Source organism: Microtus pennsylvanicus, chromosome 2, assembly GCF_037038515.1.
Source record: "Microtus pennsylvanicus isolate mMicPen1 chromosome 2, mMicPen1.hap1, whole genome shotgun sequence".
NCBI classification, from domain to species: domain Eukaryota; kingdom Metazoa; phylum Chordata; class Mammalia; order Rodentia; family Cricetidae; genus Microtus; species Microtus pennsylvanicus.
In genome coordinates, this window is record NC_134580.1 from 97,375,604 (window position 1) to 97,505,229 (window position 129,626).

Here is a 129,626-nt window from a genome sequence, read left to right on the forward strand (position 1 = left end):
TTGGGGTTGGGGGAGGAGATTTTACCCAATTTTGATAATTTGTTAGACCACCTTGCAGGAAAGAAAGACTGAAGTCTAGACAAAATGGGTCAGTGATAGGTGGGACCACACCTGATTGGGACTCCTTAACTATGCATACCTTTTGCCTTCTAATTAAAAAAACCCTCATGTCAGCACCACATAGATAGACTTGGGGACTCAGTAGATGTCTTTGTTTTTGTTTCCTATGTGATCATATTAAATGAAGCTCCCTTTTCTGTTTTTCACAACCACATCTTTTTTTTTTTTCTTGGTTTTTTGAGACAGGGTTTCTCTGTAGCTTTGGAGCCTGTCCTAGAACTAGGTCTAATAGACCAGGCTGGCCTCGAACTCACAGAGATCTGCCTGCCTCTGTCTCCCAAGTGCTGGGATTAAAGACATGTGCCATCACCGCCCAGTTCCACAATCACATCTTTAATTGGCCTACTGAGGCCATGGCTAAACTTGTAAGGACTTCCCAGGTCCAGGTTCTGACTCTCAAAACCCCTATAACAAAATGGCCAGCTATGCAAGCCAGCAAGCCAGCAAGCCAGCTCAGCAGGTAAAGGTACTTGCCTCCTGATGACCTGAGTTCAATCTTTGGGGCCCACAGGATAGAAGGAGGGAACCAACTCTGGTAAGTTTTACTCTAACCCACACAAATGCACCAAGATGTGTGCACTAAATGTAGTGTTGTGAGGTATCTGATGAACATTATTCAACATGGGTTCAAGCCATTAGAAAGTGTTAGTGACCACACTGGCTGTTCAGGACCCAAGTGCAGCCCTGAACCTTTCCCAGGGTGGGCTTTTAAGCACAAAAACTCCATCCTGGGTTGGCACACCTCAGTTAGCAAGAACAGTACATTTCTGTACCAAAAGGAAGATTAGTACCAAAAAGCAAAGATTTAGGGACTTTCCTGGAACAGTGGACTTTGATAGAGTAGGTCTTTGCTTTTGTTTGCAGGTGTTAGTAGGTGGACTTTTCTGTCCCACCAGTCAGTTCCCAAATACACAAAGACTTAATTATAAATTTGATATTTTGAGCTCTACATCTTTCTCTGACCCACTCCCTGCTTCTCCCCTCCCCCTTTTGACCCTCCCCCAAGGTACCCATGCTCCCAATGTACTCAGGAGATCTTGTCTTTTTCTACTTTTTACTTCCCATGATCTATGTGAGTCTCTCTTAGTGTCCTCATTGTTGTCTAAGTTCTCTGGGATTGTGGTTTGTAGACTGGCTTTCTTTGCTTTGCGTTTAAAAACTAGCTATGAGTGAGTACATGTGATAATTGTCTTTCTGTGTCTGGGTTACCTCACTCAAAATAATGTTTTCTAGTTCCATTTACCTGCAAAATTCAAGCTGTCATTTTTTTCTTCTGTGTAGTACTCCATTGTGTAAATGTATCACATTTTTCTTATCCATTCTTCAATGGAGGGGCATTTAGGTTGTTTCCAGGTTCTGGCTATGACAAACAAAGCTGCTATGAACATAGTTGAGCACATGTCCTTGTGGCACAATTGAGCATCCTTTGGATATATACCCAAAAGTGGTATTACTGGGTCTTGAGGAAGGTTGTTTCCTAATTTTCTGAGAAATCACCACGCTGACATCCAAAGGGGTTGTATCAGCTTGCATTCCCACCAGCAATGCAGAAGTATTCCCTTTTCCCCACAACCTCTCCAGCATAAGTTGTCATTAGTGTTTTGATTTTGATTTTGGCCATTCTTACAGGTGTGAGATGGAACCTGAGTTGTTTTGATTTGCATTTCTCTGATGACTAAGGATGTTGAACATTTCCTTAAGTGTCTTTCAGCCATTTTAGATTCCTCTGTTTAGAGTTCTCTGTTTAGATCTGTACTCCATTTTTTTTATTGGATTATGTGATCTTTTCATGTCCAATTTCTTGAGTTCTTTGTATATTTTGGAGATCAGACCTCTGTCTGATGTGGGGTTAGTGAAGATCTTTTCCCATTCTGTAGGCTATCCTTTTGTCTTGTTGACCATGTCCTTTGCTTTACAAAAGCTTTTCAGTTTCAGGAGGTCCCATTTATTAATTGTTTCTCTCACTGTCTATGCTGCTGGGTTCTATTTAGGAAGTGGTTCCCTGTGCCAATGCATTCAAGTATACTTCCCACTTTCTCTTCTATAAGGTTCAGTGTGGCTGGCTTTATGTTGAGGTCTTTGATTCATTTGGACTTGAGTTTTGTGCATGGTGATAGATATGGGTCTATTTTCATTCTTCTACATGTTGATATCCAGTTATGCCAGCACCAGTTGTTAAATATGCTTTCTTTTTTCCATTTGTTATTTTTTGCTTCTTTATCAAATATCAGGTGTTCAAAGATATGTGGATTGATATCTGGGTCTTCTATTCGGTTCCATTGGTCCTCCTGTCTGTTCTTATGCCAGTACCAGGCTGTTTTCAATACTGTAGCTCTGAAGTAGAGTTTGAAGTCAGGGATTGTGATGCCTCCAGAAGTTCTTTTATTGTACAGGATTGTTTTGGCTATCCTGGGTTTTTTGCTTTTCCAATTATAAATTCTTTTTTTTCCAATTATAAATTCTTGGCCAATAGTTTAGGCTTCTCTCCAGGCAGCTTTTACAACTTAAATCAAACTATTTCTATTAATCCACGTGCTGCCCGGAGGCTCGTTTTACCACATCTATCAACTTCCTATGTGCTTCTATAGTGCAAAAGGGACAACTGGAGCAGGAAACCAACCAATCCCTGAGCACCCTGACTCTGAACACAGAGCCAGTGAAAGAAACACACTCCAGCCGGGCGATGGTGGTGCACGCCTTTTATCCCAGCACTTGGGAGGCAGAGGTAGGTGGATCTCTGTGAGTTCGAGACCAGCCTGGTCTACAGAGCTAGATCCAGGACAGGCTCCAAAGCCACAGAGAAACCCTGTCTTAAAAAAAAAAAAAAAAAAAAAGGAACACACTCCAGATCTGAGACCTGGGCCAGGGAAAGAAACATCTTTATCCCTGACCCAGGACTAAAGGTAAGTCCCCTGGCTCTGTTAACTAGTATCAAAGAAAAACACTTTGTCTCTAGAATCAGAACCAGTGAAAGAGATATACCCTGGTCCTAAGATTAAAGTCAAAAAGCTTAAAAGGGCTAGTGAAAGAAACGCAATTTGGCCATGAAGTCAGAGCCATCTCTGCCACTGACCAGTCCCTGAGCAAGGAAAAACTAATCCCTCTTCTTCCTGGGAACCCCCCCCCCCCCCGCCGCCGCCAAGAAGCCCTATATAAGCCTCTCTGCCCATTCAGTTAAGGACTGCTATTTATCCCTCCCTGGCAGAGGTGGCTACTCTCCTGAACTCCTCCTCCCAAAAAAATCAAGTCTTAGGTAAAGATCTTCATTGGCCGGTGAAGAATAGAAGAACCTGCCTGGGATGTCCCTTATGGGACTGTGCTGAAAAACCTTGCTGAGAGGTTCCTTAGGGGGCCTGAGTAAGGCAGAGTAGAACAGAAGAACCTTGCTAGGACGCTCCTTAGAGGGGTCTGAGCAAGGCTAAGCAGAAAAAGTTAACAACTTTTCTACGGAGCTGGAGGAGACTGCTACATTTCTTCAGGGGCTTCCCCTTCAGCAGAGTGCTAGCAAAGAATAACTTCTTGGACCAGAGAAGAAGCAGATAGCTCTGCTAAGATGTTCCCTTAAGGGAATAGAGCAGAGCTTAGCCGTATTGGCTCTCCAGAAGAGCAGGATTGATATATCCTGCGGAGAGACCATCCCCCACTGCACCCCAGCTTCTGGTAACCTGACTTCCCAATAGTCAGGACACCTGTCCTCCAGGGCTGAGCTGTCCTATTGTGACTCTACCCCTCCAGAGCTGTCTTACTGTGGCTCTAAGGATAATCTGGCTTCCCGATAAGTCAGGATATCTCCGCACCTCTATAGCTATAACAAATTCCCCTACAGCTTCTTCTGCATCTGGCTCTTTTGACTCTGGTCTCTTTCCCAGAATTCTCTCTTCCAAAAATCCTGACTAGCTATCAGCCATCAGCTTTTTTTTTTTAAATGACGGTTAAGTTCTTTTTTTTTTTTTGAAATATTTATTTATTATGTATACAATATTCTGTGTGTATGCCTGCTAGCCAGAAGAGGGCACCAGACCCCATTGCAGATGGTTGTGAGCCACCATGTGGTTGCTGGGAATTGAACTCAGGACCTTTGGAAGAGCAGGCAATGCTCTTAACCACTGAGCCATCTCTCCAGCCCCAGCCATCAGCTTTTTACTAACAATAAGATCAACAGATTTTTCAGAGTGTACAGAAGGATTATTCTACAGCATTTCCCCCTTCCTTTCTAATCAAAAAGGAAGATTTTTAACTTACATAGTAAAACTATAACAAAACAGTTATCAAGTAAGATTTACAATATCCAATACATTTATATTTGGTAAAATTAGAGAAAATATTCTATTATCTATCTTTGTGAGTCTAAAGTTTTATATTTAATTTACCTTTTATCAAAACTAAGGAAAACTGTAATTTTAACTATTTAGTCTTTAATCCTATTAATGACCCCAGAAGCTTATCATGTTACCTTACAGGGACTTCTGGCTGTCTGGATAGTCACCCTCAAGTTCTGCAACATTGGGGCTTACAACTTCGGCTTACAGGCCTAGTATATCTGCCAGACATTTTTGAGAAGTAGAGAACTTTGAAGGATTGCCCTACCTTGTCTTGACTGGCAGTTGCTATTTTGTGTGTCCTGTCAGCAATTGAGGCAAGGACAGTTTTTGCTCAAATGGCTAGCCTTTTGCCACACAGAAAGCAAACTCCGCATGGAAGTTCTCCAGTGCCCATCATCTTTTTTGTTTTGGGTTTTTTGAGACAAAGCTTCTCTGCTTAGTCTTGGGTGTCCTGGAACTCCCTCTGTAGACCAGGCTGACCTCAAATTCACAGAGATCTGCCTGCCTCTGCCTTCTGAGAACTGGGATTAAAGGCATGCACCATCACTGTCCCTTCCCCATCATCTTTTGAAATAAATTGGTGCTTTATCAGAAGCAGATGTGTGTAATTGTCATGAAAATCTTAGGTTATTAAAATACTAAATGTCAAATTATGTAGGTCTCTGAAGTGTTTGAAGACCATCAGGCTAAGTAAATATATCTGTTTAACCTTGACCTAATATGACTACAAGTTTATAGATGACTAACTTCTGTATTTTTTTTTTCGAGACAGGGTTTTTCTGTGGCTTTGGAGCCTGTCCAGGAACTAGCTCTTGTAGTCCAGGCTGGCCTCAAACTCACAGAGATCCCCCTGCTTCTGCCTCCTGAGTGCTGGGATTAAAGGCATGTGTCACCACCGCCCGGCTATTGTATTTTTTTTTTTTTTTGGTTTTTCGAGACAGGGTTTCTCTGTGGCTTTGGAGCCTGTCCTGGAACTAGCTCTGTAGACCAGGCTGGTCTCGAACTCACAGAGATCCGCCTGCCTCTGCCTCCCGAGTGCTGGGATTAAAGGCGTGCGCCACCATTGCCCAGCTTATTGTATTTTTTAATTATGCATTACATTTTAAATGAGCTGTATAATACCCAAACAAGAATAAAAACATACATACAGCATAACACAATTGACCTTAAATTTGTAGCAATAAATCCAAATCCATATCAATCTAAAATATTTTGAGATTAATAGATTTTGTATTAAATAATCTACCCTTGTAACTCATCATTTCTATATCATATCCCCCTCTTCCTTTGGAAAGAGATCTTTGAATTGAGCTCTTTCGTCTAGCTTTTTTCCTGACTATGACCAATAACAACTTGTAACCAACCCCCTTGAAATGATGACAAACATGCATAACCCAACTTTTGGGAATGTAGCCGTTTTTTCTCTAGACTGCTTCCTATTGTCTGAGGGCAACGGCATATTTAGCATGCAGCTATGTTGAAGTGCATGTCTAGCATGCCTGCAGCTCTGGGTTCAATCCTAGTACAGAATATAGTGGTGGATCACTCCTGCAATCCCAGCACAGAAAACCAATACGGGGGAAGGATTAAGGTCATTCTCGGGTACAAAGAGTATGAGGTCAGGCTGGGGTATATCAAATCCTGTCTCAAAGCACACAGATAAAACACACAGACAAAAAACGCTGAAGTTACAGCTCCTGACAAACTGCACAAACGTTTACTTTCAATTCTTAGCCTTTTCTGGAGTTCTAGTAAACACAACTACAGAGTGAGTTTTTTTTTTCATTTTATTTTTGGTAGTTTTATAAATGTTTTTAACTTATTTAAATTATATCCAACCGCCAACCAAATACTTTTTTTTAAAGATTTATTTATTTATTATGTATACAGCGTTCTGCCTGCATGTATACTTGCATGCCAGAAGAGGGCACCAGATCTCATCATAGAAGGTTGTGAGCCACCATGTGGTTGCTGAGAATTCAGTTCAGGTCCTCTGTAAGAGCAACCAGTGCTCTTAAATTCGGAGCCACCTCTCCAGCCCCAAATACTTTCTTTTTTAACAACGCGCTGAGTGCCACACTGATTTGCTAGTCGCTGGTTTTGTTCGCTGCTTTCATTCTTTTATTCCGGCTTATTCATCTCTTCACCCACAGGGACTTGTAAAACATGTAGATCCCAAAGGCACTCCGATTAGTCGGCATTCTGACAACACTGTACACCACCAAGACCTGAGCAGGAATTTTTACTAAGCAGCGTCCGCAGCAGTGCATGCTGGGTGATGTAGTCCTAGGTCGATCACATCGCCCGTGGGGACGTGTAGTCCTCAGTCAGGTAACAAGAAAGGTTGAGAAAGAACCGTCCAGAGGAAAGCAAAAGTGACCTACGGCATCACTCAGCTTCAAAGTCGTCGGGCTGTCTGTCAGGCTCTCAGCGGAAGAGGCTATAGGCGGGTCTGAGAAAGGCGTGATGACGTAGCAGGATGCGGGCGTGACGGCCCGTGAGGCTTTGGCGGGATTTCTGAAAGTCGCGCGGCGCTAGGCGGAGTGCGCGCTGACGGGGTCCGAGGCAGAGCTGTGGTGTCCCCAGTAGCGCGGCGGGGAAGGCTGAAATTTGCTCCTGTTCTTCACAGAAGACCGACAGAGGAGCTGCGACGGGGTTCGAGCCGGGGTCGGGGGTTCTTGGGGCGTTTGCAGAGCCGGCCGCCGGAAGGAGCGCGCGGCCCAAGCCTGCGGGACGGGTGAGTGTGAGCGCGGGCCGACCCCTCCTCGGCCGCTCGGATTCGTCAGCCGGTGGCCAGTGCTCCCACAGTTAGCTTTGGGGTCCCCTCTGCCCTGAAAAAGGCGAGCTTGGCGGCGCTGGGCCCCTACTTGGGACCAACCGGCCGACACTAACCGACCCACTGAGTTCGTTGTCGGGAAAACCGAACCCTACTTGACGCTTTCGTTTTGAGACCTGGGCTCGCGCCCTCCTGTCGGGGTTCGAACTCCTGCCTCAATCTTCCAAATGCTGGAATTACAGACTTTCACGTTCATTTCTGTGGGCCCGCGGCAGGAAGCCGAGAGCCAGAGAGAAGTGCGCACAGCTGTTAAATAATAGGGCCAAGGCCAACAGATTATTGGTTGCTGGGTTTTGTTTTTGTTTTCTTTTAAAGTGGAGCATGGTGGTTGGTGCCGGTGATTCTTTTTGGAGACTGAGGTAGGAGTTCAGAGATTGTGTAAACAACAAAGTAAAAACCTGTAAAGTGCAACACAAATTTCTAAAGAGAATCCTGCCTTGCTGACTCATCTCTCCTAGAATCCTAGCATTTGAGGGGCTAGGCAGGAAGATGGCAGTTTCAAGGCCAACCTGAACTACTATGGAAGAGCTTATCTCAGGAAGAGAGTGAAGTAGGGGGACTGGAGAAATGACGCAGCCGATAAGAGCTCTTGTTGCAAAGGACCCGAGTTCAGTTCCTCACACCCACATGAACCACCTATGTGCAGTTTCCGGGGGTCCAGTGCTGTCTAATGACCTCCACAGACACCAGGCATGCTTGTGGTACCCATACATATATGCAGGCAAAATACTCATGCACAAAAAAATAAGTCTAAAAAGAACTTTCAAAAGTAGCAATAAAGTGAAGTATAAAATACAAAAACCACAAGTGAGTACATACATGAATTATTACGAAATGAATGCGTCTGTGTAATACCAATGTTGTCATCAGCCTAAAGACCTCTGTTATCCTTCCTTGTCTAATATTTTCCCCTCACCCTAATTGCTAAACAGTGATTTCTAATACTGCTCACTAACGGGGCCCCTTGGACAAGACATTGTTTTAGGCAGAGTCTGACTTTGTAAACTCAGGACCTCTCGCAGAGTTGCCAGTGCTCTTAACCACTGAGACAGCTCTCCAGCCCTTTTATTTTTGTTTTTGGATCTTAGCCCAGGCTAAGGTTGAACTCAGCTTCCTGATTTTTGTTTCCCTAGTGCTTCCCTAGTCTGTTTTTAAGCTTCGTGTAAATATACCAGTAGTAGTGAATGTTTGATTGTTCCCACAAGTGCTTGCCAACACTTGCTGTTTTATGATGGATATTTAGTAATATTTTACGAACTTTGGAGTGGGTGTGGAGGCTTCTGTTTGAGACAGCTTTATTATGCAGCCCAGCCTGTCCCTGAATTTGTTTTTGTTTTTTTTTTTTTTAAGATTTATTTATTTATTATGTATACAATATTCTGACTGCATGTGTCCCTGCAGGCCGGAAGTTGGCACCAGATCTTATTAGAGATGGTTGTAAGCCACCATGTGGTTGCTGGGAATTGAACTCAGGACCTCTGATAGAACAATCAGTGCTCTTAACCGCTGAGCCATCTCCCCCTGTCCCTGAATTTGGAGCAGTCTTCCTGCCTCAGCCTCCTAAGTGCTAGGGCAGGCATGAGCCACCATACCAGGCTTTTTCCCCCCTCCTCTTGTGGTTCTAATTTTCTTGGTTACTGATAAGATTTCATGTTTGCTCATGTTTTTTGTTCTATTTTTTTGTTGTTGTTTTTTTTTTTTTTTTTCAAGACAAGGTTTCTCTGTAGCTTTTTGGTGCCTGTCCTGGAACTAGCTCTTGTGGACCAGGCTGGCCTTGAACTCACAGAGATCCGCCTACCTCTGCCTCCCAAGTGCTGGGATTAAAGGTGTGCGCCACCACCACCCTGCTTACTCACGTTTTTTTGTTGTGGAGATACCTTCCTCTTTAATTATCTAATCTTTGTTGTCTTTCTGTTTCTTATTTGAAACAGAATAAACAGTTCTTTATGTTTGTATTTTGATTACCCACCTCTGATTGTTTGTGGCAAATATTTTTTCTAGTTTTATGATTCGATTCTTCATGTTCATTCTTTTCTTTTCTTTTCTTTTTTTTTTTTTCTTTTTTTTTTTTGAGACAGGGTTTCTCAGTAGCTTTGGAGCCTGTCCTGGAACTAGCTCTTGTAGACCAGGATGGCCTCGAACTCACAGAGATCCGCTTGGCTCTGCCTCCCAAGTGCTGGGATTAAAGGGGTGGGCCACCACTGCCCGGCCAATTCTTCATGTTCTTGATGTCTTTGGTGGCTTGAAGTTTTGTTGATTGATTGATTGATTGATTGATTGATTGATTGAGACAGGGTTTTAGTAGTCCAAGCTAACTTCAACCTTGAATGACCTTGAATTTCTAATCTTCCTGCCTATTTCCTAAATGCTGGGATTACAGACATGCCTACCTTGCCTGGTTTTATGCAGTGCCTGGCATGACAGGCAAAGACTACCAATTGATCTTCATCTCAAGGCTTATTAAAAGTTATAAATTTAAGTGTAGTCAGAGCTAAGGGCTTATTTCAGTAGTTATTTAACCTGTTTAAGGACCTGAATTCCATCTTCAGTGCTGAAAATAAAATAATATAGTCAGATTTTATTTGCTTTGTAGTGCTGAGAATTCAACTCAGTGTCTCTTTCTCCTAGACAAGGACTTGCCCTGTTTCCAGCCTGTGTTTTCCTATTAGATTATTGTTTCGTGTATTCTAAGAATATAAAAATATTCTTGACTGGGGAGATGACTCAGTTTTTAAAAGCACTGGCTGCTTTTCCAAAGGACCCAGGTTCGGTTCTCAGCTCACAGCTGTCTGTAATTCCAGATCTTGGATCTGACACCCTCACACAGACATGCAGATAGACAAAACTGCAGTGCACATGAAAATAAATAATAGTAAAAAAGAAAAAAAATTCTGTGTTTTGAAATTTTACTATGTAATATGGGAAGTCTTGAGACTTGCTGCCTTGTAAAAATACCTTTTTTTTTTTTAATGAAAGATCTGTTTGAATAAACTATCATTAGCTACACACAGCCCGCAGCTGTAGGTTAGACACACGTACTTTTTAAAGCTTGTTTTTCTGTGTATGAATGCTTTACCTCTATGTAAGCATAGCACTCCTATGCTGTGCATGCATAGTCACAAGAGAGAGGGTGTTGGGTCTCTTGGAGTGATAGACAGGAATTTTCATGTGGTGCTGAGACCTGAACCTGGATGCTGTTCAAAAGAAACAGTTGTGCTTAACCTGTGGCTAGAGAGGGCCAGCTGTAATTCTTCAAAGGTTTGTTGGAAAACTAAACTTGCAGTTCGTTATGGCTCTGTCTCTCTAGTGTTCGTTCATACTGGTGCCTGTCTGTATTTTTAGTAATGGCTATGCAGATGCAGCTTGACGCAAATGCAGATACTTCAGTGGAAGAAGAAAGCTTTGGTCCACAACCTATTTCACGACTAGAGGTATGTTCTTAGTTGCTAAGTATTTACTTACGATGCTGTCATACAGTCTTCTATGTAAGCCGGGTGGTGGTGGCGCACGCCTTTAATCCCAGCACTTGGGAGGCAGAGGCAGGCGGATCTCTGTGAGTTCGAGACCAGCCTGGTCTACAAGAGCTAGTTCCAGGACAGGCTCCAAAACCACAGAGAAACCCTGTCTCGAAGGAAAACAAAACAAAACAAAACAGTCTTCTATGTAATAGAACAAATTAAGCTTTACAGAAATTAGGTTGGGGTTTCAGGAGCTTGTCAGTTTCTACAGAAAAGCACAGAATTGTTATTAAGACTTGTAATAACAGGATTGTTATAGACATATTATGATTTGTCTGGTCAAGTCTTTTGACAATTTTCTTCCTGCACCGTTTTCTCCTTAAGAGCTTAACTTTAGAAACGAAGGTCTAGTATCCCATGGTGGAATCTCAGTGCTAATTATACTAAGTGTTAAAATGCTGATGAGAGAATTAGTGGTGTGACCCAGGAATGCACACACGTGAACGTGCACATGCACATACACACACAAACACACAAAGCAGGAAGAATATTAGGCACTAAATCTATACAGTATTTCTGTGAGTTTGCAAAGGCCCCAGTGGGAAGGTATGCCTTGATCTTCTGACTTTGTTTATATAAATTTTCCAATCTACCCACACTTCAAGACTTTGGAAACTGCACTTTGGAGCAGAGGCAGGCAGATCTCTGTAAGTTCAAGGCCAGCCTGATCTATAGAATGAGTTCCAGGACAGGCTTCAAAGCTACAGAGAGAAACCCTGTCTTGAAAACCAAAAAGGGGGGGGGGGGAATAAATATATAAATAAAGACTTTGGAAACTACTTAAATGAGCTGAGCTTGGTGGTACTTGCTTCTGTGATGTGGGATTCCCCTCTGTATGCTGTGATTACCATTGGTTGATGAAGAAACCGTCTTAAACCTGTGATAGGGTAGAGTAGAGCTGAGGGGTGGAGACAGACGAACTAAACTGAATGCTGGAAGAAAGGCAGAGTCAGGGAGAAGCCATGGAGCTGCAGCCAGAGATAGATAAGCTGGAACCTTCCCTGTATGCCACAAAGCTCATGGTAAAATATAAAATAATGGAAATGGGCTAAATTAAGATGTAAAAGCTAGCCACTAAGAAATTAGAGCTAATAGGCCAAGCAGTGATTTAATTAATACAGTTTCTGTGTGGTTATTTCGGGAGTCTGTGTGACTTGGAAACAGACAAGCAGCTTCCTACTAGTGGAGCAAAAAAGATTCAGGAGTTCAGAGTGCTTTGCTCCTTATCAGGCTTTGGCTTCATGAGACCCTCTCTCAAACTTTGTGGCACTGCTTCTCTGTAGATCAGGCTCCTCCATGACCTCTGGATCAGTTCCTTGCTCCAGGTTCCTGTTGCTATTTGAGTTCCTGTCCTGGCTTTCTTCCGCGATGAACAGTGATGTGGAGAGGTGTAAGCCAGATAAACCCTTTCCTCCCTGTGTTACTTTGGTATTGTGCTTATTACAGCATTAATAACTATAATACTATAATACCCTAAAATACTATATATAAATGTTTTCCTGCTTCTATGTATATCTGTCACGTGAATGCCCAGTATTTGTTTAGGTCAGAAGAGTTGCCAGGTAGTGTGAGCCATCATGTAGGTGCTGGGAACCCAGGCTGGTCCCAAAGTCATTGTGTAGCTGAGATATACGATATCATGCCTATTTCCCATAGGCCCCCATTGGGGGATGATTTTTTTTTTTTTAAATATTTATTTCTTATGTATACAGTGCTCTGCCTGCATGTATGCCCACCGGCCATAAGAGGGCGCCAAATCTCATTGCTGATAGTTGTGAACTATCATGTGGTTGCTGTGAATTACTATTATTATCATTATTATTATTATTATTTGGTTTTTCGAAACAGGGTTTCTCTGTAGCTTTGGTGCCTGTTCTGGAACTCGCTCTGTAGACTAGGCTAGTCTTGAAACACAGAGATCCGCCTGAACAGCCAGTGCTCTTACCTGCTGAGCCATCTCTCTAGTGTTCCATTTTCTCCATCCTAATGTCAAGCAGAGCTTTCCAGCCATTGTTCTTCCAAGATTGTTCTTCCCTTGCTATGCCAAGGTCGCTCTGACTCTGGGGCAGTCCTATCTGTTTGTTCTAGCACTGAGTGAAATAACAATTTCTGTATGCCTGATGTGGAAAGCATTAGAAAACGCTGCTTCAAAGTTGTTTGGAGGATCAGGATACCAAAGGTCATTTCAAGTCATAGTATGAAAGGTTGGGAATTATTAGGTATTTTTTGCTTTGGTTTGGTTTTGGTTTTAAGCATAGCCGTGGCTTATCTGGAACTCGCTGTGTAGACCAGGCTGGCCTGGAACTCAGATCTTCTTGCCTCTACCTCCCATGTGCTAGGATTAAAACTGTGCACCACCATGTTTTGCTACTAGTTTAATCTCAATTTCATCTTAACATGCATGAATATAGTGCTAGTTTAAGATTCTTATGTGTATAGTAGTATATGTGCATATGGGAGCCAGAGGTCACCTTTATTGCTCCTCAGGAGCCATCTTACCCCCCTTTTTTGGAGGGGGACACACACATACTTTTTAGTCTAGAGTTTACTGGTTAGGCTAGGCTGGCTGGCCAGTGAGTCAGGAATCCACCAGTCTCAACCTCCTTGGGGTAATAGCTACCACATATCCCTATTTCACTGTCTCCTCAGCCCAAAACTAATGAAAAGCGTGATAGCTTGTTATTTAATGATTCATATATAGACAAGATTTTTAGAGGTTTTACATAATTTAGTTATCTTCAAATACCTCTCTAGCGTGTACTATCTGTGTTAAGACAAGAGGCCTCAGTTCATCCATTGTTTTCTTACAGCAATGTGGCATAAATGCCAATGATGTGAAGAAATTGGAAGAGGCTGGTTTCCATACAGTGGAGGCTGTTGCTTATGCACCAAAGAAGGAACTTATAAATATTAAGGGAATTAGTGAAGCCAAAGCTGACAAAATTCTGGTAAGTCTAGCTTTGTGATGGTGGGGAAGGCAGACATGATAATGAAAATAATTAGTGCATTAACAGTATATAAATACCAGAGCCGGGATAGGGCCCCATTAAAATGTGTGTGTTTTCTATGTATGTACAGAATGTGCAGTAGGGATAGATGCACTAAAATATTAATGTCGTTATTCCCACATAGTAAGAATATGAACTGGTTATTGTTTTGGTTTGATTTTTGTCTCTGGGCTGGGAATTGAACCCAGGACTTCATGTATACTTTAAGTACATGCTCTGCTACTGATCTGTGCTCCAGCATTTATTTTCTTTCATTCTTATATTTTATTCATTTTTATGTGTATGTTTTTCCTACAAGTGTCTTGTTGTAGGATAATCTTTTTGTACACTGAAGATTATGTCATTAATACTGGCTTAATAAAAAGCTGAATGGCTGATAGCTAGGCAAGATTTCTAGGCACAGAGGATGCTGGGAAGAAGGGCGGAGACGCCAGGAGTCGCCAGCCGACTGAGAGGGAACAGAAATGAAGGAAAGGTAAATCCACAATTCATGTGGCAACACATAGATGAATAGAAATGTGTTAAATTAAGTTATAAGAGTTAGTTAGAAATAAGTCTCAGCTATTGGCTGAGCTTTCATAATTAATAAGTCTGCCATTTTTTGTGAGCTGGTGGCCCAAAGGAAAATCCATTTACATGTATATATGCACCACATGTATGTTTTGTATCTGCAGCAGCCAGAAGAGCATGTTTGATCCCTCTAGAACTGGAGTTAACAGACATTTGTGAGCCATCATGTGGGTTTTGGGAACCAAACCTAGTCCTCTGCAAGAAGAGAAAGTACTCTTAACTGCTGAGCCATCTCCAGCCCAAGGTTTTGTTTTTTTTTTTTTTTTTTTTTTTTTACAATTTTCTGACATTGCTACATTTTTCACAGTAAATAGGTTTTACTTTCAAGCTCCAAAGCTATTTTATTGCATGAATATCAAAGTCCTGTATTAAGCTCCAGTGTGTATACCCCATAACTAAATTTATTATAGACGATATTTTCCTATCATTTTCTTAGGGTATTTTTGTTTGTTTGGTTGGTTTTTGGTTTTTCGAAACATGGTTTCTCTCTGTAGCATTGGCTGACCTGGAACTTCTCTGGCCACCAGTGTGGCCTTGAACTCACAGAGATCCACCTGCCTCTGCTTCTAGGGTGTTGGCATTAAAGGCACGAGCTCCCACCTCTGTACACCCATTTGTTTTTGTTTTTCACTATAACAAATGACAAGTGATTTTATTGAACTGGGAATTGTGGAACACTTGAAAGGCTGAGGCAGGAGGATTCCCTGGAGTTCAGATTCATTATAGACCATGTAATTCCAGGCAAGCTTAGGCTACAGGAGACTTTATCTTAAAAAAACAATAGAAAATAACGACTTGGTATGGTGATACACACCTATAGCCTCAGCACTCAGGAGGGTGTGGCAGGAGAGTTGTGAGTTGGAGGGAGCTTGTAATATACAAGGTCCTGCTCCAAAAGTACATAAAAATAAAAAACGCTGATGTTATTACTATCTCAGCTGTATATAGGGTAGAAATTCAATAACCCTGTTTTAAAATAGTATTTAATGCTTTCAAACACTATCAAATGCTTTTTTAAAGGTTTTCATTGCCGCTGCTGTTAATTGTTTAGATATCTCAGGCTGGCCTCAAATTCAAGGTAACTAAAAACAACTTTGAGCTGGTCTTGTTTCTACCTCCCTGGTTCTGGGAGTACAGGGTACATCCTGTCTTTTTTATGCAGCGCTGGAATGAGCCTTATGCATGCTAAGTGAGCACTATACATACTACTGAGCCACAAACTCATCCCATCTCTCGTATCCTTATTTTGCCTTTATAATACACTACGAAATAATGCAGAGGTATTGGAAGAGAAAAGGAAAAAGGAAATTGAAGCTGGATATTGTGGTACTGAGCCTTTAATCCCAGTACTCAGGTGTCAGAGACAGGTAGAGTTCAAGGCCAGCCAGCCTGGTCTACTTAGTGAGCTCTAGGACAGCCAGCACTACATAGTGAGCTCTTGTCTCCCTTAAAAAAAGAGAGAGAGAGAAAAAGAAGAAAACAAAAGAAGAAAATAGAGGCAGTTGAAGACAAGCATGGTGATACACACATGTATGATTGCCCCCACTCAAGTTTATGTTTAACATTCAAATACCGTATACATGTATGTTTTTTTCTTAAATTTCTTAAAGGTACATTTTATGTATATTAGTGTTTTTCTTGCTTGCATGTATGTACAACATGCCCATACTTGGTTCCTGCAGAGGTCAGAAGAGGGCAGGCGGATAATCCCCTGACACTGGTTTTAGGTGGTTGTGAGTCACCAGGTGAGTGAGTGCTGGGAACTGAACCTGGTCTTCCAAATAAAATAAAAATGAATAATTAAAAGAAATAAAAAGTAAAAAATAATGGGACTGGAGAGATGGCTCAAAGGAGCACTGACTGCTCTTTCAGAGGTCCCAGGTTTCAGAGGTCCCAGGTTCACTTCCCAGGATCTACATGGCAACTCACAACTGTAATTCCCAAGATCTGACAACCTCAAATAGACATATAGGCAGGCAAAAGACCAACACACATAAAATAAAAATAAATAATTAAGAACAGACCAGATAATGGTGGCTAACACCTTTAATCCCAGCACTCAGTAGGCAGAAGCAGGTGAATCTCTGAGTTTGAGGCCAGCTTGGTCTATAGAGTAGGTTCCAAGACAGCCAAGACTACACAGAGAAACCCTGTCTCAAAAAACCAAAACAGAAAATGTATACCTGATAGGGATGAAGAATTAATATAAAGTGAAAAAAGTCTGGAATGGCATATGTCCTTGTTTTGCAAGGCAGAATGTTAAGGGATGACTGAACAGGAAATAAAATATAATGACATACTACACTGGGGCTGGAGAGACAGCTCAGAGGTTAAGAGCACTGACTGCTCTTCCCGAGGTCCTGAGTTCAATTCCCAGCAACCACTTGGTGTCTCACAACCATCTGTAATGAGGTCTGGTGCTCTCTTCTGGCCTGCAGCATACCTGCAGGCAAAACACTGTATATATAGTAAATAAAACTAAATCTTTTAAAAACAGACATATTACCTTGTCACAAAATAGATAAGTCACATATATAGAATTTTTTTAAGCTCCTGTGGCATTTCGTTCCTGTCATCCTAGCACACCAATGTTTTCCTGTTCTGTGCCTGGACTTGTCTTACTGTACATGTGGGTTGATCGTCCGTCCCCAGTGCAAAAAACAAGAGGTGAAATGTGCAGAAGTCTGAAATTTTTTATCAAAACCTCACACTCACACTCAAGAAGTTTCAGATTTTGGACTATTCAGTGGATTTTCAGCTGGTAAAGTCTATCCAAATACTCCAAGTCTTCTAAAGTCACAGTCCAAAGCATTTTTGGTCCCAAGTTTTCCAGATATTGGTTTCTTTACCTGTGTTAAACATTATTGGTTTAATTTTTCTTAATGTGTTCTAGACTGAGGCAGCTAAATTAGTTCCAATGGGATTCACTACTGCAACTGAATTTCACCAAAGGCGATCAGAAATCATACAGATTACTACTGGCTCCAAAGAGCTTGACAAACTGCTTCAAGGTATAGTAATCCCTTTCCTATTTTATAAACCCTGATAAACACAGCTGTGCAAACCTGAATGTTGGTGTGGAACCTGTTAGATGGAGTATGACATAGAGAAGGGTGAACAGGAGATTTCTTCACCGCTGTGACTGGCTGATTCTGCAGGTTTGCTTTTGTAAGATTTTCTTAGTTTAGGGTTTTGTTTGTTGGTTTGCTGGCTTGTGTTGACGTCTCATGTTCCGGGCTCATTTGAACATATTGTGGGTTATAGGAATGCCAGCTTTTTCACTGATGCTGTATTATATTATAGTTGAGAAAGATGGAGACACTGGAGGAGGTAGGTGAAGAGTACCTGTAGATTTCTTTGTCACCTTCCAAAAATCTAACATTATTTTAAAAATATATGGTGATTTAAATATTTTTTCTTATTTTGGTGACTTTAGGAGTTGAATCAGGAGCCAAGGATGTCCTTAAATTCTTGGTCTTCTTGCCCCTATTACCCAAGTACTAAAATTTGAGATTATAGGAATTAGTTAGTCATACTAGCTCTGTCTTTTTTTTTAATATTTATTTATTATGTATACAATATTCTGTGTGTGTCTGCAGGCCAGAAGAGGGCACTAAATCTCATTACAGATGGTTGTGAGCCACCGTGTGGTTGCTGGGAATTGAACTCATGACCTTTGGAAGAGCAGGTAATGCTCTTAACCACTGAGCCATCTCTCCAGCCCCCTAGCTCTGTCTTATAAAATACTAAAATTGCCTGTAAATTAAATAACATTTGGTTTGGTTTTGAAACACTGTCTCACTCTGTAGCTCTGGCTACAAACTAAGTAATTTAATCTTTGTTACTGTACTTAGAGAAGAATAAGTTCCCTCTGCTTAAGGAAATAGGTATGATTGTGCATATATTTATATATTTATTCTAATACAAGATTGAAATTTGATGACTTGATAATATAATGGAGGAAGACAGACCAATAGTTCTGCAAGTGGTGGTTGCCTCACAACTCCGATGACCCGAGTTAGGTCCCTTTAATCCACATAAGGAGAGAACCTTCCGTGATTCCCCAGAGTTACTCTCTGTCTTCCACATGTGAGCTGTGGCATATGCCTGCCCAGACTCACACACAGCATAACACACAGTACTGATAATAACAAAATTTTAAAAACAAAGGCAATGGTAGCGAGTATCTTTAATCCCAGCACTCAGGCGGCAGAGGGAGTCAGATCTCTGTGAGCTCAAGGCAAGTCTGGTCTATAGTGAGTTCCAGGACAGCTAGGCCTACAAAGAGAAACACTGTCTCGAAAAGCCAAAAGAAGGAAGGAAAGAAAAATTTAAAAACAAAAAAACCCATAGGAAAGATTGAGCCCAGAGACTCAAGTCCTCTTTCACTGAGCTGTACTTCTCGATACAAAACATTCTTTGTTTAGCTACTACTTGGAGTATAGTTTGTTAATATTTGTCCATTGCAGAGGCTGTCCTGGAACTCACAGAAATCCCTCTGCCTCTGTTTACTGAGCATTGGGATTAAAGGCAAGTACTCCCTTGTCTGTCTGGTTTTGAACTCTAAGATCCCCTTCCCTCCGGAGCAGCCAGGGCTGAAACCCATCTCAAAACAAAACAAAAAAAACCAAACCAGATGATAACCCCTTCCCTTCCCACTGGATCTCATGGCTCATGCCTGTAATCCTACCACTTAGGATATTAAGGGAAGGGATTAGATGTTTAAGGCATCCTCAGCCACAGAGGGAGTTATGGCAAGCCTGAACTACATAAAGCCCTGTCTCAGAAAAAATGAAAGATTCTTATTCCTAGTATTTATTGACTCTATTAATGGTGGAAATAATATTTCCTGGGACAATTATTTAATGTCCTTGTGCCTGTTTTCTTCAAGATGAGAATAAGACTTCATATCCCTTAGGCTTTTAGTTACATGAGTGATACATGTCAGTACATTGGACAAGGAGATTCACATGAAATGGTAAATATTGGATTGTTTTAAAACTGCAGAAGCTGCTTGTGGGCTTTTCATGATTGAGGTTTTTTTTTAAATATTTCTTATAGTTTTTTTAAGCTTATTTTATGTGCATCAGTATAAAGGTGTTCGATCCACTGAATTGGATCTTCAGACAGTTGGGAGCTGCCATGTGGGTGCTGGGAATTGAACCCGGGTCCTCTGGAAGAGAAGTCAGTGCTCTTAACCGCTGAGCCATCTCTCCAGCCCCCATGATTGAGTTTTATAACTTGATTATGGTAACAATTATATGAAGCTATAAATGGAATAAAATTGCCTAAAAACTATAGCAACACAAAAGAATACATGTATAAATGGAGACTTGAACATGCTGAGGATTTCATGAATGTCAGCTTTTGTTAGAAGTTGACCCTGAGAAGACAAGGTGATGAATGCCCAGAACCTCTTTTTTTTTTTTTAATAAAGATTGATTTATTTATTTATACAACTTTCTGCCTCCATGTATACCCACACGCCAGAGGAGGGCGCCAGATCTCATTACAGGTGATTTGGAGCCACCATGTGGTTGCTGGGAATTGAACTCAGGACCTCTGAAAGAGCAGACAGTGCTCTTAACCACTGAGCCATCTCTCCAGCGCCCCCCAGAACCTCTTATATATAAAATAAGCTGTAATTATTATTTTTATTTATTTATTTATTTATTTATTTTGTTTTTCGAGACGGTTTCTCTGTGGTTTTGGAGCCTGTCCTGAAGCTGTAATTATTTTAAAGCAACTGGGATTTTTGTTTATTTTTATTTTATTTTTTATGGTAATTAGGAATTGAACCCAGGGCCTTTTATGCTAAGCAAGCATTCTACCATCAAACTACAAGGTCTTAATGTATTGTGCAGGCTGGTATTGGATTTCCTATATTTCTCAGACAGGCTTTGAACTTTTTTATTCTCCTGCTTCATCTTCCCACATAGCTGGCCTGTAGGTATGTGCTAGTGAGCCTAGCCCGCTCCCCTCCAAAATGAACAATTTACCAATTATTGAAATTTGGGAGTTTTAGCCAGGCAGTGGTGGTGCATATCTTTATTCCCAGTACTTGGGAGGCAGAGACTGATAGATCTCTTGTGAGTTCCAGGACAGCCAGGGCCGCTACACAGAGAAACCCTGTCTTAAAAAAACAAAAGAAAAAGAAAATGGGAGTCTTTTCAGAACATCCATGTGCTCCAGGAACATAGCTTCTAAGCAGTTATTTTATGTGGGATACCTTTTACTCTCATAGGCGGAATTGAGACTGGATCTATCACAGAGATGTTTGGAGAATTCCGAACTGGGAAGACACAGATCTGTCATACATTGGCTGTAACATGCCAGGTGAGTTACTGTGGTTCAGGCTAATCAGATCAGCAGGCATTGCTTGACTTATGATATCTGCATGCATCTTTTTTTCGTAATTGTTATAATTTTTCATTTTTTGGGATAATATAGTGTGTATATGTTTTCAGGATTGAATTGTTGGTTTTCTTGGTTGTCTGGTTTGTGGTTGGTTAGTTAGTTAGTTTTTTTGAAACAGGGTCTCTCTTTAGCCCTGGCTGTCCTGGAACTGCACTGTAGACCAGGCTGCCCTTGAACTCACAGAGATCCTTCTTCCCTGGTGATGGGATTAAAGGCTTGTCCCATCCCGGCCCAATGTGTTAAAGTATTTAACCCTTATGTGGAGTGGATTAGATTTATCATGGGGAACTTGGCGCACTGTATCAGAAGAGTGATGGTTCCCACTGTTTGTGTTTTCCCTCTAGCTTCCCATTGATCGTGGTGGAGGTGAAGGGAAGGCCATGTACATTGACACCGAGGGTACATTTAGACCAGAACGGTTGCTAGCAGTGGCTGAAAGGTAGGTCACTAAGTTAGAAGGATGTGTTTAACCTGTTACTAGAGATGTTAATGTGTCTAGAAAGTGTCTCTTTGCTGTACATCCCATTTGTAATGCTCTGTAAAGTCTCTCAGGCTGAATCAAAAACAAGATCCAAATATATATTCTCTACCAGAGAAACGCTTTAAAGACAGGTTGGAAATAAAAAGCCTGAAAAAGATAAACATAATCAGAAACCAAAAGAGAAATTAAAAGACTTTAGCAGCTCCCTCCCACCCCACCCCCCCAAAAAAAAACTACTAAAGATGAGAAAAACTTTTTTTTAGCATGTGTATTTGTATAGACATGGACATGCCCATGCATGGTACACACGTGGAGGCCAGAGGACAACTTCCAGGAGGCAGTTCCTCCATTCACCATGTGGGTTCCAGGAATTGAGCTCAAGTTTGGTGCCAGTCTTCTGAGCCACCTCATTTGCCCAGGAAGAACATTTATAATTAAAAGATCAGCTCATCAGGAAGGCATGATAATTAATTTATGTTTATTTTTTCTTGTTTTTTAAAAATATTTATTTGTTTATTTATTACGTATACAATATTCTGTGTTATGCCCGCAGCAGGCCAGAAGGGGACACCAGACCCCATTACAGATGGTTGTGAGCCACCATGTGGTTGCTGGGAATTGAACTCAGGACCTTTGGAAGAGCAGGCAATGCTCTTAACCTCTGAGCCATCTCTCCAGCCCCTAATTTATGTTTATTATATAAGGTTTATTTTTATTTTAAATGTGAGTGTTGCCTACATGTATGTCTGTGTACCGTGTGCAGGGATTACATATGGAGGCCAGAAAAGTGTGTCAGATACCCTGGAACTGGAATTATAAATGGTTGTGAGCTGGGAGTGGGGAAAGTGGTGCAAGCCTTTAATCATAGCATTTGGAGGCAGAGGCAAGTGAACCTCTTTGAGTTAAAAAACAAAACAGTAAATGCTTGTGAGCGAGCCACCATGTGAGTGTTGGAAACTAAACTCAGACAGTAATCACTTTTTGTTTGGGGGTTTTTGTTTTTTTTTTTTCAAGACGCCTTGGCTGTCCTGAAACTTGCCCTATAGAACAGACTGGCATTGAACTCATGTGGTACCCCTGCCTCTGCCTCCTGAGTGCTAGGAGTAAAGGTGTGCTCCACCACCACCTGGCATATCTGTTAATATCCAAGACTACATCACCAAATTGAAAACTGTAAATCATGTCAAAATTCTAGCAAGCTTTTTTGCAAATTGACAAACTCATAAGATTTATGTAGAAAATAGTTTCATTTATTTATTGTGTCTGGGAAGAAGGTGTTTTGTCTGTGCACCATAGTGCCTGGTGACTTCAGAAGCCAGAAGAAGGCACTGGATATCCAAAATTGGAATTTTGGTGTACATTATGGTTGTGAGTCATTGTATGAGTGCTGGGAATTGAACCTAGAACCTCTGGAAGAGCAGCCATCATTCTTAACTACTGAGCCATCTCCAGCCTGAGTCTTCAACTTAAAACTCATTAAAAAAACTACAGTAGTCATTACAAATGATTATGACTTAAAAATAGATGTGCAGCTAGGGATATAGCTCAGAGGTAAAGTATTTGTCTAGCTTACATGAGACCCTAGGTTTGAGTCTCATCATTGAAAAGAAAAGGTATGTGGAGGGAGAGTTACTAAACAGGCATAGTGGCAGGCCAGCCTAGTCTGAAGGCTACATAAGACCCTGTTGATTAGATAGATAGATAGATAGATAGATAGATAGATAGATAGATAGATAGATAGATAGATAGATAGATAGATAGATAGATAGATAGATCCGATCGATCAATCAGATCAATGGAACTGAATATAGCCACTGGATTTTTCTTTTACTTATATATTCAGTTTTGTTTTTTGTTTGTTTGTTTTTTGTTGTTGTTTTTTGTCTTTGGGGTTTTTTGTTGTCATTCTTGTTGAGTTTTATTTTGAGACCAGGTAGGCCTGGCTGTCCTGGAAACTGATATGTAGACTCAAAGATCCTTTTGTTTTCCTGCCTCCTAAGCGCTGGGATTAAAGTTTTATACCACCACACCCAGCTTATGAGGATGATTTTAATTTTAAGAAGGAAGGAAGGAAGAGAGAGAGAGAAAAGCCCCCCAAGTCTCCCAGGTAATTCTGTAAAATACTATGCAAATGTTAGTTACACATCTTGCAGGAGCAAAGGGGTTTTATCCCTGAGAGCAAAGGGTCTCCAGAAGTTTCCTATACTTCTGGATTCTATACTTTTTTTACAAGTTCTCACTTGAAATGAAGACCCTGAGGCACAGAGGTCAAGGGATGGACATAAGAGCAGACCAAGCAATGTTCTATTTGTTCTCATTTTTTTGTCTTATAATTTAAAACACAATGTTAGGAGTGACAAAATGGTTTAGTAGGTAATGTATTTTGTGCTAAGCCTGACTACCTCAGCTCAGTCCCCAGGACCTCCATGATAGAATGAGAAAGCAGACTCCTGTGGCTGTTCTCTGACCTCCACACATGTCATGCAGTGTGTACTTGTAGAATTTTTTTTTTAATTTTTAAATTTAAATGGTATTTAAATGAAATCTAATGGGCTCTAATTCTTTGGGAGCTTGTGTTTATGGTTCTATCAAGGGTAAAAGTGGGAGAGTATTATCTTTGGGCTATAGGTCAAACAATATAATAATTAGGAGATATATATTTTCTGCATTTAGATCATGACAATAAAGGAGGAAATACATATGAATTCTGCTGAGTGTGATAATGTATACCTATAATCCAGTACTAGGGAGGCCTAGGCAGGGGAATCTTGAGTTCAAGATCAGGTGAAGTTATATAGTAAGATTGTCTCAAAAAAGGAAACCAAAGCTTGATCCTAGTGGCGCACACCTTTAACCCCAGCACTCAGGAGGCAAAAGCAGGCATCTCTGAGTTCGAGGCCAGCCTGGTCTACAGAGCAAGTTTCAAGACAGCCAGACTACACAGAGAAACCTTGTCTCAAAAAAAGAAAGAAAACCAAAAAAAAAAATGGGCCTAGCATGGTGGTAGAAACCTACATTGTCCATTAAGAGAAAATGGAGGCAGGAAGATGAGGAGTTCTAGCCCATCCTCAGCTAAGGCTTAGCTTGTGCTAAGAGAATGTCTCAAACAAGGTAATTATGATAATGCACTCATAATCTAAGCACACCAGAGGCAGAGAAAAAATTATTGAGTTTCAGGATACCCTGAGCTACATAAGACTTCTAAGCAAGCCAGAGCTATATAGTTAGACCCTGTCTCAATGACAACCAAGGGCTGGGCATGTTGGTACAAGTCTTTAATTCCAGCAATTGGGAAACAGAGGCAGGTGACTCTGAGTTCCATGCTAGCCTTAAACATAGTGAGACCCTGTCTCAAAAATGGGGAGGGGGGTGACAAAACAAGTTTTTATTTACACTTTTTCTTCTCCAGTGTTAAGAATCAAGCCAGATTTTAGAAGCGCAAAAGGAAGAGAATTACATCTATTTTAGAGGTGAGGGGAAGCTGGCAAAGAATGGTCTCTAGGCACTTGTTACTCAGCTGCTCTGGAGACTGGGCCTTGAGGATCCCCAGAGCCCAGGAATTTGGGGCTAGCCAAGGAAACATAGTCATATACCCTCAAAAATTCTCAGAAAAAAATTATAGCAGGCATTTGGCTGAGTCTCATAAATGAATAATCAAACTTACTACTTTCAAAGATGGAATCTCCCCTATTATTATATATTTAATAAGAGTGAAATTGTTGGGTTTGGCATTGTGAGGCATGCCTTCCTTTAATTCTCCCACTCCAGACATAGACCGGCTGGTGTCTGATTTCAAGGCCAGCCAGGGTGAGAACATAGTGAGGAGAGAGAAGGAAAGAGATTGATTCTTACTTGAGCCACCTTGAGCACTTCTATCTTAGGTGACAATCACAAAGTTGAGAAGATATAGATCATTCTATGAAAAGAGATACTTTGCTGTTTCTAGATGCGAAAGAAAACAATCTTTGAGGCATAAATATGAAAGTGTCATTCATTTAACATAACTAATCTTTGAATGGATTGTTATTTTTGTTTATCCTAATTCTCTGTAGTTCTTGGCTTTTCCAGGAGAATATTGTTACCTCATACTTAAATTTCTCATTGTAATTAGGAGGTCAAAAGAATAAATTTATTTTTAGGTCTTGCTTCTAGTCTAAAATAGTTGTTGCTGTCATCTCTATAACTGGTTTGCCTGTACCTCTATTAGGAAGGAAGTCATATTTGTGGGTCTTGAAACCACTGGGAACGCTACTTCTTATCTATTTGGGTAATAGAAGTATTGGGTATTAACTTCTCACGTGCCTGAGTTCTGTCTGAAGCCTAAAAATCTCTTTTCTAGATATGGTCTCTCTGGCAGTGATGTCCTAGATAATGTAGCATATGCTCGTGGGTTCAACACAGACCACCAAACCCAGCTCCTTTATCAAGCATCAGCCATGATGGTGGAATCCAGGTATGCTTTCAATAGACATTAAATGTGTCACGACAGCCTTTTCCCTGAATCTAGGCATTTGAATATAAATAGGGACAGAGATTTAAATTTTAGGGTTTGTTTTTATATTTCTTTCTCTCTCTCTCTCTGTGTGTGTTTGATTTGGTTTTGTTGATTTCGTTGTTGTTTTTGGGTTTTGTTTTTGTTTTTTTCAAGACAGTGTTTCTCTGTAGCTCTAGTTGTTTTGGAATTTGATCTGTAGACCAGGCTGGCCTTGAACTCAAAGATCTACTTGCCTCTGCCTCCCAGGTGCTGGGATTAAAGGTGTGTGCTGCCATGCCTGGGAGTGGGTGTTTTGTTTTTAGTATGTATGTATGTATGCGTGTATTTTTGGAGGGGAGAGTTTTTTTACATATTTTTTTTTGCTCCCCTGCCCCCAAGACAGGGTTTCTCTGTGAAGCCCAAGCTGTCCTGGACTCATTCTATAGACCAGGCTGGCCTTGAACTAAGAGATCCACCTTCCTTCTACTTCCCAAGTGCTGGAATTAAAGGTATACACCAGTACTGCCCAGCTTTGTTTTTTTGTTTGTTTTTAATATAGTGATATATTTTTTGGTTTTATTATTAAGATTTTTTTTTTTTTTACTTTTGTGTGTTCCTGTAAATGTTTGCCTCGTGGGGGCGGGTAGAGGTCAGAAGAGGACTAGAATCCCCTGGAACTGGAGTTATAGGCCATTATGAGCTACCTCGTATGGGTACTGGGAAATAAACTTGGGTCTTCTGAAAGCAGAACAGCTGAGCCATCTTTCCAGCTCCAAGCTCCTTTTCGTTCCAGAATATTTTTATGTGTATTTTGTGTGTGACTAACTGTTCATGTGTAAACACACATTTGCATGTGAGTGTGGGCACACATATGAAGTGGCTCACGTGCAGGTTAGAGGACAATTTTGGATGTCAGTTCTCACTCTCCACTCTTTGAGACAGCATCTCTATTTTTCTCTGCTATGTATCCAACCATGCTAATGAGGCCACAGGCTTCTAGAAACACTTCCCATCCTACAGTGGAAGCAGGTCTGAGGTTACAACCCCTGTACCCTCAGTGACTTCCATGGTCCTCCCACTTAGTGACAAGTACTTTACCCACTGTCATCTGTGCTTGTTCTAATTTTGGCACGGTTGCTTTACGGTTTCAGTCAGGTCACTACTAAAATGAAGCTATGGCATTTTTTCTAGAATGCATAAGGCCTAGTTTTTAGTCTCAAGTGTTGTGAGAAACAAAACCCCAGAGCTACTTTTGGTCAAGTCTGGTGTGGTAGTTTGAATGTAACTGATCCCCATGAGCTCACAGGGAGTGGCACTATTAGAAGGGGGGCTTTGTTGGAGTAGGTATGGCCTTGTTAGAGGTACACTTTCTGCTACCTGGGGATCAAGATGTAGACTCTCAGCTCCTCCAGCACCATGTCTGCCTGCATGCCACCATGTCACATCATGATGACAATGGACTAAACCTCTGAACTGTAAGCCAGCCCCAATTAAATGTTTTCCTTTGTAAGAGTTGTCACCATGGTGTCTCGTCACAGCTATAGAAACCCTGAGACACCTGCCAAAAACAAAACAGAAGATACCCACCAAAGGGTGTCTCAGATTGGACATTTTAGAAACATTTTAATAAAACGTGTTTGAACTAGGAAGTCGGTGTCAATAGCTTATATATTTTATATGTGAGCTTGCACTTGGGAGACTGAGACAAGTATCATAAATTCCAGAACAGCTGGGTTACATAAATAACAAAAAGTGGAAAATATGCGATACTAGTAAAATTTTAGGGTGGTGGGGAAGAGAAGATTTTTAACAGAACTATTTTTTCTTGTAGGTATGCACTGCTTATTATAGACAGTGCTACCGCCCTCTACAGAACAGACTACTCGGGCCGAGGAGAGCTTGCAGCCAGGCAAATGCATCTGGCCAGATTTCTGAGGATGCTACTACGACTTGCTGATGAGGTAAGCTGTAGTAAAGAAACCAAGATTTCAGTGGCTACAAATTGCAGGAGCCTTCTGAGGACATTAGTACCTTGTATTATCAAAGATGAGCATTAGTTAGCCATTGATTTGTTGTGAGCGTTAATGTTTTGGTATGTCTCTGGTAACAAAACTGACATCTTTCCCTCATCAGTTTGGTGTAGCAGTAGTAATCACCAACCAGGTAGTAGCCCAAGTGGATGGAGCAGCCATGTTTGCCGCAGATCCCAAAAAACCTATTGGAGGAAACATCATTGCCCATTCATCAACAACCAGGTAAGGTGATGACAGAGGTTTTCTGGAATGGATGTCAGAAACTGTGATACAGACTTCCTGACCAGGCAGTAGTGGTGCATACCTTTAATCCCAGGATTTGAGAGGCAGAGCCAGGAGGATCTCTTTTGAGTTTGAGGCCATCTTGGTCTACACAGTGAGTTCCAGGACAGCCAGGACTGTTACGTAGAGAAACCCTGTCTCAAAAAAAAGAAAAAGAAAGGAAAAATTTTCCACTTAAACCCTATTAAAATTGTTAAAAACATTTAGGAAGCCTCACTGAATTTGTTGTGTTTTGGTTGATACAACTGTTTGCGGATGGAGAGATGACTCAGTGATTATGAGCATATTCTGATCTTGTAGAGAACCTGAGTTCAGTTCCCAGCACCTCCATCAGGTGGCTCACAATCTCTTGTAACTCCAGCTCCAGGATATCCAACACCTACGTATAATTAAAGTCTCTCAATTGTGAAAAAAATGCATGAATATTTGATATGCCTCCCTAATTATAAAATAATTTGCTTCTTGAGCTTTTCAATAAGGGAGTCATGGCAGAAATGAATTCCTCCAAGTTAGAAGTAACCAAATACACTAAAAAAGATCCTAAAAATCCTCTTAGGAAGTTAACACTTGTCTGAAACAGTTCTGGCATAGGAACAGAATTGCTTATAACTTGGTGTTTTTCTCTGTCTTTGGGTCAGGCTGTACCTGAGGAAAGGAAGAGGGGAGACCAGAATCTGCAAAGTCTATGACTCTCCCTGTCTTCCGGAAGCCGAAGCCATGTTTGCCATTAATGCAGATGGAGTGGGAGACGCCAAGGACTGAATGATTGGGGCCTTTTTTTACCTGGTTAAACTTTTAAATGCTGTAAAGCTAATGAAGAGGACAGCTCCCTGGGCTTCTTCAGGCTCTTCCTGGTGTGACTGCCAAAGCATGGCTTCCGGAAAAACAATTATTGTATCAGCTTTCTCTTGGCAGAAACAGTTGGGTCAGTATTCAAACTGACCTGAACGCTCATAGAGTATAGAGTATATTAATGTCTGGTTTCTTTGGTGTTTGGAGGAGAGATAGGAAATAACAGTTTCAGTCTTAGGTTTCAAGAGAAGTAAAACTGGAAAGACCTGAGTCTCCTCTCACTTCTCAGTAATGGTAAAATAAAATGCCTGAGATGTGTAACAGTGGGAATGGGTGCTTTCTACATTCTTTTTCTGTATGTGTAAGATGCAAGCTTTAAAATTATATGCTTGAACTCTCACGTGATTTAAAACTTGTTTTGGTTAAGGAGTCTTTGCGTGAGACATGCTAGACTATCAGCCCAGTGGTGCATCTTGTTCTTGAAGCATTTATCTAAATTGTTCTATTAAAAACACAGGAGTCAGATATTGGGGTAAAACCTGATAGATCAAGAAAGAAGCAGAGGCCAGGCACGGTGTGGCTCATGCCTTTAAACCTAGCACTCGGGAGGCAAAGGCTGGGTGATCTCTGAGTTCGAGGCTAGCCTGGTCTACAGAGTGAGTTCTAGAACACAGAGAAACCCTGTCTCAAAAAAACCAAAAAAGAAAGTGGCAGAGTAACAACCAGTTGACCACATTTCCCAGATCAAAATCCATGAATCTTTCTAAGCCCCTCCCTACTACTTTCTGTGTCTGTCAATCCTGGGTCCTCCAAACTCTCTATGGCTAATTTGGTCAGCTAGTCACTGACTTCACCCTCTGGTTCAGGATTAATTTAGTGCAATCAAATATTCCATAATATGTTAAGATTTCTCTTAAGCATATTTGTTCTGTAGCTGCTAATAAAGTAGTTATGTATGGTAAGTATGCTATTTACAGGAGATGTTTTCATGCAAGCTGAGTATTGCAGAATGATCTCCATAATATCATTGGGTACCGAGTAGTGACGATCAGTTGCTATAGTTGTAAAATTTGAAAACTAAAGAAAGCCTACATTTAGATTAATCCTTTGGCATAGGAATGAGATTGCCAGGCTGATTTACTTCTGCGTCTTCTTTCCTGTGGTCTTCGTTTTTATTCTCTAAGCCTTGTGTTGCAGAGGGCTGACATTGGCCAAATGATTCTATTTTAGGAATATTTTCAGAAACTAGTTTCTGATCAGCCTCTGATCTGAGTTAGAGGGCACCCAGGACACCAGTGACACAAGGCTAGACTTAAACAGCTTACCAAGAAAGGAAAAGCATGGTGAACTCCAGGGACCTGGCCCAGCACTTTTTGGTTTTTCGAGACAGGGTTTCTCTGTGGCTTTGGAGCCTGTCCTGGAACTAGCTCTTGTAGACCAGGCTGGCCTCAAACTCACACGCCTGTCTCTGCCTCCCAAGTGGTGGGATTAAAGGCGTGCGCCACCACTGCCCGGCTGGCCCAGCACTTTTAACTAAAAGTTCTTGCTTGCTCTGTCAAGGACTGAAGTTCGGTTCTCAGCAGCCATATCAGGTAGCTCACAAACAACTTTTAACTTCTGCTCCAGAGGAATCCCACACTACCTAGCCTCTGGAAGCATGCACATCACACATCAATTTTATGTGTGTTTTCCTGCATGTGCGGATGTACATTACATATATGCCCAACTGGTGTCCACAGAAATCGGAAGTCATCAAATGTCCTGGAACTGGAGTTACAGGTGGCTTTGAGTCACCCTATGGGTGCTGGGAACTGGGCCTGGGTCCTGTAAGCAACAACTGCCTATAACCATTGAGCCATCTCTCCAGGTGCTAGTTCATGTTTTTTTCTGGGGGGGTTCAACACTCCTAGAGTTCCAGGGCAGCTTAGTCCAGAAAGAGGAAAGGGATTTCTGCAATGCAGTGGGGGACCTCTGTGTAAACAAAGGTTTTCCCAGGTGTGTGTGGGGGGATTAAAACATTCATAAGATAAATATTAGAATTTCTTGTTCTAAACACAAGTTTTAATAGTATTTGATAGAAAAGACTCCTGTCTCTTATTGCTGAAGAGATAGCTCTGTGGTTAAGAACACTTGCTGCTCTCCCATGTCAGGTGACTCAGCTTCCCTCAGGCAAACACATGACATACACATAACTAAGTCTAACATTTTTTGCTAAAAGATAAAGAACTCAAAGTGTTTGCACTATTTTTGTCTTCAGTTTCCTCTGTGGAAGGAAAAAAACTGAAGTTGTCAAATAATGGAAACATACAACATATCCTTCTAATCAAATTTAGTTTATTTCAAATTTGTACCAAAAAAAAATATTCCAGGCTTTTCTCTTCAAATCATTTTCAAAATATATTTTTAAGCCCCTTGTCAGTGCTATCATCCCAAAAACTGCCAGAACTCACGTGGTTCAGCCCCTCACCCCAAGAATACAGGTAGCGTCTACATGATGGGTGGTCGCCGGGCAGGATGAGGCTGTGCTGGCGCTCCTGTCTCATAGGGAGGGTGTTACTTTAGGACAATAAATATGTGCTGAATATTAGCAAAGATAGTGAGTCCTATGCTTTGTTGCCATGGCTCTTTGATTTGTGGTTCTGCTACTTCACCCCCAGCTCTTGGCCCCTTGGGCTGTCTTCACACTTACCCCAATAGCTATACTGTCTTGATTTTCCAGAATTCACTTAAGAGGAAGAAAGCAGGAACCTAAGCTGCAAGTCCATCCCCAGTTTTAGATTAAAAGATTATAATAAATTAACTGATAACGTAGAAAGTTGAGGGACATACCCTAAACCAGTCTTGCCTCGTTTCCTGAACTCAGTGGTGTCACAGGGGAAAACGCAACTTGATTTTTTTCTCCATTTAAGTAGTACCCCCAAGTCATTGAAATGTGATTATTTTCCTAAAATTACTTCCAATTCTTCCAAGTCTTTTTGGAAAGCTGAATCCTAGGAGACAAAACAAATCCAGTACAGAATCAGAATCAAGCTTTTCCCTAATTGCTAGCACCTGACAGGGGCTCTTTGCTTCTATACTGAGCTGTTACCAGTCTTCCTAACTTTCCCCACGACAGTTTGAGTCTATGCACCTCACATACTGCATAGCAGGTAGGCGACTCCACATAAAATAGTAAAAGGTAACTCTGTGGCGGATATCAGTATTTAAAGGCTCTTTTGAAAAATTTTACTTGGGCCTGAGAGGAAGATGGGCAATAAGTAAAGCATTTGCCATTTTAGTATTAGTGTGTGAATGCAGACTTCAGAACCCACATCAAAGCCAAGTGCAGTAACACAGCTGGTGTAGCCAGTGTTCTTGAGGTGAGAGAAGATGGAGAATCAAGACCCTGAATCTCTCTGGCCAGCTAGCTCAGCATGCACAGTGGCAAATAACAAAGAGACCCTGACCCAACTTGAGGTGGAAGGCAAGGACTGCCACCTGAGTGTGTATGACCATGTATGAGAGTCACGGCATACACAGAGCATTGCCAAGCTAAGTTGTGGTGTATTGCTGCGATCCTAGGTACTTGGGAAGCTCAGACAAAACAGTCAGATGGAGGCCAGCCAAAAGTTACATTTTGACATGCTGTCTTTACAAAAATTACTAGTTTACCTCATTAGTGACATCTGGCAGCTCCTGAGCCAACTCCATCCACCTTCTAGCTTCAGAGTTTTTCCCTAATTCTCTATAGCACTGAGAAAAAAGAACAACGAAAACTTAAAAACATAAAGAGATGAGAAAGACTCATGTGCACGCAGAAGCTGAGAGTGACAGCGCACGCCTGTAATCCCAGCACTCAGGAGGCAGAGGTAGGCGGATCTCTGTGAGCTTGAGGCCAGCCTGGGCTGTTACACAAACCCTGTCTTGAAAAACCAAGGGGTAGGGGGAGAGATACAGTAGCTCACATTACCTTCTAATAATCTTGTTACGAATACACCCTCCAGTATAGCTCTCAAAAAATAGGGGCCTAACAGTATAGATGGTTCAGTGGCAGAGCAGACATGTTTAATCCCAGCACTAAAAGATCCCAGAAATACAATTTAAGTATTTCCACCGATGTTGAAGGTAAATTTACCTTAGAAATGTACACCCGTCCAGCTTTTGAAAATCCTGGCTGTAGTTCTTCAGCCTGGAGAAAAAAAAAAATCACTTTATTAAAAGGTTCATAAATTCAATTCAAGCTGTACTAGAAAGTTCTAAGTAATAATCACAAAATTTATTCATTAGGTCTGGTGATTACCATTTTTATAAACTCCAAGTAGTTCTTATTTTCCCTTAAATTAAGGTAGGGAATACAAAATGATCCCCAACTAGGAAACACCTTCGGCAGCAAAGGTCCCAAGAACAGCATTGTGGCTTCCGCCCACCGTTCCCTTGATACCTTTAGGAAGCTCTGAAGCGCGTCCTGCACAGTGGCAGTAAGAGGGCTTTCGAACAAGGCTGTAGCTGTTTTTTTTTCCAACCAGCTCAAGTGAGAGACCTGCCACCAAAAAAATTAAGGCATGAAATAGGTTTTAAGTCATTTTTTAAGCCAGGTGTAGTGGCGCATGCCTTTAATCCCCAGCACTTGGGAGGCAGAGGCAGGCGGATTTCTGAGTTCCAGGACAGCCAGGGCTACACAAAGAAACCCTGTCTTGGAAAACAAACAAACAAAAAAAACAAAGCTTTTTTGGGCCAAACATGGTGTCATGTGCGTGTAATCTCAAAACTATAGATACAAGAGAATCGGTTCAAAGGCAGTCTGCTAGCATGTAGGAGGCTGAGGCAGAAAGATTAGTCTGAGGCCAGCCTGGGCTACATACGACAGGGTCGTCTACCAATAAGAGTAGGACGAACACTGAGGACCTTGTTCAGACTGGTGTGACAGGAACTCACCTGGTAACACCACCTGCCAAGAAGAAAGTGACTCCTGGGGTCTTCTGGCTGAAGTGCAATGGCTTTGTCCACATGTTCCTGAGGAGAAAATACAAACTAACATCAAGCCCAGAGTTGATCTGAAAAGAGCCGCAAAGCACCAGGTCTGCATGGGAGCCGGTCTAAAGGAGCAAGGAACCTGGACTGGGGGCAGCACAAGGCAAAGAGAAGCCTGTCCTCACCTTGAAGCTAAAGCCACTCTGGATACGCTTCGAGATGCCCTCATGCTCAGCCAGCTGACCACAAAGCACTGCATACCTAAGGGGGGAAGCAGCAAGCTCAGGGACGAGGACCGGACTGTGAGTGCAGGGAATGTGAGCATCACCCTCATGTGAACATTCCCCTCTCCTGTAGAACTGAAAAGGTGCTTTTCATCTCTACATAGTACTCTCCTCTTAGACTCATCATGGTCCCGGTTAATACTTAGTAGTAGGCCTACAGTAATTCTCCAGAGTAAGGCTAGGTTTGGTTCATGTTTAAGCCCTTTCTCTCCCTGCTGGGCATGCCCCACACACGGACACAAAGAGTAAATCTCTCCTTTATACTTTAGATCATTTAGTCAGGTGTGATGGCACATTTCAGTAATTGCATCACTCACAAAGCTGAGGTAGGCGGCTTGTCTCAAGTTTGAAGCCAGCTTGAGCTATATAGCAAGTACCAGACTGCCATAGCAAAACCCTGTGTGAAACAAAAATAGGCGAGATCTCATCCCAGATTCTGGTTTCTTTGTTTTCTGAGACAGGGTTTCTCTGTAGCTTTAGAGCCTGTCCTGGACTCAAACTCAGAGATCTGCCTGCCTCTACCTCCCAAGTGCTGGGATTAAAGGCGAGCGCCACCACTGCCTGGCTTAGCCCAGATCTGCAGATGTCCCTTTGATCCTAGAGTACAGTCACAATATCATGGACATTTAGTTAGATTGCAGTTTAGTGATCTTATCATGTGACTGGGTTTGACTTCAATACTGCAAACCATCTGAAAAATCAGCATCAAACTACAAGAGATGTCTAAGGATGTTCTTATTACTACCTTCTGACTGTATATTAGGTCTCTCTAGATGAATATACAGGTAATATATCATTAGGAGGAATCGTTTTGTTTTTTTTGATTTTTCGAGACAGGGTTTCTCTGTGGTTTTTGAGCCTGTCCTGGAACTAGCTCTTGTAGACCAGGCTGGTCTCGAACTCACAGAGATCCGCCTGCCTCTGCCTCCCAAGTGCTGGGATTAAAGACGTGCGCCACCACCGCCCGGCTAGGAGGAATCGTTTTTGACATGGTCAAATGATTTTGTTAACTTGGGAACTAATGGATCAAAGGAAAAAAGATCTATTTTAGCCCTCCCCTCACATCCTCACTGCCAGTGGAACAAATTAACCTTTGTCTTCTAGGGTCTGGGAAATGTAGCCAGGGGCACAGTACTACAGGGGTAAAGTACTTGCCTAGCATATGTAAGGTCTTTGTTTAGTGCCATTTGGGAAGCCAGAAGAATGTCTGTGTCTAACATAAGAGCTGAGGTCAGAAGAAGGCATCAGAGTGCCTGCGCTGCAGTCAGTGGCAATCGTGAGCCACTTGACTTGGGAGCTGGAAACTGAACCTGAGTCTTCTGGAAGAGCAGTGTATGCCCCTAACTACTGAACTATAAAAAATGTAAACTTAATGTGTATGTTTACAAAGACATTCCATGCCACACAATGTGAAGGTCTGAGGACAACTATGGAGTCGGATCTCTCCTTACACCTTCACGTGTATTCTGGAGCTCAAACTCAGGTCTCCAGACTTGCCCTGCCTACTTGAGCCATCTATCACTCCACCCACCCTCAACCCAAACTTAGGGCCGTGTGGGCAATTTAGTTCAGTGGTAGAGTGACTTCAATTCCCAGCACCACACACAGAAACCAGAAGACGGAACCACCTGTCCTCTGCCCCGAACACCCATACTCGAAGCAAAGTTGACAACAATGTCTTCCCATGCCCAAGTTTTCACAGATTTGTTAAACAGTTTGCAAGGGTGTGGGGGGTAGGCTTGGACACTTGGCTCATTTCCATGTACAATCCAAACAGCTGTTCCTTAGGAGTAATTTAAAAACAAAACAAAAAAAATGCTGTTTTCATCCTTGAGAGCCCAGGGAGAGCAATGACACCTAGAAAGTTACCTGGCTTCTGGGTAGAACCTTTGCACGGAAACTTTCAGCCATAGATGGAAAAACACAGCCTCTCAGCTTACAATCTGAGGGTAGAGATTTGAAAAGCAAAGGACAGTAGAAGAAGAAGTTTTTTTTTTTTTTTTAAACTAAACAGATGGTGGAATCAGGGCCCAGGACATGAACTGACCTAGGCACAAGCCAGTTGGCAAAACTTGTCTCCAAAAGAGCACAAAGGCCTGACTTGTGCGGTGCTGAGTGCGGCACCGAGGCTCTAGCTGTGGGTACCAGGTAAGCACTCTACCACTGTACTGTACCCTCAGCCCAGGAAGCTAAGTTCTACTAAGATGATCATTGAGTTTCCTGGATGTAAGCTCACATCTCATGCAAACCAACCAAAGAAGCCAAGGTCTACTACCAGCCAGGGATCACAGCTGGGGAAAAGAGCTTTTGCAGGACAGAACTGCAGGTTCTCCCAGCTTCCCTGAAGAACTCCAAGTGTGTGGCCGGAGTGACTCTGGGAAAGATGCTCAGTCCTCTTAGCCCCAGCTGAGCTAAGCTTGTCTTCCCTGGCCTTACCCTCCAAAGCACACTTTCCTGCCCGACGGGTGTGGTACATGTAGGGATCTCAGACTTGTGCCCCCCTAGTTCCTCAAGCAAATGCCTCTGGCCAGGGTAAAGGAAAGGGTCTCCTCTGGTCTTAAAGGCCAGCAGGGTATTATTACCACTGGTGACTTTCAGCACTCTCGTCTCCCTTCTCCAGAGCAGCCTCTGCTTCTTCCTTTCCTGGAAGACAGGCGTAGACCCAGTGTTAGCACAGGTTCCTGCGCACACTCCAGCGAGAAGCAGTGCGGGAAGAATGACCCCTCGCTCTGCACAGGCTTGATTGTTTGGAGATACGGGCTCCCCATGTAGCTCAGACTAGCCCTGAGCTTGAGATCCTGCCTGCACCTCTCAAGTACAAGCAGTGCTGTGCCTGGCTCCGTCCTACCATCTCTTTATGCCTGCCTGATGTTCCTGAAGTAAATTTTAGCAATTCAATATGAGAATGGAACCATCAGAAACTGTTTGCAACAGACCTTACTCTGAAAGGTCTGTACGCTTAAGGATGCTCATATATCACTAAGATTGTATATTAATTTAGTTATGTTTGTATTTTATTTGGAAAGTGTTCATGATTTTTAAAAATCGTTGTTTGTTTTTCAAGGCAGGGTTTCTCTGCAAAGTCTTGGCTATCCTGGAACTCACTCTGTTGACCAGGGTGGCCTTGAACTCCCAAAGATCTGGCTGGCCCAGGGATCCACCCAGGACATGGATGCTGGGGACATAAGCTATGGTCCTCACACTTGCACAGCAAGCACTTTCTCCACTGAGCCACCGATCCTGCCCCCTGCAGATCTTCCAGACTTTTTTTTTAAAAGACAGTCTCATTGTGTAACCCAGGGTAACCTCAAACTCAACACTCTTTCCTGCCTCAGCCTCTGAATGTTGGACTATATGGTTCAATGCTTTTGCTGCCACAACTGACTTCCAAGAATTTTATGCCTTTAATCCCAACACTAGGGAGAGGCAGGCAGATTTCTGTGAGTTCAAGGCCAGCCAGGTCTATAAGAGCTAGTTCCAGGACAGACTCCAAAGCTACAGAGAAACCCTGTTTGGAAAAAGAGGATTGCTGCAAGTTGGAGACAGCCTAGGCCCAGTCTATGTAGCCAGTTCCAATATAGCATAACGCTATGTAGTAAAACCCTGTCTCCAAGAATTTGCTTATTTTTTTTACTTATTTATTTTGTTTTTTGTTTTTTCAGACAGTTTCTCCATGTAACCCTGGATGTTCTAGAACTTGTTCTGTAGACCAGGCTGGCCTCAAACTTAGAGGATCTGCCTGCCTTGCCTCCTGAGTGCTGGGGTTAAAGGTATGCACCACCCCCGCCCGGCAGTTCTATTTATTTTTAAGATAGGGTCTCATTAGATACTTCAGAGGTCTCACTGTGACCTCAAATTCAATCTTCCTAAATGCTCAGTATATGTCACGAACGTCTACCTGGAATCAGAAACCTTTAAAGAGAAAAACAAAATAATAATTGAACCTGAACCTCACAATGTAACCTGGTCTGGCCTGAGAATCACTGCAGTCTTCCTGCCTCAGCCCCCAAGTACTGAGATTACAGGTGCGATCCATCACCCCAGTTCATTCTCATTTTGAAAGTTCCCATATTCTCTTACTTCAGGACTGCCAAGTCCTAAGAGCAGCATGGTGCAGGTTGCATTCTGCCTTCCAAAGTGGAAACTTAGCAGCCAGACAAACAAGCCAGCAACAACCTCTCAACTTTCTCCTAGGTACACACACATACTACACCTAGTCTCAGAACCTCTGGGCTGCTGGCTCCAGATTCTTACGTAGGAAGTAAAACCTTCTCTGCTTGAGATAGGCCGCCCCTTCTTTCTGGTTGGAAAGTCAAAGCAAAGAACAGTATGACCACAACACAGACATTAAAAACAACCAACACCCATGCTACTGGGTCATAAGGGTGCAAGAGGCCTTGGGAGCCAGTTTGTCTCCACTGAGTAGCTATGCTGTTCCTGCCCTGAAAGCATCTGGGCCAGCTGTACCTGCACAGTTGGTTACATTGCCATCAGGGACCTATCAGCATTTACCATTTAGGGCATAGGACTTCTTCTCGCTCTCCTCCACAGTAAGTTCAGACATGTCACTGTAGGCCCGGGCCAGACGCCACAGAAAGTCTTGTCGGCTTCCATACTATAGACCAAAAAGGAATAAATGAGTCTCCTCATCCGTGAGGAATGGAGGCCCTGGTCTTTCCCCACACTGTATGTTTGTTCCACGGCAGCGGTACGATCACTGACATCTGGCAGTCCCTGTGCACAGCCTTCCCACTCCACAGCTGGCCATGCTCAGTTAACTGGAGACATTATCTCCAGTTGATAGCTTGCACTATGTCTGGATAAGAACATGTTGGCCTCTTAATATTGTCCGGGTGGAAGGTCAACTCAAACAAGACATGAAGAAGTCTTTGGCTGACATAGGAAACTGCTCGTGAGAAGGGGGACTTCTGCACCATCAATGCCAGCACTCAGGAGGCCGAGGAAGGTGGGTCTGTATTAGTTTGAGGTAGCCAGGGCTACTCAGTGAGACCTGCCTCAAGGGGTGAAGGGTGGTTTCTAATTTCAGGGAGGAATTTACAAAGTAAATTTGGTTTGTGAACCTGAGGGAAATGTTGAATGACCTACACAATGTCAATTATAATAGGAATTTCAAGTAGGGCAGGCAGATTTAGGCTCTGCCTCTAGGAAGACGAGAAACAGGGTCGGGGGAGGTACAAGCATCGGGTCCTTTGCAGAGAGGTAGGGCTCCTCAGAGTTCTATGTAAGGAAGACAGCCATGGCCCTTTCTCAGGGGCAGGGAGCTGTTGGGTAGGCTCAGGACCCTATCTCCTTTCCCATGTGGCTTTGCTGGGTTTCTTTGGATTTGGGTTGGTTGGTTGGTTTGTCTCATTCCCTGAGAGAGGGGCAAAGGAGGCAGGAAGCAAGCATTTGGAGCCTCACCGCCAGCTTATTGTTGAGCAGCAGCTGGAAGCCCTCGCGCTTGTTCAGCTCACTGCCCCGGTGCAGCTCGTCTGCCTGCTGCAGGAGCAGCAGCATATCCTCAGGGACCGAAGAGCCAGCGGCCTCCACGGCAGCAGATGCTGGGCCTGAAGCCACCTCCACATCAAGGTCCAGAGAATCCTTCCTCCCCATCTTCACAGTCTCGCAGCTCACTTCATCCTCGCCGTCCTCGCTCTCCCTGTCGGAGTCCCGCTCGTAGTCAGATTCGGCATTGGCTGTTGTGTAGCTGGCAGAGGAATGAGAGACAAGTAAGCAAGGGGATTGTTTAGTCAGAACTAGGGTTTGTTCTCCAGCCACAGACGAGGGACCATACAGCACTGCTGTCCACTGAGCCTAAAGGCAGAAACCAGTCTTAAAGAGAAAGCTTGAACTATTAGCTAGGGAATGATCAAAGAAAAAGAAGTATCCAGTCAAGTTAGGGGATGTGTGCTGGTCAGAGTCAAATATAAGATCCCTCTATTTAGCTACCACTTGAACTGCAAAAGGCAAAAAGGGGGGAAATGTTTAAGAATTAGACGTCATGGGATTGGAGAGATGGCCCAGGTTAAGAGCACTGGCTGCTCTTCCAGAGGTCCTGAGTTCAGTTCCCAGGTTCCACAAGTCTAACTGTAATCCCATGGAATCTGATGCCGTCTTCTGGTGTATGGATACATGCCAATGAAACACCCATATACATAAAGTACATAAATAAATTTTTAGAAAGTAGGCTGCAGTCTGAGTATGGCGACACACGTCTATAATCCCAGCACTTGGGAAGTAAAGGCAAGAGGATCAGGAATTCAAGGTAATCTTTGGCACATTTGAAGCCAGCCTATATAAGACCAAACAAAAAGAGTATCTCCAAAACAGGACTGTTGAGATCGCTGGGTGGGTAAAAGTGCTTGCTGTACCGTCTGGTGACCCGAGAGGACCAACTTCTCCAGTTGTCCTCTGACCTCACATGTGGCATGTACCTGCCCACATTCATATGCACACACAATAAAACGTTTTTAACAAACAAGTAGGGGTCTAATCTAAGAGGTAGGGGTTTATCCTTGAAGAGAGTAATGTCCCTGGATCATTCGCAGCTTTAGCGAGAAGCCAAGGTGTATGGCTGGCCCATCAGCTGAGCATGAGAATGGGATTGTGGGAAGAGAAGAGAAGTTCCTCAGGGCTGCCCACTGCTAAAGCTTCTTTTTGAGATGTTATCTGTGCTCCCTGGGTTATTCCAGCAGTGCAGGTAGTATTCTTGGATGACCTTGCTGCTCTCAATTCTGTGTGTTTGTGGGTTTTCACCTGTTACCCCATCTGCTTAGGAGTGTGCTCGCTCTGTGACCCCATCTACTTAGGAGTGTGCTCGCTCTGTAACAGAAGCTGCTGTAAACGTCATTGCAGCAAGGGTGTAGAGAGAAAGAGGACTTGTTCCACAGGGGCTTTCATCTCACACCTTAAGAAATGAGGATAGACCTGGAAAAATTGGGCCAGATTTTTGTGATTTTGTTTTTATTAATGAGGCAAACTGGTTAGTGTTCCTACCCTGACCTGTGTTATGTTTCCTTATCATGTGCTCCTTCCTAAGGAGTGACCTCAGCCGGGGCCTCTTTTCCTTGTTTCTGGTCCTCTCAGCGTCCGACTTTGGGTCTGGGTGAACAGACCTTGCCTCTCACAGAGGACTCCTCAGACCTGTTTTTGCTAGACTGAGAGGAATCCATGAGGAGCTATCTGGCAGGACATAAATGGATTCTATTGCTTTGGTTCTCCTTTCCCTGAGGGCCTACTATTTTTGATGTCCTCTCCTCGATTTCCTTTGGTTTGGGTGTGTTGAGGTTTGTTGAGAAGGAGGTTGAAGCAAAGTTCCAGGAGTGAGATTATAGCATGTTAAGTGTGGGGAAAATGAGTCTTATTTTCTCTACATGGGATCCAGCACTGTGAAATTCAGTCTTCAGCAGAAAGATAGACCCTGGAGTTCTCCTAAAAGATAGTTCCTTATTTTTTTCTTTGACAAAGTGTAAGCTAGTGTTAATAAATTAAAAGAGAAATTCTTGTCTCTCCACCTCAGTGTTGCTTTATGCCCATTTCATATCATTGTCTGTGCTTTAATTCATACTTTTGATACAACTTCTGATGTGTAAAGTTGGCTGTCTTGTAAATATAAAGAGTTCGATTGTAAATAAACTATTGTGGCCATTAAAAAAATGCTTTAATATAACAAAAAAAACTGGGGGGCGGGGGGGTGTGTTCTTGCTAGATTACCTGCCTGCCGTGCACAATCCCCAGAACTCAAACAACAGCAAGACTGGACGAGGTGGGAAGGAATAGCCTTACAAACAGAGGCGGAACTGATCAGAGCTATGCTGATGAGCTAACTTTGGTAGGTCATCCTTATCAGCAAAGACATCTGCCAGAACCTACCTGAGTGGGTGCCAGCCTCTGCGGCAGAAGCAACAACCACACATTTCCCAATCTCTTTCTCAAACTTGTACCTGTGACCAAGTTCAACCAAACCTCACTGACAGGAGAAGCAGCCTTGGGAATGTGGAAGAGTGGCAGAGGTCTGTCTCCAGCTACTAACGACCCTACAGGATAACATCTCGGAGACTGCTACAAGCCAGGGAGTTTCCAGCTGCTGACAACTCCTACAGGATAACAAGCTAGGTAGTTTCTAGGCACCAACACTACAGAGAAAGCCAAGTATCTTAGTTTTCTGTCCTCCAGCAGCTGATGAGGGTTCTTCTCTAACTGCTAGTTAAATCAGATAAGAAATGGGCCTGGGACAAAGTAGGATTTCCAGGGGCAGAACAAGACTCCAGAGAACCCTTGAGAAGCACAGAGAAGATTTTACATTTCATTTGGGAGCAAACCTTCCTCCCTGGAGTGAAGAATATAAAGGCAAGCTCCCGTGGCCAACACAAAACAACCAAATAAGACAGTCTCTGCCCTAGAAGACACCCAACATCTGGCTGAATGCTGTGGAGAAAAGTGTTGTCATCTAGAAAGCCACATGGGTGAGGTCCAGAAGGCACCAAGTGAGTAAGCAGAACTGGTGCCTCTGTCTAAACAGTTGGTTGCTGCTACTCAGAGCAACTTCTGTTCTATTTGAAAAGGCGACCAGAGCATCAGCTACAAGAACCTGCAGGAGCCAGGCATGGTGGCAACTCCTTTAGTCCCAGCACTTGGGAGGCAGAGGCAGGTGGATCTCTGTGAGTTTTGAGGCCAGCCTGCCCTATATAGCAAGTTCCAGGGCAGCCTGAACTACACAGAGAAACCCTGTAAGGTGGGGATGGGGCAGACAGCATGATAGCAATGATATTTAGAGATCACCCTAGTATCTTTCCCTTCCAGCTGTTTACAATAAGAACCTAGGGATTAGGGCTGGGGAGGTGGCTCAACAGTTAAGAGCATTGGCAGCTCTTCCAGAGTTCCCAGTTCAATTTCCAACAACCACATGGTGACACACAGCCATCTACAATGGGATCTGATGCCCTCTTCTGGCATTCAGGTGTACATGCAGATAGAGCAGCATACACATAAAATGAATAAATCTTAGAAAGAAAGAAAGAGAGAGAGAAAGAAAGAAAGAACTTAGAGATTAAAGGAATAAAGAAAAGCACCAGACTTCATAACCAATGAGCACTGACGAATGAGACCACACAAGGGCAAGCTAGAGAAACTCCTGCAGAGGTTGGACAGTAACCTGCCTGAATGAAAAGATTCAGCTAGGGCCAAAGTAAAGGAATGTAACTGTGTGGAGAGGCTGAAATCCTAGTGGTACTCCTTGCTAGAGAAGGGAGACCACACGCTGGGGAAGTTCACATAGGAGATTGTGCCTCCCGCACTCCCAGGTGCACTGCTCTGGCTTAAAGGCCAGAACTCACAAAGCCAGGGAATTGCAGAAGTGAGAGGGGGCCTTGTGAACCAGGAGGGCTAGCGAACAGCTTTGCCTCATCAGCTCTACCACAAGTCCTGTCACGGCAAGCTGAAGCCTCACATCATGGCCACCATCCTGCGCTTAAGGGCCACGGCTACTCCATTTGCAACACTCCCTTACCTCCTACCTCCAACCACTGGAAATCTACCAGAGAAGGTTTCATTCGGTTGCTATGCCCCCAGGCTTTTGAGATCAGTACTCAAGAGAAACACAGTTCCCACAGTGGACAGGAGACAGGATGGCATACCATCCTGCTCTGTTCCTAACAGAGAGCTGATGAATTGGAAATTAAAGATTCAGTTTCCCACACATCTATTCCTGCTGCTGACTGTTTTCTTTGACCTCCTAGTTCCCATTAGAGCACTGAGCCTGGAACATTCAGACGTGGCCAAGCCTGTGTGCTACGCCTAGGAGGCTCTTGTAGTAGAGATAAGCCACAGGAAACCTGAGGTAATGGAGACCAGTGCCCAGAGAAAGGATGAAATGCTTTGGCTGGGACGCCTGGGAAGCTGGCATTTAAAGGCATGTTGCGTTCTTCAGGGAAAATATCGAGCTGTGTTTGGTACAACGCCCAGGGAATAACTCACAAACCTGTATAATGATTCTGCTCCTGCCACTGCCAATCAACAACTGGAAGCTCGGATTTGTTATTTGGAAGAAAAAAGGAATATAGGGTAGGTGAGCCAGTCTGGCAAGGAAAGACACAGCTTACCACACATACTGACCTGAGTCTGAGCCCAGGCCCCTCATGATGAAACGAGAGAACCAATTACCGAAAACTGCCCTCTGACCGCTACCTGTGCATGCACACACACAGACATTAAAGAAATGTAAAAAGACTTGTAATACAATTAAATTTTAGAAAGACTGCAGCTGAGCTGTGGTGGCACACTCCTTTAATCCCAGCAACCGAGAGGCATAAGCAGCCACAAAGCTAGAAAGTTCCAGGACAGCCAGGGATACACAGAGAAACCTTGTCTCGAAAAAGCACGGGGCTGGAGAGATGGCTCAGCGGTTGGGAGCACTGGCTGCTCTTCCAGAGGTCCTGAGTTCAATTCCCAGCAACCACATGGTGGCTCACAACCATCTGTAATGGGATCTAATGGCCTCTTCTGGCCTGCAGAGCACTCATACAGAAAATATAAATAAATTTAAAAAAAAAACTTAAGAAAAGCAAAACAATAAGCAAAGGCATGGAGCAAGAAGCAGAAGGTGGCCCATCTTAGGCCAGTGAGCAGCCAGCACATGTGACAGGCTCAGTCTGAAGCAGGCATGGAGAGATTCTAGTGACCTCATCAAAGGCCAAGGGCTGGAGGACCTGCAGCTTTTCATGGAAGAGCCTGCAGAATCATCACGCAAGGCTCTTTCCTCCCTAAGGTATACATGCTTAAAACCATTTCAGAATGTATGACCTCCTCCCAGAATTTCCCCTTGACCTATATGGCACCTCCCATGATGAAAACATTATTCACCATGGCCACTGCCCCAGATAGCAGACAGCTAAGCCACAGAGTCTTCTTGCACCACCAGCAGCTTTCACGTGCCACAGGGTCAGTCATAGGGCTGAGCCTGGTGAAGCTATAATTAAGAAAGCCATCCATCCCTCTGCTGCCCTGCCCTGCTCCACTGAGCACCCGTGCAGTAAGGCACCTACTCTGGCTGCTGACACCAGGAGATGAACTTGCTAATGTCACCTGCTAAGACACGGGATCTTATGAAGAGGCGTGAGTTAGCCTCAAACTCCTGAGTGCTGAATTACCTGCGTGTACCACCTTATTGGATGATCTTTAAATCACCAATTAAATAGTGCTGCTGGTGTACAATCATGAGGACCTGAGTTCAAATCCCCAGAAGTGAGATGATGTTTGTGTACCTGTAACCCAAGTGCTATGGGAGGCAGAGACGGAAAGGTTGCTGGGCCTTACTAGCCTAGCCCCAGGTTCAGTGAGAGACCCTGTGTGGAGGAAGTCAAATGAAGACTCATATAACAGAATATCTTTAGTCCTCCTCTAGCCTCCAGGCACACACTCAGACATACACATAAGAACGACTCAACCCTCAGTCTCCCATTCAAGTGACCCAGTTCGTCAGGTTTCACAGCTCCTTAGTCCCAGTGCCCTCTATCAGTTCTTTCTTTGCAACCCCGATGTACGTCATTTCCGTCTCTACCATCAGGAAGCCCCTCTTGACAACACTGTTGGGCAAACTGAAAACTAGTTCCAGGACAGGCATGGTGGCGCACGCCTTTAATCCCAGCACTCAGGAGGCAGAGGCAGGAGAATCTCTGCGAGTTCGAAGCCAGCCTGTCTACATAGTGAGTTTAAGGACAGCCAGGGCTACCCTGTCTCAAAAAACAAACAAACAAAAAAGACTAGTTCCACTAGCCCTCAAATACACAAATAGAATTCAGACATCTAGACAACAATAAGAATGAACAAGGCTTGGCTTCTACAGCAAGAGTTCCCTTGTCTGGGCTGGGTGCTCATCAGTGGGCGGTGCAAAGCACAGGTGAAGCCTGAGTTCAATCCCTGGCACCAAGAAATAAATACTTCACTTGTTTCAAGAGACACCTGAGCAGAAGTCAAACCTGCCATTAAGCCAGCAGTGATGGCGCACACCTTTAATCCCAGCACTAGGGAGGCAAACAGGTGAATCTCTGAGTTTGAGGCCAGCCTGGTCTACAGAGTGAGTTCCAGAATAGCCTGGGCTGTTACACAGAGAAACCCTGTCTTGAAAAAAACAAATCTGCCATTAAAGGCCAATGGCAGGAACATGAAAAAGGACAGTAATTTTAGTCTTAATTTTTGTAGGAAAACCAAACAAGAGACCACGATGTAACCCATGGCAGAGCATTTGCCGGCACACGGGAGGTCCTGGGTTGATCCCCAGCAGGAAGAAGCAGGAGGAAATAACAACCCCCTAAACAAACAAGACCAGAGTAAGAGAGAACTACTACTGCACCATGGGCCCTTCCTGGGCAGTGAGCTGTGGCATCTCAGACAATGTGGAATACAAATGTGCCAGTGATAGCCCTACGTGCCCTGAAGACCAAGCTCCTCCTCAGATCATAGACTCAAACACGGCTGCAGCTGAACCAGACTGCCAGGACAATGGGATGGCAGCTGACACTCTGTCTGCCCTTGGAAGTTTTAGAACCCTGGTCTGAGTGACAAACCTCAATAAGCTCATGTTCTCCATCTGAGATAGAGAACCCCGGTCACATGATTATCCTGAGGATTAGGTAAGCAAACACCGCTAAGGTGCTTAGCACAGTATCAGGGGAAGGAAGTGAACGGTACCTAGTGTTACAAGGTGTGCCTGAGAAAGAGACCAATCTGCTCGGGAGGACCCTGAATGGCTCATGTTCTAGTCAGGAGAAACATCAGCCTCTGAGTCTCACGGGCCAGCGGCATCACTGGCACCAGCAGTGCATAAAGGAAAAGGCTGCCACCAACAGATCACTCTGTCCTTGGGGCCAGAGTTTCCCAAGGAGTTGTGACTAGCTTGAGAGACTGTCCTGCCTGCTGCTGTCACCTCATGGTAAGTCCTATCAGATCTGCTGGGCACCTGTCACCTCCCCGCTGCACGGAAGGCTGCAAGGGAGCGTGGGCCAGACCGCCCTGTGAGGAAAGTGGCGCCTCGGGCGAGGATGGCATGACAGCCTACAGACTGGCCACACCCTGCTCAGCCACTGCAGGAAAGACGTGAAGTTGTAAAATAATGCTTAGCCCTAGTGACGACACACAAAAATGCCCATAAAAATGATGTAAAAAGAAAAAAGCCCTGGGCTGGAGAGATGACTTAGCAAGGAAGAGCACTTGCTGCTCTTGGGGAGGACCCAAGCTCGGTTCCCAGAACACACATGGCTGCTTAACAACCCTTTGTAACTCTGGTTCTAGGGAGATCTGGTGCCCAGTCCTGACCTCTGCAGGCCCCAGTCTCGTAAGTAGTGCAAGTATACGCATAAAGGAAAATATAAGATAGTCAACTCAGAAAAATAACAGACATACACCAGAACAACTGTTGGCATTCCTATTCGTCTGAGTGGCATAAACGGGGAAGCTGTTTCCATTCAGTCATACCCATACTTTTATTTAAAAATTATTTATGGCACCTTGGTTTGGATTGTGATAAACAATCTTTTGACAAGTACAATGCAGCTGCAGCTATCGCTGCCTCCAGGAGAGACACTCACCCTCCTTCACTCTCGGCGTCTGTGAGTGCAGCCCCTGAGGAGGCGGTGAAGTAGATGGAGCTGGAGCCGGTGGAGTCGCTCCTCTCCCTGGCAAAAGGGAACCGGCGCCGCCGAGCCACTCTCTGGTTCTCTTCTATATGCGATCTGGAAAGCAGGCCATGTCCCAGAAGGCATATCAGGACCCATACAGCCTGTCTTTCCCTCACTCCTCCCTCACTGAAGGACCAAGGAAGGAGAAAATTCTGGGTCTTTACTCTCAGGAGAACAAAGGGGCCACCTGTTTGGCAGACTAAATTGGGAAGAACAAAGAGGTTGCACTGCTACCGTAGACCAAAGGGCGCACAGGCAGCAGGGCACTTGGGAAAGGGAGGGAACCAGACATGCTGCTTCTTCCACATTGGTTAACAGCTATAAAATGGGCTTGTTCCTTAGAGAGACCAGAAAAGGCAGAACACACGCCAGCTGAAAAAGTTGTAGGTGCCAGGAAAAGACGAGGGCTTGGGGAAGGCAAGAGAAGACAGGTCACTCACCGGACCGCCCCGACAATCTCCCCAGCCAGCCCTTGCAGGCTGCTCCGAAGATCCTCCACCTCCCGCCGCAGTGCCATAAGACTGGTCAACACAAAGTCCAGGCGGTCCAGCACCTTCTCCTGCCCCTCCTGTGGGATGCTCGGCAGCACGGCAGCATCTCCAGCTTCACCTGGGATGGCCCGCAACTGCATTACTGGAGCAAGTGGAACAGGAGACAGAAACACGGGGGGGGGGGGGGGGGGGGGGCAAAAAACAAAAACAAACAAATAAAAACCCTCAGACCGAGAATTGTAGAGCGTTTGCTTCTCTTGCCCTGCTTTGTTTTCAGATAGGGTCTATGCAGTCCCAGCTGTCCTGGAACTCACTATGTAGACCAGGCAGAGATCTACCTGCCTCTGCCTCCTGAGCTCTGAGTCTGAAAGCATGCAACACTATGCTGGGCCATTTGCTTCTCCTGGCAATTTACAGAGGAGAATCTGGGCCTCTGAGAGTATACATTTCACAGCTAAGTCATAGTACAAGTTTCAAGTCACTATCCAGAAGAAAGAAAGAAAGAAAGAAAGAAAGAAAGAAAGAAAGAAAGAAAGAAAGAAAGAAAGAAAATTCCAGTCTAGACCAACAAGATGACTGACAGGTAAAAGTAATTGCTGCAAAGGCTGACGACCTAAGTTCAGTGCCCAAGTCCCACATGGCGAGGGACTTAGAACTTTTAAAACGCAGCAAATAATGTCAAATGCCTGCAAGGGTGTGGTACTTAGAAGGCAGGACAGCTGCTCTGCTAGAATAAAAAAAAACCTTCAGCAAGGAGTGGTTGCAGAAGAGAAGGATCAGGGGTTCAAAACCAACCTCAGCCACAAAGTGTTAGAGGCTAGGCTGAGCTATGTGAAGCCCTATCTAAAAAATACAAAAAGAAAAACATTGTTTCTGGCCTTATAGTTCCAAATACCAAACAGTGAATACCAATTACACAGGAAAACAAAAATTGGGTTTGTTCAGATTCTGATCACACAATGAATAGTAAACTGCCTCTCTTGAGGCCATAATTAATGTTATCAGAGAAGAGCAAAAAGAAAATGGGCAGTCACTAAGAAAAGGTCTATAGGGGGGAAAAAACTGGCCAAACTCCATGAGAAAAACACTGTTAACAAGCTCGATCTGCTCACACTAAAGTTCGGTGAAATTTAGGAACTCGGGAGCCATTTAAAGCAGCTGAACTGGAATATGCATTAGGGAAGAACTCAAGAAGCAGGGCTCACAGAGCAGACATGCATATATCCCTTGGTAAAGGGAATCTAGTAGCAACCTAGGCCAGCAGTGCTCAAGGCACAGCAAGGAAGACATATAGAATGTGTCTGCTTCCTCCCAAGCTCAGGGGAGAACAGACCACTACTAAGGAATCACAAATGAGCCAAGCGCAAGCGCAAAAGACAGGGCACTGGCCACGCCACGTTACCACCACGCTATCAAACGCTGACAGCTGCAATCTAGGGTGATAAGTCGGGGAACACTCTCGAAGCACTGACATTTCCAGCTAGCAGGGAAGAAGAGGATCTGTGACTACACCGGTGGTCAGAGGAAAGCATTTTCAATCAACACGAAATGAGATCTAAGCTTCTGTTACCCAAATAAGGGGCAGAGATCGGAAGGCCTAAATGCTTCGCTCAAATGAGTTAACCTGAAGGTTTTTTACAAAATGGAACTCGTTTCATCTGTTACTGCTGGCTCTCAGCCACTCGGCTTCGGTTGCACGAGTGTGCTCTCAGACCACGTTGTGGAAAGTACACTAGACCGGATGACCAGGTCCAGCTTTTCCACTTACTCTGTAACAACCTTGGGAAAGTTACACAATCCCTCTGAATTTTCCTTCATAAAAATAATTTTAAAAACTTGGATTATTCTCCTCATGTCCTTCACATTTGAATCCATAATTTGATAGGCAAGCTTTCAGAGCTTTCTCTCCTACGAAAGGATTCCCTCTTCCTTCTTTCAGACTCTTCCTCCGTCTATCCCACCCCTTACCCAACACTACGCAAATGACCAGAACTAAAAGTGAAAGCTACACAGTCTTCTTTCCCGGCAGAGGAAAGAGTAAGGCTTTCCTAAAAGAGTGGAACTCAGCCCTTCTACTGGCCGGTCCACCTACTCTGCCAACGACAGCCCAGGCCCCAGGGTCATCAGTAAGTAATGACCTGTGCTCTTACCCTGGCGTCCGCGCTCTGAAGCCTGCGCATGGTCCAGGGAATTGGGCAGACTGTGGCTCCGGCCACGGCTCTGGGCCCTTTTCCATCGCTGGCTGTAAAGGATGCACAGGAATCCAAGGCCGGCGGCAGTACCAAATAACAGTCCCAATCCGGCGCGGCTGCCACCCAGGGCCCCCAGTCTAGACATAGTGCCCCTGCAGCCGGCGTAAAAATCAAGGAGGGAAAAAGGGTGGATGGGGGAGCGAACCGAGAGGGAGAGAGTCATTAGCCTGGTCCTCCACCCCGTTGGCAGAACCCGTTGCCCACAGCCTCACCCAAGTCTGGCCCCTCCGGTGCCGCAGCTCCCTGGCGCAGACAGGCGCTCTGCCAGGGGGCAGCAGCTCCGGTCTGACGCGCCCCTGGCACAGCTCCGCCCTGCACTGCACGTGGCAGTCTCCCGGCGCCCCCCGAAATCACTCTGGAGAACAACTCAGACCCTTACCCGGCCGCCAGCCACCATAGCAGCAGCAGCCACACCGGCCTCACGCTGTCAATGATCGTGACGTCCTTAACCAGCGCCACCTGCTCGGCGCGCTGGGCGAATGCGCGTGGAGATGACGCAGGCTCCGCCTCCCACCCGGGCTCGAGGGGCGGGGCCACAGCTGCGGTCGGGCTGTGCACCTGTGCGGGAGCCAGAGGCTGGTGAGGCTAAGGAGTGGCGGAGTGTCCTGGGTGGTCCCTCGGTGGTCCCCAGAATGTCTCCGCAAATCTCACGCAGCCCATACCTGGGAGATGCCGCTCTCCACGCCCCCTAACACTGTCTTTATTTCGGGCTGATTTAGTTGTTTACGGATTTTCTATTCAAACCATTTGCTAAAACCTAAAAAACAGCGCCATTACCAGATGAAATTTGAGCAGGTCAGTTGCTGGTTATTCGTAAACCGTCCCTAAATCGCCGGGACATGACTTCTGCCAGCTGACAAAAACCCGTCTCAGGCTACGGAGGCTGCAGCAGGAGGATAACTGGGAGTTCAGAGCTAGCCAGGATTACATAGTGAATCCCTGTCTTAAAAATATTTTGGAAAGGGGGTTCCTTGGACTTCCCACAGGACAGGGAACCCTGATTGCTTTTCGGGCTGGGGGAGGGGGAGGGAAATGGGAGGCGGTGGCGGGGAAGAGACAGAAATCTTTAATAAATAAATAAATTAAAAAAAAAGAAAAAAATATTTTGGAAAATCCGGGCGTGGTGGTGCACTCCTATAATCCCAGCACTCAGGAGACAGAGGAAAGCGGATTTTTCTGATTTCGAAGTCAGTCTGGTCTTTGCGTCAGTTCCTGCCTCCAGGTTCCTGCCCTGCTTGAGTTCCTGCCCTCACTGCTTTCGATGATGAAGTGTTATATGGAAGTGTGGATGAAATAAACCCTATCCTCCTCAAATTGTATTGATCATGGCATTTCGTCATAGCCATGGTAACTAACAAAGACAGCCTGTCTCAAAATATAAAAACAACAAAACACAACAACAACAACAAAACCAAACAAATGGACAAAAAAACCTGAGTCCGATAAATGAATTTATTTGTTTTTCTATTCTGGATTGAAAAATATTACAGCTCAAGTTGAGTGCAGGGTCTGCTTGCTTGATAGGTAAACGCTTCTCCATTGACTTACACGAGCATCCCAATGATACGAGGGATTCTTTCTAAATTTGTTTTGTATGTATGTATGTATGTATGTTTTTGTTTTTGTTTTCTTCAAGACAGGGTTTCTCTGCATAGCCCTGACTGTCTTGGAACTTGCTCTGGAGACCAGGCAGGAGCTGATGCAGAGGCCATAGAGGGGTGCTGCTTGCTGGCTTGCTTCTCTTGGCTTGCTTAGTCCGCCTTCTTATAGAACCCAGGACCACCCATGTCCCCATCCACAATGGGCTGGACCCTCCCCTTTCAGTCACTAATTAAGATATTATTGGGATTGGAGAGATGGCTCAGTGGTTAAGAGAACTGGCTGCTCTTCCATAAGGTCCCGAGTTCAACTCCCAGCAACCACATGGTGGCTCACAACCATCTGTAATGAGATTTGGTGCCCTTTTCTAGCCTGCAGGCATACAGGCAGGCAGAACACTGTAAACATAACAAATAAATAAATCTTTTTTAAAAAGAAAGAAAGAAAAGAAATTGTGTTAGTGTTACAGAGCCAGGCATGGCGGTGCAGACTTTTAATTCCAGCACTGGGGAGGCAGAGACAAGCAGATTTCTGTGAGTTAGAGGCCAAATGGGTCTACAAAGTGAGTACCAGGACAGCCAGGGATGTTACACAGAGAAACCCTGACTTTAAAAACAAAACAAAAGCAAAAACGGGGGAAAAAGACATTTCCTTACAGCCAGATTTTATGGAAGCACTTTCTCATCAGAGAGGGGCCCTCATCTCTGATGATTCTAGGTTGTGTCTGTTGACAAAACCAGCCTGTGCATAGTGTCTCACTATGTAGCCTCGGATGACTTGGAACGCACTGTGTTGGCCAGGATGTCCTCAAATTCAGAGAGATCCACCTGCCTCTGTCTCTTCTGTGCGGGTACCACATCTGGCTATCTGACCGTATATTTAAACTTGCATTTGATTCCGATTATTTAAACTGGTTCTGATACTGAACCATTTCTGCTATCTGTGTTTTGTTTGTTGCTGCTTTATTAAGTCAGGGTATCACTATGTGGCCAGACTGGCCTCCAAAACTCCTTCTCCCCACCTCTGGTTTTAGAGACAATCTCAGGTCTGACAAATGCTAGGCAAATGCTGTGCCACTGAACCACACTACCAATCTCTTTTTTTTCTTTCTTTTTCCTCCTCCTCCTCCTCCTTCTTTTTTAAATTTGAGACCAGATTTCAAGTTGCCCAAGCTAGCTTCACTCTGTAGCACAGGCAGCCCTTGAACTTGTGATACTTCTGAATCCCACTCTGTCAACAGCTGGGATTGCATGTTTTTGCCTTAAAGCCAAACTCTGGTCTCTCTGACCTTCTGCTTTGGCCTCCCAAATGCTGGGATTACAGATATGCCTGACTCCAAATGTATTCACATACATATACAGTATCTCACAATTTAAAGATAAACACAGGGTTAAAGATCAATAGATAACTCGAGTTAAGGACTTTTGGAGGACTGACCTGCATATTTCCACTATCATCAAACATTTTGGAGCCAGGCAGTAATGATACATGCCTTTAATCCTAGCACTTGGAAGACAAAGGTAGGTGGATCTCTGTGAATTTGAGACCAACCTGGTCCACAGAGCAAGTTCCAGGATAGTCAGGACTACATAGCGAAACCTGGTCTCAAACAACTCCAAAAGCAAAACAAACAAACAAATCATTGTGACTGCATGGACCCTGAACATAACAAAGTCAGTAACGTGCTTGCCATTCAATAACAATGTATGTTAGACACCAGAACGCATGTAAAACTGTACACAGTAGCATGTGTCTGCAATCTCAACCCTCCTGCCAGCAGAAGGGCTGTGGAGACAGGAGAGACCCTGCCTCAAACAAGGAAGACAGCAAGGACATACACACTTGGTTGTCCTTAGACCTTCACATTCACAAGTTTTGGCCACAGGAACTAAGAACTAATATTTTAGTTAGCATACAAAACGATGGGTTTTATTAAGACACTTTTGTACTTGTATACAATTGTACTTTATTCACATTCTAGCTTCCATTGTCCTTTCTTGTACTCACTTTCCCCTAAATTGGGGATTTTTTTTAATAATCATCATCATCTATAGAAAAGTTGGTACAAAGTTCTGAATAAACTTTTTTTTTCAAGACAGGGTTTTGTAGACGGAAGTTTCTGTCCTGCCCATTCTGCAGCCGTTCAATCCCAAAGAAACACACAGAGGCTTATATTAATTATAAAGGGTTTGGCCTATTAGCTCAGGCTTATTATTAACTAGCTTTTACAACTTAAATTAACCCACAATTCTTGTCTATGCTTAGCATGTGGCTTGGAACCTTTTCTCAGTGAGGCATTCTCATCTTGCTTCCTCTGCATCTGGCTTGTGACTGACTCTCTGCCTTTCCTCTTCCCAGAATTCTCTTAGACTGGTTGGACTGCCTTTACTTCCTGCCTGGCTACTGACCAATTAGCATTTTATTAAATTAACACACGTGACAAATCTTTACAGTGTACAAGAGCAGTACCGCACAGCTGAAGTCTGGATGCTGCAGAGCCAGGTACATGGGGGCTTTCAGATAAAGATCAGGTGGAAGAGCATCCAGAAACCAAGGCACGCACACAAAGCTGCAAAAGCTGTGAATATACTGTGAGTGTTCAGGCGTCTGTACTGGCCTGCTCTTGGGGTCCTCACAGGATCCGTCCTCAGCTGTAGCCACTAAGAGCACCTCCTGTGCACATTCGCTAAATTCACTTTTAAAAAGTGGGCCTTAGCCGGGCGGTGGTGGCACACGCCTTTAATCCCAGCACTCGGGAGGCAGAGGCAGGTGGATCTCTGTGAGTTCGAGACCAGCCTGGTCTACAAGAGCTAGTTCCAGGACAGGCTCCAAAACCACAGAGAAACCCTGTCTCGAAAAACCAAAATAAATAAATAAATAAAAATAAAATAAAAAGTGGGCCTTGCCCACCTCCAGTTTCTCTCTCTCTCTCTCTCTCTCTCTCTCTCTCTCTCTCTCTCTCTCTCTCTTCCACCACTCTTGTCCCCAGGCACCAGTCTCTACCACTCTCTCTGCCCTCCTCGCTTCTCTTCCAATAAACCTCCCACACGAGCCCTGTTGCATGGCGTGACTTCTCTTCTCTTCATGGAGATTTTTAAATTACAACACGTGCAGTGTTTGATAAACAGTATTTTAGTACAAACCACGTGCTCAAGACAAGATCTTCATATGTGTGGCAACATGCGAGTGATCTGAAGTGCAAAACAGATTTCACAAGTAACCTTTTATGTGTGTGTGTGTGTGTGCGTGCGCGCGCGCGCGCGCGCGCGTTGGTATTTTCTGTGCATGTGTGTCTGTGTGAAGGTATCAGATTCTTTGGAACTGGAGTTATAGATAATTGTGAGATGCCATGTGGGTGCTGGGAATCAAACCTGGGTCCTCTAGAAGAGCAGCCAGTGCTCTTAATGCCTGAGGCATCTCATTTCTCCAGCCCCCTCACAAATAGTCTGGACGGAAGAAATCCTAGTGGTTTTCACGTACAAGGGTCATTATCATTCCTGCATTCTAAATGGGAGGAGGAAACTCTTATTAGCATAAAATACTGTGAGCCAGGCGGTGGTGGTGCACGCCTTAATCCCAGCTCTTGGGAGGCAGAGGCAGGTGGATCTCTGTGAGTTCGGGGCCAGCCTGGTCTACAAGAGCTAGTTCCAGGACAGGCTCGAAAGCTACAGAGAAACCCTGTCTCAAAAAACTAAACTAAAATAAAATAAAAGAAAAAAGAATAAAATACTGTAAAAGGAATGAATCTGGAAGAAAAATTGACACACATAAAAAATAAATAAATAAAGCCTGGGCATCACGGTACACACCTTTAATTCCAGGATTCAGGAAGCTGAGGCAGGAGGATATATGTGAGTTTGAGGCCAGCCTGTTCTACAGAGAAAGTTCCAGGACAGCCAGGGTTACACAGAGAAAACCTGTCTGGAAAACAACAACAAACAAACAAATAAAAAGTAAGATAAAAAATAAAAATGAGGGCTGGAGAGATGGCTCAGAGGTTAAGAGCATTGCCTGTCCTTCCAAAGGTCCTGAGTTCAATTCCCAGCAACCACATGGTGGCTCACAACCATCTGTAATGAGATCTGGTGCCCTCTTCTGGCCAGAATATTGTATACATAATAAATAAATAAATATATTAAAAAATAAAAATAAATAAAAATGAACAAGAATTGTCGCATAGTGATTGTGCATATTTATGGGATGCAGTGTAACACAAGACCCTATTTCAAAAATTGAATGAGGACCAGTGAGATGGTGGTTCAGCGGTCAGGATGCTGGCACTGAGGGTGACCACCTGAGTTCCCCTGAGTCTGATTCCTGGAAAGCACACAGTGGCGAGAACTGACAGAACCGACTCCTGAAAGGTGTGTCAGATGTATAAGCTTTGTCTGTGCCCTCCTAGGGCTAGGCATGGTGGCTCATACCTGGGCAAAAGCAGGGGAACTCAACCCACGTTCAAGGCCAGCCTGGCTTACGTCTTGAGACTCAAGAAGACAAAGGAAGGGAGCAACACAGAGGTGGGAGAGGAGAGTGGGACTCAGGCAGCTTCAGCACCCTGTGCTCCGCCGCTGCAGAAGCAATCCGTAAACACTGACGGGGAGGGGGGCGGGGGTGGTCGGGGAAAGAGGACAGGGAGCGCAGGCCGGGAATTCATTTCCTCCTGGATATTAAAGATGTTATCAGGCAGGAGGAAGCCTGCCTGGGCAGCCGGCGCTGGGATGAGCTGCTGCAGACTGGGCTCTATCTCCAGGCGCATCTACACACCAGTTCTGCGAACGTAATAAAGCGAGTCCGGGCACCATTCTAGGTCTCCTTCCACCCCTCCACAGCCCAGCCAAGAAAGGCAAACAGCAGATCCCACGCTCCTGCCCAGCCCAGAACATCCGCTTCATCTGACTCTGCCCAAAAAGTGACACTGTAGCCTTACCTAGGTTCTAACTTCTAAGGTTCTCACACACACACACACACACATACACACACGCACACGCACACGCACACGCACATAAAAAGGTTATGGTGGGGCTGGAGAGCTGACTCAGTTAAGTGTCTTTTGTGCAAGCACGAGGACCTGAATCTGGATCCCCTGCACCCAAGCAAAAGCCAGGCAAGGTGACCTAGAACTGATGTTGGGGAGGATGGGGTGGAAAGGCAGATCCCTGGAGTCACTGGCTAGTCGGATAGGGTGGACAGACTGGGACGGTAGCCCATGGGTAAAGAGTGCCTGCGGTACAGTCATGAGGAGGGGTGTTTGGATGCCAGAACATCTCCCCTGACAAGCCAGCATCCCAAGCACACCTATAGCCCCAGATACCCAGCATCGGCCTCTAGCCTCTAAACACGTGTGTAAACACACACACACACACACACCATATTCTTATTTTTAGGCCTCACCTGAGCTCCTTAGGTAGCCCTGAGTTTCATCCCCAGCATAACTGAGCCATCTGTAGTGGCTCACTCAGGATTTGGGAGCCTGAGGCAGAGGATTGCTGAGACTTCAAAGCCAGCCTGACTACATAATGAGCTTCAGGCCTTCCTAAGTTACAAAGTGAGACCTTGCCAAAAAGAAAAGAAAAAAGAAAAAGGAAGCATCTATAAGTCCCCGTACCCACCCCACCTCACCCAGTTCCCTTCTCTCTCTCAGCTCAGAGGCAATGGCCCCCTGGAAGAAGTATACTTAACTCTCTTGTCTGTTCTCTCTCTCTCTCTCTCTCTCTCTCTCTCTCTCTCTCTCTCTCTCTCAATTTGAGCACATATTTGGGGAAAATAAAAGGAATTCCACTATGGAAGCAGCACTGAAGGACCCTTTCAAGCCAGACTCTTCGGACTCATAACTATATAATCTTAGCACCAGAGGCTGAGACAGGAAGATTACAAGGTCTGGAACATTTTAGGGCTACCTAGGGGGATGGCCTGTATGGAGAAAGAGAGGGGAGAGAGGAGGAGAAAAAGGGATAAAGGGATGGAGGATTGGGAGGGGGTAGATGGTGGGAGTGGGGACCAGGGAAGGAGGAGGCTTTCTAAATAAACTCAGGATACCATTAAGGGCTCAGGATTTAGGCACATCTCAGGCGTCTGCTTAAGAACGTGAACCCCGCCCTCCGACTGCGGGCCTCTGAGACATCCAGATAATTATAGAGTGCCCAGAGATTCCAGATATTTATCAGGAGGCAGCTGGACTCCTGCTTCAGGGATAGTGCCACTGGTTCTGTGGGTCAGGAGGTCGGCGGCAAACAACTTTTGTATTCTTTCTCCGCTGCAGGAGTAGTTTCTCTTAAATACTTGCTAATTTACCTATCTATTTATCTTCTGTCCTGCTATTTTTAAGATAGAATCTCACTTTGTAGCCTAGGCTGACCTTGAACTCAAAGTGACCCTCTTGCTAAGTGCTGAGAAGATAAACAATTTCAGTTATGGCTACAATTTGGCTGAGTGTACCTCAAATGTTTATGTGTCACTGACTTGATCTAGAGGGTGGCATTGCTGGGAAGTGGCGACACTTTAGAAGGTGAGGCCTAGGGAAGGTCTCTAGTCACTGGGGACAAGCCCTTGCGGAAACCAGGCGGCCCCAGTCTCAGTCTGTCTCCTGCTGCCTGGATTCGGAGCACTTCATCCTGCCCATAGGCTCCTGCCGAGCTTCCTCAGTCCTCACCTGATGCTGGGGCAGGACTCCATTACACCTGTCAAAGTGACCTCCCTAGTTAGTTAGGCTCTGTGTGTGTGTGTGTGTGTGTGTGTGTGCATTCGTGGGGCCAAAGGAGGGCGCTGAGTGTCCTCTATTGTGGGTCACCTGTTTCTTTGAACCAGTCTCTCCCTGAACTTGGAGCTCACATTTTCTCATCTAAACTGGAAGCCAGCAAAGACCAGTGTCCTCCTGCCTCTGCCTTCCATGAAACTGGATTGCAGGCAGTGGTAGAAACATCTAGCTCCTTCCTTACAAAGGCTCTGGGATCCAAACTAAGGGTCTCATGATTACACCGCAGCCTCATGCCCTTCATTGCTAGGCTGGGTTTTTTGTTTTGTTTTGGTGTGTGTGTGTGTGTGTGTGTGTGTGTGTGTGTGTTTGGAGACATTCTTTCTATGTAGTCCAGGCTAGCCTCCATTCCCAATGTCGCAGGTGCTGCACTATGCTAACAGGAAGCTGACTAATACGATGATCTTGTAATGGGTGAAGGCATTTTTCTCACCATGAGCCTCACTTTCCCTACTTGCTTTGGAGCACTAACTCAGAGCCTACCTAAACCTATGTCTCCCAAATTGCAGTTCCCAAGACTCCCAAATAACGCTCCTTTATGTTTGCACTTTCTAAGCTTAAAGTGACATTTTGTCTGTCTCAAATCACAAAACAAAATACTGTTTAGCTTTACACATCTCTGAGCTTTCCATAAATGTTCAGTTTTTAGACAGGTTCTCACTGTGAAGCCCAGGCTGTACTCCAACGCTCCCATGCAAGCATTGATTGGACTGATTAGCTTCTGAGATGAGATCTAGATTGCCCTCAGATGCCATCTCGGACTCAGCCTGCCGAGTTGGGGATCATAGGGGATCATCACCCCAGCTCTAAGGTTTATCTAGGGAGGTTTGGCTTTGTCACAAGGGGTGGAATTTGATTGTATCAGTCACAGTCTGTGATCTCAACGGAAGTGTTTTCTGCTGTCAGGCTGTCCCAACCCTCAACACTTTAGCCAACTCTGGTTTTTACAGCCTTTTCTTCCCATTCAGTTTTTTTTGGGGGGGGGGGGAATGGGAGGAGAGAAAAGGCTTTCTTTTAAGGTTTATTTTTATGTATATGTGAGTGTACAGGTGCCTGTGGAGGCCAGAAGAGGACATTGGCTCTCCTGGATCTGGACTTACAGGCAGTTGTGAGGCACTTGATAGGGGTCCTGGGACCTGAACTAGAGTCCCCTGGCAAAGCAGCAAGTGTTCGTGACTTCTGAGCCCTCTCTCTAGTCCCGTGAGGCAGAGGGCCTTTTTTGAGACAATATTTCACATTGCACCACAGGCTGGTCTTGAACTTGAAGCAATCCTGTGTCCTGAGTACACTAGGCTTAGGGATGGGAGCCACTATGCCTCCCCCCGCCTCCCGCCCCCCGTGGAATCTCACTATGTCGCCCGGTTAGTATTTCACTTCCAATTGTCTTTGCTTCTCCTGCTTCGGTCTCTGAAGTAGCTGGAACCACAGCTGTGGGCCACACGCCTGCCAATCTTAATTTTTTTTTTCTTTTCTTTCTTAGCTTTACGGTAGTATCTGGTGGCTTAAAATGGACGTTTAGGGGCCATCAAGATGGCTGAGTGGGTAAGGCACTCGCTGGCAAGCCTGACAACCTGAGTTGGATCCCTGGGACCCACAGCGTGGGAGGGAAGGGAGAACCAGTTCCTGAAAATTGTCTTCTGACCTTGCTGAGTGGGCCGTGACGGTACGTGAACACACAGACACACACCTACATCGCGCTTCTCGGACTCCTAAAGGTTTGGGGGTGTGGCGCTAAGCTTATTGGTCGGTTCCATTTCTTCTTTCGCGGAGTGCCTAGTCACGGCAGTGCCCGCCTTGTTAATGTAGGTTTGTTTGCTCTTGTTTATTTTTGCTTATTTGGTTTTGGTTTGTGGTTTTTGAGACAAATTACACACACACACACACCCCAGTTTCCTTCCTGTTGCTGATAAAATACTCTGACAAACACAACTTAGGGTACAAAGATTCTAGCTCAACAGTTCACCAAGGCGGGGTGTCAAGTCTGCCTGCCTTGTGTGGGGTCAAACTCATTGAACCACTGGGCCGACTTAGCTCCCTGTAGGAGTTCTTTATAGGTTTTCCCCTCCCAGTACTGGGGGTTAGCTCTAAACACGGATGTACTTTATTTCTCTGGCTAAATCGTTGGGGTGAGAGAGCTGGTCCCAAGCAGGAAGGGACGATATAAATAAATCAGACCAGTTAGGTAAGAAGTGCAGGTTTCCAGGCCGTGGGCAAGGGTGTTCCAGGGTGGCTTGCTCTGCTCTGCTTTTTAGGGAATCAATCACAACGTGTCAATTGAAGAATGTTGAACTGTCAGCTTCTGGTGCATCTAGATGAGGGCGTGGAACAGCTGGCTGTGAACTCGCCGCCCTCCATAGGGTATCAGGTTCAGGGATCGATGTTTCCCTGCCCCAGGTGCTACCCTGTGATTTGCGCGTGTTCCCGAGGCTCCCCGCAGGAGGACCGGATTCCGCGCCTAAGGGACTGGCGGGCTGGCAACGAGTCAAGCGCGCAGGTGCTTCGCAGATTTAATGTGCAAGGCTGAAGGCGTGCAAGGACCCTCAGTCACACTGAAAATGCCAGTGCCCAGCACGCTGGACGGCGCAGGGACCTGACACTGACACTCTCGTCTAGCCTAGCCTCGTGCACTTAAAGTTCTCCGGGGACGCGTCCTGGTGAAGGCACGCAGTCCCCACGTCCCTTTGGCTGCAGCCAGGTCCACAGTGCAGTTTTCGCCCTGCAACGCTGTAGGGTCAGGCGGGAAGCAGCAGGCGGGAAGCAATAGGACTTTGGAGCCTGGGCGTGGAGGTGTTGCAGGAAGAGGGCAAAGGGGCGAAAGGAGCCCCGGGGGCCACGGCCACAGCTGCTAGTGGAGTCCGCAGGGACACGCCCGCCTCCTGGTCTCCAGGGCGGCGGGACCGCGGCGCGCGCTCCTGATTGGCCCGCGCGGTGGCCGCACCGCCGCCAAGCGCAGTCCGCAGAGAAGAGAGTAACGGGACTGTGGTCGCGGGCCGCCCCAGCCACGCACCATGCCCTACCTGCTTATCAGCACCCAGATCCGCATGGTGAGTACTCTGCGTGGGTGACTACGACAACCACTCCGCGCGATTTTCCTGACGGTCCCCTGCAACCCGCCCGCCACACCCCCTTGGCGCGGACACCGAGAAGGGTCAGGCGGCCGGGTGGGCGGGGAGCTCCGCGGGGACACACACGACCCGTTTCGCAAGTGCTGCAGCCAGGGCCGGCACGAAGGCGAAGACCAAGCTGAGCCGCACGCACAGTGGCCGCACCTGTAGCTCCTTCAAGGAGGGGTTAATCCTGATGCACTGAGAACTGGGGCTTGAGAGGAAGGAGGGGGCTGCAAGCGGCCTGGGAAGAACACCTGACGGGAATCTGAGGTCTCCCTTCTCTAGGTGCAGTCATATCAGCTGGGAGTGGGGGGCAGGGGGCGTAGTGTACTGGATGCTTCGGAAGCCCCTTTGTAACTTTAGATACACGATGCCCCACCCCCACCCCAGCTGAACAGCAGGGCGCGCTCTCATCCTCTTCCAGAATTCCAGCAGTGGGTGCAGACCCAACTCCCGCAGGATGAAGCAGGAAGCGTGGGCTTCATGACGGGGCAGGAGAGGTCTGGACAGTGCTCAGGGCAGAGGTCTGAGAACCTGTACAGTTGTTAAAATACGGATTGCTGGGCGCTTTCCTCAGACCTTCAGAAACTCTGGAGAATGTGGGAATCCAAGCTTGGAAATGTCTCCCTCAAATAATAATTATTCTTTTAATTCTTTTCTTTTTTTTTTCACGTAGCCCAGGCTGGCCTCAAATTCGCTATGTGTTAGGGGCTGACCTTGTTTTCCGAGTACTGGGATTACAGGCATGTCCACTAGGTTTGGCTGTCTTATAGTTTTACTGCAATCAAAACATTCACTGGTAGAAAACATACGGTTTAATGTCTGTGAGGGGTTTTGGTTTTAGTATATTCAGAGCTGGGTACCATCACTAGAATCAATTTTAATATGTGTCTATGAGCTCTAGCTGCTAACTTTACGCTTGCCTGTGTGTTCTTTTGGGCCTGGCTGCTTTCCTGTCCATGTTTTCAAAGTCCGTTCATATTGTTGCATTCCTGCTGAAGAAGATTCTGTAGGAAGGCTACACCACTGTTTCTCACTTTGCAGCTATAGCCCAGGCTGGCCTCGAAGCTAGCCCACTGCCTTTTTTCCTACTAGAACTACAGGCTTGCTTTTTTTTTTTTTTGAGACAGGGTTTCTCTGTGATGGCTCTGGCTGGCCTCGAGCTCGCAGAGATCCACCTGCCTCTGCCTTCAGAGTGCTGGGATTAAAGGTGTGCGCTACCACCACCTGGCTAAGCCTTGCCACATTTTACTTCTGTGCTCCTCCACTGACCAGCATTGCAAGGCTGTTTCCAGCTTTTGGCTGTTACGGGTAGTTCTGCCAGCAGCATATATAGGATTTTGTCATTTTTGTTCTGTTTTTCATTTTGGTGGCAGTTGTAAATTGCGAAGTTTACATGCCTGTGTATAAATTTTCATGTGGACGTGTGTTTTCATTTCTTTGATTCTCCAGGTGATGTCAATACACAGGAAACATGGTTGGTGGCGTCTGGCCTGAAAGTGCTGGCAGGCAGAGTTTAGGAAGCCAGGGAGGACCCACCCTGCTCCCCTCTTAGCTTGTGCTCCTTCTCCATACCTTCAGCGCTGTTCCCAAGACCTGCCCCCTTCTGCCCAGCAGCCAGCTAAGCAGCTCCTGTGGCTTCCCTTGCAGGAGGTGGGCCCCACCATGGTGGGCGATGAGCATTCGGATCCGGAGCTGATGCAGCACCTGGGGGCCACGAAGAGACGTGTCCTGGGAAACAACTTGTGAGTAGTGGCGTCCTTCAGCGCCTTCTTTCTCCCTGGCAGTGCCTCCTCCTGCCTCCCCCTTTACACAACCAACACACCATTGCACGACAACATGCATTCATCTGTAATCCCCCACAGGGAGAGTTTCCCACAAGCCCCCAGTCTTCCTTCACAAGGCAGCTCATCTTTAGTGGAAGTCTGTGGAAGCACAGCCTGCCCTGAGTCTGGGGCTCTGGAAATGAACTCTCCCTTTCCGTGTCCTCTCTGCTCTAAACTGGATCCCATCAGCAAAGACAATAGGGCTGGCTGAGTAACAGGGTCCAGTCCCAGAAACAGAGCAGGACACCTGGGGCCTCTTTCCAGCTCTTGGCTGCCTGGCATTTGGTTATTTCCTGCAGCGTATTTTACAGCATCCCTGCCTGAATGCCACTGCTTCCCTTTCTGATTCCTTGCCCTGTGTTAGTGTCTATTTTCACAGACACCATGACCAAGGAAGCATTTAATAGGGGACTTGCTTACAGTTTTAGAGTCCATGATCATGGTGGGGAGCGTGGCAGCATGAGGCAGGTGCTGGAGCAGTAGCTGAGAGCTTTGCATCCTGATTTGCAAGCCCAGAGAAAGAGAGACAGAGACTGGGCCTGGCATGGGCTTTGGAAATGTCAAAGCCCACACCCAGGGACACACTTCCTCCAAGGCCACATCTTCCAATCCTTCTAATCCTTCTCAAGCAGTTCCACTTCCTGGTAACCAAGCATTCAAATAGATGAGCCTTTGAGGGCTCCTTTCATTCAAGCCACCACAGCAACTTATGAGAGGAAGCATTTACTTGGGGACTTGCATTGAGTGAGTGAACCCATATCCAAAATGGCAAGGAGCATGGCAGCAGGCAGACAGGAACAGTAGCTGACCCATCTGACCCACGAGCAGAAGGCAGAGAGACACTAGTCCTGAAAGGCCTCCTCCAGTGGCCCACCTCCTCCAAGACCAGTTTCCAATGCTTCCCAAAACAGGCCCACCAGCTGGAGACCAAACATTCGATGATACAAGTCTGTGGGGGCCATTCTCATTCAAACCAGCACAGCCTCCCTATTATAAAGCGGGTTCAGGGATCCTCAGAAGAATTGCCATCCCAAGTGCAAGGAGGGGAGAAAGACAGATCCCAGCCCTTGACCAAGGCAGGGAGGAGCCAATCCCATCCCTCGCCATGAGGCATTTGCTTCAAGATGCCAAGCTTGGGGGTTCGGGGCCCGTATCTGCTTCATGCTCTCTACAACTCAAGGGAAATCAAACTTTCTGTGCCAGCAAAGGGCACATGGATCCAGGTGCTAACCTTATTTGTTCTTCAGGGTTGCAAGACAGCTAGAGAGGGGCCTGAGCCCTGAAGAGGGGAGACTGCCTAGTGGGGTGCTCAGACTAACACACACAGCAGCCATAAGGCTACCATGGGGTCTGCTATTCACGGCAGCCAGAGCTAACCAGCCTGTTTTCTCACGTATCAGCACAACAGTGATAGCACCTTCATCAGACGGGGAGAATAAAGCAAAGTATGTAGCACGGGACAGAACACAGGGTGTGCACTTAGTCTCTCACCAGGCAAGTGCCCGGCAAACAGGCCTGGCTCTGGCCGGGTGCCTGCTCCGCTTCTCACCTCACTCTCCTGGTTTCTTCACAGCTATGAATACTATGTCAACGACCCTCCTCGCATAGTCCTGGACAAGCTGGAACTCAGGGGCTTCCGTGTGTTGAGCATGACAGGGGTGGGCCAGACGCTGGTGTGGTGCCTGTACAAGGAATGACCTGTGGACAGAGCACCTTCGGAGGGCCTGGCTTGTGCCCTGAGCCCCAATCCTTGCAACATTGTCTGCCTTGCCTGCCTCTTTCTAAACTGTCAGGTTCCTTGCCCAACCCTGATGGCTGCGCAGCCCAAGGAGCCTTGCTCCAGCTCCTTGGGCACAGCAGGCCTTGCCCTGGTCTTGTCAGCTCCCCCAGCTAGGGGCCTCTTGCTCTAGGCTATGTGCTGAAGGAGGCTACCCAGAGGACACTCCCTGGATCCTGCAAAGCTAGTCCAAGCCAATAAAAGGCTCTCATGAGTGGATGTTCCTTAGCTTTGTTGTGCAGTGACTCTTGAAATACAACATTCTTTACTGTCCCTTGACCTGAGTGGAGCCCTCTCAGATAAAGTCCAGCTCACGACAAAGAAAAGTAGACTGTTTTATATATATAAAAAAAAGTTTATTAGTGATGATGCACAAAAGTGTATGGGGTGGGAGAGCTGGAGCCGGGTCTACGTGGGCTTCCCCTCATCTTCCTGCTGCATCTGCGCGATCAGCTGCTGGCGCTCAGCTGCCTGGCGCATGCGCATCATGACAAGACTCTCATAGTCCCTTTCTGACCGCACTGAGCCCTGGGAACAGAAGGGACAAAAAAGTCAGGCTAGCAGGCACGGCCCCACAGATTCCAGATTCAGTATCAGGCCTGGGCCTAGACAGAACCAAGTTAAAAGCTGAAGAGGAAGAAGGGGCGGAGGAAGGACCCAGACATCTTGGATTCCGACTCCTCCAGGAGCCTAGAGAGCAGGCCTGTGCTTCCCAGGCTGCTTCTCCATTAGCTCCTCACCCGCTCATCTCTAAGCTCCCCTGGCCTCCCTGTCCCCAGGATGTCACATCTCTCTCCATCCTGCTCTAGTCCAGGCCTCAGCCCTTTATCTGCCTCTCCTTCCCTCCGCCCATGGCTTCTGCCTGGCAGGTTTCCAACAGAAGAGGAGGTCTGAGGTCTACTGGACACAGCAGCACTCTTCCCCTATGGTCTGGCCTGCTGAGGACACAAAAGGGGGCCTTGCCCTCTCCACAAGCATGAGCCCAGCTTGCCTCGTAAAGACAAGACCAGGCTACTATAGGTAGGGTCCTTGGCTTTCTTTTAAGATCTTGCTAGCCATGCAGGGGACTGAGGAGGGGTTCACTTCGATAACCCAAGAACAACAGCCAGCCAGCCACAGGCCAAAGCTGTGGAAGGGAAACAGCCTGATAGCAGAGCACTGTGTGACCAAGCCTGTCAGGCCAACGGTATGAATCAGACCGTTTCCTCCCTTGGCACCGCTGGAGCTGTGACACCCCTTATATGATTCTACAGCAGATAGAAGGGTGGGTAACCCACCAGCGATGGTACAGAGCCAAGCCAGGACAGCAGTACCAAGTGTGGTGGCCCAACTGTAACCAAAGAGTTGTGGGGCCCTATGGGGGGGGGGAGGACGACCCCACGCTGGTGCGCTCCCACAGTAGAAGGCTTGGAAGTCAGTGACCCGGGGAATAACATGGGAGTGGCTGAAGTTGGGCCGCCAGGCTCTGGCTAACTTGTTTGGAGTCAGGGGTGCAGATAAACAGGAAGTGACACTCAATCTGGTCCCCCTGTCTTTATACCTCCCCCATCCCTAGAAATAACCTCTTCTCAGCCACCCTCCCCCCAACCACTGGCAATTCAGGGCAGCTTCACACATACTGGCCCCCTCTACAAGAGGGTCCCCAAATGAGGTCCCCGAGCCAGAGGGAGAGCACTGGAGCAGCCGGGCACCGGCCTTCTGGGTGCCGAGAGTAAAAGCTGAGATGCTATACTGATGTCCCCGCTGTGGGGAGGGCGCTGCTCCTTCCCCAAGTTCATACTGCTCTACCAAGAAAACTTCAAGTCACCCCTGGCATGCCCCCAGAACCCTGGGAGGAGTAAGCCCTTTACAGGCATGGGGCTGGTACCGGTTAACACACCCTCCACATCCTTCCCCACCATTCCTGTGGCCTGCCTAATGAGGGCCTGTCAACCAGCCCAAGGGCTGAGTCACCCACACCGGCAGGTCTCCTCTCTTCCTTCTCCAACAACTGTTCCAAAAATTGCCTTTCAATTAGCACTACCTCCCTGGGCTCTTCCCAGAGCCGGCTGGGGCTAGGGAGCCAGGCAGGCCTGCTGGGGTCACGGTGGCAGCGGAGCTTTGACTGGACAGGAAGTCACCTGGTGACACACCGGGCAGGGCTGTCCCCAGACCACTCCCCAGAGGAATCTGAAGCGTCCTACTGCCCTGGGGTGTTGGTCACAGCTGCCCCAGTCCCAGCCTGCGGATGCTGCAATTACCTCAGAGCATGAAACCAGCTTCCCACCTGACTGAGTCAGCTGAAAACAAAACACATCTCTACCACACGCTGGCACAAACAGTCACGCCACTAATCAGAGTCCCCAGATGCTGGCAGAGAGAGCACAGCCCCACACTGGCCAGGAGATCGGCACATGCCACCAACTACCAGAGAGAGGGTGCCGCAGCCTGAAGAAGTGCACGCTCCCCTCCGGAGGTCCCGCCCTGCCCACCAGGCCCTCGGCCTTGTTTGACTCCGGCCCTGCTCTGTAAGTACCGCTGCTTCCTTTGGTTTTTTTCTACATGCCCGTCAAGTAACCAGGCCATTCTTATCTAGGCGGAAACTCCCAGCACTCTGATATCCCGGACAAACTCTCCCTCCTGCTAGTCTTGTCTCACCATCCAAGATGCAACAAGACAAAGGGCCACACCGAGCAGAAGCGTGCCGCCTCTGCTCCTAGCCCTTGAGGGGTGTCGTCCCAGTTTCTGGCCTCCAGTCTGCTGGCAAATGGTCACAAGCTGCTGCTGAGCCCCTTTGTGGGGTTTCTCAGATGCCAGACCTGTTGGCTGACTTAGGAGCTCCATGGAGACTTGGCGGAAAGGCTCCTTCCGCAATGCCTCCTTCTTCAAGAGAATGACCCTGGGGCGGCCGCGGCGACTGCGGAGACAGGGCAGCACACTCAGCCAGGCCAGCACTGCTGGTGGTGACCACGAGGAGTACAGCAACAGAGAAGTCATCCGGGAACTTCGAGGGAGGTCAGATGGCCGGCGTCTGCCCTTGTGGGGAGATGAGCAGCCCCGAGCTACTCTGCTGGCCCCACCCAAGCCCCCACGTCTCTACCGAGAGAGCTCCAGTTGCCCCAATATTCTGGAGCCCCCAGCAACCTACACTGCCACCTACTCGGCCACCCTGCCTTCAGCCATCTCCCTGACAGGCCCTCTCCACCAGTGCTCACAAGAGGACCTTTTGGATACTCCCCATTTCCCGAGGACACCTACTCCGGACCTCAATGACCCTTTCTTTTCCTTCAAAGTGGACCTGGGGATTTCACTTCTGGAGGAAGTTCTTCAGATGCTGAAGGAGCAGTTTCCTAGTGAGCCCCACTTCTGACCCCAGTGAGGACAGAGAGAACTGGGGTGACTGGAGCCTGGGAGACCTAGGCAGGTAAAGTGTGGATTATGGAGCAGGTGGAGACATAAGCCACAGTGCAGCCGGCCCCGACTGCTGAGCAATCCTCAAGTCACCCGGTGTGAAGGACAGAAGCCAGCTGGGAAAGTATGGGGGTCCCTCTCTGGCAGGAGCCCTGAAGGAAGCTGGAAAGAAAGGTCAGGAAAAGGAAGCCACACCTGCAGCCACAGGAACTGGTCATAGGTCAGGGGAGAGATAGGGTGGCACAGGGCGAGTCAGGAAATCGGACTCAGACCAGCCTCTAGAATCACTGTCAACAGAGAAATCATAGGCTACATCTAGGAAGAAGCCGTCTAACTGAGATTAAGAGGAAGGCCGGAGAGAGCAGAGGTAGAAAAGCCACCTCTCACTTCCTATGCTTGTTTAATTGAAGTAAAAGCAAACCGAAAGTTCGGTTCCAGAGGCTGGAGAAATGGCTCAGTGGATAAAGAGTTTGTATGCAGGCAGGAAGGCCTGAGTTCAGACCTCCAGTACCTACATGAAAAAAGCCAGACAGGTTTGACAGCCTGCCTGGAATTCCCGTGTTCAGGATGCAGGCACCAGGAGTCCCAGGGGGCAGGCTGGCTGGCTAGACTAGTCAGATTGGCAGACTCCAGGCCCACGCACACCCACGCGCACACACACACACCCACGCACACACACACACACACACACACACACACACTCACTCAAACATACACTATACAGACACAAACACAAATCAGTTCCTTTTCACCTTAGCCAATGTTTGCTTATTTTTGAGACAAAGTCTCTTACATAGTACGGGTGGCCTTAAGCTTGATGCTCCTGGGACTGCAGGCATGTGCCACCACACCCAGTTGTTTGGGCCGCACTGGGACCCAAACCCAGAGCTTCACGCATGCCAAGCAAGTACTCTACCAAAACGGCCACATGCCAGCCCTCTAGCCACATTTTAAAGATGTTTTTAAAAATTATTTTTAATTGTGTGTGTGTGTGTGCATGCACACACGTTTACACAGGTGCCTGCAGAGGCCAAAGGTGTGAGATGCCCCTAGAGCCAGAGTTACAGGCAGTTGTGAGCCACTTGATATGGTTGCTAGGAATTGAACTCAGGTCCTCCGGAAGAATAGTGTCTGTTCTTAATTGATAAGCCATCTTTCCAGCCTACCTAGCCATATTTTAAATCAACAGCCGGACCTGATTCATGGCTACCAGACAGTATGACATAGTTAGACCGAAATCCACCTGATGGTGCTGGCTAGGCACTAGTGCAGAAACAGCAGAAGCTTGGCTAAGGAAAGGAAGATGCCACCCGGGGTGCAGATGCAGGAGGGGCTGACAGAGCAGGAGAGGCAGGTGGAGGAAAAGGCAGGGGAATGCCCGACAATCATTACCAAACAGCTCACAGGTCCTAAGCAATCCTGTGAGGAGTGTTCTGGGAACTCCCACAGTGTTATGTATGGGGGCCTCTTGGGGGCCTCTGGGAAAGGCTGTACAGACAGCAGCCTTCCTTCCCAGCAGAGGGATGACTTGATCAGGGAAAGAACAATGCACCAAGCAGCTCCAGAATCCTCCACCAGGCGGGGAGTTCTGCCTTGCCCCAAACAGGCTGCACCTGTTACTATCCTAGTCTGGCTCGGCCACATCTGAATCCAGAACTCAGAAGTGCTGGACACATGGGTCTGGCCCCCCCCAGGCTACTCCGAATGTGAAAGAAGGGTGGAGGGAAAGCTGACACACCCTGTGTCTCTCCTGTGCCCTGCGCCTGTGCGGAGGTGCCCAGCTGAGGGCTCTGGATACAGAGGCAGTGAATAAAGGTTTTCTAATGCAGCCTACAGAGAGTGACCTGGATGTGGAAGGCTGAAACTGAGTGGTGGAGGAACAGGCTTCTAAGTCAAGATCCTGAGCCGGCCTAGACCACTTCATGTCCCTCCTCTACCAGGGTCTGCGACACTGTGGTGGTGCGGATGAGAATGGCCCCAAAGACTCATGTGTTTGAACGCTTGCTGCCCAGTTGGTGGAACTGTTTGGGGAGAATTAGCAGGTGTGGTCTTCTTGGAGGAGGTGTCCCTAGAGGGTGGGCTTTGAGGTTTCAAAAGCCCGTGCCATTCCCAGTTAGCTCTCTCTCTCTCTGCTTGTGGTCGTTACCTCAGCATATAAGCTTGCAGCTACTGCTCCAGCATCCTGCCTACTACCGTACCTACACTAATGGCCATGGGCTCTATAACCTCTGGAGCCATGAGACCCCCCACTTAAATGCTTTCCTTTATAAATTGCCTTGGTTATGGTGACAAAACTGTCATGGCAGTAGAAAAGTAACTAAGACAGGCACACTCCCCAGAACTCCCAACCTCTCAGGCAGGGACAGGCACAGGTAGTCAGACAGAGACCCTAATAACTCTGGGAGGCTGTGGACATGCCAATAGGTACCCAGGCTGTTTCAGAGAAGAGAAGGCCAGGAGCTCCTGCCCCCAAAGCACTTATCTCTCCAGCAAAAGTGACCAGGAGTCTATGCCCCAACTCTGCAGTCAGGCTGAAAAACTGGGCCATCAAAGATAGAGTGAACACTAGCCTCTGTGGAGTCGGGAGGACCGAGACAGTGAACACTAGCCTCTGTGGAGTCGGGAGGACCGAGACAGTGAACACTAGCCTCTGTGGAGTTGGGAGGACCGAGACAGTGAGCACTAGCCTCTGTGGAGTCGGGAGGACCGAGACAGTGAGCACTAGCCTCTGTGGAGTCGGGAGGACAGAGACAGTGAACACTAGCCTCTGTGGAGTCGGGAGGACAGAGACAGTGAGCACTAGCCTCTGTGGAGTCGGGAGGACAGAGACAGTAAACACTAGCCTCTGTGGAGTTGGGAGGACCGAGACAGTGAGCACTAGCCTCTGTGGAGTCGGGAGGACCGAGACAGTGAACACTAGCCTCTGTGGAGTCGGGAGGACCGAGACAGTGAAAACTAGCCTCTGTGGAGTCGGGAGGACCCAGACAGTGAGCACTAGCCTCTGTGGAGTTGTGAGGACCGAGACAGTGAGCACTAGCCTCTGTGGAGTCAGGAGGACAGAGACAGTGAGCACTAGCCTCTGTGGAGTCGGGAGGACTGAGACAGGGAGCACTAGCCTCTGTGGAGTCGGGAGGACTCAGAGGCAGCTAGAAGGAGCACAAGTGGCCACAAGCGGAGCAGCAGATACAGCACTCCAGGTTCAACACAGAGTGGGATGCTCTCTCTAGAGGAGACGAGCTCATAGCGTCTGCTCTAGTCACCCGCCTGCTGGCCTCTTCATCCAGCACAGGGATGTCTGACCTCCAAATCCAACGAGAGCTCCAACAGGAGACATGCATGGGCCAATTTTTTTCTTTTCTTTTTTTCTTTTCTTTTTGCTTTTTCAAGACAGGGACTCTCTGTGTAGCCCTGGCTATTCTAGAGCTCACTCTGTAGACTACGTTGGCTTTGAACTCAGAGATCCACCTGCCTCTGCCTCCCAAGTGCTGGGACTAAAGGTGTGCGCCACCATGTCTGGCATGGGCCGACTTTTGTGTCTCTCTGAACATGTACTTCAGTGGTAGCATGTGGGTTAATTATGAGCAGGACTCTGGGTTTGATACATTGCCAGAAAAAAAAATAGAAAAGAAAAAAACACCAGGTTGTGGTGCATGCCTTTAATCTCAGCACTTGGGAGGCAGAGGCAGGTAGATCTCTGAGTTTGATGCCAGCCTGATCTACAGAATGAGTTCCAGGACAGCCAGAGCTACACAGAGAAACCCTGTCTCCAAAAACCAAAAAAAAAAAAAAAAAAAAAAAAAAAAGGAAGGAAGGAAGGAAAGTAGGTAGAAGAAATAGGGTCCTTTGGTACTGTTAAGTTGGGCCTGGGAGTTGCATTGGTCAGGACTCCAAATCCCAACATGCCAGGCTCTGACCCCTCCCTGGGGGAGGGTCAGGACCATTCCCACAGGGTATTTAAGTTGGCTCCCAGAGGAGAAACACGTGGTTTAGGGTTTGCAGTGCTCCCCACTTTCCTGTCTCCCCACCATGCGCTCAGCCACCCGAGAGCACCGTATTTAATAAAGCGATGGGCATTTTAATTTGGTTTGATCTGACCTAGTTGGATTTCTCTGCGCCGGCGGAGCTGCCCTCTTAGGGTTTATTCCTAACAGGTACCTCCTAGAGAACAGGGGTGAGCAGAGAGCCCTCTCGGACTGACTGAACCCACCCACTGCATTTTACTCTGATCTGGACTTGGGAACAAAGGGCCTGAGAAAGTAGAAGCTGAAAGGATCCCAGACCCCAAGCAGACCCAGCGGTGATTCCTGACTTTTTACCTTTGATAATCCTGCGTCACTGTGACCCACTGTGTCCTGGGGCTGTCCCTCCAACCAGGAAATCTTCAGAGGGTTGTCCACCAGGCCCACTTCATTTTTGACAGCCAGCTCCTGCCAAACAGAGTCTCTAGTCCCTGCCCATCTGATCCAGTTATAAGGGGCTCTTTCTACCCCACAGAAAGATTAAGACAAACATAGTGTTCCAAGCAGATCTAGGTAACCTCAGCAACCTGCAAACAACGCTATGCTGAAGCTGACCCTTTTGGGAGAATGGAGTAGATGCACCTTCTAATTCAGAGAAAGAAAAAAGAATATTCAGGGTTGGGAGGCCATGCTGGGGCAGGGTATATGGTGTGGTATGGAGTCGGGAGAGTGAACTAAGCCAGAGCATTCCCCCATGCAATCTTGAAGCCAGGAGACCTTTGGGAAGATTCAACTCTTGGACTGTCCTGAAGACCCATAGGCAGTGTGGGGACCTGTGAAAGTGGGCTCCTGCCCAGAATGACAGGTCTTGCCAGTGCACTCACCGCGGCCCTGACAGTTGCAAACTCCACTATGGCGTTGCCTGCCTTCTTTCTGGAAAGCACCAGGTTGAGAACCTCTCCATACTGTGGGGACAAGAGCGCACAGTAAGTACAGCTGGACACACAACACGGCCCGCTATGCTACAGTCCAACCTGGAATACGTTAGGACTAGGGACCCAGAGAGGCTAAGCTGGAGAGAGCTGTTTTCATTTCCTAAGGTATACAGTCAGCAACGGGGAGACAGGCGGAGCTCCAAGACCTAGGCTAGCACACAGCAGCGCTGTCTCAACTTCTGGAAGAGGAAAAAGGAGGGGGTGTTCATTCCAGACAGCCACCTCCGCTCCCCAGCACATGCAGCTAAAGCCTGAGCTTTACGGAAAGGGTTAGGCGTAGGCACCAGAGGGGCACAAGATCACTCAGTTCTAGGGGAGTCTCTAGACAGAAAGAAAAGAGTAGGTAGCAACATGACTGAAGTTCAGGGCACTTGAGCTCTGGCCTGAGATGACAGGGAGTGGCAGATGCCAGCAGAACCCACCTTTTGCAAAAGTCTCAGGAGGACATCTCTGGAGTAGCCACCTTGGGACTCATCCTCCTTCTCGCACCTCCACTTCAGCTGAAAGACAACATGACTATCAGCCACACCAGGCTCTATGAGTGAGCTCGCCACCCAACCAGACCCCGCTGCTCTCCAAACTCTGGTGATTTAGACCACCCAAGCTATGCCTCCTGCAGAAACTGAGAGGGAGGCAGCCTGATTAATCTTAGGAACACTTTATATACTCTAAGAACCCATCTCAAGCAGGCGGTGACGGCATATGCCTTTAATTTCAACACTCAGAGACAGCAACAGGCAGATCTATGAGTATGAGGCTAGCCTGGTCTACAGAGTGAGTTTCAGGACAGCCAGGGCTGTTACACAGAGAAACCCTGTCTCAGGAAAAGAGAAAGGGAGGGAGGGAGGGAGGGAGGGAGGGAGGGAGGGAAGGAGGGAGAAAAAGAGCTCATCTCAACTGGAAGAGATGGTTCATCAGTTAAGAGCGATTCCTGAACTTCCAAAGGTCCAGAGTTCAATTCTCAACAACTACATGTGGTTCACAACCATCTGTAATGAGATACAGCGCCCTCTTCGGGCCTGCAGGTATACATGCAGGCAGAGCACTGTATATATGATAAATCTTAAAAACAAACAAACAAAAACCAAAAAGGACCCATCTCAGAGGGCTCCTGAGGATGTCTTGCCCACACCAGCCAACGTTCCAGCCACCTGGTGTGACAAGCTCTGAGGCTCAGTCAGGGTCCAGGCCCAGGATGGCGGAAGGATGGAGAAGTGGCGCCAGTTTCCCACGGGAAAGCACCTGTTCTTGCCGAGGACCACAGTGCTGTGACCACAGACCCTACAGACTCACCTTTAGCTTGGGGGTTCCTTTGCCTTCAGTATTTTCTGTTCTTCCTAAAAATATTGGGAAAAGAAGAAAACTAAAATTTCAGAGTCCTAGGTCCCCCAAAGGAGAGGCAGAGGCTGACCTCCTGAAGGTCACCTGTCAGCTCTCTCAGATGGAAAGCTGGGTACGCATCATAAGAGCCAGAGGCAGACACAGGCCATTCAGCTTCACTGAGGCCAAGTACCCCAAGGCCTCTCCCCTCAAGATCTGCTCCAAAACAGAGCTGTCAATTCTTGGGACTGAGACTTGATTTTTTGTTTGTTTGTTTTTTTGGGTCTTTTTTTCTAGACAAGGTTTTTCTGTGTAACAGTCCTGCCTGCCCTGGAACTCGGTTTGTAGACCAGGCTAGCCTTGAACTCACTGAGATTCACCTGCCTCTGCCTCCCAAGTACTGGGATTACAGGCGGGAGCCACCACCCGCCTGGGACAGGGACTTGTAAAAAGCACAGAGGCTCCCACAGGTGTCCCAGTAGGATGCTGTGGAGCACCACGGAGTTGTCAGGGTTCCGGCAGGCGGAAGCTCTACAGCCACTCCATGAACGATGCGCACCGGCCCTGGAGGAGACACAGGCGAGTGTCTACTCTCACCTCGCAGCCTCTGCTCCCGGTCCTGGCGAATCTGCTCCTGGACCAGCCTTTGCTGTTCCTCCAACTGACGGGAACCCTCTTCTCGAAGGCGTGCAATCTGCAGAGCAGGGGGCGGAGGGGGGATAATTCTGCGCCGATCCAGTGCCAGGCTGGCTCACCTTGTGAAGGTCCCTGGGAGGGTCCGCCTGCAAGCTAGGGCTCAGCAACCTGTGGGCGGGACAGAGCACCAAGCTCCCACAGGAGACAACCTGTGGGCGGGACAGAGCACCAAGCTCCCACAGGAGACAAGAGTGAGCTCGCCCACACAACAGCCACTCAGGCCCCTCCCACTCCAGCCTCAGTGACCCCAAGCCAATGGGTCTGGCGCTCACCTCCTGTTCTAGCGCTGTGGTACTCCGGCTCTCCTCCTCTTCCTCACTCCCCTGGGCCTGGGCCTGCCGCTCCCGGGCCTCCAAGTCTAGGCACAAGGGTTGAACGGTTCAATTTCTAGTCTGCATGTCTACTATGGCCTGCGCCCACCCCAACTCTGGCTGCTTCCCCCACACCTCAAACAGGATGCACATCAGGGCAACCCCGCCCATCTCTTGTGCCCACACACCCCAGTTACTTTACACTGCAAAGGGGCATACACAGAAGAGATACGGCTCTGGAAGGGGAAAACAGCTCACACCGACCAAGCAGGTTCTCTCCACAAAGCAGGCAGCGCACAGGTGTTGCTGTGTCAGCAGCCCGGGGCCTGATGTCAAAGGTGCCGTGGGTGGAGCTGCCGCCTGTGTCACTGTGGTTTGGCACCACAGCCGGCTGGGGCTGTGCCTCAGCTGTGATTTATTTCCCATCGCTGATCTCCAGTTCTCACTGTCTCCCTTCCTCACTCACCGTGGCCCCAGCTCCAGCGCCTCCCCTCAGGCAGTCTGGTGCTGGTATACTCCCACACCCCAAGCCCTGTGCCAGCCAGCTGTGTGACAAACTCTCCTCTCAGGCCCAGGACTCACCGCTTTCCTCTCTGCCTACACTTTATTACCTGGAACGTGCAGCCCTCTGCCTCCCATCCCAGGTCTGCCCTTGTCCATGCTAAAGAAGTGTTATACCACTAAGCTAGGCCCTAGCCCATTTATTTGTTTGGTAAATTCATTAAAAGTGATTGAACTGGGGCTGGAGAGATGACGAGTGTGAAGATTTCAACTCCTGAGCCCCACGGAAGGGGAGAACTGGCTCCTGCAAGTTGTCTTCTGACCCATAAGTGCTCCGCGGTGGGTGTGTGCAGACCCACACTAAATGAATAGATATAAAACAAACCCTAGAAACTGAGCTGTGATTGGCTCTCTTGAGCTCTGGGGACGCTTCCCAGAGTGGAGGCTTAGCAGGTAGTGGCTGGAATGAGCGGGAAAGAGCCAGCTTGGACTGGAGGTGAGAACACTGACTCACCCACCAAACTCAGAGTGAGTTCCCACTCAGGCAAGCTTCTGAATTCTAAAAAATATTTATTTCTAGCATCACCTCTGAGCTAAAAAAAAAAAGAATTTATTGTTACTTTTCTGTGTCTGTTTTGTCCGCCTGCACTGGTACCTGCAGAAGTCAGAGGAGTATTAGATCCCTGGAACTGGAGTTACAGATGGTTGTGAGCTAAGAAGTGAACCCAGGTCCTCTGCCTGAGCAATAAGTGCCTAACCACTGAGCTACGTCTCCAGCCCTAACTCTAACTCGTAACTGGTGTCATTCCTGAGAGTGCCTTTAGCAAACCTGGGCAAAGGCTCCAAGAAGAAAGGTGGGGGACACTAATGACAAGGGCCAAGGGAAGCCGGAGGCCAGCCAGCCTGACAAGGTCACCCACCTAGCTTCACTTTCTTCCTCTTCTCATCAAGTCGCTGGGTCCTCTCTGCTGCCTGCTTCTTGGCTCTCCTCACTTTGTCATACGCGGCCTGGAAAATGGAATAGCACAGCAGAGTCAGTCAGCAAGAAAGGAAAGCTCCGGGCATCTTCCCGGCCCAGGACTCAACCCATAGTTAGCAGCAAGTACTGTACCACAGCAGAGGGCAAGGGCTCTCACAACCTGGTGCTACTTAAGCCAGCCCCTGCTGAGCTTCTGAGCTGCACGGGACTGGGGACACCTAGGCTGCAGCAGTCTCTAATCACTGGGCACAGTTCAGTGAAGGAGGTACCACTTACCCTGGCTGCAGCATCGGTCAGTACCTCCAAGGCCTGGGAAAGCTGGTGGAAGAGTTCAGCTACACACGACAAAAAAGCAAGAGGAGAGAACAAAATGGAGCTGGGTAGTGACAATGGAATCCTTAAAAAGCCCAGGTCAGCAAGACTGGCCAACAGTGAGCAGGAAGTGTATCCACAATCGGCTGGACACCCCATCACATGGAGTGAACTGGGACCACTGCTCAAGGCAGGCCGTGACACCCAGAGGAGCCCCCCACCCCCCACACACACCCAGGGTGCTCTAGGGCCTCACCTGCTCTGGGGTTGTCTGGATTTTTGTCTGGGTGGCAGGAGAGCGCTTTTTGCCTATATGCCTTCTTCACCTAGAGGAGTCAGAAAACAGTCACACAGCGGATGCCTTCCCAAGGCATGTGGATCAGTCAATCCCACGCACCACAGAGCCTACAGCTCCCTTTGCACAGCCATCAGGACACCCGGAACAAAGAAGGGGAAGGCCGTGAGGGGAGCTGCACTGACACCCAACAGAAGGGTAGGGCCTGATTCCGCAGAGCGCCCAATCTCATTAGTCGGTCCTGGTCTCGGGACAGCTGCCTGCTAACAGCTACTGGTATTTAAAACTGCTCCCCAAAGAAGGAACACGTGATCTTCTCGGTTCGCCTTTCCCCCATCTCTGTGTTTTCCCAGAAGGCCACCCAGGAGCACTGGTATCATTAAACCTGGGCTTCTTTTAATTTGGTCTGATTTGGATTATTGCATCGGCAGAGGTTTGTTGGGCCAGAAAAACTTAGTGGTTAAGAGCATTTGCTGCTCTTGGAGGAACTGGGTTCACTTCCCAGCACCCACGTGGTTGCTCACAAGCATCCATAACTTTAATTTCAGGGGATTTAGTGCCCTCTTCTGGCCTCCACAGGCACTGCAGGCACATTGTGCACAGACATGTATGAAGGTAAAACACACATAAAACAAAAATAAGTAAACCAACAGTTACCAAGAGGTTCTTTTACATACGGCCTGCTTAGATGTTTCCATTAAAGTGGTAAAGAATCACAGAATCTGCCTCTCACTTGTGTTTTTCTGCACCGGTTAGTGACCTGCTGCATAAACTCCTGGAGGAGCAGCTCAACACTCTGGCTTCCTGGTTTCTCAGAGGGAACTAATATCACTTCAACATTCAAGTTAGCTAAATAAGGACTTGAGAGGCAGGCAGGCAGGCAGGCAGGAGAGAGTCCTCTGCTAGGCTGGTACCTGACTCAAACTACCTCCAGAGCCACAGAGTCCAGGATCTCTGGGGTTGTGCTGCCACCTGCTGGCCTCAGCCAGCCCCACACCCACACCTGCCGGGTTAGTCTGGAAAGCCAGACGCAGCTTGAAGAGACCCCAAAGGCCTCCGGCAGTAAGGGAGAAGATGTTCCTCCCTGTCCTCCCCACCTCTCCGATCGCCTACTTATTATGCATGCCCCAGACCACATGCTCACTGCCCCAGCTCGCCTCTTAAAAAATTACAATGAACTGGGCACATTGTAACCCCAGCCATCAGGACACACAGGCAAGAAAATTGGAAGCTCTGGACGTAGACTAGGGTACAGATCTAGCTTGCTCACTTATCCCCCTTAGATCTGTCTAATGGCATTAGATGATTTAAGATACTGTAGCTCATTACCTCATTTGTTAAGTTTACTGCCAAAATACAGACAGATGCCGGGCGGTGGTGGCGCACGCCTTTAATCCCAGCACTCGGGAGGCAGAGGCAGGCGGATCTCTGTGAGTTCGAGACCAGCCTGGTCTACAAGAGCTAGTTCCAGGACAGGCTCCAAAACCACAGAGAAACCCTGTCTCGAAAAAACAAAACCAAAAAAAAAAAATACAGACAGGTGTGCCTCTTTCACAGGCTTCACGGTCCAGGACTAACAGGTTTCAGGTGTGTCTTCAGAGGTTCAGAGCTTCAATTTCCTTTGTCTTCTAAAATACGCATACCTTTTAACCTAAAGCCAAGCCTTTTGCTATGACACCAAGATGTAAATCTGTTCCAGTTCTCTTATAGATGCCTAGAGGTTCCTGGAAAAAGTTCTGCTGCGTTATCAAAAAATCTGGTCTGATAAAGACTAACAGTACCCAGAGCATGTTTTAACCCCACCCATTTTTAAGCATATTTTACAGGTCACTCCTGCTGCCTGGGCCAAGACCAACTTACAAAGCGCTCTCCAGACAACGTCAACACCTGCACCAGCTCCTGGGACTTCACCGTGGTACCAACTCTCCTGGCTCAAGGACACCTACCTACTAAAAGCTGGTTTATCTGCTCTTGTGTCCAGTTATACACCCGAGCCTCACCTGTACAACCAGGGCACTGCTCTGTCCCATTCTTTCTGACTAGCCCCATCCACAGGGCCAATAATAACAATATTTTTTCTCCTAGCCACCTGCCTTCTCATCTCCCTCAAGAAACAGCTGCCTGAGGTCTCCAGGATGACAGTAAACCAGAATCCGCTCCAGCCACACCTCTCGCTGAGTGTGAGCCCATCAACTCCCAGCTCTCCCCTCTCCCACATTGCCCCAGGCCCACAGGAAGCAGCCAGACTTGAGCCAAAGCCCCTTTATCCAAGGAGTCTAAAATGTTTGGTTGAGGGGCCTCACCTCAGCTCACTGGCACCCCCTTATCCAAAAAGCCTGGAATGTTTGGTCAAAATCATCACTCCAGCTCCCTAACAGCCTTTATACAAAGAGTCTGGAATATTATATTCGGGGGCCTTATCCCAGCCCCTGGTACCCATCTTTGGATCACTGGGCAGGAAGCTCCATTTCAAGCCCCTTCCCCTGGGAGTTGCCTTGGTCCGAACTCCAAAGGGTGACCCCTCCCCAGGTTACTTAGGCTGTCCCCCAGAGAGTGTACACATAGTCTCTGGGTCTTGCATGGTCTCCCCTTCTCTCTCTTCCCTCCCTATGCTTTCCCAGTGACACCCAGGAGCACTGCATTAAACATGGGCATCTTTTATTGGTCTGATTGGAATTATTTGTGTTGGAGGAGAGGCTCGACTTAAGAAATGTTCCTCAATAAGTGTGTGACACCAGGCCTGGCAAGCAAGGCCTCTTCTAAGAATGTAAGATTTTTTAAATTATTTGTGTTTGTGTGTATGTCAGACTCTCCCCACCCCCACACACATACAGTTGAAGGAGTTACAGGCAGCTATGAGCCACCTAACTCAAGCCCTCTAGAAGACTGGTACATGCTCTTACCAGCTGAGACATCTCTTCAGCCCCCATAAGATTCTAGAATCTAGAAAGTCATATAAGATCTCTAAATACTGCTGTTAATTTATAGTTATTCATAACAGGAAATAAAAATCGTTTAAATTCCCAAAGAATAAAAACAACAAATAGCCGGGCAGTGGTGGCACACCTCTAACCCAGCACTTGGGAGGCAGAGCAGGCCGATGTCTGTGATGTGGAGGCCAGCCTAGTCTACAGTGTGAGTTCTAGGACAGCCAAGGCCTCACAGAGAAACTCTGACTCAGAAAAAAAACAAAAAACAAAACCAAAGCAGCAGCTAGTGCTTACCTAATACTTCCACAGACAGGCCCTCCTTGTGCTTACATTGTCTCCATTCCTTTAGCCCCAAAGGACCCCTCGAAGGGCACCTGTGTGCTGCTGAAATCAATGTGTCCACTCTCCCCTAGCTGGGAAGGATGCTGGTGTAGAGTGTGGTAATGGCAAACCAAGAAAGGAAGCGGACCCGGATTTCTATGGAAACTAAGTCCATGAAAAGTTGCTGAGGTGATGAGGGCGAAAGCCAGTGCCTTTCAGAGTACAGTGATTCTGGACTGTAAAGAACGTTTATAACCTGTGTTTCTAAACTAGAAAACATGAATAAGTGGGTCAAGGAATCATTTCTCCCAAGAAATCAACAATTGGGGCTGGAGAGATGGCTCAGCAGCTGAGCGCTCTTGCTACTCCTCCAGAGAACTGGTTTGATTCCCAACACACGTCAGGCAGCTTACTGCCATCTGTAATTCTAGTTTCAGGTGCTTTTCTGGCCTCAGAGACCACCTAGCACAGATGTGGTACACAGACACACATGCAGGCAAACCAAAGCACCCATACATTTAAAATAATTTTAGTATTTTTTGGTTTTTCAAGACAGAGTTTCTCTATGTAGCCCTGACTGTCCTGGAACTCACTCTGTAGACCAGGCTGTCCTTGAACTCAGAGATCCACCTGCTTCTGCATCTCAAGTAATGGAATTAAAGACATGTGCCATCACCACCAGGCTAAAATAAATTTAAACAATTTTAAACATTAAAAAAATTTCAACAGCATTGCAGAGATGGCTCAGTGGTTAAGAGCACTGGCTGCTCTTCCAGAGGTCGTGAGTTCAATTCCCAGCAACCATATGGTGGCTCACAACCATCTGTAATGAGATCTGGCGCCCTCTTCTGGTATGTGGGCATACATGGAGGCAGAATGTTGTATACATAATAAATAAATAAATCTTTTAAAAAAAATAAATAAAAATTTAAAAATTTCAACAAATTAAGAATCACCATGAACAACAACAATCCCTGTGGTAGATATTATTACCCTCGTTTAACAAATGAAGAAACTGGTATAATAAAGACTTATTTTCAGTATATAACTGTACGCTGAAAATTCATCAGCAAAAACCATGCAATTACTATATTTGACAAAACCTGTTCTAGCTGGAGATATAACTCAGTGGCAGAATGGGCAAGGCCTGTGTTCAGTCCCCAGGCTCACACCTACACAAAATCTACTCCGGTGAAACAGTACTGACTCCCAGCCATTCACTCCTTTACCCCTAATAGACAAAAATGTAAAAATATTCATGAAAGAGGGTTATAGTTGGTATTTACTTTCTACAATGAGTTTAAGCAATAAAAGTTAAAAACTTAAATAAATAAGGCCTTCTTGCCACACTAAGTTAAAAGACACGTTTCAGCAAGAGAAGGTTCTAGAACTGTGAGAGGTGCATTTTCAAATTCAGAATCTTCCTTACACTAATGGCAAGACTTTAGGCAAATCACTGAATCTTGCATGGATTCGGGCTCTAAAGCCCACATCTTAGGCTACTGGAGGGGTTAGCGGAAACAGCGTGGCAACCCACACAGTTCCTAAACCTAAAGACTGTGTACTGACGCGTCCCTGTGATCTGCGTCCCTGTGATCCTGGCATCGGAGAGGCTGAAGCAGAAAGACCCAGAGCTCTGGATCACCCTACAGCAAGTTCAAGGCCAGCTTGAGTCAAAGGAGACTCATAAACCACACCTCTGATCTGGTACTCAGGAGACAGGCCAGCCAGGGCTACACAGTGAGACAGTGTTGGAAACCAAAACAAAGGAACAAACAAAATACAAGTTCCCAAACCTCTCCCTCACCCATTCCTTGACAGACAGCAAGTAAGCCACTACAGCACCTGCAGGAACTCGAGGAGTTGACCAGGGACACAGGTGACCCCAATCTGAACGGTCTGTGTGGACAGGAATGGTGTCAAGTCTGCTGGAGACAGTCCTAAAGTTCAGTCTGTGGCTGGCCCCCAGGAGCTCTGAAATACTCTAACCAAAAAAAAGTAGAGAGCTTAGGTTTCCAGCCGGAGATCTCCCACTGGTCTAGGAAAGCTGGCCAAGTACGTCTGTCTGAATTAATAGTTATTACTATATTTAGCTGCTAAGCTACCCTGGGCAGAGCCCTGTTCTGGGTTTGAAGCTGGAAGGCTGGTTTTGACTTTGAACCAGTTGGCCTGGACCTTGGTGCTTTCTCACAAACTGGATCCTAGCTCTGTCCAGCCCTCCCGGCATGACGGCATGACTGGTAGCTAAAGAATTTGTCACTGGGTAAAGACAACTCTCCCAAAGCCGTCTGGTCTCAATTCTCAAGGCTGCTTCTTCAAGGTGGGCCTGACGGCCTTCAGCGGCTTAGGCAGGATTAAAAATTCAAGGCATAGTTGGGCATCATGATTCATCTCAGCACTCAGAAAGCAGATCTCTGTGGGTTCCAGGACTCAGAGCTACACAGTGAAACCCTGTCTTAAAAAGATAAAAGAAGCCGGACGGTGGTGGCACACAGCACTTGGGAGGCAGAAACAGGCGAATCTCTGTGAGTTCAAAGCCAGCCTGGAACACAAGGGTGAGTTTCAGGACAGACCCCAAAGCTACAGAGAAATCCTATCTTAAAAAAACAAATTAAGTTAGCCAAGAAGAGGCTAGGTAGGAATTGGCCAAAGCAGTGTTTAAAAGAAAAAAAAAAAAAACAAATTAAGCCGGGCGGTGGTGGCGCACGCCTTTAATCCCAGCACTCGGGAGGCAGAGGCAGGCGGATCTCTGTGAGTTCGAGACCAGCCTGGTCTACAAGAGCTAGTTCCAGGACAGGCTCCAAAACCACAGAGAAACCCTGTCTCACAAAACCAAAAAAATAAAATAAAATAAAAATAAAAAAACAAAACAATAATATTACAGAAATAACACTATGGAAATATATATATATGTACACCTATATATGTGTATATATAAATATATTTCTTTAATATTATATACATATATATGTATGTATATAAGCCTTCTTTATATAGCAGCTATTCTAGAACTTGCTCTGTAGACCAGGCTAGCTTTGTACTCAGAGATCCATCTGCTGTCTCCCAAGGGCTTCATGAATAAAATTTTTTTTCAGAATGCAACAAAGGACAAAGGACGTAGCTCATTGGCTGAGTGCTTGCCTAGCATGTATAACACCTTGGGTTCAACCCCCCAACACCCTCTCTAAAAAAGAAAAGAGTTCAAGAAAACAGTATTATATCTCGAGCTTGGCCGGGTTGGGAAGGAGAAGGACTTTTAGGAAGGAAGCAGGTATCACTGTGTGAGGATGCAGGATAAAGGCAGCACTGAGGACAGAGACTCAGCTAGAAAGTGGTTTCGTGGGTGCCAGGAAGGCTCAGGCAGGGTTACAGTAGTTGCAGCGAGCTGGCGACCCCCATCTTTACCTACAGGTTTCCTCTAGTTCTCCTGGCCTCACCAGCTCTTGGAACACCTGCATTCCCGAAATGTCACAGAAGGGAGAAGCTGGGTGACAGTCCAGGTGCCCTGTGCAGATCACAGAGCGTTCCAGAGGATCAAGCTGTCTCCAAGGCACGGCTCCAGAATGACAAGGATCTCAGGTGACCAAAGGCCCCAAAGGACTTTAAACTTTTCTTTTTGAGGCAAGAGTCTTACTATTTAGCCCTGGCTGGCCAGGATCTTGCTCTGTAGACCACGCTAGCCTAGAACTCACAGAGATCCACTGGCCTGTATCTCCAAGTGCTAGGATTAAAGGAGTGTACCACCACATCACTAAACTTTAAACTTTAATGCAGAAAAGATTTTAGGTGTTTTGACATAGGGTCTCATGAATCTCAGATTGGCAACAAATTCAAGCACACATCTCAAAAATGACCTTGAACTTCTGATAATCCTGCTTAAAAAAAATCATGTATTAATCTGTGTGTGCAAGCGAGCATGTATCTGTACCAAGTGTAAACACCTGTAGAGGCCAGAGGCATCAGATCCTTTGAAGCAAGAGTTACAGGCAGCTGTGGGTGCCAGGAACCAAGCTTGTCAAGCCCTCTGCTAGAGAACTGGGGTTCTCTTGAAGAACAGAAAGTGCTCTGAGCCATTAGCCCTTTACTAACTTTTTTATTGTTATCAGTGGTAGTGTAAGAACCAAAGTTAGCCTGTAAGTGCCACTTGCCCAAGGACTGATAACTTTCTGGAACGCAGGGGGTGTGGTTCTTGGGAAATAACAAGCCACGTGCCTTCACTCCCCTGGATAAGTTTGTTAGCACTGGATGCGCTTGGTTAACTATGGGCAGGTTAGCTATGGGCAGCTTGGTTAGCTATGGGCAGGTTAGCTATGGGCAGCTTGGTTAGCTATGGGCAGGTTACCTGGGGAGGAAACACATCAGGATGTATGCTTGCCCCTGAGTGGACCTGATGGGAAATATGTAGGTCTGTGGTTTTGCCTTTCTAAGCCTCTGCAAAACATGACTCATAGCCATTTCCTGGGAACCCCGGAATGGATCTGGTCAGAGTCCATCATCTGGCCAGTATTAATTAAAGCTTGCTTCAAATTTGGCTCAAAATTGTAAAACTGGTTTTTCTCTCACGATTCTCAGGTTTATACATGGTAGTTGATTTTGCTTTTGAAACAGGGCCCAGAACAATGAAACAAACAGCATCTATAGGCATACAACAAGTCTCTGTTGCATGGAGGGGGCAAACATTCGCTTACTTTCAACCAAAACAATTAGAAAGCCTCCATTAGTTCGGGCTCAAAGATGAGTAGAAAGATGGGTGCTCTCCTGTCCCCGTTCCCCCCCCCCCCAGGCCTCACCACTATCTCAAAACCTCCCATCCTGCCTGCTAACCCTCTCAAGAAAACCAAGTCTGAGCCAGATATGGTGTCCCCCACCTTTAATCTCAGCACTTGGGAGGCAGAGGCAGGCAGATCTCTGTGAGTTCATGGCTAGCTTGGTCTACAAGGTGAGTTCCAGGACAGCGAAGGCTACACAGTGAGACCCTGTCTCAAAAACCAAAACAAAATAAGCAAAAAAAGTCTAGGAAAGATAACTTAGTGAGGGAGACTACCAGGATAACCACAGTGGGGACCAAACATTAGTGCCCCTCAGCCCATATCACAGGGTGGGGGTGGGGTAGAAGGAATAAAGCATCAACAACACTTAGCCCCTTCCGAAGCTCCATGACGGGTCTCACAGATCACAGCAGCCCAGCAGAGGTGGCACAAGCTGGAGCTCGACCACCTTCAGGGTGCTTTGCCCCAGGCACCCAACAGGGCCTCTGACAATCTTCCTGTCTCCAGTTTCACCTCTTGAGGGGAAGGAACTCCTGACTCAGCCAGAAAAGCAAGGGGTAAGGGATCCAATAAATAGAAACAGCCATCATTAACTTAAAAGAAAGGTGCCCTACAAAGAACAGATCATTATTTTTTTAAAGGCGGCTGTCCTTTCTTGTAGTAAAACGTGGAGTCGGGTAAGTAAGAGGTACAAGTAATTAGACCCAGTTCTCAAAAGCCAGGCCAACAGGTAGCACCCAGACAAGGAAACACAGGGAGGCAGTGACAACAGACACAGAATGAACAAACCATCCGGTGAAGCAGCCAGAAATCCATTACCGGCTCCTGTTCCCGCAGGGGAACAGTCTGATCACAGCCTAGGCACGCATTTCTCCCCAAGCCCCTGTTCCCGCAGGGGAACAGTCTGACCACAGCCTAGGCACGCATTTCTCCCCAAGCCCCTGTTCCCGCAGGGGGACAGTCTGTGATCACAGCTAGGCACGCATTTCTCCCCAAGCTCCTGTTCCCACAGGGGAACAGTCTGTGATCACAGCCTAGGCACGCATTTCTCCCCAAGCTAGGAGAGACAGACATCTTGTTCCCTGGCCTCTATGGCAGTCGGATGAGCTGCCCTCAGTCCATCTTCTTTGGTGGCCCCACCCTTTTCTCTCTCACTTCTAAACATCCCTTCCTTTGGCCCTCTCAACACCCCAAATTCCAGGTGACCATCTGGAACCCAAATGAGCCCCCCCTTTTCTCCCTCAGATGCCACCCTCTCTACAGCCTCATCTCTTTCTTCCTCCCTTTTCTAAGCACCTCACACTCAAGCTTGGATCCCAAAACCTTTCCCACCGTCTTGCCTCAGGCTGTTGATTTCCAGCCACTAGGTCCACGAGGTATCCTGGTCTGGCTGCTCCCACTCCCCATTGCCCGCTGTCATCCTAAACCCCTACAGATCTGGGCTCCCGACCAAGAGTCATTCTGCCTCTCTCTCTGAGCTTGGGCCTTCCCACAGCAAATTCACCATACCCTTCCTTCATAAACATAAACACATACACACACACATACACACACACACACTCTACTACTCGAGAACAGCAAGAGTAAAGGAAAGGACTGTACAAATGGAAATGATTTGAAAGCTGCCTCCGCTGAAATGGAAACTGGTGTCTAACATTTCCTGGGCCCCCCAGCTCGGTTCACACCTGCTGGGCTCACCAGTGTCAGGTGGCTTTACCACGTGGAGTCGTCTCTGTGGCTCAGACAGCGCTGGGGACCTCTGGGACCCACGGACGGGCCTGGTTACCCTGATTGCTCCTGGAGTACAGAGAGCAGAACATTCAGGTCTGGGCAGGGGTTCTGCATTTATTAGTTGCCTTATGCCAGGTAAATCAATTAACCCCTTTGAGACTTGGTTTTCTCATCTATAAACTGGAGTTACTAGTCCTTGCCTGCCTCCCGGCCTGGTTTTTGAAGACATCAAATGAACTAGGCATGGGAAAGCTCTCTGCTACCGTAGAAACGTGAGGACCACTGTGGACGCTAATGAGCAGGTTCAAAAACAGAGTCATTGCTTTTTAGCAGGCAGCTGAGCAATTTCAAAGCTCCAGAACTGAGTCAAACATAGAGGCCCATGGGACCTGGAAGCTGGGTACTAGTACCTCCCACCACGCCTGGACCTTGATGAGAAGAACCAGTGTTTTCCGGTAAACAGTTCTCAGGACCTAGTCTAGAAGGGCTCTCTGCAGACACACCCCAAATCCACAAATGACCCCCAGATACCCAAAAAATCCAATTTAGGTAAAGGGCCACCACATTTTCAGGTTCATCTCCTGCTGCGTCCTCAACAAACACTAGGCAAAGACCCCATCCCTTGTCCTACACAGAACCTCACAAATCTCCATAACTCCAGTTTCAGGGACTCCAAAGCTCTCTTCTGGTCTCTACAGACAAGAGGCATGCATGTAAACATGCAGGCAAGAAACTCATACACATACCATAAAAATATATCTAAAAAAAAAACAAAAAACTACTAACAAAATTGGTTGGTGGCACATGCTAGCACACACCAGACACCCCAGCACTTGAGAGTCTTCCACAGAAGGATGCTAGCACACGCCAGATACCCCAGCACTTGAGACTGCAACAGGAGGGTCAGGAGTTCAAAGCCAGTCTCAGACATAAGGGCAGCCTAGGCTACATGAGACTCTGTCACCATAAAATAACTAAAAATCAAAATGTGGTTTGAAGAACTTTGCTTTATCTAGTGATACCCGTGAAGATCAAGTAAGCTACATAGCCTTCAAAGGGTTTCAAATGAAGGGCCAAGTTGCTGAAACAGAAGGAAAAACTCACAGGGACTGGAAAGACTACGGCACTGAATCCTAGCCTGGGCTGACACCTTGCACAGGGTAGTCTTGGACACCGAGTCCTGGCTGAGGCTGACACCCTGCACTGCGTAGTCTTGGACACTAAGTTCTGGCCTGGGCTGACACCCTGCACTGGGTAGTCTTGGACACCAATTCCTGGCCTGGACTAACACCCTGCACTGGGTAGTCTTGGACACCGAGTCCCGGCCTGGGCTGACACCCTGCACTGGATAGTCTTGGACACCAAGTCCTGGCCTGAACTAACACCCTGCACTGGGTAGTCTTGGACACCGAGTCCCGGCCTGAGCTGACACCCTGCACTGGGTAGTCTTGGACGTGTTTCAGAGCCTCTGTAGATCAATGACATCAATAACCGGGAGAACCCTTCTGGTTCTGTTGGTTGGTTGGACTGTTTATCCCACTTTAGGTGTTCTACCTGCATTTATGTCTGAGTACCAGGTGTGCCTGGTGCCCGTGGAGGGGAGAGGAGGGCACCAGGTCCCCTGGAACTGAAGTTATGAATGACTGTGAGCCAGCACCATGAGTGTGGGAAACCAAACCCAGGTTCTATACAAAAACAGGAAGCGGCCTTAACCACTGAGCCATCTCTCGAGTCCCCAACTATGTTGATAATCTTTTCCCCTAAGGTTTTAGACAAAAACACCTTCTCAAGGAAGCCTTCCTTATCCTGTCACCCATGTTTGTCTGTTCATTCCTACAGTATTTCCCTTGCTTAGCTCTACTGAGCCTCCTCCACCTCAAAGTTCATGAGTACACAGTCTGAGCTGGCAGAAACCAGAAATGACAATTTATTCAGCTTTCACCTCCCACATGCCCACCTGGGACCTTGCCTGTGGTGATAAACACCATCAATTTGATTTGCATGATGCTCAATTTTGTTTCACTGACCCTACCTCCCTTCTATCCTGATCTCTGCCTCCATTGAGATCCTCTGGAGGGCAGCTCAGAGAAGCTGGCGCTCTCCTTCTACTACATGAATTCTAGGATCAAACTGGGCTACCAGACTTGGCAGCAGGCGCCGTTACCTGCTGAACTGTCTTGCAGGCTTATTTAGGCTTTCTGAGACACGATCTTGATATGTGGCCCTGGTTGGCCTGGAACTGTGTATACCAGGACAGCCCCAAACTTGCGGGCAATTTTCCTGTCTGTGCCTTCCAGGTGCTGAGATTACAGATGTGCACCTCACAGATAAGTATTTAACTTTAAAACATACAATGAATGAGGCGTGGTGGTGCCAGCCACAGCCCCAGTATTTGGGAAGGAGAAACAGGAGGATCAGGCATTAGAGACAAGCCTGGCTTACAAGAAACCCTGTTTCGCCGGGTGGTGGTGGCGCACACCTTTAATCCCAGCACTCAGGAGGCAAAGGCAGGCGGATCTCTGTGAGTTCGAGGCCAGCGTGGTCTACAAGAGCTAGTTCCACAACAGGCTCCAAAAGCCACAGAGAAACCCTGTCTCGAAAAACCAAAAAAAAAAAAAAAAAAAAAAAAAGAAAAGAAAAAGAAAAAAGAAACCCTGTTTCCAGAAACAAACTGCAGCACTTGCAATGAGAATGCAAACAGCAATAACCACCTGGTAGCATGCCAGTGCTGAACTGCGTGCTGGATACAGATCCTGACTCACAGCGATGCAGTGCAGAGCGGCTGTCGTCACTTCCACTGGGCAGACGGGGAAGTCACGGCACAGAGAAGTTAAATATTTGTTCACAGTTACCAATGAGGCAAGTCATGAACCAGTCTGACTCCAAAGTCCTTTCCTTTCCACTGCAAGTGACACATTTACAGTTCATAGCAATGCAGGGTGTTCCACATTGCTGTCCACCCACCTTTAAACCAGCTATGACAGGCAGGAATTCTTGACCTCACTGAAGATAAATTAGAAGAACTCTTACTTTATACATGGCATGTGTCTATAGGCGATCATCTGATTAGAAAATGTAAGCTTGGGGCCAGAGATGGCTCGGCAGTTAAGAGCACTTATTGATGTTACAGAAGACTTGAGGTCAGTTTCTAGAACCCTCATCAGGTGGCTCACAACCACCTGTAATCTAGCTCCAGGGGATCTCTGGCCTTGGAGGGCACCTGAACCCCTGTGTGCTTGCCCAACAAATGGATACATACACATGATTAAAAAAAAAAAAACTTGAAAAAGAAAAGGTGAGCTTCTAGGAAAATCGCATTCGCCTCTGAATTTCAAAATGATGATCCAGAAGCAAGAAAGAGAGGCTAGAAGCAAAACAGAAGTGGTCACTCACCAGGGACGTCAATTCACACTTCTATCAGCACCAGGCACAGCCTGACACCCAGCAAGCACTTAATAAAAATGTCTCCAGGCCATGAGACAACTCAGAGAAGAGTCGTGCTTACCGTGCACAGGCCCTGGGTTTGATCCCAGCACCAGAAGTAATGTTTACAGGAAATGTGTCTATCTTCCTCACACAATGTGTTTCTACAAACACACAGGAAGGGAGGAAAAGAAAGTTTGACTTGGTGAAGGTTCAGGTGGGCACCTGGTATGCTGCGGTCAAATGTCAGGGATGCAAGCAGAGAGATGGGCGACCTTATACCTACGTGGTGGGAATGTAAGTCACTACAATCTTCCTGCAAGGCAGTCTGCACTATGAATCATAATATTGTAAATACATTAACTTTTGGTCTACTAGCTTCACTGTGCCTGAAAACAACACTGTATGCTCATTCACCAAGTGTTTACTGAACATCTGTCAAAAGCTAGGCATTGTTTGAGGAGCTAGAAACTGCAGCAAACAAAACAGGAAGTCTCTGCCAGGATTTTCACACCCTGATGGGAGGGGCCAAAAGTGAGCAAATGACATTAACGTGGTGTGCAGCTGTGAGGTCTCCCACCTAGAGAGGCAAGGGTCCTTGAAGGTGAGGGACAACTGAAAGAGCTCATGGGAAAGCCTCTCTCCCACCTGCCAATTAGATGGCCACCAAGACCAGAGAATGTTCTAGCAGAAGTATTGGGTGTGAAAGTCCCCAAAACAGGTCTGTTAAAGGTGAGTTTAAAACCAAACTAAGTCGGGCGGTAGTGACGCACGCCTTTAATCCCAGCACTCCGGAGGCAGAGGCAGGAGGATCCTTGTGAGTTCGAGGCCAGCCTGGTCTACAAGAGCTAGTTCCAGGACAGGCTCTAAAACTACAGGGAAACCCTGTCTCGGAAAACAAAACAAAACAAAAATAATAAAACCAAACCAAAGCAAACAAATAAATAAAAACAGGCTGCTCTTGCAGAGAACCTACTTTTGATTCCCAGCACCCGAAGGTGCTCATGCCCATCTATAACTCCAGTTCTAGGTGATTGGACACACTCTTCTGACTTCCTCATGTGCATGCATGTGGTGTACAGACACACATACAAGCAAAATACCCATACAGATGAAATTTTAAAAAAAGTCAGGTGGTGGTAGGATTAAAGTGAGTTTGAGGCCAGCCTGGTCCACAGAGGGAGTTTCAGGACAGCTAAGGCTACACAGAGAAAATCTGTCTCCTCAGCCCCGGCCCCCCAAAAAAAGTCCAACAATCCTCATCGGTGGCCCATTCACTGTTACCCAAAACACAGAAAATAGAAGTAACATGTTTTGGCAATGAGGAGGAGGTTACAACACGGCTGCTGTGGACGGTCAAACCGCAGGTCCTAGGAGACTCCACATACAATCAACATATGGCCCAGTGCCTCTGGACTGGGTCTATAGCCAAAAGACTTTTTTTTTTCTTCTGGTTTTTGGTAGTGCTGGAGATCAAACTCCAGGGTTTGCAACACAGGAAGTTCTCTAGTACTGAGCTACATCGCACAGAATGCAGAGCTCAGGCAGATGTATCTGTGCAGCCGCGTAGACAGCAGCCCACAGAATGCAGAGCTCAGACAAATCTATCTGTGCAACTGCGTCCACGGCAGCCCACAGAATGCAGAGTTCAGACAGATCTATCTGTGCAACTGCGTCCACGGCAGCCCACAGAATGCAGAGCTCAGGCAGATCTATCTGTGCAACTGCGTCCACGGCAGCCCACAGAATGCAGAGTTCAGACAGATGTATCTGTGCAGCCGCATCCACGGCAGCCCACAGAATGCAGAGCTCAGACAGATCTATCTGTGCAGCCGCGTCCACGGCAGCCCACAGAATGCAGAGTTCAGACAGATGTATCTGTGCAGCCGCATCCACGGCAGCCCACAGAATGCAGAGCTCAGACAGATCTATCTGTGCAGCCGCGTCCACGGCAGCCCACAGAATGCAGAGTTCAGACAGATCTATCTGTGCAACTGCGTCCACGGCAGCCCACAGAATGCAGAGTTCAGACAGATGTATCTGTGCAGCCGCATCCACGGCAGCCCACAGAATGCAGAGCTCAGACAGATCTATCTGTGCAGCCGCATCAACAGATTAACAAACACAAACGCATGCGATGGAATTCCGCCTTAGAAAGGAAGGAAATGCTGACACAAGCCACAACACGGTCAACTCCTGTGAACACTGTACTGAATGAAATAAGCCACGTACAAGAGGACAAGTATTACCAGCCGCACAGAATCACAGCCACAGAGGAAAGGAGAACTGCGGCTAGGAATTCACGGCTTAGGGGAAGAGGAAATGGGAATTTATATATTTGCTACAAGGTTTTATTTGGGATGCTGGAGAGGTTCTGCAGACGGAATGGTAGCAACAGTGGTATAGCAACGTGAATGTTCTTCATACTACTGAAAATCCTATTTAAAAAGGAACAAAACGCCCAATTTTATGTTACGTTACATATGTTTACCACAATTTAAAACATAAAAAGAAGTGAGGCACACACCTGGAATCCCAGCACCTGGGTGGTGAAAGGAAGACCAGGAGTTCAAGAACTGCCTTGTTCAGTGAGAGCCTAATAAAACACCAGACTAAGGCAAGTTACAGAAGCAAGAGTTTATTGGGTTTACTGGGCTCCAGAGGGATAAGCTTGTAGACAGAAGCTTCTATCCTGCCTGGTCCTGCAGTCATTCAGCCATTCAATCTCAAGTAAATATACAGAGGCTTAGATTAATTATAAACTGTATGGCCTATTAGCTCAGGCTTATTATTAACTAGCTTTTTGTTTGTTTGTTTCTCAAGACAGGGTTTCTCTGTAGCTTTGAAGTCTGTCCTGGAACTAGCTCTTGTAGACCAGGCTGGCCTCACAAAGATCTGCCTGTCTCTGCCCCCCACCCCCACCCGTGCTGGGATTAAAGGCGTGCGCCACCACCTGGCATAACTAGCTCTTATGACTTAAATTCACCTATAATCCTTGTCTGTGGTTAGTCACATGGCTTGGTACCTTTTCCCAGTAAAACATTCTCTTGCTTTCTCTGCATCTGGCTGATGACTGACTCTCTCTGGGGACCCACAGATGTGAGTCCAGTTCCACCTTGACTAAAGGTCAGAGAGTTTGAGCTTGTTTTTCACTCTTTCAAAGTTGTTGACAACAAGTGTGGCCACAAACAAGATATCCTGACCTAGGGTGTGGTTACTGCTCATAGAGGTGGATCTGCTCCACCCTGACCAAAGGTCAGAGAATTCAAGCCTGTTCCTGCTCCTTCGTTTTAAAAGGGGAGGTTTGACATAGGGAGTGCCTGCCTACAGGATACTTGGTCTAGGGTGCATACCCTGCATATCCTGCCCCAAACATCAAATGCTTTATTCAGGGAATAATAGTTAAATGTCTCAAGTATTGAAGCAAGTAACTGTTCTGGTTGTCAAGTCATGTTAAAGCCTTCTTCCCCTTCTGGATTGGGGTATATAAACATATAGAAAATAAATGCTGGCTGATTCAGGGTTCAGTATTCACTGAATTTCCCTCCCAATGATGTTCTGTGTTTCTGTCTCTCATTTCTCTCAAATCTCTGTTCTTTTTGCTTACTAATTCTAATCCTGATGCAACATGCAAATTTTGTCAAGGCTAGACCCCGACACTCTCTGCCTTTCCTCTTCCCAGAATTCTCTTAGTCTGGTCACCGCACCTATACTTCCTAACTACTGGCCAATCAGTTTCATTAAACTAATAAGAATGACAAATCTAAGCCAGGCGGTGGTGGCGCACGCCTTTAATCCCAGCACTCGGGAGGCAGAGGCAGGCGGATCTCTGTGAGTTCGTGACCAGCCTGGTCTACAAGAGCTAGTTCCAGGACAGGCTCCAAACCACAGAGAAACCCTGTCTCGAAAAACCAAAAAAAAAAAAAAAAGAATGACAAATCTAGCGGTGATGGCACACACCTTTACTTCTAGCACTTGGGAGGCAGAGGCAGGCGGATCTCTGTGAGTTCAAGGCCGGCCTTCTTGAGTGTTAGGACTTAAGGGGTGTGCCACCACAGCCCAGCTGATGACCAGAGTATTTTAACTCCCAAAGCCTGCCTCCACTGACATACTTCCTCCAACAGGGCCACATCAAACAGCGCCATAAACTGAGGAACAAGTGTTCAAATGCTCAAGACTATAAGGGACATCTCATTCAAGACATCACAATTACCATATGGCAATCCTATATTTAATATTTAGCATCTTGAGAAATCTCCATACCATTTAACAATACCCATACCACAAGCAACACTCAACAGTTCCAATTTCTCTGCATCCTTAAATTCATCTGTGTAGTTACTTTGGCCTTGGAGTTTTATTTCTCTATAACAACTATCCTCGCTGATAGGAAGTAGTGGCTCACCCTAATTTGTTATTTGTGTTTTTGAGACATGTAAACCAGACTGTAAATTCAGAGAGAGATATTGTGGAACAATCTTTGTACATTGTAAATATGTATTACTTTCATTGGTTTAAAAAGAGCTGATTGAGCCGGGCGATAGTGGCGCACGCCTTTAATCCCAGCACTCGGGAGGCAGAGGCAGGCGGATCTCTGTGAGTTCGAGACCAGCCTGGTCTACAGAGCTAGTTCCAGGACAGGCTCCAAAGCCACAGAGAAACCCTGTCTTGAAAAAAACAAAAAAGAAACAAACAAACAAAAAAAAAAGAGCTGATTGGTCTATAGCTGGGCAGGAAGAGACTGACGGAAAAGCCAGACTAGAAGGACACTGAGAAGAAGGGCGGAGTCTCAGAAGTTGCCAATCAGACACAGAGGAAGTGGTAGTATTATGAAATGAGGTAACAAGTCATGAGTCACGTGGTAGAGCTTAATAAGAAATATGGGCTAAGTTGTAAGAGCTAATTAGTAATAAGCCCAAGCTATTGACTGAGCATTTATAATTACTGTTGAGTCTCTGTGTTGGTTATTTGGGAACTGATGGGCAGGAAAGAAAAGTCTACCTACAGAAATCCACCTGTCTCAGTCTCTCAAGTGCTAGGATTAAAGACCTACCCCACCATACCCAATCGGTCTCACTTAACCTGGAGCTGATTTGGTTAGACTGGCTCCTAGGATCCTATCTCTGCCCCTCCCAGCACTTGGATTACAGGTATGCACTTGCACACTTGGGTTTTATATATGTGCTAGGAACTGAGCTCAGGTTCTCGCTTTACTAATGGAGCCTGTGTGTATCTGAGTGTGGATATGCACACAGAGCTGTGGATACCCAAGGAGGCCAAGGGCATCTGGTCCCCCTGGAGCTGAAGTCACGATGGCACTAAATTCAGGTCCTGTGCATTCTTAACTACTGAACCACCTCTCTGCCTCACTTTGACCTAAAATAAAATTTGAGTTGACTGGGATGTTTTGTTGTTTTATTTCCTCGCTTGTTACAATACAATACTTTCAACATGTAAAAACCATCCTGAGTACATACTCACTAACAAAAACAGTCATTGGGGGCCGAAGAATGGCAGAGCAGGTAAAAGAATATATTGCTCTTCCAGGGGACCCACGTTCAGTTCCCAGCATCCACATCAGGCAACTCAGAACTAATTCTAGATCTCATTCACATGTTCACACACATATACAAATTAAAAGTAATAAAATAGGGGCTGGAGAGATGGCTTAGCAGTTAAGAGCCCTTGTTGCTCTTGCTGAGCTTGGAGTTAGCCTTGAACTCCTGATTCTCCTCTCTTCAGCTCCCAGGCATTACAGGCTCGCACCACCATGCCCAGCCCAGTGGGCATTACTTTTTATCCGATGAACTCCCCTGCCTATACTATTAGGATTACCATTCAATCCAGGAGTAAGCAACAGAAACCTTAAGTACATCTTGATCTGTCTCACTCCGGGCACCTTGATCATCACTTAAAATAAGTGAAGCGCCGGGCAGACGTGGCGCACACCTTTAATCCCAGCACTCGGGAGGCAGAGGCAGGCAGATCTCTGTGAGTTCGAGGCTAGCCTGGTCTACAAGAACTAATTCCAGGACAGGTTCTAAAACTACAGCGAAACCCTGTCTCTAAAAACAAAACAAAACAAATAAATAAAAAGCGGAAAAGAAAACAGAGCTCTCTGGATCCTAGATCTCAACGCCAAATCCAGGGCAGGAGGAACTGAGGAGGGAGCGAAGAGTCTAGAGAACTGTCTTTTTTTCCCTCCCAGGCTCCACCTGAAGTTAAAGCAGCTCGTTTAGAAACTGAAACACCTCCATACACACTGTGCAACTGCTGTTGCGCAGGCGCAAAAAAAACAGTCCTGTCTCTCATATTCGAACCGGCCTCCACACACATTGGCGGCTTCAGGACAGCGCAGTCACACAGTTCTCAGTCCTCAGTACCTCCCTTCCTCCCTTCCGAACGAGGTCCTCACGCCTTTCAGGAAATGCCCCGGCCCTCCCCTCCCCACTTTGTAGGCATTAGGCCGGTACTCGCTCCCAGGCCGGGATAGGGCGGAGCCTAGAGAGCCGGGACCTGGCTCGGGCCGGGTGAAAGGACCGAAGAGCCGCCATGCCGCTCATGTTCTCACCTCTTTGTCTGCCGCCTTCTCCTCAATGCCAAGCAGCGCGTACAGATCCATCTGTAAGAGCTCTTTAGTCACCGCCATGGTTCTAGCCCTGTCCGAATTGATACTACAATTCCCAGGAGTCTGAGCGCGCGCAGGGAGGGGTACAGCTTGGAGCCGGCCAACGGCGCTAAGCCCCCTGGGAATCGGCGCGATCCAGTTTAGGTTTGACTGATTGAGGAGGAGCGCACCGCGGAGAATGAACTACGACTCCCAGCATCCCACACTCCGCGACCGCCCGCGCCGGAGTGAGCCGAAAGTCAGAATTCCCCGCCCTGGGCGGCCGCTGCCTGGCGCAGGTGGGCGTGTAGGGCAGGGCTGCAGAGGCTGAGGGTCTGAGCGGCCTGCCCTGCGGTGGTGATCTGCCCTCCGGATCTGCGGCGCCGTGAGACGCCATGGAGAGCAGGTGCTACGGCTGTGCTGTCAAGTTCACCCTCTTCAAGAAGGAGGCGAGTGTTCTCCTGGAGAGCTGGAGGGCCAAGGGAGGACGCGGGCGAATCGGGCAAGACTTGCAGGCCCAAGACCCAGTTTGACGGTTTCTTTCTAGTGCCGTGGTTTTGACGAAGTAACTCAGTTAACATTTCTGTAAGGTGGGGCGAACGCCCACTCGTTTTCGGGGTTAAGATGATGGTCTGGCTCTGCGGGTAAATGCACTTGCCGCTAAGCCTGATGACCTCGGTTCTAACCCCAAGGAGGAGAGAACTCCCGCAAGTTATTCTCTGATCTCCACACACGTGCCGTGGCACGCACATGTTAACACACACACAAGAAAGATTGTAATTAAGATAAAATTCCTAAGGGGCTTTGGTGAGGCGCTGGAGCTGAAAGTGCCCTATAAATTATAACGTGTCAGTTTTCAAAAGCTACACTTTTTTCCCTTTACCGCTGAGTGGAGTATCTGCCTCCTGCTTCTTCCTGCCCTCCTTTTCTCCATCTCTGTCTTTAATATCCTATGACCGCTGTGGGTCACACCATGCCCGTTACTCTCTGTTCTGAAACCTGCGCTTTGGCAGCCTGCCCTTCTCCAGGTTAGATTCCAATGCATCCTCTTCCCCCCAGGGTACAATGGAAAGGCCTTGTTCTCAGCACAGACTTACCAGGTTCTCCGTGTAAGCTGCCGGGGAGAGAGTGGGAAATAAATGGGGTGAATTCATGGCATGCAGGACTGGGGCACTTCAGGAGTGTGAATTTTGGAGTCAGGGTTCAAATTTCAGCTGCCCTGTCTTATGCACGGAAAGACCTCCACTGAACAAGACATGTGATTTCTCTGGCCTCTGTTAAAATAGAGATGCTAATGGTGGGCGTCAGGATCAAATATGATAATGTGTATGAATTATGACGGTTAGATCCACGCTGTGTGCCTGGCACACACTAAGTACTTAGTAAATGAAGCTATTGTTCCCACCCTTTCCTGAGCCAACCCGCCCACCATCTTGCCAGAGCAGAGAAAGCATGGCATCTGCCCTCTGGTTCTCTTTTGTTGACTAGCCAGTGCCCTGACTCACAGGGCTTTGTGTGTCCTTGTTCTTCACCCCGTGGTAAGAACCGAAAGTGGTAGAAAGCGTGTGAGCCTTGGCTGAAATTTTATCCGATTTGAACAAGAGTCTGGGATCCAAGGGGTTGCCCTACCCTATCCCTCCCTGGACGCAGGGATCCCATTTCTCTCCCTCCCTCCAACATCTGGTTACAACTTCAGTTTCTTTCTGTGAGTGCTTAGAGAGTCCCAGAGAAGAGCTGCAGGGGCGGGTGAGAGATGGATCCCCCTGCTTCTTGTTTCTTCCAGTACGGCTGTAAGAACTGTGGCCGGGCCTTCTGTAATGGTTGTCTCAGCTTCAGTGCTCTGGTACCTCGGGCTGGCAACACTCAACAGAAAGTCTGCAAGCAATGCCACACGGTTCTGACCAGGTGAGAGATGGGCAAGGGTTCAGACAGACACGACAGTAAGCATCTGAGCAGGCCTTGTGGCCACATGTCTGTCTAGGAAGCATTTGGGGTAGAAATCACTGATGTGAGGTGATGGGCTTTTCTCACACCAAATTCCTTCTCTAGAGGACCTTCTGACAATACCTCCAAGTGGTCGCCGCCTCAGAACTACAAGAAGTAAGTACTGAAAAGAGGACCAGTGGGGACGGCAAAGGTCAAGGACACCAGTAGCAAGGCTCTTTTTCTGGTGTCCAGATCAGATGGGTGCAGGATAAAGAGAATGCCCAACTCCGGCTCCTGTTTCCCTCTTAGGTTCTGAAAGCCGCTCATTGATCTCTTCTCAGAAAAGGCATTTGGGAGCTCTTTCCCTGTCGGGAGTACCCTACACTTGATCAGCTAGGGTGGGCGGCAGTACCACATGAATAGAGTCACAGAAGACTGCCTCTGGAGGCCCCGATTGATTTGGACGGGTGACTTCAGTCTTCTTTGCCTTAAGAGTGTCTACTCATATCCTGCCAGGCGTGTGGCAGCCCTGGAAGCCAAGAAAAAACCCAGCACTTTCCAGAGCCAGGGCCTGACTCAGCAAGACCAAGCCATCGCTGATCGCCTAGCACGGCTCCGACAGGAAAATAAGCCCAGTGAGTTTAAGGGAACAGGGGACCTAAAAGGCGTGGTGCAAGGGCTTGGGACTGCACTGCCTCCGGCCCTTACAGACCCTCTGCTTGCCAATTGCAGAGTCAGTACCCTCGCAAGCAGAGATAGAGGCACGGCTGGCTGCGCTGAAGGATGAAGTCCAGGGTTCCATCCCTTCCACACAGGAGATGGAGAATCGGCTTGCAGCCTTACAGGGCAGAGCGCCACCTTCTCACGTGAGACCGGTGAGTGTTATGGCTTGGGAGAGAAGGGTTTCCTAGGGCAAGCACCCTACAGAAGCCCAGATACATGTATGGTCATGTGCTTTGCAGGAGTTAGCAAAGCCTCCCACCCCTACCTCCTGAGCCTTAGGCCTGCTCTCAAGCCAAAGAACAAGTGCCAAGCAGCAGGACTGAGTGCGGCAGCAAAGAGGATGCTCAGTCCTGTGGGGAGCTGCCAGACCTACTCACCTGTGTGGACCTTGAATCCATGCCTTCCCATGGGCTTTGAAAACTCTTCAGCATCCACCCCTGACTCAGGCTTCTTCTGGACTTCTGGTGTGGCCTTCCCCGTACCCCTATTCCCCACTGAGGTTCCCTCCTCTGCACAGGCACACCAGGCACCAGATACCAGGACCCAGGCTCAGCAGACGCAGGATCTGCTCACACAGCTGACAGCTGAGGTGGCTATTGATGACAACTGGGAACGAAGAGGCCCAGGTAACCTTCCACTTGGCTTCTCCAAAGTTATGCCCTGCCTCTTCTGCCTACCCTCTTGGGAGACAAATATGAGTCAGAAAATGGTCAACACTAAAGAACTTCTGTGTACTGAGTGCTTGCTCTAGGAGCCAGTGTAGGCCTCTAGAATCCAGCCTCGAGATGGGGAATTCCAATCCCACCACCCTAAATGAGTTCCTTCACCTATCTAAATCTCTCTACTCTGTAAACTCAAGCTATATGTGATAAAGACCTGTCTCGTACTAGAAGCCATGAGAAATAAATGGAGTAATACAGTAAGTGCTTGGGTCGCCTGGCTCATGGTGGGCGCTTAGTAACTGTTGTCTGCAGTAAAGGCACTGGGGATGGGAGGATGGGGAAGAGGCTTAAACTAAAGGAGTTAGGCTTCAGTTGCCTCCTTCTGCCAGCCACATTTCAACCGTTGGTACCCACGTGAGCTTGCACAGACACCATGGACAGCGTGAACGTAGGTCATGCTGTGGAGCGCTCCCGCACCACAGGAGTGGTGGACAGTGGCATCTGGAGACTCTAGAGCAGCGTTCCCACTAGGGATGAGTTTTACCTTAGGGCACTTTTGGAATGTTTAAAGACATTTCCGTTGTCACAGTCACAGGCACTCCTGCCATCTGGTAGGTGGGAGACAGGGATGCTGCTGGGCACCCGATTGTGCAGTTGTCAGCTTCCCGCCCCCAAGAGGAAGTTGTCCCCTTAAAAGTATCAAAAGAACTAAGATTGATAAACTGTTTTATAGACATAGTCTCAGTGGGTGCCCTCTGACAGAGGACTGTTATCCTTACGTGTAAGTAAAGAAGCAGACTTGGTAAGCTTAGGGACTTGGCATACAGCCTTTAACTGGCAGGGACAAGCCTTCTACAGAAAGCTATTTTTGTTTTTGTTTGTTTCTTTTATGAGATAGGGCCTCATGTAGCCCTTGTGTGGTTGGCCTTAAACTTGCCGTGATCTTCCTGCTTCCACCTCCCAACCGCTGTCATTACAGGAGTGCACTGTCGTGGCCAACTTGGTTTTAAAGCTCTTGCTCTTGACTAAATGTGACCACGTCAGGGCCACATCCACTCTGATCAAATTTCTTCTTGCCCATTGTCTAAGACTGCTGCTTCTGTCAGGACCTCTTGCTGTTGCTCCCAGAGAATGCTAATTCCAGCCCTGAAAGACATAGACTAGCTAAACCTTAGCCTCCCGTATCCTGATCCTTCAGGGTAGTGAGTCTCAAGCCATAGGATAGCCACCTTCTGTTAACTAGGGGGGTGGAGGCTGATGCATTTGAAAAATACATGATTAAAATTACTAGTTTTGCCAGGCGTGATTAAAATTACTAGTTTTACAGGCACACACCTGTAATCCTAGGAATTGTGAGGCAGAGGCAAGAAGATCAAGAATTCTAGGCCAAACCGGGTGATGGTGGCACACGCCTTTAATCCCAGCACTCGGGAGGCAGAGGCAGGTGGATGGATCTCTGTGAGTTCGAGGCCAGCCTGGTCTATAAGAGATAGTTCCAGGACAGGCTCCAAAGCCAAAGAGAAACTCTATCTCGAAAAACAAAACAAAAAAATTATATTTGGAAGAAATAGCAATTTTGTCTATACTATAAGCCTAGTACTGAGCAAAAAAAATGATAACAGATGGTTAAAAATTAGTTAAGAAATGGGTTCAGTGGCTTCTGGAGTGAGATCTTGGAATTTTTCTGCCTTCCTAACTGTATTACATCTTCCAGTGACCCCCCTCCAGAATGACCTCAACAAGGGAGGTACAAGGAAGGAGCACACAAATTCCCCGGGTCAGGCCAACTCATCCCTGGAGGAGGAGAAGAGCAGGCTGCTGGCCCAGGCAGCAGTTGAGCTACGGGAGGAGAACACCAGGCAGGAACGGATCCTGGCTTTGGCCAAAAGATTGGCTGTACTTCAGGGACAGGACCCCAGCAAAGGTAAAGGCTTGAGCCAGCCTCCTTATTCAGGCCCCCTGGCCAAGACCTGCTGCTACCTCAGATTACACTTTCCCTGCCAGTACTAAAGCCGGTACTCAGGGTCCCTGTGCCAGAGGATCTGTGTCCTGTCCAGAACCATGAGATAAAATGGGGCAGAGCAAGGAATGAGGGCTCTGAGGCAGCCATAACGAGGCCGTGGGACCTTCAATGCCTCCCTACTGCCCTCCACTCTCACGGCTGACGCCCAGCCTTGCAGGGCTAGAGTAAGGAAGCGCGGGAGCAGGAGCTTGATTCTCAGCTCCGAAACAGCTGCCCCTAGGGAGCCAAAAATTCTAGAAGACAAGAGCGCAGCCATCTGGTGAAATATCTCACCTCCCTCCGTCCTCTGTTCCTGCCCCCTCACTCAAGTGAGCCTCCAGGACTATCGCCTACCAGACAGTGATGAGGAGGAGGATGAAGAGACAGCCATCCAGAGACTCCTGCAGCAGGTAGCCTTGTTACCCACCCATCACCCTTCTCCTGCTGCCTCATTGTTGCCTCACTCCCTGGCCTCTAGGGCCACAGGAGTGGTTGTTCCACAGCTCCGATTTTAGTTGGGATCCGTTTCCTACCTCAAGATACCAAGAAGGTATAGCAGGAAGTAAAGGGTGAAGCTGAGAAGTTAGGCCGCAGAATACTGGGAGGGGAACCTGGGCCTAGAGCAGGAAGTAGTTCTCTTCCTCCCTGTTCACAGCTCACTGAAGAAGCTGCCCTGGATGAGGCAAGTGGCTTTAACATCCCTGTGGAACCAGCTCCCCGACCCCAGGCCCAACCCCGCAGGGCCAAGACTGAGGTGAGAAAAGCCCCACACAGGCATCCCCACGCTTGCCACACAAGCCTTGCACCTGGCTCACTGCTCCAGCTGTACCTAACTCCCCCATTCCTCTCTTCCTGAAGCCCCAGGCTGAGGAGGAAGAGGAGGAGCTCCCCTGGTGCTGCATCTGCAATGAGGATGCCACCCTGCGCTGTGCTGGCTGCGATGGAGACCTCTACTGTGCCCGGTGCTTCCGGTGGGTGCAGGTAGAGTGTTCTGGGGTAGACTGATCTTGGCTTGAGGGCTGCCAAGATCTCTGCCATTCATTCTTTGCTCCCCAGGGAAGGTCACGATAACTTTGATCTTAAAGAGCATCAGACTTCTGCATACCACCCCCGAACTCCTGGCCGAGAACACTAAGAAAACCCCGATGACCTCCTGAGGTGGCAGTGCCATGGGCAGCCAGCAGGCTGGGACGGCCACCTGGGCCTGGTCTCGGGCCAGCCAGTGGGATAGCAGATCCAACTCTACTGATGGCAAACACACTGTGTTTTGAGCTTCACAGTCCCTGTAAGGAAGAAAGAGTCCATTGAAGAGAATGAGTCTTAGAGGAGCCAGAGGAAAGGAGGAGTAAGGGTCCTCAAGAGCCTGACCTGAAACCGAGAGGCGGATGGGGAAGACCACACTGAATCTAAGGATGAGCCCTGAAACCTGGTTCCAGGGCCCAGCCCTGGCCTGTAGTAAATCTAATAAAATGTTATTGAGTCAGTGGCCCCAGAATTTTTTTTCTGTACTGGGGATTGTATCTAGGGCCTTATACATGCTGGACAAAGACTCTACCCCTGAGCTGCATCCTTAGCTCTAGACTTTTTATTTGTGAGTTTGTTTCTGGGAGTACTGGGGATTGAACCCACACCTCATACATGCTACATGTGTGCTCTACCACTGACCTGTACCTCCAGGCGCCCAGCACCATCTATATCCAGAACCCTGCGGCCCTTGAGCCTGAGGCCTGTGAGAGGTGCTAAGAACACAGTAGGGTAGAAGCAGACTCCTGTGGAGTTCACAAAAGGTTCCACTGTGCTGGAAGCTCCCAGCAAGGGCAGTCCCACCATGAGTCCTGGTGGTCTCTGAATTCCCAACACCTGCTGGCTGGGGATGAGGATGAGGGATGAATGCTGTGGGCACAGCCAAGGGACTTAGGATGTTGGTCTTCCAAGCTAGCTGCCCCTCTCCCATCCCCCAGCATAGACACACACCACACTCCACACACTTAGCTGGTTTCCTAAAGTTTTTATCCTGGCTGCCAAGGGAAGCATTCGGCAACAGCCACAACTGACTCCCAGAGCACCCAGCAGAGAGAGCCCAGCTGTGTCTGCACACACACTTGGGCTATCCAAGTGTCTCTCCTTGTTTTCTGCATCCCTTGTCAGCCAGTATCCAGATCAGGGCTGAGGCTGCAGAATATGCTCTCTCCAGCATTATTTCGAAGGCCTGCTGAGTCTCCGAAGTTTCTTGAGTTGACTGAGCAGCTCAGAGATGAAAGACTGTGGGAGAAAAAGCAATGAGATAAACAAGAAGTCACAGTCACCATGCTGCCCTCCCTAATCTGTCTTCAAATGTCCCCCAGAGCAAGAAAAGGAAAGAATTGTCAAGGGTCAAGCTTCCCTTTCAAATGTTCCTCTTTATTCATCCTAGCCTCCCCTGTTCAGCCTCCTCCCACTGTGGAAACAGAATATGCCTTACCTCTGTGTCACAGGGGCAGTCTCGGAGAATGGCCTGAAAGAGAGCAAGGTGAAATAAGACATGACTTCCCCACAAGTGCCTATCAGTCTCCAAGATCCCTCCCCTGTAACTTGGTTCTTTGCAGCTGGCAGTTAGCTCGGTTGGTTAGTGTGGCACTATGAATTGGTACTCAGGACACCCAGGGAAACAGGACCTAAGCTCCCAGCCCAACTTCAGTCCCCAGCTTCCATCCTACCTCCAACTGAGTCCTCTGTTCCTCTGTGGATAGTTCCATGAGCGCTTCGAGATCAATTTCAGGCTCTGAAGGAGCTTCTTGACTCTAGTTGAGAGTAACAGAGAGATTTGACCCCCTGGTGCAAGAACCCAGCTCTGCCTTCAACTGCTCATCTTCCATATTGATCCCCTCCTCAGCTTACTCAGAATGCTCATTAGTTATTCTATCCAATAAGCATTTACCTGCTATGTTCTATGTGAAAGTGTTAAGAGTTACTCAGGAAGATGGTCTTCACCCGGGCCTGTGATGTCAGTACTAGGCGGAGGAAAGCAGATCATGAGTTCCAGAGCAACCTCAGAGTGAGACCTCGTCTCAGGGAAGAGATGGCTCCCAGGAGATGGCTCAACTTAGACTTGAGAGTGAGTCCTTGTCTCAGGAGGGAATGGCTCTGGGGAGACATCTCAGCAGATAAGAGCACTAGCTGCTCTCCCAGAGAATCTGAATTAGATTTTTGGCACCCACATGGAGGCTGTAGCTGTCTGCAACTCCAGTTCTAGGGTTTCCTGCACCTTTTCCTGTAGTCCCTTGGGTACCAAGCATTTGGAGAACAAATACACATGCAGACTAAATACCTATACACATAAAATAATAAGATACTTTTCTGAGTATGGTGGTGCACACTTTTAATTCCAGCACTCGGGAGGCAGAGGCAAGTGGATCTCTGTGAGTTTGAGTTCAGCCAGCCTGGTCTTTACAAGTGTTCTGGGACAGCCAGTGTTATGTAGAAAAACCAGTCTCAAAAAAAAAAAAGTGCCAAGCAATGTGGCACACACCTCTAATCCCTGCACTTGGGAGGCAGAGGCAGGCGGCTCTCTGTGAGTTTGATGCCAGCCTGATCTACAGAGCGAGTTTCAGAACAGCCAGAGCTACATAGAGAAATCCTGTTTCAAAAAACAAACAAACAAAACCTCTTAAAACCCTAAAATAGGAAGATGGAAGCTTAGGAGCTGGGCATGGTGATGCATGCCTGTAATCCCAGTATCTGGGATGTAGAGACAAGAGGATCAAGAGTTCAAGACAACCCTTGGCTACATGGCAACTTCAATGTCCATTTAGGCATTGAACAAGACCCCATCTAAAGGGCAGGGGGAGAGCTAGAGAGAGGGCTAAAAGCACTGGCTGCTCTTCCACAGGATCCAGGTTCTATTCTCAGGACTTGTGTAGTAGAAGCAGAGCACCAACTCCCACAGTTGTGACCTCTTCTATATGTGCACCGCAGATGTGTGGATACATACAAATAAATAAATGTTATTAACAATTAAAATGGGCATGGGGCACGGCAGTGAGTGCTTGTAATCCTAGCCCTGGGAAGGTAGAGACAAGTAATCTGTGGGGCTTGCTGCTAGCCAGCCTAGCCCACTAGTGAGTTTCAGGCCAATGAAAGACCCTGTACTTCGGGGGGAAAATGCCCAGTGTGGTGGTTCATGCCTTTAATCCCAGCACTCAGAAGGTAGAGACAAGCAGATCCCTAAGAGTTGAAGGTCAGCCTGGTCTACACAGTTAGTTCCAGACCAACTAAAGCTGTATAGTGAGAACCTGACTCATAAAACATCAAATGGAGTCCTTCTAGATAGCTCAAGATGATCCCTAATTTGCTAACCTTCTGCCTCAGCCTCCTGAGTGCTGGGAATATAGGTGTGTGCCACCATACCTAGCTGAATATTTTATAATCATTGTTTAAAGTGTGTGTGTGTGTGTGTGTGTGTGTGTGTGAGAGAGAGAGAGAGAGAGAGAGAGAGAGAGAGAGAGAGAGAGAGAGAGAGAGAGAGAAAGAAACATAGACATAGATGTGGGGTTAGAGGACAGCTTGCGGACTTGGGTTCCCAGGACCAAGCTCAGGTAGCCCGTCTTGCACAGCAAGCACCTTTACCGCCCAACCACCTCGCCAGCCCCCATCTGTACTTTTCTCTAGTGGTTTCCAAGTTTCTGTTTCCCCATTTGGCTGCTTAATCATTTGGAATCTGCCTTTCTAGAAGCATGTGTCTAGCCGTTGCTGTGAACTTGGCACTGTGAACTGGGGAACCTCAGGGAACAAAGACCTTGACTTCACACAGCCTCCGTGTAACAGCAGTTAATGAGTCATAGCATAGATAAGGAGCCAGACCAGATGGCACACACCGGTGTAATCCTTGTAAAGCTGAGACAGGGGGCTGCTGTGAGTACGAGGTCACCTTGGATTATATATACAGTACAGGACCCACCATCATGTCTCAAAACACAAGGAAAACTGGTAACAACAGCAGCAACAAAGCCAGATACAATAGCAATTATATAATTTGTTTAAATTATATTAAATAAAATATATTAAAATGATAGCAATTAAATTACATAATTTGTTTAAAGGCAAATGTTATTTGAGGAACTTCTTGGGTGATGGAAATATTTCTTACCTTGGTGATGTAACATTTTATAAAGGAAAAAATACACCCTCTATTGTTTTTTTGTTTTGTTGTTTTGCTTTAGTTTGGTTTGGTATGGTTTGGAGCCTGTCCTGGAACTCTTTCTCGAACTCACAGAGATCTGCTTGCCTCTGCCTCCCAAGTGCTGGGATTAAAGGCATACGCCATCACCCCCTGGCTCACCCTCTGTATTTTTATACACACTGCAAAAGGGCACATTTTACTCTATATCAGTTTATATTCAATAAAACTGACTTTGTAAATTACAAATAAAACAGATCAAATGAAGTAGCAAAAAGGAAAATAAGCCTTATCTACCTTCTTGCTCCTCTCACTAACACGTAACACTGTTAACACTTGAAGACTTCTGCACTTTTTAAAATCAATATTTCTTGAGTTCTCCCTTCCCCCTAAGCTCTCGACGCCGTTCACTTCTGCCTCCTATAACTCGTCTCTTTTAGCCCTCACACACTTTATAGCTGCTTATTAAAAGCACACTGTGTATCAAAGGTGACAATGAGTTTTAGGGCTGTAACAGCAAGACAGACAGACAGCACGATCCTGCCCTTGAAAAGCCAAAGACAGGTGAAAGAGTAGTTACAAGGTGGTAACAGAAAGATGCCGAGATGAGAGACCATAGGAAGACGTGGAACGGAAAGCTCACCAAGCCAGGGGCCAGGGAGAGTCCTGGAAGAAGCAGCCTCTGCAATCTGGAGAGTAAAAATTAGTGAGATATCGGGAAGTTCAGCCTGGAGTGCTTGCCTAGCATGCACAGTCCTGCCTGACTCAGTCCCCAGGACCAGCAGAAACTCAGGACATTTATAATCCCAGCAAGGAGGTAGACGGAGGTCAGCCTGGGCTACTAAGCCTGAAACAAGACTCCAAAACAAACAAACAAACAAACAGACAAACAAACTTAACCAAATCCTTATGCTCATCGTCTTGGGGAGTGTGGGGGGAACAGGACTAGGTGATTCTCATAATGTAGGTAACTAGGTAGGAAATTGCACAAAATGTACAAACAAAAGAGGTCATGGCACACACCTGTAGTCGCAGAAAATGGGAAGCTAAGGCAGAAGAATTGCTAGAAGCTTTAAGGGCTACATAGCAGGTAAAGGCCAGCAAGGGTTACACAACAAAATTCTCCTTAAAAAATAACAACAAGCCAGGCGGTGGTGGCAGACGCCTTTAATCCTAGCACTTGGGAGGCAGGGGCAGGCGGATCTCTTTGAATCCAAGGCTAGCCTGGTCCACAGAACGAGTTCCAGGACAGGCTCCAAAGCTACAAAGAGAAACCCTGTCTTGAAAACAAACAAACAAAAAACAAAACAAAAGACCCTGGTCAGTCCTGGTAGCACACACCTTTGATCCCAGCACTCAAAAGGCAGAGGCACTGATCTCTTTGGGTTCAAGGCCAGTCTGGTCTATATAATGAATTTTAGGCTAGCCACTGCTACATAGTGGGACCCTATCTGGCGGGGAGGGAGAGGTGCAAAGGGATGGTTCAACAGATAGAGGTGCTAGCCACACAAGGCTGGTGACCTTAGTTTGATCCCCAGATCCCACAGTGGAAGGAGAAAACCAATTCCTGGAAAGCTGTCCTCTGATCTCTACATGTGCAATACGACATGTGTGAGCTCACATTCAGACACAGATCATGCACACACACACAGAACACATACACTAATCAAATAATTTTGGAAAAACAAAAGCAACAGGTGTGGTGGAACAGTCAAGAATCAAGGCAGGAAGATCAGAGGTTCAGGATCATTCTTGGCTACAAAGAAAGTTTGAGCTAGCCTGTGCTACATGAGACTGTTTCAAACAACACAAAAGGTGGGAGGCTGGAGAGATAACATCTACAGTGCTTGTCACACAAGCATGAGACCTGAGGCTGGTCCCCAGCACCTCCATAAAAAGCCAGCCTGTGTCAAGTGTCTGTAATCCTAGAAGGAAGGCAGAATTTGGAGGACCCCTGGGCCTTGCTGGTCTGCCAGCCTTTCTAATCGGCAAGGCCCAGGTCACAGTAAGAGACCCTGTCTCAGACACACAAGGTGTGGACAGGGCTGGGAAGATGGCTCAGTGGTTAGGAGCATCAGCTGTTCTTGCAAAGGACTCCCACATAAGGCAGGCAGCTCACGAACTCCTGTAGCCCCAGGTTCAGGGGATCTGACACTCTCTCAGCATCTTTGGAGAGGCATGTGGTTCATATATATATAAATGAAGGTAAAACAATCCTACACATAAAATAAAAATGAATTTTTTAGATGTATTCATTTTATTTTATGTGTATAAGTGTTTTACCTGCATATGTGTGTAGACCACAGTGTCTAGGGAGGTCAGAAAAGTGTGCCACATCCCCTGAAACTGGAGTTATGGATGGTCGTAAGCTACCATGTGAGTGCTGGGAACGGAACCTGGGTTTTCTACAAGAGCAACAAGTGCTCCTAGACTCCGAGACTTCTCTCTCCTCTCAAAAAAATTAAAAAAGAAGCCAAGCGGTGGTGACACATGCCTTTAATCCCAGCACTCGGGAGGCAGAGGCAGGTGGATCTCTGTGAGTTCGAGGCCAATCTGGTCTATAAGCGCTAGTTCCAGGACAAGCTCCAAAGCTACAGAGAAACCAAAAAAAAAAAAAAAAAAAGTAGACATCTCCTAAGGAGTGACACCTGAAGTTCACACACACACACACACACACACACACACACATACACACACAATAATAGGGTTTCTATTGCCATGAAAAGACACCATGACCATGGCAACTCTTAAAAAGAAAAACATTTAATCGAGGTGCTGGCTTACAGTTAAAAAAGGTTCAGTCCATTATCATCATGGCAGGGAACATGGTGGCATGCAGGCAGACAGGGTGATAATGCCAGGAACATCAAATCATCCAGAGCTAAAGTTTCAGGCAGTTCTGAACTGCCCAATGTGGATTCTGGGGATTGAGCTTGCCTCTTCTACAAGAGCACTAATGTGCTCTTAACCCGTGAGCCATTGCCCCTGCTAAAGTAGCTGCACTTAAAAAAAAAAATCTTCGTTTGTGGTTCAGTTTGATCGATCTAATACTTGCCTCTAAACTTTGTTGGGATCAGTCCAAAGTTGCCTTTAATCGTGAGAATCATTGGCCCTCCCAGTGCAGAATGACCTTTTTGAGGTCTCTATTGAATCCCTCTATGATCAACAGTGACCGTTCAACTCATTGCTCAGACTTGATTTATGTCCAGTCCTAGTAAGGTCTGAGAATCATCAACCTCTGTGCCTCAGTTCCTCACAGTTGGTCCCTAGTGCTCAGCAGAAACTGTGAATTCTAGGTCAAACAAGGTTATATAGTAAGACTTTGTCTCAAAACACCAAAAATAGATAAGAGTCAAGTGGAGCATCTAGAAGAGATAATATTTTAAGTAAAGACTTTACTAGATGGAATTAACTCCACATTTAATTCTTTAAAAAAAAAAGTTAGAGAAGACAGCCCAGCAGGTGGATGCTGAGTGTGATGCAGAACACAGCCCTGGCCTGCTGACCATCAATCAGCCTAAGTTTGTGTCTCAGAACCTCAGAGGGCAGGGGAAGAGCCAGGGCAAGGTTTGCCTATAACTCTAGCTACTCTGAAGTCTGGAGTTTAGGGCTAGTTTAGGCTACACAGCAAGACCCTTTCTCAAAACTAAGTAAATAACTATATAGAAGTTTGGGGCTGTTGAGATGGCTGAGTGGGTGAAGGCGCTTGCTGCACAAGCCTGGAGCCCTAACTCGATCCCTGGAAAGCACATAGAAACAGAAGAGAGCAAACGCCACACACACTGCGGCATGAATACCCACATATATCCATCATGTGTGCACACACACAATTATTATTATTATTATATTGTTTTTTTTCAAGACAGAGTTTCTCTGTAACCACCTGGCTGTCCTCGAACTCACTCTGTAGACCAGGCTGGCCTCAAATTCACAGAGGTTCACCTGCCTCTACCTCCCAAGTGCTGGCATTAAGGGCGTGAGCCACCAAGCCCAGCCATAATTTTTTAAAGAGTTTAGAAATTTGCTTCTATAAAAAGACTCCTGACTCCAAACCATTACTATATCATTATGTATTCAATATATGTTGACCATGGTGGACCCTACGATAAAATGATGATAATAAAGGATTGTATCAGAGCCCCAGCATTTTTTCCTTCGAGTCCCCTCATCCCTAATGTCAGGGCCTTGCACATGCTAAACACGAGCTCTACCACTGAGCTCCACCCTCAGCCCCTCACATACGTTTTGAATTTCCAGAGAACAACCCCACTGAGATGAACAAGTGTAGTAAATCTGTGACACTGTCGCGTGTGGTGGCTTCTTGTCAGCCATTGCCTGATTTGAACACCGTTCTCACCTTCATCCCACACCCAGACCATGGAGACTCGCAACGGAGAACAGCCCGAATGAGCTAACAATGTCTGACACACTGACAATACCTGTTGTTTTGTTTTGTTTTGAGACAGGCTCTCACTATGTAGACCAGGCTGGCCTCAAACTCATAGAAATCTGCCTGCTTCTACCTCTTGGGTGCTGGGACTAAAGGTGTGCGCTACCATGTCCAGCTGGCAACTTTCTAAAAATTATTATCATCAATCAATCATCCTCCTCATCATCATCATGTGTATGATGGGAGTACGTGTGCCAAGGTCAGAGGACAACTTTGTGGAGTTGGTTTTCTCTTTCCACCTTTACTTGGGTGCAAGGGATCAACTTAGGTCACCAGGCTTGTGTGGTGGCACCTTAGCCACCTCAGTGAGTCCAACAGCACTTTCCGTGTACTTATGTATTTGGTGGCACTCAGGAGTGATGTGAGACCCAAGTTCTCACACATGGTGAGCAAGTGCCCTACCTACACTGAACTATAGCCCCAGATCTTTTGTGTAGTTTTCACTTCAACATAGGGTCTCACTAAGTTGCCCCAGCTAGCCTTGAACCTGCAATACTTCTGCCCAGTCTCCTCAGTAGCTGAGATTATAGGCCTGTGCTACCAGGCTTGGCAACCACACTTTTTAAAAAGTTAAAAATGTAATAGACTTCTAGGCACTGGTGGTGCAAGCCTGTAATCCTGTCTCTTGAGAGGCAGAGGCAGGTGGGTATCTGTGAGATCAATGCCAGCCTGGTCTACAGAGCGAGTTCCAGGGGCAGCCAGATACAAAAACAAAAAGAGTAAAAAATGTAATAAGTTGTTGCTTTAAAATGACACCATCCCCCATCCCAACAGGAATGTGTTCCAGCTGTCACCAGGAAAAGCCAGTATCATGGAAGCTGCAGAAAGGAAATGTTTCACTCTTGGTCAGTGGTGTCCCCGGCTGATGTGCATGTTAGATTTACACCTACCGCGGTGGACAGCAACCTGAGTCAGGACTAAGTGGTTGGAAGTAGGAAAAGTCAGGACAAGTAGTGACTTTACGGGCCTGACGTGCCGGGCGATGGTGGCACACGCCTTTAATCCCAGCACTCGGGAGGCAGAGGCAGGCGGATCTCTGTGAGTTCAAGACCAGCCTGGTCTACAGAACTAGTTCTAGGACAGGCTCCAAAGCCACAGAGAAACCCTGTCTCGAAAAAACAAAAAACAAAACAAACAAAAAAAAAGGGGGCCTGACGTGAAGTAAAAACCTAGGGGACAGAAACAGCAGATGGAGCCGGTTGTTAAACAAGGGTCTCCTTAATGTACAACTGATTAAGCCCCTGCCTAGAAGTCAAATCCTCAGGTGACTTCTGGAGAACAGACGCTTCAGGGCTCTCAGATTGTGTGTGTCCCCAGATTTCATTCCCCACAGACCCCAGGCCAAGCTACACACCTAGGTGGACACTGGCCCTCTGAGGAAGGAAGGTTGAGTGTCGTTACTAAAACAAGTCACATATCCCTGTAACCATTCCCAACAGTGCCGCAGGGCAAGGTGGGCAGGTTAGAGCCACGGAGGCAGAGGGCGCTGTGAAGGCAGACCCAAAACTGAGTAAGCTCAGAGTTACCTGGACTTCTATCTAAGATGCCCACCCACCTGGAACTTCCCAGGCAGTTAGCTGCTTCCTGCGGGCACCTTTGGACAATTGCCATGGCAACTACTGGCCAGCCGTTTTATGCCAGTCACTGCCTGGGAGCGGTCCTCTCACGGGCCTTGTTTGCCGGCATTGCAGGCACAATACTATACACCCCTCCCCTCCTCCATCTTCACCTCGTAAAGGAGGCTCTTCAGCAGGACTCGCCCTGAGGTGTCTGGAAAAGGAGACTTTTCAAGCAAGAGCCCAAGAAACACTTTGAAACAGAAACTAAGTCAGAGGGGAGGAAAGTGGGTGGAGGAGGTGCCCTGCAAAGCAACAGGTGGGGACCAAGAACGTCTATCTCTCTAGCTCCCCACTCGGGGGCATCTCTCTACCCTCTACAGCTAGGCTAATGCTTCAGCAGACAAGGGCAACCCGTGTACTAAACGGACACACAACACAGTAAGCTGCAGGACTGACCAGGCTCCTCCTGCCAGCCTTTCCTATTCCCGTAGCAGGACAGCCTCCTCACTGGCAAGAATCGCAGGGCCTGACGCAGGACCCAAAGAAGGAAAGAAGGGAGCAGGGTAAGGAGGAAGAAAGGGAGGGAGGAAGGAAGAAGACAGACAGGCTAAACACTCTTGTGAACAATGAGAACTCCCGGTGCTGTGGGTTAGTCTCCTGGACCCAACCATGGTGCCTATAAACTGCCCGATGCATGCACCTGCTTTAGCAGATTTTAGTTCTCACTGGCTGTTTAAATAAGTGCCCAAACTCTCCAGCTAGGGGCCACACTATACTCCCAGTCCCATGGCTTCCCAGTTGTATGACTTTGAACAAGTCACTTATGTATCTCAAGTGGCTTCAAATTCACTAGATCGCTGAGGATACCTGTGAACTTTTGACCCTCTAGCTTCTACCTCCCATAGGAATGCGCCGTGCTGGGGGGTCAAAGCCAGGACTTCATGTACACACTCTACCAGCTGAGCTCTCCAGCCCGAGTCTCCACTCTCAGCTGAAAGACAGCACCTGCCTGATGGAGCTGTGGGGAGGGTTAAATCAAATAATGCGTGCTCGGACTTGCATTGAGGCTAGGGTGCCGTTAAGAGGTCAAAATGTTATCCTTGAGGGATCAACTGAGAACAGAGTTGGTGAAGGTGCCCCTCCCGTGACTCCCAGGCTGAGGCTGGGCAAAGGCAGTCAGAGGTACACGCAAAGCCAGCTGGGGTCACAGTATGGGTGCTCTTCCTTGCCTGTTCTGTCTAGTTCTAAGAGAGTGGAGCTGGTCCACATTGTGCCGTCAATATGGTGCATGAGATCGTCAGCACTTTAACCGTATCTATGGGACTTGGGACCTACATTTTAAGTTTTACTTCAACTTCATTCATTTACAGCTAATAGCCACAGTACTGATAGGGACAGTACTGGACAATGTGGCTCTCTGCATGGATGTACACCAAAAAGACATAAAACCAAAGTCTGGCCAAGCATGGACTCTTGAACTGTCATTTGACTCTCAGAACGTCTTAGCAAAGAGCTACATCAGGCATGGAAAGCCCCCTTGTATAGCTCAGAAACGGAGTCCAGGCAATGTTAAAGGACCTTTCCCACAGCACACAGGGGTTAAAGACACAGTCAAGACTTTCCTTCCATCTGAAGAAGGAGCATGCTCCGTGACAACATCACACATCGTCCCTCCAGCTCCCCTGGGTGTCTCCAAGCAAGCCCTCTGAGTATCGGGACCTGGCCTGGGTCCACAGTCTCCGGCAGCCTCCCTCAAGCTACCCACCTGGAAGAGCTCCTGCAGCTGAGCATCTATCCACTGCTCCATCTCCAGCCAGCGCTGCAGATGGCCCCGGTCGTACTTCACCGTTAGCCGGCTGGGCCTCCGGGACCTGGGCAACTTAGAGACATCCAAGTGAGACTTTGATTCTGAGTCTGTGGAAGATGCCCTCCTTCTCTTCTCAGAAGCCCAGTGGACCTTCTTGTCGGGGTTGTCGGTGTCAGGCTTGGGAGATGTACAGGAAGCAGGACTTGAAGACAGCATCGACAGATCGGACTGAGCCAGGAGCTGGGGGAAGCTGCCGGTCTAGGCAAGAGCATGGAGGAAAATGAGGGGACAGAGGGAGAGTGGAGGGAGAGTCCCACAAGGAAGAAAGGGGGTGGGAAGAGGGCCAAGACGCTTGGGAGGGGCAGGGGTCAAAGATCAATAGGGCTTTGTTTTAGAGCTGGGAATGAGTCTCCTGGCTTCTCCCTGCCAGCCAGTGGCATTCAGGGCCATACCCCCTCCCTTCAGGCAGCTGCTGGGGCCCACAGAAACATAAACCTCAGACAAGCAAAGGTCAACAGGCTGCCAGGCCTTGAGAAGAGGAAGGAAGGAGCCTGGGAGTCCTGAGTGGGTGTGAGGCTCCCACCTGTCTCCCATGGATAGCTCTAGAAATGTGGCTAAAGTCACTCACCTCAATTCTCTCAGCATCCCATCTTCTTGGAACTAAATGGTCCACTGCAGGCCCAAGCAGCTATGGAGATGGCCCACTGCGGCCCGAGCAGCTGTGGAGATGGCCCAATGTGGGTCCGAGCAGCTGTGGCCAGACAGTTCTGGTTCCTGCAGAAGGATTCCTGACCAGAGTGAGGCACCACCCAAGGCAATCTCAGCCAGTGGACAGAGTTGGCAGATAGCTACCTCTGACCCTGTGGGCCCCACGGCCCAATGGACCCCGTGCCCTGTGTTTGGGTGTGTCCAAATTTTATCTGCTCTCGGCCCTGCTATTGTGATTGTTAAGGCAAATTTATGCAAACATTGAACGTTATCATTCATGAGCCATGATTATTGTCATGTGTCCCTCCCCGATTCAGCTTCTTCCTGTTACAAGAAATCTGCAGACCTAACTTCACACAGGAGTTGAGACTCAGATTTGGAAACAAGCTTGCCGTCTTGTTTACAAATAATGTTTTCATGTATTCAGTCCGTTATTTTCTTAAAAATTAAATAACTTAAAGTTATAGAAAACTGGAGGTTTTGTGGTTTGTTTTTTCTTTTTAATGAAGAGCTCAAAAAGACAAATAAATGAAAAAAAAAGGCTTTCTCCCTTCTCCGTATGTAACTACCAACTCCTACCATCATTTTTGGCTTTAGTCTCTTGAAATAATGATTGTCCTTTTATGTAGTTCATATGTCTGTGTCTGAGTGTGTGTCTGTCTGTGTTTGTGAGTGTGTGTCTGAGTGTGTGTGTGTGTGTGTGTGTGTCTGAGTGTGTGTCTGTGTTTGAGTGTGTGTCTGTGTTTGAGTGTGTGTCTGTCTGTGTTTGTGAGTGTGTGTCTGAGTGTGTGTGTGAGTGTGCGTGTCTGTCTGTGTGTGTGTATCTGAGTGTGTGTGTGTGTCTGAGTGTGCTGAGGGTAGAACCAAGGCCTTACATGTAGAGGGCAAGCACTCTACCATTGATCAATAACTGATTAAATCTTGAGTCTTGTACATGCTAATTAAAAAATAAATATTTCCTTTTTTATTTTTTTTATGGTTTATTTAACTTTATTTTATGTGCATTGGTGTGAAGTGTCAGATCCCCTGGAACTGATCTTAAGACAGTTGTGAGCTGCCATGTGGGTACTGGGAATTGAACCCAGGTCCTCTGGAAGAGCAGTCAGTGCTCTTAACCACTGAGCCATCTCTCCAGCCCAAATATTTCCTTTTTTAACCTTAACAATTTATACACTAATTAAAGTGTGTATTTTCATTTTTTATACATTTTTATTGATATTTATTGAGCTCTACATTTTTCTCTGCTCCCCTCCCTGACTCTCCCCTCCTCCCTTCAATCCTCTCCCAAGGTCCCCATGCTCCCAATTTACTCAGGAGATCTTGTCTTTTTCTACTTCCCATGTAGATTAGATCTATGTAAGTCTCTTTTAGTGTCCGCATTGTTGTCTAGGTTCTCTGGGATTGTGGTTTGTAGGCTGGCTTTCTTTGCTTTATGTTTAAAAACCAGCTATGAGTGAGTACATGTGATAATTGTCTTTCTGTGTCTGGGTTACCTCACTCAAAATAATGTTTTCTAGCTCCATCCATTTTTCTGCAAAATTCAAGCTGTAGTTATTTTTTCTGCTGTGTAGTACTCCATAGTGTAAATGTACCACCTTTTTCTTATCCATTCTTTGACCGAGGGGCATTTAGGTTGTTTCCAGGTTCTGGCTATGACAAACAATGCTGCTATGAACTTTCCAGGTTCTGGCTATGACAAACAATGCTGCTATGAACATAGTTGAGCACATGTCCTTGTGGCATGATTGAACATCCTTTGGATATATACCCAAAAGTGGTATTACTAGGTCTTGACGAAGGTTGTTTCCTAATTTTCTGAGAAATCACCACACTGACATCCAAAGGGGTTGTACCAGCTTCCATTCCTACCAGCAATGCAGAAGTATTCCCTTTTCCCCACAACCTCTCCTGCATAAGTTGTCATCAGTGTTTTTGATTTTGGCCATTCTTACAGGTGTAAGATTGAATCTCAGAGTTGTTTTGATTCGCATTTCTCTGATGACTAAGGATGTTGAACATTTCCTTAAGTGTCTTTCAGCCATTTTAGATTCCTCTGTTGAGAGTTTTGTTTAGGTCTGTACTCCATTTTTTATTGGATTATGTGATCTTTTGGTGTCCAATTTCTTGAGTTCTTTGTATATTTTGGAGATCAGACCTCTGTCTAATTGGGGTTAGTGAAGATCTTTTCCCATTCTGTAGGCTGCCATTTTGTCTTGTTGACCGTGTTCTTTGCTTTACAGAAGCTTTTCAGTTTCAGGAGGTCCCATTTATTAATTGTTTCTCTCAGTGTCTATGCTGCTGGGTTCTATTTAGGAAGTGGTTCCCTGTGCCAATGTGTTCAAGTGTACTTCCTACTTTCTCTTCTATAAGGTTCAGTGTGGCTGGCTTTATGTTGAGGTCTTTGATTCATTTGGACTTGAGTTTTGTGCATGGTGATAGATATGTGTCTATTTTTTCTTCTACATGTTGATGTCCAGTTATGCCAACACCAGTTGTTAAATATGCTTTCTTTTTTCCATTTGTTATTTTTTGTTTCTTTATCAAATATCAGGTGTTCAAAGATGTGTGGATTGATATCCGGGTCTTCTATTTTGTTCCATTGGTCTTTCTGTGTGTTCTTATGCCAATACTAGGCTGTTTTCAGTACCGTAGCTCTGTAGTAGAGTTTGAAGTCAGGGATTGTGGTGCTTCCAGAAGTTCTTTTATTGTACAGGATTATTTTGGTTATCCTGGGTTTTTTGCTTTTCCATATGAAGTTGAGTACCGTTCTTTCAAGGTCTTTGAAGAATTTTGCTGGGCATTGTGTTGAATCTGTTTTTTATTTTATATTTATTTATTTATTGTTTTGTTTTTCAAGACAGGGTTTCTCTATAGCTTTGGAGCCTGTCCTGAAACTAGCTCTTATAGACCAGGCTGACCTCGAACTCAGAGATCTGTCTGCCTCTGCCTCCTGAGTGCTGGGATTAAAGGCAAGCACCACCACTGCACGGCTAAAGAAATAATTTTTTTTTTTTTATTTTTCGAGACAGGGTTTCTCTGTAGCTTTTGGTTCCTGTCCTGGAACTAGCTCTTGTAGACCAGGCTGGCCTCGAACTCATAGAGATCCGCCTGCCTCTGCCTCCCAAGTGCTGGGATTAAAGGCGTGCGCCACCACTGCACGGCTAAAAAAATAAATATTTCTATGTATTATTCCTGTGTATGAGTGCAGGCAAGCACACGCCACAGCATATGTGTGGAGGTCAGAGGACAGCATTCTCCTTCCTCAGTACTGAAACAAGAGTCTCTCTCGCTGCTATTCAGTGGCACTGTGCACTCCCAGCGAGCTGGCCTGCGGTCTGGGTGAGTCTCTTGTCTCTGCCTTCACATCACTATAAGAGTTCTGGGGCTACAGCTGCACAGCCCTGGGGACAGCTTTTCCGTGGCTTCCGGGAGCTAAGCTTGGTCATTCAGTTTGCACAGTGAGCACTTACATGCACTGAACCATCGTACCAGCCCAATTTTTTTTCTTTTTTTCCTGTCTTTCTTTTTTTCCCTCTTTCTTCCTTTTTTTTTGTGAACCAGGTTGATTTCAAACTTGCTACATAGCTGAAAATAGCCTTGAACTTCTCTTTTTAAAATATTTATTTCAAACTGGGCAGTGGTGGCATATGCTTTTAATCCCAGCACTCGGGAGGCAGAGATAGGCTGATCTCTGTGAGTTCGAGGCCAGCGTGGTCTACAAAAAAGTTCCCGGACAGGCTCCAATGCTACAGAGAAGCCCTGTCTCACAAAAACAAAAACAAAAAAACCAAACAAATAAAGAAAATATTTGATCTGCTTTCTTTTGCTATGATAAACAGCAGGACCAAGAGCAGCAAGGAGAGCAAAGGGTTTGTTTCACCTGAGGCAGGAACTGCAGCAGAAGGGCTGGGAGGTGGCGGCCACACTTTTAATCCCAGCACTTGGGCAGAAGAGGCAGGTGGATCTCTGTGAAGTGAGGCCAGCCTGGTCTGCAGAGTGAGTTCCAGGACAGCCAAGACTACAACAGAGACCACAGAAGGGTCCTGCTTACTGGATTGCTCCTCACGGCTTGCTTGGTCTGCTTTCTTATAGAACCCAAGACCACCTGCCCAGGGGTGGCACCGCCCATAGTGAGCTGGGCAGACTCATTATCACAAATCATTAATCAAAAATATGCCCACAGGCTTGCCTCAGGCCAGTCTCATGGAGGCACTCTTCTTAGTCAAGGTGTCCTCTTTCCAAATGATCCTTGTTTGTGTTGACAAAAAACTAACCAGCATCTCTCTGGTCTTCTGCCAGAGGGGTAAGTGTTCTCGGTGCTGAGCCATTTCTCCAGCCCCATCTTGAACTGGTCCTCCTGTCTTCACAAATACGAGGATCACACTGGTTTAGCAGCCCAGATCTTCTGGTCCATTAGGCAAACACCCTACTAACTGAGCTGCATCCCTAGTCCCTAAGATTTGTTTATGATCTTCCTTTCAGGTCTTGTAACGGTTGCCTTGATAATGTTAAGTTTTTGTGCTCAGTGTACTGACTTCCAGTATTATATGTTGACTCCTAAGAAACAGCTTTAGAAAAAAAGCCAGTGCGGGGCATGGTAGCAAGATCTTGTCAAAAAAAATAAAAAAGCCAGGTATGGCGGCTAACCTATAATCCCAGTACTTGGGAAACCGAGGCAGGAAGGATGTTTAAGGCTAGCCTGAGCACATAGTGAACTTTGGGCCAGCTCGGGCTACAAGTATAAAAGCCTATCTTTAAAAAAATGAACAGAGGGCTGGAGAGATGGCTCAGTGGTTAAGAGCATTGCCTGCTCTTCCAAAGGTCCTGAGTTCAATTCCTGGCCACCACATGGTGGCTCACAACCATCTGTAATGAGGTCTGGAGCCCTCTTCTGGACTGCAGATATACACACAGACAGAATATTGTATACATAATAAATAAATAAATATAAAAGAAAAAATGAACAGAATGAAGAACTAGTTCGGGATAATATTTAACAGAATTTGGTAATGGACTGGAAGACACGAACGTGCAAGCGTCACGGATGCCGCACAGGGCACTCAGGCCTGGGGCTGTACTGAGTGTTTGTTTTTAAGGTGGGGGTATGGTGAGATTCTATATAAGCACGCAGTATGGGCTCTATGAAGCCCAGTGGCAAAGGGAGACAAAGAGGACAAGAGACTGGCATTCTCAGCCCCAGTTCCCATGCGACTTTTCCTTCTCCATTACAAAAATTTTATTATAAATATATGTCACCCGGGTGGTGGTGGCACACGCCTATAATTCCAGCACTCGGGAGGCAGAGGCTGGCGCGTGTCCAAGTTCAAGGCCAGCGCTGTCCAAAGAGGGAGTTCCAGGACAGCCAGGGCTACACAGAGAAAGCCTGCTTGAAAAACCAAAACATTAACAATTTAAAAATGAGAATGTTACTACAGAAACCTTTCTAAGACCGTGACTTAGCGACTTTTCGTCGCTGTGACGAAACACGGCGACCGAGGAAACTTATGAAAGGAGACATTGGATGCTCTCACGGGGTTGGAGTCCACGACGGTGGAGCGTGTGCAGGATGGCCAGGAAAGCTCACGGCTTGATTTGAAAACAGGAAGTAGAGGGAGACATCTTGGGACTGGCCTGAAGCGCCCTGAGCGGCGCCCCAGCAAGGCCACACCCTCTTATCCTCACAATTGCGGGCAGCAGCTGTTCCAGGGGATCTGAGGCCCTCTTTGGACTTCCGTGGGTCCCAGACACAAATGTGAATGTACATACTTGTAGACAAAACACTCATATACATAAAATAAAATAAGTACATCTTTGAAAGTGCTATATACAGTTATTTGGAATATTTTATTTGTTTTTTTGGGGGGGGGGTTGAACAAGGTCTCATTATGTACCCTTGGCTGTCCTGGTGCTCAGGATATAGAATGGGCTGGCCTTGAATTCATAGAGTTCTGCCTGCTGGGATTGAAGGTACATGCCTCCATGCCTGGTAGAATATTTTAAACATATTTATTAAAGTCGGGGTCTTACGAGCTTCAAACTCCCTGTCAGGCCCAGGATGACCTTGAATCCCTGATCTTCCTGCCTCCTCCCGACTGCTGGGATTACACGCGTGCTCTCGTCTACTCCTCGTTTACGTCATACTGGGAATCAAACCCAGGGCTCTATGCAGGCTAGGGAAGCTTTTTCATCATTATTATTATTATTATTATTTGTTTCTTTGTTTTTCAAGACAAGGATCTCTGCACGGCACCAATGAATTGTCCTGGAACTTGCTCTGCAGACCAGGCTGACCTTGAACTCAGAGACCCACCTGCCTCTGCCTCTCGAGTGCTGGGCTTAACTGTCTGTACCACTATGACAGGCTGAGCGTTACTTTCTCTCTCACTCTCTTTTTTCAAGGGTTTCTGTGTGTAGCCCTGGTTGTCCTGGAACCTGCTCTGTAGATCAGGCTGACCTCAAACTCACAGAAATCCACCAGCCTCTGCCTCTCAAGTATAAAGTTCTACACCTGTAGCACTACAGGATCGTCAGCGCTACTGTTACGGTTTGTGAGTCTCTGGCAAGGGGCTGGAGACTGAAACACTCAGAGACACAGAGACTGAGACAGACAAAGACAAAGACACGAGGACACGAGTCATCCTTGATACAAGAATGCCAAGTTTATTGTGCTCAGGGCCAAGTTTATTGTGCTTATATAGGGCTCTGGCCATGCTCCAGCTCTAGGAATCTTTCAGTGGAATCTTTCAGCGGCTGACCCACCAGCCTGCCATCAAGGTCTTGTGCTCAGAGCAGCTGAAAGCACAGGAAAAAACAAGCTGCTCACAAGGAATTTAGGGTACAGGGGCCCACAGTCCCTAATAGCTCCCAACACCCAAGTGCCGAGATAAAGGTGTGCCCAGAAGGGCTTCTATTTTTATGGGAATGCATTCATCATACATAATGGTGAGTTTTGTAATGACATTCCTATGAAGTACACCATGTACTCTGACCACATTCACTCCTCCATACAATTCCCTTTCTCTCGAACTTCCTGCCAGTCCCCCAAACAGTAAACTATCTTCTACTTTCATGTGGTATTGTGATGTGCGTCTGTGTGTGTATATAGTGTTATTTTTGAAGGCAGGTCTTACCCTGTAGTTCAGGCTGACCCAAAACTCACTATGTAGCCCAGGCTAGCCTAGAACATGTGGTAATCCTGTTGTCTTAGCTGCTAAAATGTTCAGACTTCTGGCATAAACTTCCACACTCTATAACTGGAGGTTTCTTTCCCGCCCTCCAGTTCCTGAATAACCACTCTGAGGCTTATTAGTTACAAATTGTTTGGCCTATTAGCTCAGGCTTATTATTAACTAGCTCTTACTAATTAAATTAACCCATTCCAATTATTCTATATTTTACCAGAAGGCTCATGGCTTGTTACCTCACATCTTGCTTCTCTGGCGGCTGTTGGTGTCTCCCTCAACTTCACCTTCTTTCTCCCTGTATTCAGCTTGGCTTTCCCGCCCAGTTATATTCTGCCCTGCCATAGGCCAATGGTAATAAAACATATTCGCAGCACACAGAGGGACATAATGATAGTGGCCTGTGGTGGTTTACGTGAGAAATGTCCCTCATAGGCTTGGGCTTCTGAACACTTAGTCATCAGCTGGAGGCGCTGTGATGGGAGAGGTTTAGGGGGTGTGGCCCTGCTAGAGGAAGTGTGTCCCTGGGGGCTTTCAGAGTACCTCGCCTCAGCCTTCTTCCAGTTGGCTTTCTCTGCCTCACACGTGTGCTTGAACAGTGGGCTCTCAGCTTTCTACTCCTACTTCCATGTGTGTTGCTAGGCCTCCTTGCTATGATGGACTCTTACTCCTCTGAATCCACATGTCAGGTAAACCCTTCCTTCTGTCAGTTGCTTCTGGTTATGTTTACCACAGCAACCGAAAACTACTAAACAAGTGGCCTACTCTTGAAAACATTGCTTTATTTCCCCCACAATTTATTTATTTTTAAATTTATGTATTTTTATCTTATATGTGCATTGATGTTTTGCCGTGGGTGTCAGATCCCCTGGAACTGGAATTACAGACAGTTGTGAGCTGCCATGTGGCTGCTGGGAATTGAACCTGGGTCCTCTGAAAGAGCAGTCAATGCTCTTAACCACTAAGCCATCTCTGCAGCCCTCCTCCACAATTTATTATAAGAAAATCCCTATTTGGATCTGGTGACATGCCTATATTCCCAACACTTGGGAGGTAGAGGCAGAGGATTAGTAGTTCAAGGTTGGTCTTAGTGATCTAACAAGTTCAAAACTTCAAGGCTAGCCTGAGCTAAAAACAAAGAAAACACACACACCAAGCCAAGATAGAAACTAGCAGATTTCTGGGCTCTATGGCTTAGCTAGTGTGTGGGATATTTGTACACTGTGAAAATGTATTGTAGTGACTGGTGTAATAAAAGCTGAATGGCCAACAGCTAGGCATTGGCAGGGATAGGCAGGATTTCTGGGTAGAGAAAGAGAGAACTCTGGAAAGAAGAAGGCAGAATCGCCAGCCGGATGTGGACGAAACAGCAGAGCAGGAGAAATGAGGTAATGAGCCGTGCGACAGAATGTCGATTAAAATAAATGGGTTAGTTTAAGTGATACAGCTAGTGAGACCTGCCTAAGCTCGGCCAAGCTTTCATAATTAGTAATGTCTCCACGTTGTTATTTGTGAGCTGGTGCCCCTCCCCCCAAAGAAAACCCGGCCTACAAGCTAGTCTAGCCTACTTAGTGCAGTCCAGGCCAGTGACATACATGTCTCAAAAAAAAGTGGACATGTCTGAGAGACAACTGAGGTTGTCTTCTTCCCCTTACATGTGTGAAAGTGCACTTGCCCCCGTTGTTCATCCACACGCATGAACACACACACACACACACACACAACTTGTTTCTACACTAACCAAGAGAATTAATTTAGTTGAATCATTGAAAGAAAAAAGTTTGAAAGACAGGTTTCAAACTCACTATGGAGCAGAGAGCTGAGATCACTGATAGACATAATAACCCAGCTCATTAAGAAAACCTTAAGCAAGACTCTACTTTTAAAAGATTTTTAAAAGGGAGCTGGATAAGGGAATGGAGAGATGTCTCAACAGTTAAGAGCACTTGCTGTGGGCTAAACAGATGGCTCAGAGGTTAAGAATACTGACTGTTCTTCCAGAGGTCCTGAGTCCAATTCCCCGAACCCACATGGTGGCTCACAGCCATCTATGATGAGATCCAATGCCCTCTTCTGGTGTGCAGGCAAAATGTAGACCGAACATGGTATGCACAATAAATAAATAAATAAATGGTTTTTTTTTTTAAGAAAAAAAAGAGCACTTGATGCTTTTGCAGATGATCTGTATTCAGTTCTCAGAACCCACATAACTCCTAACTGCCCGTAAATCCAGTTCAGGAGGACCTGATGCCCTCTGCTGGCCATTGTAGCCACTGCATGCACATACAGGCAAACCATACACCCTTTTAACCCCAGCACTCACAAGGCAGAGACAGGTGGATCTCTGTGACAAGAGATAGTTCCAGGACGGCCTCCCAAGCTGCAGGGAAATCCTGTCTTGAAAAACCAGAGAGAGAGAGAGAGAGAGAGAGAGAGAGAGAGAGAGAGAGAGAGAGAGAGAGAGAGAGAGAGAGAGAGAGAGAGAGAGAGAGAGAGAGAAGGTTTTTGTTGTTGTTCATTTGTTTTTGAAACATGGTCTCTCTTCATAGCCCTGGGTGTCTGGGAACTCACTATGTAAACCATGCCGGCCTGGAACTCACAGATCTGCCTGCCTCTGCCTCCCCAGGGGAGGAATTAAATAAAGGTAACTGCTGCCATGGCAGGCTCAACTAAGAAAGTATTTTTTGAAAGTGAGCTGGATACAGTGTATCAAGACTGTAATCCCAGACGGCAAGCAGACGGGTTATGTCAAGGCTATCCTCAGCTACATAAGACCCTGTTTCAAAACAACAAAAAAGGTCAGTTTTACTTTGTAACTAGGCTAGTCTTCTGTTTCAGCTATTACTGACATCCTTTCTGGTTGGATGAATCCCTGGCGCCGTGCAGAGGAGGGCAACAGGGTGTCTAACCTTTAATCCCAGCACTGGGGAGCAGAGGCAGGCGGATCTCTGTGAGTTCTAGACCAGCCTGGTCTACAAGAGCAGGTTCCAGGATAGGCCCCAAAGCTACAGAGAAACCCTGTCTCAAAAAACCAAAAACCAACCAACCAAACAAACAAACAAAAAAACACTTGCTTTAAAACACAGGGTTTGGATTCCCAGAAATCCACATAAGCGCCTGATGGGCATGGCAGCTTGCCTAGACTTCCCGACTCATAAAGACACAGAGGGGATCCCCAGAGTGGGGTGGCGAGCAAGATAAGAAACCTTGCCTCAGTGAGTCCAGTGGAAGTAATGGCGGATGGTTCCTACCATCGAATTCAAGCCACAACCAAATATCAGTTTCTTTACCACACGCTTCCAGAGACTCCAAGATCTGACACATCTGGCAGGAGCCTGACGCACGGTCACAGCAAAGATGGTAAAGCAGAGGACGGACGGGCGTGTACAGAAGAGGACAAAGACAAGGAGCAGCCCCAGTCCACAACCTGTTCTCATGGTAACTCATCCAGTCCTTCCAGCATTAACCCAGTTCCTTAATGATCTAATTACCACGGAAAGGCCGCACCTCTGGACACCACCGCACAGCAAATTTCATCACGAGCTTCCAGGGGACCAAACCATATTGAAACCACGGCAGTAGGCACCCCAAAGGAAACTGGCTGTTCATCACTTGAAAATGATTTTTTATTTCCAGCAAGGTGAATCTGAAGTTAAGAGCAGAACTTCCAGAGAAAGTCGGAATGGCAAGCACAGTAAAGCCCAGGGCAAGGGTGCAGAAGCAGTGAAGTGAGCCTGCGCCCGGCTCTGCCACTTAGCTGCTGTGGTCCAACCACTGGCTCACCTGCCTGAGTCTGTTTGTTCAGCCGTACAATGGAAATAAAACAGAACTTACTTCCGTGGTTTGGTCAGATTGCACTGGGTAATTCGTGGGAAGTGCTCAGGAACAAGGCTTGGACATGTTCAGTGCCTGATAAATGTGTTTGCTGTTTTTGCAATGCTGAAGAACCAAACTCTAGATTTTGTGTACGTAAAGCACGTGATTTACCACCGAGAGTTACATCTCCCAACCCGAGCACAAGGGTCTGGCTTCATTTTGCCTTGTTTCATTTTTTCTGAAGCAGGGTCTCATAGAGCCCAGGTTGGCCTCAAACTTGATTCTTCATCAAGATTGGTCTTGAACTCCTGATCTTTCCCACCTCCTCCAACCAGGCACTAGGATTATAAGCACGTACCACCACACCCAGCTTTAAATATAGGTATTTCTGATATCATGTACATAATGAATGTAATCATAAACTTCTGGCAATGTATATTATCATAATGTGTTCTCCTGTGGTAAGATATTCTCTTCTGTATAAGCTTTACAGAACGTAGAAATCAAACTGACAAAACTCTTCCTTCCCAGCAACTGTACCATGGTGTTTCTGCCCCAGCATACCATTAGAGGCATCACTATGCCAGGGGCTGTGGAACCCCAATATATCCAGAGAGGGTTTGGCATCCACTAGTTTTTGCTCCCAGTATCTGTAACATGAGCAGCCGGAGGATTTGCAGTTGATAAAGGAAAAATGATTCTCAGCTCCAAGGTCTGTGTGAAACTACCTTGGATGAGCAAATGGGAATTTCCATGGTAGGGGGAGGTTCAGCCACTGTGAAAAGGAGAATCTCGGTGGTGGTGGCGCACACCTTTAACCAGCACTTGGAAGGCAGAGGCAGACAGATCTCTGTGAGTTCGAGGCCACTCTGGTATACAGAGTGAGTTCCAGGGCAGCCAGGGTTACACAGAGAAGTCTCAAAAAAACAAAAAACACCTTGGTTCAGTTCCCAGCACCCACATGGAAGCTCACATCTGTAGGTTACTCCAGTTCCAGGAGGATCCACTATCTTCTGGTCTCAACAGGCACCAGGCACACACGTGATGCGCACACATACATAAACGCATACAAGTTTTTATGATTATGTGTGTGTCTGTGTGTGTAAATATCACAAGTGTGCAGGTGCTTCAGGAGGCCAGAAGGGGACTTCAGATCCCCTGGAGCTGGAGTTGCAGGTTCTGTGGGATGTGGATGCTGGGAATTGAACTCCAGTTCTCTCCAAGAGTAGCAAGTGCTCTTAACTGCTGAGCACTTTTCTTCGGACCTTTTCTGGGGGGAGAGAGAGCATAAACAGGACAACTCCTGCCAGATGTAGTGATTCCTCTTTGTAATCCCAACACTAGGAAGTGAGGCAGAGGAACGTGACTTTGAAGTCAGAACCAGGGACGCCCATTTAATTCTGTCTCAGAATTAAATAAATCTGAAAGAAAATAGATAGGCCCAACGAATTCTGCGACAGGACGTCCGAGGTGTCCACTGCTGTGTGAGAGGCATTATCTCAGCCCTTCAGTGAGCTGGAGTCCAAGCAGCGAAT

General features: G+C 46.8%; 7 protein-coding genes across 9 annotated transcripts; 4 read left to right on the top strand and 3 right to left on the bottom strand.

Annotated features, from left to right (window-relative positions):
* The first annotated feature begins 6,937 nt into the window (after positions 1-6,937).
* On the top strand, positions 6,938-30,302 carry Rad51 (RAD51 recombinase). Of its 2 annotated transcripts, XM_075961815.1 has the most exons (10): positions 7,066-7,179; positions 10,621-10,709; positions 13,607-13,744; positions 17,268-17,385; positions 20,619-20,710; positions 21,136-21,230; positions 25,612-25,725; positions 27,578-27,707; positions 27,880-28,001; positions 28,700-30,299. In XM_075961815.1, the coding sequence occupies exons 2-10, from the start codon at positions 10,623-10,625 to the stop codon at positions 28,821-28,823; spliced, it is 1,020 nt and encodes a 339-aa protein (XP_075817930.1). In that variant the 5' UTR covers positions 7,066-7,179; positions 10,621-10,622; the 3' UTR covers positions 28,824-30,299. The 2 variants fall into 2 exon arrangements, with proteins under 2 accessions (XP_075817929.1, XP_075817930.1); XM_075961814.1 differs by lacking the exon at positions 13,607-13,744 and having other exon boundaries at positions 6,938-7,179; positions 28,700-30,302.
* An 865-nt stretch (positions 30,303-31,167) lies between these two features.
* Positions 31,168-50,944, bottom strand: Rmdn3 (regulator of microtubule dynamics 3). 2 transcript variants are annotated; one of them, XM_075961812.1, is made up of 13 exons: positions 50,883-50,944; positions 50,402-50,595; positions 48,201-48,393; positions 47,671-47,814; positions 39,509-39,794; positions 38,600-38,702; positions 36,670-36,730; positions 33,989-34,064; positions 33,768-33,845; positions 33,274-33,372; positions 32,968-33,021; positions 32,505-32,585; positions 31,168-31,843 (listed from the first exon to the last, which is right to left on the bottom strand). In XM_075961812.1, exons 2-13 carry the CDS (start codon positions 50,586-50,588, stop codon positions 31,790-31,792), a joined length of 1,416 nt encoding a protein of 471 aa, XP_075817927.1. In that variant the 5' UTR covers positions 50,589-50,595; positions 50,883-50,944; the 3' UTR covers positions 31,168-31,789. The 2 variants fall into 2 exon arrangements, with proteins under 2 accessions (XP_075817927.1, XP_075817928.1); XM_075961813.1 differs by having other exon boundaries at positions 50,716-50,935.
* Positions 50,945-61,706: 10,762 nt separating this feature from the next.
* Gchfr (GTP cyclohydrolase I feedback regulator) lies at positions 61,707-65,878 on the top strand. The gene is made up of 3 exons (XM_075961806.1): positions 61,707-61,897; positions 63,611-63,705; positions 65,360-65,878. Exons 1-3 carry the CDS (start codon positions 61,862-61,864, stop codon positions 65,481-65,483), a joined length of 255 nt encoding a protein of 84 aa, XP_075817921.1. The 5' UTR covers positions 61,707-61,861; the 3' UTR covers positions 65,484-65,878.
* Positions 65,879-65,897: 19 nt separating this feature from the next.
* Positions 65,898-98,256, bottom strand: Dnajc17 (DnaJ heat shock protein family (Hsp40) member C17). The gene is made up of 11 exons (XM_075961803.1): positions 98,067-98,256; positions 78,283-78,352; positions 77,991-78,049; positions 77,656-77,743; positions 76,196-76,281; positions 75,825-75,921; positions 75,201-75,244; positions 74,330-74,407; positions 73,797-73,877; positions 73,270-73,380; positions 65,898-66,091 (listed from the first exon to the last, which is right to left on the bottom strand). The coding sequence occupies exons 1-11, from the start codon at positions 98,142-98,144 to the stop codon at positions 65,972-65,974; spliced, it is 912 nt and encodes a 303-aa protein (XP_075817918.1). The 5' UTR covers positions 98,145-98,256; the 3' UTR covers positions 65,898-65,971.
* C2H15orf62 (chromosome 2 C15orf62 homolog) lies at positions 68,296-70,556 on the top strand. Its single transcript, XM_075961804.1, has one exon. It carries the CDS (start codon positions 68,385-68,387, stop codon positions 68,910-68,912), a length of 528 nt encoding a protein of 175 aa, XP_075817919.1. The 5' UTR covers positions 68,296-68,384; the 3' UTR covers positions 68,913-70,556.
* Positions 98,257-98,353: 97 nt separating the features above from the next.
* Zfyve19 (zinc finger FYVE-type containing 19) lies at positions 98,354-104,901 on the top strand. The gene is made up of 11 exons (XM_075961801.1): positions 98,354-98,551; positions 99,886-100,007; positions 100,152-100,202; positions 100,545-100,663; positions 100,761-100,903; positions 101,269-101,377; positions 103,128-103,337; positions 103,746-103,825; positions 104,071-104,169; positions 104,274-104,386; positions 104,472-104,901. Exons 1-11 carry the CDS (start codon positions 98,498-98,500, stop codon positions 104,548-104,550), a joined length of 1,179 nt encoding a protein of 392 aa, XP_075817916.1. The 5' UTR covers positions 98,354-98,497; the 3' UTR covers positions 104,551-104,901.
* Positions 104,902-105,452: 551 nt separating this feature from the next.
* On the bottom strand, positions 105,453-117,194 carry Ppp1r14d (protein phosphatase 1 regulatory inhibitor subunit 14D). Its single transcript, XM_075961805.1, has 5 exons — positions 117,015-117,194; positions 116,345-116,644; positions 106,112-106,195; positions 105,877-105,909; positions 105,453-105,677 (listed from the first exon to the last, which is right to left on the bottom strand). Exons 2-5 carry the CDS (start codon positions 116,600-116,602, stop codon positions 105,612-105,614), a joined length of 441 nt encoding a protein of 146 aa, XP_075817920.1. The 5' UTR covers positions 116,603-116,644; positions 117,015-117,194; the 3' UTR covers positions 105,453-105,611.
* Between the last annotated feature and the right edge of the window lie 12,432 nt (positions 117,195-129,626).

What these genes read in the sequence shown, in the direction of transcription:
- Zfyve19 (XM_075961801.1), top strand. Translation starts at nt 98,498, where the DNA reads ATGGAGAGCAGGTGCTACGGCTGTGCTGTCAAGTTCACCCTCTTCAAG. An exon ending in TCCAGAGACTCCTGCAGCAG is followed by an intron (nt 103,826 to 104,070) that starts GTAGCCTTGTTA and finishes CCCTGTTCACAG; the next exon opens with CTCACTGAAGAAGCTGCCCT. An exon ending in TACTGTGCCCGGTGCTTCCG is followed by an intron (nt 104,387 to 104,471) that starts GTGGGTGCAGGT and finishes TTTGCTCCCCAG; the next exon opens with GGAAGGTCACGATAACTTTG.
- Gchfr (XM_075961806.1), top strand. Translation starts at nt 61,862, where the DNA reads ATGCCCTACCTGCTTATCAGCACCCAGATCCGCATG. An exon ending in TCAGCACCCAGATCCGCATG is followed by an intron (nt 61,898 to 63,610) that starts GTGAGTACTCTG and finishes CTTCCCTTGCAG; the next exon opens with GAGGTGGGCCCCACCATGGT. An exon ending in CGTGTCCTGGGAAACAACTT is followed by an intron (nt 63,706 to 65,359) that starts GTGAGTAGTGGC and finishes GTTTCTTCACAG; the next exon opens with CTATGAATACTATGTCAACG.
- C2H15orf62 (XM_075961804.1), top strand. Translation starts at nt 68,385, where the DNA reads ATGGAGACTTGGCGGAAAGGCTCCTTCCGCAATGCCTCCTTCTTCAAG.
- Dnajc17 (XM_075961803.1), bottom strand. Translation starts at nt 98,144, where the DNA reads ATGGCGGTGACTAAAGAGCTCTTACAGATGGATCTGTACGCGCTGCTT. An exon ending in TGACCGATGCTGCAGCCAGG is followed by an intron (nt 77,744 to 77,990) that starts GTAAGTGGTACC and finishes TCCATTTTCCAG; the next exon opens with GCCGCGTATGACAAAGTGAG. An exon ending in TCCTGAGACTTTTGCAAAAG is followed by an intron (nt 73,878 to 74,329) that starts GTGGGTTCTGCT and finishes TTGTCCCCACAG; the next exon opens with TATGGAGAGGTTCTCAACCT.
- Rmdn3 (XM_075961812.1), bottom strand. Translation starts at nt 50,588, where the DNA reads ATGTCTAGACTGGGGGCCCTGGGTGGCAGCCGCGCCGGATTGGGACTG. An exon ending in AGTGCTGAAAGTCACCAGTG is followed by an intron (nt 34,065 to 36,669) that starts GTAATAATACCC and finishes TTCCCCCCTTAG; the next exon opens with GTATGCAGTGCTTTGTGGTC. An exon ending in TTGGCAGGTGGTGTTACCAG is followed by an intron (nt 33,373 to 33,767) that starts GTGAGTTCCTGT and finishes TTTTGGTGGCAG; the next exon opens with GTCTCTCACTTGAGCTGGTT.
- Rad51 (XM_075961815.1), top strand. Translation starts at nt 10,623, where the DNA reads ATGGCTATGCAGATGCAGCTTGACGCAAATGCAGATACTTCAGTGGAA. An exon ending in CCAAAGCTGACAAAATTCTG is followed by an intron (nt 13,745 to 17,267) that starts GTAAGTCTAGCT and finishes AATGTGTTCTAG; the next exon opens with ACTGAGGCAGCTAAATTAGT. An exon ending in GCCCATTCATCAACAACCAG is followed by an intron (nt 28,002 to 28,699) that starts GTAAGGTGATGA and finishes TCTTTGGGTCAG; the next exon opens with GCTGTACCTGAGGAAAGGAA.
- Ppp1r14d (XM_075961805.1), bottom strand. Translation starts at nt 116,602, where the DNA reads ATGCTGTCTTCAAGTCCTGCTTCCTGTACATCTCCCAAGCCTGACACC. An exon ending in AGCTGCAGGAGCTCTTCCAG is followed by an intron (nt 106,196 to 116,344) that starts GTGGGTAGCTTG and finishes ACTCTCAACTAG; the next exon opens with AGTCAAGAAGCTCCTTCAGA. An exon ending in AACAGAGGACTCAGTTGGAG is followed by an intron (nt 105,910 to 106,111) that starts GTAGGATGGAAG and finishes GCTCTCTTTCAG; the next exon opens with GCCATTCTCCGAGACTGCCC.